At 39.4% G+C, this 144,179-nt stretch overlaps 1 protein-coding gene and 1 long non-coding RNA gene across 2 annotated transcripts; one reads left to right on the top strand and one right to left on the bottom strand.

Annotated features, from left to right (window-relative positions):
* Positions 1-27,829: 27,829 nt before the first annotated feature.
* LOC105704648 (anaphase-promoting complex subunit 15-like) lies at positions 27,830-28,221 on the bottom strand. The gene has a single exon (XM_064364637.1). It carries the CDS (start codon positions 28,219-28,221, stop codon positions 27,859-27,861), a length of 363 nt encoding a protein of 120 aa, XP_064220707.1. The 3' UTR covers positions 27,830-27,858.
* Positions 28,222-85,901: 57,680 nt separating this feature from the next.
* On the top strand, positions 85,902-142,045 carry LOC135269960 (uncharacterized). The gene is made up of 3 exons (XR_010338197.1): positions 85,902-86,023; positions 141,524-141,595; positions 141,842-142,045. It is a non-coding gene; the product is annotated as an uncharacterized LOC135269960 (long non-coding RNA).
* The last annotated feature ends 2,134 nt before the right edge of the window (positions 142,046-144,179 follow it).

Here is a 144,179-nt window from a genome sequence, read left to right as displayed (position 1 = left end):
AATTCAGATCATATCCTTTCATTTCATGTAGAACCACCCTCATTTTCAAATCTTGGGTTTAAGCTATGACAGATACTTCATTGTTCCCTGATGAAGCCATTCACACTCAGGGTTCCATGCATTTGCTCTGTGGAACGCTGCCTCCTGTCCTCCCTTGTCTCATTGATGAACTTACATCCACCTTCGAACTCAGTTCTAATTTGGCGTCATGGACCACCTCAAGACCCAAGGTAGAATTCATGGCTTTCTCTTCTCTATTTCTGTGTTTGTAATTTGTAAATCATAATTTATAAAGCACGAGTATGTTGCTAAGCTGATTATGAGATGGGTTACATCTCACAGTGTGAATTCCTTGAGACTAGCATCCATTCATTTGTTTTAGTGTCCAATGTATAACAAGAACATGTTATTTACTCAATCCGCAGCCCCAAAATGAACGAGTTATGGCGCTCTGATGCAAGATATTTGGGATGCAATGGTGAACAAGTAATATTCCTTGCTTTTAAGGAACTTCCAGTCCAGTGACTCAGTGGTCAATAACTGCGTATTGAGTCATTTAACTAGCATTTACTTATGTTGTATTTACACAATAGCCTATGGAGTAGCTTAAATGATGACAAACAGCATATCGCAACTCAGTCTTCATTTGTGAGTACAGATGGGTTCTGGTCTGGTGAAGTGGCTACTCATTTTGTTCTATTGATTACAGCCTAATTGGGTCTCTAATGGTGCTTGAAAACTTGTCCTACATCATATGCAGTTGAGATGAGGGCATCCTGCCTCTGGGGGTCTCTAGGAAGCCAATGTGCCCCACCCAGTGCACCCTTCTTAATTTCCGTGAGGCCTTAAAATCATTATCAGTTCATTGGAAGAGCATAAAGAAGAGTCTCATCCATGCGAGCGCCTATGACATCACTCAGCTCTGAAGTCTGAGGTTGTCAAAGAAGGTGCCCTTGGGAAGCTCTTTCCTTCATGAAAGTGTCATATTTTCATTGTTTTCACAAACCCTATTTGACAATGACTCTAATCATCCCTTTTAGCCTTCCTTGCTGAATTGACAAATAGGATTTTCATTACAGGGGATGCTATTTTTCCCAAACCAGGTCAATTCCAGCTGTTAGCACTAATAAGAGACATCTTCACTTGAGAGTTGGTTCTCAAAACAATGCCTCGTTATTGTAGAACAGTACTGTACAGGCAACATTCAATGCCCACGGAAAGTAATTCTCTCCTCCCCAAGAATACATCTCTTGATGGTACAGCTGCATTCCTGAAAATTTTAAGGCACGTTTAAAAATCAACACATACTCTGAAAGCGTAAAGAGTACAGACACCGTAAGATACTCATTTTCAAGTCCTGTAAAGCAGTCACATGTTTACTTTGGTAATTTAAAGTTTCCCACTTGGGGATTATATATTCCTACACTCACATTCTACTTATTTCTACAAATGGTAACCCTGCACACTGTATCAGAAAGGACAAGAAGTACCAAATATGTGTTTCGTCCTTAAAAGGGAAGGCTGTTGTTTGGCACAGGATGAATAAACCCTAACCTCTAGAGGCTGTAATTCAGTTCACATTCAAGCGTTTGGATTAGATACTAAACCTAGCAAATTAAGTTCCCCATTCCAGGTGACCCCTTGAAGCATTATTAGGAAAAAGGGTGGGAGAGGAAAAAGAATGACACTGAAATTCAGTTAATTATTAGGATTTGAATAACTAGTCAGATTCAATTGCAATAATATACAGTTTTAAATCAGCCAACGGTACAGGAATATGAAAAGAGCCTTTGAATATTAGAAAGACATTTTTCTATTCAAAAGAACAGATTAGAAGATGTCGACAGCTTGCCTATTTTGCACAAAAAAATGCTCGTGATAAGAATATGTTGATAAAAAGATAAAGATGATGGTGATAACAATGAGAGGAAGAAATCATAGGGAGAACATTTCTGAGAACCTGGGGGAGTCAATCCTTCCTCCCTGTCTTTTTATAGATTAATATCCTTGCTCTCTGGGGCAAGATCAGCATAGCCTAATTTTACCGTTACAAAATATGCAATCAAATATGTATTGAGACACTAGAGGAAAACAGGAAATACAAAATGGCCTTATTAATATGCAACACAAACTGTCCAAAGGATGAAATCTTGAAAGCAGAGCAAGATTTGCTTTGATGAAGCCATCCTCCTTTGTCATGAGATTATTACCTTCAGCTTTGCATCTGACAGCAGGACTCCATCTCAGGTACAAACAGTTAAACTGTTTCACCTTTATATGCTGGGAATGGATTATGAGCTTCCAAGAAGTGAGTATTAAAAAGGAATCTTATCTCCGCTTCTCTGTGAGATGTCATACAGTTTGTTAAGACAGGAGAAGCTGAAGATAACAGGGTGATGCCTGCCTCTCTTGCTGTGCCAAATGAGGATATTTAGGTCTCCCAGCTGCAGGCTTGCTCTGGAATGGAGAACACTGCTTATATATATAGCTTAGTACTGATGACTTGGTGGGTGTCTTATTGTCCATAATTATCTTTAAAGTTAGACGTTGGCAAAGAAGTGATTTTGCTATTAATATGTCATTATATACCAAGGACTCTGATAGCAGATAATTCATTCTACCATGTATACCTCACACACATACACACACACACACAGAGACACATACACTCACATATGCATTGCTCTGTCAATTAATATATGTGTGCATGTGAGTAGTTTGTGAAACTCACATGCACACATATATTAATTGACAGAGCAATGTACCGGGGAAATAAATACAACCCCTTAAGATCAGAAAATATGTTATTTTCTCTCCTGGAAATGTTAGTGTTTCATAACAAAGTAATTCAGTTATTTGATAAAATGTCTATCGTGACAGAGTGGGGAACAAAAAGACCTTAATTTGGGCATCTTCAACCAAGTGCATTGAAGTGAACCTTGACTTCTAAGAAATTGATATCTCTTATAAACCACATCAAAAATGACTGTTGCTAGAGACAGGAGATGAGAGGTTACCAGGGGCTGGGGCAAGTTGGGGATGGGAGTTATTGCTTAATGGGTACAGAGTTTTCTGTTTGGGGTGATGAAAGAGCTTTAGAAACAGTGGTGATGTTTGCACAACAGTGTGACTGTCATTAACGTCACTGAATTGTACACTTAAAAGGTTAAATAAATGGCATGTTTTCTTTTATAAAGATTTTATGATAATATTTTTTAAAATGTTGCTACAACCAGTCATAATGGAAGTAGACTCTTACCCACATAAGAATAATGATGGTTGAGCTGTGGATGCATCCACTATTAGATGTTTCCTTTCATTGGACCCACTGGGATGTAAATATTTTACTACCAAAATGGGACAAAACCTCACGGGAATAGCTTCGTGACAATGTGTGCTCTAGACCATAGGGTAAAGTAAGTCACCTTTATCACAGGCACTCCACTCTCAGGCTGCATCGTCAGGGCAGCGATTTTCCTGCAAATTGTTGCACAGCACGCTGTGTCCTTATTGGTGAACTCTGACTTTATCTGGCATAGGTATTCTTTTCCTTTGGCTAGGTGATCCAGGACAACTGTTTGCTTAGGGCATGACCATTGAGAAAATAGAGCTGATCACTCAATCTTCAGGGATGGTCTGAGAACCAGAGTTTCTGTATTTACATCACTTGGCATGTGATATCAAAATATGTTCTACTTTCCAGATGACATTCTGAAGCTTCAGAAGGCATGGTGGCTCTGCAAGGATGGAAAGACCAAAAGACGTAATTCTAACATCACTACCCCGAGATTTCCCTGTGAGGGAGGCTTCAGAAAGAAGCATCCATTGCTGGGATTTCTCTCTGATGAGCTCAGCTGGCAAAAGAAGCTGGTCTAAGCTGATTTTTGCACATGGGGAGATGGAACCTATGTGCCTCCTCTTCCATTTTCTTTTTCCCACTGTGCTTTATATATTGAGGAAGAATTTACATGCACTCAAGTACAACCTTCACTGTTTAGTGCATTATGTCTTTTTACATTTGTAAGTAGCCACATAACACCACCAGATCCACAGAACATTTTGCTGCCCCAGTTCCTGCTCCCCTACCCTTCCCCGAGCTGACCTCTGCTGTGACATCGCTCACCATGGCTGGGTTTGGCTATTCTTGAATTCTGCGTCAATGGAATCATGTAGTATGTGACTCTGTGTCCATCTTCTTGTCCTCCACATAATGATTTTGAGATTCAGCCATGTTGACTCTCGCTGCAGTTTGTTTCTCATGTGACTGACTGGTATTTCATTGCATGAAGAGACCAAAATGTGCTTATAAATTCTCTTATTAATGAACATTTGGGTCTTTTCCACTTTCAAGGTATTACTAATAATGTGATTGTGAAATTTTCGCATAAGTTTCTTTGTAGATGTGAACATTCTTTTCTTTTGAATGTGTACCTACAAGTAGGATGTCTGGGTCACATGGAAATTTTATCAGAAACTAACAGTTTTCCAAAGTGATTGTAAACACTTCACATTCCAAGCAGCAATGAATGAGGGTAGACTTAATCTATATTAACTCTTACCTGGAATACCATATCTTAAAGTAATTTTACTTTTAATATTACGATAATAAAGTATGGAAGATAAAACATCACAGAAGCGGTTCAGGAATTCCTTCTTTCTTTAGAAGATATCTCAAGTTCTTAGGAACCACACAGTTTTAGGTGCCAAGGTTAAGTGAAGAAAGAAAGAAAACAGAACAAATTTCCAGGTATTGCATGGGTTACATTGTCGAGGTAGAATCAGGTCAATAAAAAAATTAATAGCAATATAACTTCTGCTAAGTGTTATAAAAATAAAGCATATTACAAGGATGAAAATAATTGCTGAGAGTGCAGAATAAAGGCTATTTAGTGTGTGTGATGGATGCTTTTGTAGGAGGTAATAATGAAGCTGCCCTACTGGCTGGGAGAAATAGTAGCAAATACTTCCAGCCTGAAGACACAGGCATTTTTCTTATTTTCTTGAGGCACAGACTTGTGAAAGGCCTGGTTGGATTTATACACCATCTCTGAACTACTGGCTGTGGCCAGTGTGATGGGCTCCAGGAACGGCTAGCTCCTGCAGTGAAATGGGACTTTAGGACATTTCAGCCTGTGAAGGGCATAAACTTCAGCTGTTGTATGTGAATATTTGAATTGCTTAGGACAGAGTTTGGAGCAACCAGCCAAGCGGATAGTTCTGATTCCCTATGCATTTACTGATTATCCCAAAAACTAACGTTGTGTTGCTTTCTTTCAAAAATGAACGTAGAATCAATGCAATTAATCCCACTGACAATGATTATAGCTCACATTGTGCAAACCATTTCTGGTAACGTTACAGGTAATAATTCAATTAATTTGATCCATTATGTATAATGGTTTTACCTTGTGGGTCTGGGGAATAGAAAACGATCTTTTGATTTAAGATACATCTCTATTATTCATGAAACGTATGGTCCTGGAAAGGGACGATCAATTCATGTAATTGATTTGATAGCCTTGTTGTGAGTAGAAGTGTTGAACGTTATTTGACAGGAGGATATGAGAATTAAGTGATTCTATGCAGGATAGATTGAGATTCTAGTTTCTCTGTTGCTTGTTCCTGTTTTTGTCATCATAATGGAGTCAGGATCATTCATTTCCAACAAGAAAATGTCATGCAGGAATGATGACTTATAGCAGTTTTCTTAGATGATTTTCTTTATTGGTTTTTGTTTTCCTTGGAACTGGCATCCTCTTGCCATCTCTAATCTCATCTGCCCCATGATAAAAGGCTGGACCAGGTAGTACAGAGAATGCTTTATTGGGATTCAACACACCTGCTGCTTCACGGGAGAAGAAAGACATGTAAAGGTTTGGGTTAGGCTTCTTGAGATGGATACATCTTTTAATTCATGGAGGGACGTGAAGAGCAGGGTATGTCTGGGAATGCCTGCCCACTTCTGGCTGACTGTGCAGGGTGTGCATGCAAAGGGTCAAAGACTTCCATCCTCCCCCATGTGCACCTGCCTCTCTGGGCAAAACTCTGGCTTATCTTTTACTACAGGTGTGATAACGCTCTTCTTTCACGACGTGTCTCCCTGAGAGCAAGGGTGGCGTTCAGTTGGTCTTTGCATCCTCAGCTCCTAGTAGCCAGGCACACAATGAGCACACCACACGTATTTTTACACTAAATGAATGAAAGCAAAAACTGCCCATGAGAGGATAATAAAAGGCTCATCTGAGGCATTAGACTTGAGTCTGGGAGCGGAGCTCTCCCCACAAATCCTCCTCTTTCTATCCTGCTTTATTCTGTCACTGCCTACAACAGAACCTCCTCATTCTCTTTGGGGCCACCAGCCCAGGACCCAACCCACTCACCCTCAGCAAATGAAAAAAGCCCTGCTTATGGGAACAACAGAAGACATCAGTTGGAATGACTTTATCTTCTTGCCTCTAAATTTACCAGCATCTGCATATTTTAGTTTTATTCTTTTTTTATAAGTATGCTTTTTCCCATGAAACCCAAACTGTTACCTTGTCAGTATCCCCTCTGTCTCTCCTGCATTGCTCAAGTCTCCTTTCTACTGATTTTTTTTTAAAAAATTTTGAGACAGAGTTTCACTCTGTCACCCAAGCTGCAGTGCAGTGGAGTGATAACGACTCACCACAGCCTCAAATTCCTGGGCTCAAGTAATCCTCCCATTTCAGCCTTTTTTGTACCTGGGAGTATAGGAGTGAGCCCTGAGACCTGGCTAATTTTTAAAAAGTTTTTTTATAGAGACATGGTCTTGCTATATTTCCCAGGCTAGTCTCAAATTCCTGGCCTCAAACAATACTCCCACTTTAGCTTCCCAAAACAGTGGGATTATAGGTGTGTGCCGCCGCACCCAGCCTCTACTGGCTTCTGGTCATGAGTTTTAAATATGACGGTGTCTTTCCTGTCTTAAACAAAAGTTCCTGGCTCTCCTCTTCCAATTAAAAGCCATCTTTCCTCTCCCCTTCTTTAAAAGCTATTTATAGTCACTGTTTCTGTCTTCATTTCCCTGGTGCTCCATAACCCACCGTAGGCCTATTTATGCACCTACTGCTTAATCGAAGCTTTATTCTTGCTATAGCCATTGGGCATGGTGTCACCTATATTGTACCTGGCAGCTAAAGGGTGCTGGAAACAGCTAAACCCCATTCAACCTGGCTTCCAGGAAGGCCCCTCTCCAATTTTCCTTTCTGCTTATGTTCTCTGTCCATCCCCTAAATTCAAGCTGGTCTGTGTGTTCTGCACTGAAGCAGATATGGGGGCTGGAAATATCTGCATTTCAAGCAAGGTCCCAGGAGATTCTTATACTCTGATCCTTCAGAATCACGTTTGCAAGTTCTCATATTTCTCAGAGATCTGCCCATACCTTCAATGTATGGTTTATGAAAGACTTTGGCAATCCACACCCCATTGGCGAGATCTGGACCACCGCCTGTTTCTGTGTTAAATTTTTTTGGAACACCACCACCTTCCGCCCATGCACTGAAGTATTTCTGTGGCTGCTTTCAAGGCACCATGGCAGGGTTGAGTAGTAGCTGCAACAGAGACTGTACAGCCCACAAAGCCTGAAAGATTTTCTATCAGACCCTTTGAAGGAAAAGTTTCCTGGCCCCTGGTTTAGAATCTCCCAGCTGCTTCTGGACATCAATAGCCTTCTCACATGTGTATCTCTGCTCTGCTTCAGACCCAGAGAACCAACAGCTCATTGGAATCTCATGTGAACATGACGCAGACTCTTCAAACCCAACATTCAGTTGAGTTTACCATCTTCTTCCCAACTTGCCCCTCCTCTGGGTTTTATAACTCAGGAAAAAGTATCCCCACCCACTCCAGGGCCAATTCCTAAGCACCCTTTCTCTCAGTCCTCTGTTCTAAAAGCACAGAGTCCTAATCATTCTGAATTACCTGCTTTGCAGAGCGCTGATCCAGGCCATCCCTCTGGCATTCCTGAGGAAATGCTCCTCACTTGTTGCCCCCATATTTACCCACTATCCTCAGAGCAGCACGAGCCTTCTCTTTAAATGGTGATCTTAACCACGTTTTCTCTTCTGCCTGAAACGGAAAGCTTTCAATGGCTTCCCTTTGCCGTAAGGAGAAAAAACCCTAGTTCCTAGCCATGACCTACAATGTCCCTCAGGATCCACCCTCCAGCTTTCTCCTTATGGTGTTCTACTCCATATCCAGTCCACAATCATCAAGCCCCAGAATTAAAAGTGTGGCTACCATTCCCAGAAAACACTGTGTGCATACCTGCCTCTGGGTTTTTGCAGGTGCTGTTTCTTCTGCCTGGAGTACTTTTCCAGCCTGACCCCTTCCACGATGTAACTCTCCTTGCTTCTCACTCTCAGGCTAGATGTCACAGCTAGATGGGGTTCCACACCATAATGAGGGTCCCTTAATATCATTCATGCTCCAAGGCATGAGTCATGTGTTGTTGGGGATTGCCTATGTCTATTCTTAAAAGGAAGGTTCATTGAAAATCTGAATTCAAGCTTTTTTGCTGATCATAGCAGTGGTTGGACATATGGGAAGGATATGATAACTATGCCTTAAAAATATAGATTATTTCATGAATACATAATGCAGACCTTTGGTATTTTTAAATTTATTTTCCTTAGAAAGAGAGCTTGGAGGAAATCAATTAGGTAGCTGTGACAGTAGCCCAGGGCAGAGCTCAAAGCCTGATTTTATGGAATAATAGAAAGGAGGAGTGAATCAGAGTAAAGGCTGTATCAGCCCACTCAACGTAAAATTATTTTAAGATAATGTATATTTAAGACAACATATGGTATTAAACAGTTATACTTTACTTAAATAATTGCTTCCATATGCTTCGAAAAATCACCTGATTGCAGACCAAACTGTAGAAGGAAATTTTAAAAACACACTAATTTTCTATTTAGAAAATTTTATTTAAAAATTGCAAAATGCAGAAATTTGACAACTTCAGTTTTTATAATGTGAAATTAAAATCATAGAATACATATAACTAGTAACTAAACTATGTAATCTTGTATGTTACATATAATACTGGGTATACCATGTAAAAACAAAAAATATATATAAAATAATGAAAACATTCTCTCAATTATAAATGTTTGTTCAGTGCCATAGGGTGATAATATAGTTTTTCAGTTGTCTTGTACTAATGTAAAAGAACAGAGGCCAATTTAATACATAAGTAATGGCTATGCACCAACAGAAGGCTAATGATGTCATTATGTAATGTGCAAATGAAGACTTTGCAGCAATTTTAATAGGACAAGCCAGACTAGGCTTCAGTCATCTTAGCAGATGGAGTGATATGGGCATGCCAACCTGGCAGCACCCTGCACTTGTCTACTTCCAGTCAGCAGAAGTCCTGCTGGATCTGATCCTTACTCAAGCAAACCTTCATTGGCAGAAAGTGTAGTCATTTCAAAAGCACATGGAAAAATACTCCTTAAATTAACGTTTTTGATTTGTTAATTTATCTCATGGTGACCTCTTACATTGATTATGCCTTCAAATACTACATTGATGGTTGAGTGCATTGATTCTTCAGAAAGGAAATTGAATCATGGCAGAGACCACAGTTCAAATGATGGCTCATGATGCTCAAAGTCAAAGCCAAGTCAATGGCCAGTTAAACTTTAATCACGAAAAAGTCATCTTCTCACTCCCAACCCAATTGTGGCAATTTTATCACTTGAAATTAATGTCAACTTTATTTAATTTTATGGGTTGTGCACCCTCTAAATACACAAAATTGTTTTAAATTTTACCCTAACACACTATTATGAACTCATTAAGAAAATAAAAAAATGCATCCTTTATAATTTGGTCTATGATTAATTTGGATGTTTACTTTTGTGGCTTATATACGTTAGAAACATATGGCACAAAGATAAAATATATCTACCTAGTTATATATTTATACACATTTAAATATAGTGCTGTTAAAAGATAATTTTCAAAAAGGGTAAAATCATGACTCTCACACATATATAAAAGTTCATGACTTTATCTGAGTCATTAATCAATGAGGGAATGAGGCAGATGTTAGAACTCATTCACCAGAAAAGTCAAAACAGCACAAATATATCTGGAGCAAAAGAATTGAATCACAAAATGGCAGCACAGCTGGCTTTTCCAAAAGTGGAGAGGGAAGTCAATAAAACCTGTCTGGCCAAGACCCAGTTTGCACACATACCTGTACCTTCAATTTACAGAGAGATGCAAAGGTTCGGGGCTGGATCCCACTGCATGGAAAGGGGTGCTTTGCGGCAATGCTTAGGTGTTCACCTAAACAAAATTTTCTCTACACTAAAAATGATTGAATGCTAAACTGAAGTTCAATGAGGAAACTTTTTTAAGACTTCAAATGAGATCCATACATTACTCAAGTATGAATAATTTAATGCCGAGCACCTGAAGAAGACTGCTCAAATATGAATATTTCTGAGATATTTCTGATAAGACATATAATTTTTTAAAATTGTACTTTGGGCTCTGGGGTACATGTGCACATCCTGCATCCTGCAGGAAAGTTGCATAGGTACATACATGCTATGATGATTTGCTGTTTCCATCCCCCCAACTCCCCGTCGCCTACATCAGGCATTTCTCCCTGTGTTATCCCTCCCTATCCTCCCAGTACCCCAATGTCCCTCCCCGCACCTCCCTTCCACCCCCGCAACTAGCCCAGTGAGTGTTGTTCCCTTCCCTGTGCCCAAGTGTTCTCATTGTTCATCACTTGCCTATGAGTGAAAACGTGGTGTTTGGTTTTCTGTTCTTGTGTCAGTTTGCTGAGAATGATGGTTTCTAGATTCGTCCATGTCTCTACAAAGGACACGAACTCGTCATTTTTTACGGCTGCATAGTATTCCATGGTGTATATGTGCCACATTTTCTTTGTCCAGTCTATCATCGATGGGCATTTGGGTTGGTTCCAGGTCTTTGCTATCATAAACAGCACCACAACGAACATACATGTGCATGTGTCTTTATAATAGAAAGATTTATAATCCTTTGGGAATATAGCCAGTAATGGGATTGCTGGGTCATATTGAATTTCTATTTCTAGATCCTTGAGGAATCGCCACACTGTCTTCCATAATGGTTGAACTAATTTACACTCTCACCAACAGTGTAAAAGTGTTCCTTTTTCTCGACATCCTCTCCAGCATCTGTTGTCTCCAGATTTTTAATGATTGCCATTCTAACTGGTGTGAGATGGTATCTCACTGTGGTTTTGATTTGCAAAGACATATTATGTATTTATTGTATCATTATTTTTTTCTGAAATGGGGATCTGGCTCTGTCACCCAGGCTGTAGTTCAGTGACATGATCATACCTCACTGCAGCCTCCAACTCCTGGGCTCAAGTGATAGCCTCCCAAGTATCTGGGACCACAGGTATGCACCACCATGCCCAGCTATTTAAAAATATATATATTGAAGTTACACATTCATATATGTAGATATGTATACATATGCACATGTACATGATTATAAGGGACAGCCCCAGCTGGAGGGTAAATGAGAGAAAACAACCAGCCTGATAAGTCGGGGGTTGAAAGGAAAATGCCTTTCTAACCATCAGCAGAGAGGAAACACACGCAGAATTGAGAGGTTTAAATTTCATGGCAGCCCAGCCAGCAAGTGATCAGAGAGATTTGCGTCACATATTCAAATGCAATAAAAATAGGTGTCAATATTGATTATCTTTCATCTGAAGAATTCAGGAGTCATATTTTCCAATAGCAGGTGCTGAGAACTTTTATCTCTCCACTCTGTTGGGTGAACAAGTCACTGGACCAAGTCATGGTACCTATAGAAATGCAATAATCTCTGCTTAAATTTTCTGGTAATGAGGTGGGATGGAGAGTCTATTGTTATACATTTTAAGCTGCATAATGTAAATAATATTATTTTTGGTCCTGTAAAATTCTTTGAAGGATTTTCAATGTAAATGAAAATGACTCTCTGAAGACTGGAGAAATTGTTGAAAGGCAGGATTTTCTTAGTTTTGGCCTTTTGCCTAATTCATCTAAAAATCACAGCTTGTCTTCTGAAATAGCCAGTGCCATTTGAAATTCCCAGTTGAAATGGTGTTCGAGGAGGAGCTTAAATGGTTGAAAAAGTGAATTTAAGAAGGTTTAAGTAGATGGAGTCTTTCTATAAGTGTTGTAGTCATCTGCTCAAAGTCTTTCACTTAAGGAGGTAATAGGTGACTCATTCATATAACTAGTATGCTTCACGTAAAATAATGTACGCTATTTGCGAATTTGAATTATTTAAAAATGCTTCTGTGTTTCTAGTTCCTAGCCTGTAAAGCCAGGTATGTGGAAATTTACAATCCAATTTTCCTTGTAGGAATCAGCTCCCGCCCCTATCAAACAGATATTTCTTCTTCCGTTTTCTTTGGTTGTTATGCAGTCATAGAATGGCCTTCAAACTAAATATGCTGCCCCATGGAGCACCATCCACCACACCAATATTGAAGAAAAAAGGATATAGCTCATTAAAACAGTGGCATTTTCTGTAAAATGGAAATAACGACAGTATTTCCAAAAGATTATTAGATTTTAGATCTTTATTACACTCCACTGACCCAACAAGGAGCTACATTTTTATGCCAATTATTTAATGAAAGGGTCATAAAAGAATGTTCAATTGTCTGGAAATATGTCCCAATCTCCTTCCAGAAAATTAGTATTTTGTTGTTGTTAAGTGAAGTGAAAGTTAGGGAATAACTTGCTGAGGGGCTTCACTAGAAAGCCAGTAAGGCATTTTAATTACATACTAGAGCCGATTCCAACAACTGTTAACAGGCGCCCATAAATGCCAGATGTAGAGCAGTCCGAATTTATTTGTAGCATTATCATGCATTCTTTCAATATGCAGAAATCCTCTTTATGGCCATTTGCACAGATGTGTCTACCTGTGTGTTTAAAAGAGTGACAGTATTTCTCCCCATCACAAGATCAAAAACCTCTTTCCAAAGTCAACCTGCACAAACACTGGCTGTTTCACTGTTGTGTGGATTGGCTTTCACCACCTGCTGTACTGGCTCCACTCTGGGGCTTTGGAGGCCCTTAGCTCACATAAGACCCATTGTGGTTTGTGGTCAGCAGAATAATAGCTCCAAATATGTCCAGGTCCTAATTCCTGGAACCTAGGAATACAGTAGGTTACATCACCAAAGAGACTTTGCAGACATGATTAAATTAAGGATCCTGAGATGAGGGATTATCCTGGATTGTTGGATGGGCCCAAATTAATCATGGAAGTCGGTAAAAAGCAGAGAACCTTTCCTAGCCGGGGTCACAAAGATGCAGCAGAAGAGAGTCACAGACATGAAAGATGAAAAGGACACATCTTACTGTTGCTGGCTTTGAAGATGGAAGGGACCATGGGCCAGGGAATGAGAGTGGCCTCTAGAACCTGAAAATGACCAGGTCTGGTAATCAGTAAGGAAATGGAGACCTCAGACCTCATCAAAGAACTGAATTCTGCCACCCACTTACACAAGCCTGAAAGTGAATTCTTCTCCAGAGCCTTCAGAGAAGAGCTTAGCTCAGCCAATACCTTGATTTTACTGAGATCCACATCAAACTCCTCTCCTACAGAACTTTGAGAAAATATATGTGAGATAATACATGTGTAATGTATAAGTGCAACATTTATGGTAATTATTTATAACAGCAATAGGCCACTGATACAGAATTCTCAGCATGGCTCTTAACATCCCCTGCACCCCATTATTTCTGAGACATCATTCTTCATTAAATCATAGCGAAAATCTAGTAATGAAGGTTTTTATTTATTTATTTAATTTTTTTATTGCATTTTAGGTTTTGGGGTACATGTGAAGAACATGCAAGATTGTTGCATAGGTGCACACATGGCAGTGTGATCTGCTGCCTTCCTCCCCATCACCTATATCTGGCATTTCTCTCCATGCTATCTCTCCCCAACTCCCCACACCTGGCTGTCCCTCCCCTATTCCCCCCAGACAGAAGATTTTTAGGAAGAATAAATACCATTCCCTTAAATTGAAGGTAAGATGCATTCTGTTTGTTTTTTTTTTTTTCAGATAATAAAATGTAGACAGAAAAAACGATAAAATAAAGTCTTTATCTTTGATTTAAGAACATATGGTATTTATTGGTGGCTAAACGTAGGGAGTATCCAATGGTGGCCAAATATAGGGAGTATCCCAGTTTATATCAAAATATCTGTTTTCCTAGTTCTTTTAAAGATATGTCTCACATCTACTCATGTTCTGTTCCCCCAAAATTTCCCCTTTCTGAAATGCAGACATAATCAGAAGGCAGTTAATATTTGCCTCCTTCCCTCTGCGTGCACTAGCGTTACATGTTCAGAGCTCAATAAGGTTTACTACTGCTCAGTTGATTCCATAATACATTCCTTACACACAGGAAGAACGCTGGTGACTTAAAACAGAGTTAACACATTCTAAAGAATTTCAAGATTATTAAAAGGAGTGGCCCTCTTGTGATTAGCAGTAATTCTCAAAATTATAACTTGTAACCATGTCAGACTAGCACAAGAGCTGTTATTGCATGTACAAATGCATTGGTTGTGGTTCTAGCATAGAAATGAAATAGACAATTTGTCCAGTCATTTTAGCAAGAGTTGCTGGAACAATTTCTTCCTCAAAGTCAAACCTTCTACAACTGGAGTTTGAAGTGTCAACTCTTACCATAAGCTGGTAATGATTGATTTTAATCTGGTGTATGTGTGTGTGTGAGGCATGCTTGCATCTGTGTGTAACTGTTTAATGTGTATGCCTTGTATGCCTTGCAAGAATCTGCAAAAGTTGCATGGTGGGAAATGTGAAGAAAATGGAGGAAGGGCTTTACCTTCTCTTGCCAGCAAAATTTTAACTGAGTTAGGTTTAAGATTTTGCAATATGGTTTCAAGAAGACATTCTCAAGGGCCCCTGCTGAATAATGTAAGTTCAGATGCTGCTTCAATATGACCTTTTTTTTTCTCAAGAGATGAGAAAGAGGGATAGATATCTTTTCTGCTAGTTTCAGAAGTCAGCTTGATCTGAAGCCACCTTATTTACATTAAATAGTGGAATCTGGGTTGTTTAATAGAGTGTGGAACAGTGCAGATGGTAGAATTTCAGAAAGTTTTTGCTCTCACTGCTTATGAGTCTAGTTAGACTTCCTAGAGAAACATCAGGTGGTTTATTTTTGGCATACTGCCTTTTAAGAATAGCTTTTTTTCTTTTTCTTTTTCTTTCTTTCTTTCTTTCTTTTTTTTTTTTTGAGGTGGAGTTTCACTTTTGTTGCCCAGGCTGGAGTGCGATGGCATGTCTCGGCTCACCGCAACCTTCGCCTCCCAGGTTCAAGCAAAGAATCTCGTTTTTTTTTTTTTTACTCTCGGTTGTCCTAGCTCTAAGAGACCAGCCTCATTACAATATGTGCTCTCTCAGCTGTCTTCTGTACCTTTAAGATTAAGATACCTGAAGAAATGAATATCTAAAGTTTTAGCTCAGTGCTATGTGTAGTATTCTGCTGCCATGGTTTCAGATCTTGTTTAACATAGAACCATCTATATGGCCCACTCAGAATGCCAGCTCTGAGTTAATGGGAGAGTTACAAAGCGTAGATTAGACTATTCAGAGGGACTGTGGTAGTTCACACATTGGACATCCAGAATTTCAACTATTTGTAGAAAGCTTGTTTTTTTTTTTTTTTTTTTTTTTGGTTATGCCTGATGCGCAAGATGCCCAGTGTTTATACAAGCTTTTCAAGCACCTATAAAAATGTTTACATCCTGGAACAAAGTATTGCCTCCAAAATACAAAAGGAAACTATAAAATTTAAATGAATAATAATCTCAAAATCAAAATGAACATAATCTTTGTGCAAGTGGATTTTATTTTTAAAAAATTAATGTGCTATGTGGATATGTCCAAGTTCAGATTCCCAGAAGCTAGCCTTGAGATGAGAACTGGTATGCAAGTTACTTAATAAAGAGGTATGCTGGCCGGCGAATTGGCTCACTCCTGTAATCCCAGCACTTTGCGAGGCCGAGGTGGGCAGATCACTTGAGGTCAGGAGTCCAAGACCAGCCTGGCCAACGTGGTGAAATCTCGTCTCTACTAAAAAAATAAAAATTAGCCAGGCATGGTGGCGCACGCCTGTAATCCTAGCTATGGGAGGCTGAGACAGGAGAATCACTTGAACCTGGGAGGCAGAGGTTGCAGTGAGCCAAGATCGCGACACTGCACTCCAGCCTGTGCGACACAGCAAGACTCTGTCTCAAAAAAAAAAGTATGCAGATAATTCTGTAAGGCAGTGAGTGAAGCAGGTGAGGGAAACCAAGCAAGGGTGTGATTTCAGATACAGTCCTGTAGAGGTTGACTCTGCCGGTGGCTCTGGAATGTGAGTTGGGCTTCAGAGTTAGCCCCACTCAAAGCAAAAGAGCTGTATTCCATCCATCCCTCTCAACTCGGTGCAGCTGTGAATCATTGGTCAAGGGTCCTCCCTGGGGTGGAGAGGTACTAAATTCCAAGGCACGGCAGTGTTTCTGGGGAAAAGCTGCAAGCATCAGATTTTTAGCAGCCACATTCGCAAGAGGGGAATCTTCGGGGCTCCTGTGAGAGGACCTAACATTGTCCTCTAAAGACTGCTTCCAGGAGACTGAGGCAGGAGAATCCCTTGAACCCGGGAGGCGGAGGTTACAGTGAGCCGAGATCGAGCCATTGCACTCCAGCCTGGGTGGCAAGAGAGAAACTCCGTCAAGAAAAAAAAAAAAAAAAAAAAGTCTGCTCTTAATGGTCATTCCTTGCAACGCGTTAGGGCACGTTCCCAACCTATGACCCCAGCCACTGGATAGAGACACAGCAGCACAGCTAATGCCCCAACTCCAGTCATTCCTGATTGGTTCCACAGCCATTCATTTGGAGTTCTGCTGTCTTGTCTCTTCGCTGCCTCAAAGCTTGGCTCTGTCCATTGGTAAATGGATGATTTCACCTCCTATGAATGCAAGTCGTTTTTCATCCATAAGGTGTAAATAAGAATAGTTGCCTTACAAGTTTATAAGAGGATTAAATTAGATACTTCAGTAAAGTCATCTGCATATAGTAAATCTTCAGGGAGTATTAAATACCTCTGTCTTGTTAAAGATTTTAAGGGAACTAAAAATTGCATACCTGCCTTAAGGAGTTCTTTTTTATTATCACTCGAAATAAGATACTGTTTCTTGGTTTTAGCTGAGTCTCTCTTGCCCTAAGTTAGTATTCTTTCTCCTCCTCCTCCTTCTTCCTCTTCCTTCTCCTCCTTTCTCCCTTTCCTCTTTCTCTACTCATTCCAATTTTTCTCCTTATACTTCTTTTCCTTCTTTTTTCTAATTCTTCATCATCTTTGTCTTCTTGTAATTCTATTTTTTTTTCTAATTCTAATTTTTCTTCTTCAGTTTCTCTGCCTCCTCCTATTACTGCTCCTTCTCCTCAGTTTTTTTCTGTAGATACATGCAAACATTTTCCATAGCCTTTAAGAGAAACTTAGCTGCGTTGCAGTCTGTCTGGAAATTCCTTAAGTATAGCCAGACGGATCTCCCACATGACTGCATTCGTCACACATAGCAGGCAACTGGGAAGTGTTGAGTCTGGAGGTGGAGTAAAGTGGTTGGATTGAGATCCCTGCTTTGCCAAGTGCCAGCCTGTTTGACTCTTAAGAACATTTCTGAATGTCAACCTCTCCATCTGTAACATTTTAACAATGATGCCAACCAACATTGCAGAGCTGTTGCAATGTAAAGGAGATATCATATGGAAAATCGGCTGGCTTACCATATGACATTGATTAATAAATAACGAATCATGGAAGGAATTACACTTGTGCCACCAGCATATAGGAACACCTGTTATATGCCAGGCAATTTGCTAAGTACTGGCTGTATCAAGAAAGCTATCTTCTCTGATGAGCCTTTTACATCTTTTATGAAGAAAATGTTTTTAGTGTAGCCTCAAAATTATCTGGTAGATTTGTTTTCTACCAGAGAGTGATGAGATAATCTGAAAGTTTTTGGATCTTAAACCAGAGCCACCAAAATATATATTCTCTTTCCTTTTGCGGGACCTGAAACAGATTTGTGTCATTATGTCATTCTCATTCTTGTCATGTTATGCACAAAATCAGCCTCTTGACACACTCACTCTTTTCTTATCATTTTAGAACACATCTAGACATTTTTGATCCATAGACACCATCTTTGTCATATTTTTCCTGCTTATGTTTTCAGAACAACGATTCTAGACAACTTATTTTCTTTTGCCATATTTTTGAACATTCAGAACGAGTATCCTCACATTTCTCCTCTTGCTCCTGGTGACCCAGATCTTGCTCTCAACTGGAAAGCTGTCATGCCCTGTGTTTCTATTTTGAAATATGTACCTTATTTACTGGATTATATTTGTCAGAGAAAGTGTATCAGCACAAACATTTCAAAATCTGCACTCATTATTCTGTAAAACTGAGATAATTTTTCTCTGCTTCATTCATCTGTTGATGACTCGAGCTCATTTATTGGCAAACATTATTTGAATGAGTTACTTTTTAGTCTCTCTTAAGGAATATTAACAATAATGATATGCAAAAGTCAATATTCTTTATTACTCAAACAAACTGAATTTCTCAACCCACTTGACAGTTTAAAATTGCCATTAGGAAGAATTTGACTTTCAAGGAGAATTAAATGGCGTTTATTGTGGTGACTGATTATCAGCATAAGAACCATGCATTTTTCTGCTACAGTAGAGGAAATAATTAGTCTGTTATTGTAAATGTTCTGATTTTAATACATTAACTTGTGGCCTACGGCTGATAGAAAAGAAATTAACACTGACTCTTTTTGACTGTGGAATGAATTGGACTTTCCAGGGCAAGAAAATTAATTATAAATGCTCTCTATTTAAGATTGCCAGATTTTGTATGATAAATGATGTAATTATGAGATGTCAAGTATACAAATAGTCATGCATCGACATTTCGGCTTATTAATTCTAACATTCACAATTGCGTATGACATATTCATCACATTTAATTGCTCAGTAGAGGGGAGGCAAAATCATTGTTCTCCTCATTTTCCTTGTGATTTTCAGGCAGTGCATTTCAGAAGACGTTGAATGCTAATGCATTAAATTTCTGATGACAGCCTCCTGTTGCATTTTGAGCTAAGACCAAAATAAATAAAATTCAGGGTAAAGTAGGATAAGGCAACAGAAGGAGGAACAAACCTTTACAAAATGCCAAGTTGGGTGAATTTTGTCTTCAGCTCTCTCTCATCTCTCTGTTTCCCTTCCTCTCTTCTACCCATTCTGGTATGTGTCGATGAGTCCTCAGTGCCTTGATGGTGAATTCTAGGGTCTCAGGAGCTTCCAGCTTTGCTGAAATGCTCTCCTTCTCTCATGGATCAGTGTCCCTGTTCATTCTGTTATAGCACAAATACAATTGAATAGCATCGGAAGAATTCAGGGCCACTCCTCTGTGGCCACAGTTCTAAGAGTCACGGCTGATAAAGTACAAAATCTTTTTAAAAATCCTACAATACCTTTAAATAAGTTTGTATTTTGTTGTTCCCATCTGTGATGGTCAGTTTTACAAGTCAATGCAGTTAGGCTACAGTTTCCAGTTATCCAATCAAGCACCAATTTAGGTGTTGCTATTTTGGTATTTTGGTATAGCAAAAGGTATTTTTTAGTTTTGATTAAAGCCTGTAATCAGCTGACTGTGATTAAGTAAGGAGGTGATCCTGGACTATTTGCATTGACCAGTATAATCACAGGGGTCCTCATCAGAGGGAGGCAAGTGGATCAGAATCAGAAAGAGAAGATATAATGATGGAAGTGGAGGTTGAAGTGATGCCCTTTATGAAAATAAATTCATCAAATTGAAGCTGTTGGAATGTTAAATTATTTTGAGGCTTGAAGGAATGTGAATGTGAGATCTGAGTCATGCAGCCAGCAGCTGTAACCTTTGCTTCACCGATGATAAATTAACCCTCTTCCTAACTTTTTCTTGTTTTGTAAAATGTTGTGAAAGAGTAAATGGCACCAGAGAGAATACCCATTCACTCTTATTGACCTTTTATTATAGATTAACTGCCTTCTTTCTTTTCTGGCACCCAGCTCAGACCAGATGGTGCAAAAGAGCCAATGGCTATCAAGTTGCTTAAGATAAAATATTTTTTAATTAAAAAAATTATTTTTTTTTAGAGACAGCATCTCAGTCTGTAGTGCAGGGCTGTGATCATAGTCACTGCAACCTTGAACTCCGGGGCTCAAGTAATCCTACTTCAGCCTCTCAAGTAGCTGGGACTACAGGCACATGCCATCATGCCTGGCTTAATATGGACTGTTAAATATACCTTTCCTTAAAAGGAATAAGCTGTAACAAATCAAAATTACCGCAGCTAATAACCCAGTCTTATGTGAAAGTGTTGTAATCATGGTAAAACTCTTTCTATTTGTCTAAATAAGTGTGAAACCCTGAACTCTCCACCTCCTAGCACTGACCCCATTCCTTTGGAGTTTGTATTTCCAAAGAGGACAAATTCAAACTTTGCTCTTGAATAAACTCGTTAAAATTGGATTCTGATCCCTTTGATTATTTCAGGTTTACACCTTTGATGGTGGAGGAAGGAGCCACCACCAGGCAAGGAACACAGGTAGTCCCTAGAGGCTGGAAAGGCATGGAAAAGCAGATTCTCACCTGGAGACTCCAGGAAGAACCAGCCCTGCCAACAGTTAGATTTCAGTGCATTGAGACCTATTTCAGACTTCTTATTCCCAGAATTGTAGAGTAATAAATTTGTGTTGTTTTGAGCCACTGTGTGGTAATTTGTTACTGCAGCAATAGAAAACTCATATACCATAGGATACCTGTGAAAGTTATGCAAGTATGTAAAATCTACTATTTATTCAATCTACAAACACTGCTTTAATGCCTATATGCATGGAAATCCTTCTTGCAATAACTGCTACATCTTTAGAGCCACAGTCCATAGGTTGACACCATTGATCAAAACAGACAAGTGTGGGCTGGGTAACACCTCCCATCAGTCCCTGCTTCACTTTCCCTTCTAGCCCTTGGGATAGTCTCACGATTCTTCTCCAGGCAGCCATGTTTGGGCTTGCAAGATGAAACCTGTCAGCTTTCCCCATCAGACCTGTATCTTTTTTCCCCCCTTTTTGTTACCCAAGTCAGGCAAAATTCTAAGATGCACCCTAAGATTCCAAGCCCGTGGTATATACACCCGATGTTATCCCCTCCCATAGAGGATAGGCAGAAACAGTAAATATGATGGATGCCACTTCAGTGACTCCATCCCTAACCAGCTTGAACTTAGTTAATCAAAAGGAAGATCATCTGGTGGGACTGATCAAGCTGAGCCTTTAAAAGTGACAAGAAGTAGCAGCAGAAGCTGTTCTACTTAACAAAGAAAGCAAACAGCTGTGTTGTGAACTGCCTATGGGGACCACCTGGCAAGAAACTTCAGGCAGCTACTAGCCAAACAAGGCCTTGGGAGATGACTAGCGGGAAAGCAGAAACCTCAAAAACATAGCTAGAGGGAAATGCATTCTGCCAACAACCTTGTGAGCTGAGAACGAAACTGTGAGCATGATTATGAGAAAGGGACACAGCCCAGCTGACACCTTGGTTTCAACCTGGTGAAAAGTGAGCAGAGAGCCCAGATAACCCATTCCCAGATGCCTCATTCATGAAAACTGTGAGACAGCAATTGGTGTTGCTATAAGCCACTAACTTGGTGGTCATTTGTCATGCAGCAATAGCAAATAATACACCATCTAGCAAAAAGCATATAATTCAGTTTGCAATCACCAAATGAACAAAATTAATGTAAGCTATGTTATGAATGGTTTATAACCATATACGTGCTACAGAATAAGAGAAATGCTTTTCTAAAATGAAAAGAAATTGTAGTCTGAGCAGAATTTGTGGTTGCAAGAGATGCTTCCCTTCAAAGTAACCTTCCCTTCCAATCCCCTCCCATAATACTTACTTGCCCACTTGGAATGCTAGATCAGCTCGGGTAGCAAGGAGACATGCAAGGCTTTCTAGATTACTGCTGTTCATGTTGGCTTCCAAATTTTGTCATTTCCGTGTCCTTGGGGTCTTTCTCACTGACTGGACCTTGCACACAATGATGGCAAATGGAACGTTTGCCTTATTCTCCTGAATCATAATCCTATTGCATATTTCCACAATGTTTTTTTTTCTCCTCACTCCAAAGAGTATACCAGATGGTAAATCCCAGGAAACATTTAGCAAGTTTTGCAAAAATTCTATGAGCAAAACCATTTTGAAAGCTATATTTGAAGCAGAAAAAGTGGAGCAAAGAGACAGAGATAGATTCAGTGCTTGGGGCTGATGAAATAGTGTTAAATGAAGGACAAAGAAAGCTTTACAGTTCTCTATTATTATGTCTTGAATGTGTAGGTGAATAATCCTCAGAGTGGATATGGAGGAAAACATGAGTCAGAGGAAACTAAAGTCCACTAGGAGTGAGCGTAAAGGAGTTTTAGATTGCTTCAAAGAAATTACACCTATGCTCAGACTGAGTCTATCGCAGCATATCAGGAAGATTTGAAGATGACGTCAGCATAGACACACCCTCAGGAAACCAGAGGGAGGCTGGGTATCGTGGCTCACACTTGTAATCGCAGCACCTTGAGAGGTTGAGGCCAGAGGATTGCTTGAGCCCAAGAGTTCAATACCAGCCTGGGCAACATGGCAAGACTCCATCACTACAGAAAATGCAAAATAAAAAAAAAAAGAAAGAAAACCTGAGAGAGATAGAAAGGGGTGAAACTCTAGATTCAGGCAAACACCCCCGTTTTCCAAAAGGGGATGAAGAAGGTTATCAAGAGACTACCTACTTTTTTACATCACACTAATTCCTGGTTACATTTTAAATAAATAATGGAAATGTACCATAATGTCCTTAATTACTATGCTACCAGAAAGAAAGATCCTAGTAGAACCATCCACATAGCCAAATCTGCATTCACTCATTCAGAAATTACTTTATAGCATATAAGTACTAGAAATACTAGTATAGCAATTATTACCAAAGGCAGGGACTATGATAGGCACCTATTAGATGATGGTAAATAAAAGGGGGTGCTTTGACATTTATCTCTCTCACAGAGCCTTCTAGTTAGAATATGTGTGCAAAAGTTGTGATCATTACTGTTACAGAAAAGCAAGCAGGGTAATTAGAAGATTCCAGATCAGAGATAAATTGCCTTGTCTGAGAACACTGTAGAAGGCTTCCTCAAGTGTTAGGAAGTCTTTCTTCTCTTTAGTATTCCTTAAAAGAACTGATTTCCAAATGAGAATTTGAAAATATATTTTTTCTTGGTGGCCAAGCCAGTGCTTAATAATCTCTAGAATTCATGCTTCTCTGGCGAAAGCTACATTGGAGACATAGCCTAGGATGGTTGCCCAAGTGTGGCTCCGCAGCCCTCTCTCCTGAGTTGAATATAAGTTGGACAATCGGCTGTCACTAACCTGCAGAGCCCAACCAAGCAGGCTGGAGATGCTGGAAGAAGGAGCGCTGGGGCTGGCGGGGATACTCATCCAAGCCCAGCTCTGGGACTTCTCTAGGAGGCTCTTCTGCTCCTCTTTCTGGGAACAAGCAATAGAGGAGAACCTGGCCCTTATACAGAACCATGAAGAAAGAAAAAGGGAATGCGAAGAAAAGATAAAACAGAGCAAGCCTGCCCTTGGCACATGTGGTCCCATGCTGCCGAAGGGCTCCCCTCCTCTCCCTTGCCCCTCCTCCCCCTTGTCCCATCTGTTGCACACTGCTCTATGTCTACATTCACTGGAACTGCAGCTTTGGGAAGGCAATGAATGGGGCAGGGAGAATCCTGACAGATCACGCACATCTAGTATGGACCTGCATCTGGTGTGGGCCTCATTGATGGAATTAAGGAGAGGGGTGTCAGAGACAAAAACAGGCCCTTCGCAGTGCAGGCTGGGGCCACATTATTTCACTATTTCATCAATATATGTATAAAAGTTATCCAATAAAACAGAACCAATAATAGGTAGATAGGTAGGTAGACAGATGATAGGTAGATAGATAGATAATAGGATAGATGGATAGATAAATGATAGATAGATAGATGATAGACATACATATATTGATTGAGTTTTAGAAATTGGCTCATCCATTTTGAGGGGATGGTAAGTTGGAAATCTTCAGGGCAAGTTGACAATCTGGAGATTGAGCTAAGATTGGATGTTGCAGTTGTGAGTTTGAACGTTAGAAACACAGCAGAATTTCTATGTTGCAGCAGAATTTTTTCTTCTTTGGGAGACCTCAGTCTTTGCTCTTAAGGCCTTCAACCAAATGAATAAGGTCTACCTGCATAATGGAGGATGACTTGATTCACTTAAAGTTGAATGCTTTAAATGTAATTATGCCTAAAAAACACCTTCACAGAAACATCTAGAGTAGTATTTGGCCAAACAGCTGGTCAAGCCTGGTTGACACATGAAACTAGTCACTGCAGTACAACTGAAGTCAGTCACAGGGGGTAGGACAGACCCTACCCTGAGAGATTTCAGCAGATCCACACAAGATGATGGAGGAAATAGGGCCAGGGGAAGTACACATTCCCTTTTCCAGCTACTCATCATAACATAATAGTTCAGCTGCTCAATCAGTATTTACTGAGGTCTAAGATGAGCCAGGCACTGTCCTGGGTGCTTCAGACACAGAAGTGAATGAAACAGAAAAGCTCCTTGCCTTCAGGGAGTTGACGGTCAAGACCAGGGATCAGTGAACTATAACCAGGAGCAGGTCTGGCCTGCTGCTTGGTTTTACAAATAAAATTGTATCTGGATAGAGCCATGCCCATTTGTTTACATGTTGTGGTTACTTTTACGCTATATCAGCAGAGTTGAATAATCACAACAGCAAAGCCTAAAATATTTCCTCTCTGGCCCTTTACAGATAAAGTTTGCCAATCCCTGGTGCAGGCCTTTGCACAGCAGGTCAGTGAAGCCTAAGGGACTCTCTCCTTTCATTCTGTTGACAAATACTGAAGGTGGATTAATTGCTTCTTCAGAAATAAGAAAAGAGAAAATGAACATAGAGCTTTTAAAATCTCAAGAAAGGACCTCTAGTAGCAAAAGTGTTTACTATAGAAACTAGAACAAAAAGTTTAAAAATTGCATCTCCTACTAGAATCAAGAAGGGAGGCTCCTGGAACAAAGAGGCAGAAAGTCTCCAAGAAGAGAACAAGTAAAAATGGAAAACATAACAGAATACCAGCTGAGATGAAAACATAAGCTCAGAGATACAGGCCATATCATTTTCAAGTAAACAAAAATTACAAAAGCAGAATTAAAACCTGAACTGGATACCAAAAAATCCAAAGTGGCATACAGAAAAAGCTAAATCAATGAAATAGATAACGAGATACTCTAAGGATTCCGAGTAAAAGAACAAAGTACATGAGAACTACAGGAGAGGAACAGAGATTGGATATAAAGAAATTGATTTTCTCTAGAAGCTACCAGAATAATTGAAAAAGAAGCAATTACAGCTTTTATTATGTAACTATTATGCCCTAGGTATTACAGTAAGCACTTTATATTCATTATCAATTTTCTTCATTGCAACAATCCTTTGAGACACAAACTAATTTATCCATTTTTTTAAGTGAAAAGTGTAAGGAGTATGGGAAGCCTGTAAATTACCCATAGTTAGCTACTCAACAGCTAAACCAGAAATCAAATCCTGGGCTGACTAAACTTAACACCTGATATTCCATACCCCTAATGAAAGAAACAAACAATTAAAATTTTACTGAAGGCAAAAAAATGACCTAACTTTGTAGATCAGTATGATTGATGCTCATCGTGTACCAAGCAAAGTAATGATGAGTGATTTAAGTGCACAAACATGTCACTTTTTTTGGCAAAACAAGGAAAGGTCCTCTACATTTAGCGATAATTACAGACATCTTAGAAGACAATAACATGGTGAACAAAACCCACAAATGCATTTTCAGGCTACACTAACAGGAATGAATTGTTTGGTTGAAAGAAATGCAATGGTATTCTATACCTGTCAAGCCACACCTAGAATAAGGTCTGGTCTAGGAGCCATTTTTAAGGACTTTCATAATATGAGTCTTCAAACTTAGAAGGCAACCAGTTGGACACATCTTTGGAAGTGTTCAAGCAAAGTGTGCAGGCAGATGCTGATCACAGCTCGAGAGGAGAAAACCACCCAGTCAATGGTGAGGGATTAGTGAGCAGGTGAGGGCTCAGGTGCCTTCCACTGAAGACATTTCAGGAACTGACTGCTCTAATTGATGTTTGACTTGGGCTATACATGCGCAAAGCAGGATTCAGTCATCTTTTATTGTTGCATAAACAAGGTTCAAATGACTTCCTGGGCAGTGAAAGCAAGTTCGTGCTTGACGTATTGGAGAAAGTACTATTTCATTGTTTTTGTTTCATCACAGTTCTGTGACTTATAGAATAGCTAGGTTATTGCAATCATTATTGTCATTTGGGTATTATTATTTTACAAACTCAGGAGAAAAAAATGATCATAGTCTAAAGATAGCTGTCTAAAGCCACTCTGAATTGCCCCTTACAGGGTTTTTGGATGCTTATGACAGCTGAGTAAAGGCTTAGCCCCAATAAAAATGAGCTCTTGCTGGGCGCAGTGGCTCACACCTGTAATTCCAGCACTTTGGGAGGCTGAGGTGGGTGGATCATGAGGTCAGGAGTTCGAGACCAGCCTGACCAACATGGTGAAACCCCGTCTCAACTAAAAATATAAAAATTAGCTGGGTGTGGTGGTGAGCACCTGTAATCCCAGCTACTCAGGAGGCTGAGGCAGGAGAATCACTTGAACCCAGGTGGCAGAGGTTGCAGTGAGTCGAGATTGCACCACTGCACTCCAGCCTAGGTGACAGAGCAAGACTTCGTCTCAAAACAACAACAACAACGACAACAACAAAATGAGCTCTTAAGAGGACAAGTGTAGCCAAAAGAAACAAATGAATATGCAGGACACAGTTTCATAATTTGTGCTGCTCTTGAATTAGTAATATAGAATAATCAAATGGAATACATTATAATTTTTATTCAGAACATGCTAAAATAATAACTATTTTATGAGTACCCATTAATGTCAATTATTATTCATTATTAATACTTCACCACCAAATTAAAGATGTGTCTGTGCTGCATTCTCCTATACTTGTTTCTTTCTCGGGTATTATGATAAGACTCAATTGCTTCATAACTAATTAATGATTTAATGCAACTTGGAAATAAAAATTGAAATCTAAATACCAGATATTAAAGTTGATATGAGATGACATTCTCTTATGTTCTCAGATTGTTTATCTAATTTTGATTAGTGGTAAATATTTGATACTCTTCTCAGGATCTTCTTTCAAGTTCCAAGTAATTCTTTTTCTTTGTGGGGTGGGGACGCAGGGGGGAAAATCACTCATTTGTCTTTATTAAAGAAACTTAGAAAAAGACCAGACCTGGCAACCAAGGGGTGAGGTACTGGCCAGGAAGATGGAGTGGGCTCAGGTCCTGGGGATTTCAAGTGCAGATTGATGGCCTGGGAGAGGCCAAGGAGACCAGATCCTGACAGCAGCTGAGGAGGTGCCCAAGGGCACGTTCAGGCACTGGGGCCATCAGCTTGTTCTGTGGGCAGGGGTTGGAGGTTCGGATGCAGGGTAGGTTGGGCTGGCCTGGAATCTCCCTGAGGCCAACCTGCCTTGTCTACCTAGATCATCCACTGGTCCTGATCCTTTTCGTTGCCTTCCATATCCACCTCATTGACCTCTCCATCATCAGGTGACTCATTGTAGTCATTCATCTCGTCTATGTACTGCATATCCTCATCACCCTCTAAGTCCTCTTCACTATCCTTATTGTCGTCATCATCCTCCTCTTCCTTGTCATTGTAGCATCCTGAAGCTGGCTTGCCAATAGGAGCCAGGTTGTTATCTTTCTCTGCGATGCTTTGGAGCCAGGCCTGATGCTGCTGTTCCTGCTGTTGCAGCTCTGTCTCTTCCACACAAGGTCGATCCAGATTAAACCAAGTGTCAGTCCTACAAAGGAAGAGTGAGGTAAACAAAGTGGACATGGCTCCTAGACTGGGATTGAGTCCTGGCTCCACCACTTACTAGCTGTTTGACCTTGGCCAAGTCACCTAACCTTTCTTGGCCTCAGTGTCCTCATTGCACTGTGGGGGAGGGAGCTGCAGCCAGTGGCGATCTGGAAGGGCTTCACCCAGACTGAGTAGAAGAACCCACCAGAATCCGGGACTCACCTCCAGGTGGTTTTATGTGATCATCTAATCCTGTCATTCTAATTTTGAAAAAGAGAGACAATTCAGCAGAGCCATTAATGTCAAAGCTTTTGCTTGTGTCAATATATTAATCTAATGGGAAATGCTCTAGAACGTTGTAGATATTCATGTCCCTGCAAACAATCGCATCACATCTAAGATCTTTCTCAGAAGAATGTGAATTTATTCTAAAGTATTTCCTCTTGAAACCCAGAGGGTAAACGTTCTATATATTTGGATACATCATTTTTGAAAAGTATTGGTATTCTCCCTTAAACCTCACAAAAGTCCTACAGAGTAGCTACCTTTAATTCCCTTATTAGCGATAAGAAAATTGAGACTTGAATATTTAGCAAGTTTTCCAGAGGCTAACAGTTTTGAAATTCCAGATCCAGGCCCAGAAACACTGGCAAGATTCACTTCACTCCACCCTACTGAAGTTGTTACCCAAGAGAAGGATTTGAAGATCTGACCCCACCCAAATGATTTCTTAGCTTCCTTCTCAGAGGTAAGCATGGAGAGTAACACTCAAGTTGATTAGGAAATTTAAGATGCTTTTTATGTGATTTTCATTTGGAAGACTAACTTTTCCAGCCTCACAAACATGAGAAGATTGATAGGTTATGCTGGGTGAATATGGAACTTATACCTGAAATGGCTTTGTTCCTTTCTCAGAAGGTAACAGTGCATTGCATGAAATAGACATTTGATAATGCAGGATATGTGGACTAATTTTTGTAGTTGAACCTCTATTTTCAGGATGTATTGACGATTGTTGAGTGTCCTCCTATGGACTCTTAGCTGTACAATGCTAACAAATAAAATTTGTACATCTAATCCATTTAGTTTAGCAAGTGATCAATCGAATGAAAAAAGTCAAACTGATTGACTATTTTTACTAAGTAACCAAACTAACTTCTCTTTTCAGTTCAGCAACTTGTCAGTTCACTCTAACCCTTTGGCTCCTGAGTGATGCAGACATGAGTCTCTGGTCTACAGAAAAGGACTTAGTCTAACAGCCCACTCCACTGTAGGGCCCAGGCTTGCGATGGAAAAACAGCAACTTGCCCTCCGTCGGACATTTTGATAAATGATAAACATATTCATTTCCAAACCTCAAAATTATCACTGGAATTTTTTTTAAGCTAGCAACACAAAATTTGAGTCCTATATTCACCAAATTCAAGGAACAGAATCTCATAGAATTATAAAGTCCACCCAATCAATGGAATTCAGAGCTAAGAATTCAGCCACTAAATGGCATGATTGCTGTAATTAGTCGAATGGTATAATTATAGTAAACACATGATAAGTTGCCACTGAAGCACATAATTGCACAGTATAATGGTATTATTATGATTCCTGATGATATGATTTGGAAGTATAACAAATGCCCATAACAATATTAAAACATTTTTCATCTGTGCATTTTCTTAGTACCTGATTTGGATTTTTTTCATTTTGGGGGTTTAAGTCAAAGACAGGAAATCAGAGCATGTTTTCAATGAAAGAAAAGAAGTTATTATTCAACATAATACCTTGCTGAGAATGTGGGTAGAAAGAGATAAAAGACTTAAAGTATGAAGTTAGTCATTAGGATAACCCTAAACAGGTATTATAGTTAATGGTTACAATGCAAGAAAACACCTGTACAAACGGGGATGTTATTTCATGTCTATTGCATGTCTCAGGAATTTATCATTTTACTTTGAGTTTACCATGAAAATAAGCTTTCCCAGTACACAGCACTGTCCACACTATCTTTCTATCTTTATTTATTTATTTATTTGAAACAGAGTTTCACTCTTGTTGCCCAGGCTGGAGTGCAATGGCGTGATCTTGGCTCACTGCAACCTCTACCTCCCAGATTCAAGCGATTCTCCTGACTCAGCCTCCTGAGTAGCTGGGATTACAGGTGCCCGCCACTATGCCCAGCTAATGTTTTGTATTTTTAGTAGAGACAGGGTTTCACCATGTTGGCCAGGCTGGACTTGAACTCCCGATCTCAGGTGATCTGCCCGCCTCAGCCTCCCAAAGTGTCGGCATTACAGGCGTGAGCCACCGTGCCCAGCCTATCTTTGGTTTTAATGTCCCTAGGAGAAGACAGTGTTTTCAAGGCATGTGCACATTGGTTACATATGTATTGTTGTCTTGAATTCTTTTTAGATACAGATTTTGTATGATCAGAAACATTTTTATTTCATATAATTTGGGAACTGAAAGAATTCTTAGAGTGAGAGTTGAGACGCGTAGTTCAGGAATTCATGGACTCATTTCATTGAAGGTGCTGGGCGTATAAGTGGAAGTACATTCTTCTTGGAAAGGGATTTTTATCATGGTTATTAGTGGAGTTGTGAAGTCGGAAAGGTCTACCTGAGAGATTCTACCATCCATCTCTATTGGGGCTGAAATCTCCTGCACAAATGCCCATCAGATCTTTATTCCACTTCAGCTTCAACCTTCGTAGTAAGGAGGCTCTAACTAATCTGTAAAGTAGAAACCATGAGTTCTCTGCCTGCCAACCTGCTAATGCAGTTTAACTTTCTTTTTTAAACAATGAAGTATAATGTTCCTTTCTATTAAGAATGCAGTTCACAAAACCTCCTAGCCACACATCGTCTAACAGAACTTCCTATGATAACGGAAAATCCTCTACCTGCACTGTTCAGTAGAGTAGCCACTAGCCACATATGGCTGTGGAGCACTTGAAATGTGAATGATACATCTTAGGGACTGAATTTTTTATTTAACCTAATGGCAATTAATTTATATTTAAATTTAAATAACCATAAGAGTGGTTATTATATTAAATAACCGTAAGAGTGGCTACAGCAAAGCCCTTCACATTGTTTTTCTATGCAGGCTCCTTTTCAACACTATTTTACTCACTTATGGCACTGTACATTATGTTTTGTTAATTTACACATGCAGTACTATATTATCACCTAAGCAAATATACAGCTGTAAGCATTATAAAAGTTCAATAAATATTAATGATAATCAATGAATAGCATGACAAAATATAAGAGGTAATTAGAATCAATCTTGCTTTTACTGACAAAGATAGCCCATGTAACTGGGAGCCATGATCACATCATGGTATAGGTTTTCATGATTTCAAATTATTTTGATGAGTTTCACACTCTTGATATTTATCTAAAGTTAATTCAAGATTTTTCTATTTGACCTTTCCCTGCCATGAATATTGATGTGTTTTACTGTAGTGAGAATTTCCAAGTGTCTTTCTTTTCTTGTACCCTGAAGATTCAGATTTTATAATGCATTGTTTATTGCTTAATTTAATTGCACCTCTAGAGAAAGGAGGAGAGATCGTTTCATCCTAAGGCTTGCTGTGAAAAAGATAAAGACATAGAATACAGAACCATAAAAGAAGTAAGAATCCCATCTTGCTAGAAAGTAAAGTCTATGAACTGGGAACCCAATTGTCATTTTGAATAATAATTCAAAATATGGGTGAGAAATGCATATTTTGAACACATTTTTATGGCATTCATTCTCTTACTTCTTTTCAACAAAAACTGCTCTTGACTTAGAGATACAAGAATGAACTAAAACACAGATCCTGCCCTCCATCTCGCACAGATAACAGACATTAATCCAGGAACCTCAAAAATAATGATCAGTTATGTTCCAGAAAATTCCACAGCACTCTGAGGGCATTTAACTAAGTGATCTGGTGTCAACCCAGGAAGAAGTGACATTTGGGGTGGTATCTGAAGAAGGAACACAGAGTCTCCCAGGCAGAATAGTAGCAAATCCATGTAAGCGTGAGGCCTTCTATTCCCTGGAAGGGGAAGAGGAGAGTCACATAAGGCCAGGCAGGAGAGGCACTCAGAACTGGAGCTTAGAGTTAATGCCAGGGAGCTGGTCTCTATCTCAAGAGCAATAGGAACCAACAGTAAGAATATCAAGGACAGAGTGGGGCAGTAGAGGTAGAACATGACTCAGCAGGCATGTTGAAAATGATCTTTCTAGCTGTATGGGGACAGGGGATGGAAGGCCAAACGTTTTCACACTTTCTGAGCATTGTCCAGGCAGGAAGAACTGCATGTTGCCCTGGAGAGATTAGAACGCAGATGAAAGGCGTGAGTGTACTTGAGGAATATTCAGAAGGTAAAGTTGGCGGGGCTTGGAGAAGGAATGTGAGTAACGAGGAATATGCTCACCACAGATGTCGCCAGGTTTCTGATGCGAACTGTGCTGTGGAGCTGCCACTCGCTGTGAGAAGAGCCGTTGGCATTCTCAAGAGGGCAGAGATGAGTGCTCAAGGGAGCTGGCAGTGGCAGAATCAAGCGCTGGAGAACCAAGTGTTCATTGTTGTGGAGCAAAGCAATCTTTCCAGAATCACAAAGGTGTCAGAAATACAGGAAGAGCTTCCTTTAGTTTTGGTGTGTGTGTGTGTGTGTGTGTGTGTGTGTGTGAGAGAGAGAGAGAGAAACACAAAATACACGACTCATCATAATCATTCATTTTTTGCTTTTTGGTAGTCTGTTCAGTTTGCTGATGGCACTTAGCCTGTGCCTCTCTCTGAGAAACTACTCTGCCCTTGGCTTACACAATTATCAAGTTCAAGATAGAGGCTGCCTGGCAGACATGCTTCCAACTGTGTCCCATGGCACATAGCCAGTGCTTCACAAATGCTCCCAGCTGAACATAAGCAATGCCCCCACAGACTCTGCAATCTCTGTTGCCTTGTAATGAAAACAGTGCACAACTGCATTCCCTGGGTTCCAACTGTTTTACTTTTTCATAGAGGATGTCCTCAATACCTCACCCCGCGCCAAGTCAATGTGACTTGACCATGTGGATAAGCTTACTAGGGCTGCCATAACAAAGGGCCACAAATTGGGCAGCTTCAAACAACAGAAATGCATTGTCTTGCAGTTCTGGAGGCTAGGAGTCCAAAATTAAGGTGTTGGTGGGACCATGTTGCCTCTGAAGGCTCCACAGGAAGACTCTTTCATTGCCTCTTCCAGCTCCTGGAAGTTTCCATCAATCTTTAGCATCCCTTGGCTTGAAACTGCTTTGATTCACACTCTACCTCCACCGTCCCATGGCATTCTCCATTTGTGTCTCTGTGGCTAAATGTCCCTCATCAATTACATACACCAGTTGTTGGATTACAGCCCATTTTAATTACCTAATCTTAGCATAATTGTGTCTGTAAAGATGCTTTTTCTAAATAAGATCACATGTACCAGGGATTACGACCTGAACATTGCTTTTTGGGAGACACAATTCCACACTATGCATTACAATTTTCTAACTGGAGTATTCGTGGATATTTCCTCTCTACTGTCTTCCCCATAAGTCTTGGTATGAAAGAGAAAAATAGGGAGACACATTAAACCTAATTCTGGCCACCTCTAGTGCTTTGTCCATGATTTTATCAACATTTATCTGATTATAACAATTATTTGATTATGTGTCTACCCTCACCCCTGACTTGGAAATGAGATCTTCTAGGATCTGGGTCAATAAATAAGACCTCTGTGTCATTTATTAAATAAGACATGTAAGACATAGGTCTTATTCTAACTTAGTGCCTAATACCTGTCACACTGAGAGACCTCAGTAAGCACTTGTTAAATGAGAGAAGGAGAAAGAAGAGGAGAGAAGAAGGGAAGGGAACTTGAGTGATTTTCTGGTTTCATGTCGAGTCTTCAGCCTTAACCAGATTAACTCACCTTCCCCGTCAGTCCCTTCTAATTGCCTCCATTAATTTCCCTCACTAGCCTTGCAAAGATTTAAACTCATTATCAGACATTACTGAGAAGCCATGAAGGGACTGATAAAGAATAATGGTTTAGATATTAATCTGGCTCAAATCTACAGATAAGACAGATTAACTCTGGGGGACTCTTTCAAGACCCAAGATGCTGTGAACTGCTAATAAAGATCTCTGTGGTGGAAGTTTCTGCGCTGTTGCCATGGTCAAGAGCTTTACTTTATGTAGAACTTCCAGTGTTAGGGGTCACCCAAAAGTGATGTGATTCAGATTCAATTACCCAAACACTGTATCCCAAAAATGTCCTCACTTGCAGTAAAGGATTCTGTTCGAACACTCTCCATAACCCATTCACTTCCTATATTAATTTTCTGCATACCACAAATTTAGCACCTTAAAACAATACACATTACCTCACAGTTTCTGTAGGTCATAAGTCTGGGCACAGTTAGCTGGGTCCTCTTTTCAGGATTTCTAAGGAGGCTGCAATTAAGGAGTCAGCCAGAGCTAGGGTCTCAACTAATGTTCAACTGGGGAAGGATCTGCTTCCAAGCTCACATGGTGGTTGGCAGAATTCAATTCCTTATGAGTATAGTACTGAGAGCTTCCTTTTCTTGTCAGCTGTTGGCCAGAAAGCACCCTCAACTTGTATGGTCTGCTCGTAATTCCTTGCCACTCAAGCCCCTCAACATGATTACTCAGTTTATCAAAGCCAGCAGGTGGGAGAATCTCTTCCCAAGGTGGAGGTCAGAGTCCAAGGTAATGCAACCATGGCAATGACAACCACCAACCTTGCCATATTCTATTGGTTAGACACAAGTCACAGGTTCCACCCACACTCCTGGGGAGGGTATTCCACAGGGTGTGAGCACCAGGAGCAGAGATCACTAGGGCCAGCCTAAGAGTCTCCACTATACCTACTGACCCAGGCAAGGCTTACTCATTAAAACTGGACTCAGGCAGGCTTTTATGGATATCCTGTTGCCAGGATGTATACACGGCTAATGTCGTGTAACTATCCAGACATCATTATTGGTTGTTACAGACTGAATGTCTGTGTCCCCCTTGTTCTGCAGTGAGCAGAACATGGAAACATACCCACTAGTCTGAGGGAGCTGAGAGGCAGAAGAAAGAGGCTGACATATCCATTTTCTCTGAAAGAAACATTTAATAGGGACTTATAAACAGAAGCCATGTCTCAGGCGGCCACCAGAGGAGATGGTGGATCCTAGGCCATTACCGCTGAGACCCAGGGCTTCTCTACCATAGGGAAGGAATGTGTAGGACAGTTGGAGTTAACTCCTCTGGGAAAGGCAAGAAGCCTATGTGAGTCTGCCCATCAGCCTATCATTCCAGCCTCGGTGACAGAGTGAGACCCTGTCTCAAAAGAAAAAAAAAAAGACATTTTCAATTGTCAAATAAAGCAAGCAAATTTATATAACTTAAACCAAAACAAGGAACTTCCATTTCGAGAGAGCACTTTTGGTAAAAATCATCAACGTATTCTGGATACATGTATCTTTAAATATCCTTAGAATAAATACTGCACTGAGAACAAAGTAAGTAGGACCGCTGGAGGCCAGGAACAACAAGAGAACATCACCAGGGAGACGTAAGCCAGGCTGGAGCAGGGTCACTGAGAACCACTGCTGCGTCCTACTGGCCTTAAGCCAGTGTTCTCAGCACCCAGAACATGATGGCAAAGCTGTAACCAAGCTGGGAGGAAAATCAGTTTTGAGACTTCTGCATAAAACCTGAGCCTCTAAGGACAGGAACCTCGGGAGGAAAACAGGCAGAGGAGAGTGATAAGTGGTTTGTCTGACCTGGCTTTAGTTGAATGAGGGAAAGCAGGAAATAGTCTCTCAAAATTCATAAACCTTAAATTCTCATTTGTATATTTTCAGATTTGAAGACGCATTATTGGTGAAGCTTAAAAATCCTTAACCCAACATTTTAATTAATAGTTTCCTGTGTTTTCAATTATTTACTTGCCTTACAAAAGTATGTGTGGGGAATTCTTGCATATCATTTTTTGATAATTATTATGTGCTATGTGTATGTGGTTAAATAACCTTTACTGCTGGTGCATAGAAATGGAATTTCTACATATTGTTCTTCTTTTTTGACAGTCTGCTCAAGTGTCTTATTCATTTTAATATTTTATTAGATTCTCTAGTTTTTCCTGTATAGACAATTTATCATTTGCAAATACAGTCATGCACCACATAATGACATTTCAGTCAACAATGGACCACATATACAATGGTGGTTCCATAAGATTTTAAAATTGTATATTTACTATACCTCTCTATGTTTTAGACATATTTAGATACACAATACTTACTATTGTGTTACAATTGCCAACAGTATTCAGTATAGTCACATGCTGTCCAGGTTTGGAGCCTAGGAGCAACAGGCTGTACTATCCAGCATAGGTGGATAGTAGGTTATACTGTCTAGGTTTGTGTAAGTCACTCTGTGATGTTCCCGCAATGATGAAATCACTACCCGGCAATGCATTTCTTAGAACATATCCCTGTCATTATGTGACAATTGTTTCTTTCTTTCCATCTTTTAGATTTTACTTTTTCTCTTTGTTTTTCTGCTGACTATGACAGACACTGCAGTGTGGTAGACACGGTAGCAGGCTTATTTTTTCCCCTCATGATTTGAAAGGAAGATTCTTCGAGTATGACTTTTGCTACAACCCTTTTAAAGCTATTTATCAACTTAAGGATAGTCTATTCTACTCCTAGTTTTTTTCCAGAGGATGTTTTTTAAGATCATATATTAACATTAATTTTTTCTGCATTTATTGATAGATGTACATAGGGTTTCCTCCATAAGTCTATTCATGAAGCCAATTAAATGGATGGATATTCTTATCTTGACTATAAGAATCATCCCATAACCATTAATGGTTAAAAATCTTCCCATAAAGAAACAGTAGTCATAACAATTATATAGATGACTCTCTATTCAAAGAAGAAATATTTCAATCTTCCAGAATACCTTTTAGCGAAAAGTAAGAACAATACACTAACAAACTATGTAAGGCTAACATAACCCTGGTACCTAAAGCAAACAAAAATATTGAAATTTTTTGAAAAAAAATTGGCATCTATGAGTCCATTTATATGAAATATCAAAAACGGATAAATCCACAGAGATAGCAAAATAGTGGTTGCCAGGCATTGAGAAGATAGCGACTGCTAGTTGGTATAAGATTTCTTCTGGGGATGATGAAAATGCTCTAAAATTGATTCGAGTAAGGTTTGAGTAACTGTGAATACACCAAAAGTATATTGCATTGTATACTTTATTTTTACAAGTTATAATTATTCATTATTATTACTTTTTAGGGACAGGTCTCGCTCTGTCCCCCAGGTTGGAATGTGGTGGTGGGATCACAGCATACCGTAACTTTGAACTCCTGGCCTTAAGCAAACCTCCTGCCATGGCCTCCCAAAACACTAGGATTACAGATGCAAGCCACTGTGCCTGGCCACCTTGTACACTTTAAATGGACGACTAATGTTGTATATGGGTAATATCTCAATGAAACTGCTTTAAAAGTGTTATCCAAAATCGCTCATGAATATAGATGCAAAAATCTTAAACACAATATTTTAAAAACTTATCAGCAATATATAATGAAAGGTAACATATCAATATCAAGGGTGCTTCAAAGTTAGAATGTCAGTTAATCTACTCCATTAACAGATTTATGGAGGAAACCCTATATATTCTTTATGTAGAAAATTACAGACAGATAGTGAAAAACACTGAAGAACAGAATTTAGGGACAAAACAACATGTTCTTCATTAGAAAACATAATATCATATATCTGTCAATTCTCACCAAATTAGTCTACAGATTCAATGTAATTCCAATAAAATTTTTGACAAATTTTATGAGTCATGTATGACATACTTATAAAAAACTTATATGGATGTTTTCTTCTTTTCTTTATTTTTCCTTTCCTTTCTCTTCTTTCCTCACAGGGGTAGCATGGTCAGGGCCCAAAGTGTGATGAGGACAATAAATACAAATAAATATTTGCATATACACATGGGGATCAATTAACAAATCCTAATTGTGGAATAGGTAACAAGGTAGTTCACAAAATAGAAAGCACAAATGGCCAAGAAACCAAAGAATAAGTGCCAAGTTTCATCAGTAAACAGAAAAACAAAATGCAAAATACCATTTAAATTTACAATGAGCCATCATCTTATACCCAATAGAGCACGAAAAGTTAAGAAGTCTATCAACGTCATCTATGAGTGAGGATGTGAAGCCATAGAATCTCCGATGCCCTGTTGGTAGGGGTAAAAGTGACTTGGAAAGTGATTTGATATTACCCAGCAAATTAAGTTTGTGCATACTGTACAATGTAGCCATTCCAGCTATTCCACTTTACCTCCTGCCCTCCATGAGGTATCATACCCCAGAGAAGGAACTTTGGTATTTCTGTACCAAGACACTAATTACAAATGTCTGTGAGAGCAAAATTGTTGATAGCAATGTTCTTAAGATTCTTAGAATTTTTTTTGTCTAGCTGAAAGAATCTATTTATTCTGCAGCACATTAAATCTTTCAGTGATTTTAACAAAGTTTCAGAGAAACACAGTCTTAATTTTATTTTTATTGCTAGGCTACTTTTTTATTTTTTAAATCTGTTACTAGTCAAAGAAGCTGCATGTCTTAATTTGTTTTGTATTGCTATAAAAGAATACCTCAAGCTGGGTAATTTATAAAGAAAAGAAATTTACTTGGCTTACGATTCTGCTGGCTGGATCATTGGGCATCTGGTGAGACTTCAGGATACTTCTACTCATGTGCAGAAATTACACAGCAAGAGAGGAAGCAAGAGAGAGAGGAGAGAAGTGCCAGGCTCTTTTTAACAATCAGCTCCCACGGGAACTAATAGAATGAGAAGTCATTCACCCCCAAACACCTGAGGGCACTAAATCTATTCATGAGGGATCTACCCCATGACCCAAACAACTCCCAATAGGTGTCAACAACATTGAGATCAAATCTCAACATGAGGTTTAGTGAACAAACATTTAAACTATAGCACTGGACATGAAAAACAGATTTATTTTCCAACTGAAGCCTGGCCCCTATATTGTCTTTTAAAATTCTGCTTAGAAAGTATCTAGTTCCTTCTCTACCTTGACTCTTTTATCATACTCAGTCAAAATGAACCAACAGACACTTTCAATAATATTTTTGCTTTACAGGAAAGGAGGTATTTCAATGAGTTGGGGTTATCACATCATTAGTATTTTTAGTGAGCAGACATACAAGTAGAGTATTTCAGTGAAGTGTTAAAAAATAAACAATGCATGCTACTGTGAAGGGGATGGCTACTGTACCTACAGTGCTGATCACACAGGCTTTTCTGAAGCATAGTCTGAGCAAAGACCAGAATGGTGACTTGAGTGCAGGCACATGAAACCAGCAGGGCCAGCATCCCATGTGATGTGAGAAGCAACTGCAAAGGCCCTGTGATGGGAACACACTGCTGTCCTGAGCAGCAGAATAAGGGCTAGTGGGTCAGAGTCCAGAGGTCAGACAGGAGAGCTGTAAAAAAAATGGACTATTGCGCATTAACTTTGTAAACTCTGGAAAACAGGATATTAGGTTGCATTTGTAAGGCTGCATGTAAGTTAGGTAGTTCTTAAATGGTTTTGGTGTATTATGCTCACCAAAATAATACTACCACTGGGGATGACTCATATTAAACAAGGCTGAGTTATGCTGACCCTAGATCAAAATTATGAGGTGAGCACAGTTTGTGTTGGCAACACGTCTCCTGCACTTTCTGCTCCCCACTTCCCCATGTGCCATGCCTTGCAAGATACTCCTCCATTTCCTGCTGTGCTTCTCACATCCACCAGCCCTAAAAAGACAGTGGCATCCTCCAAAGATTAATCCACTCCTATCCAACACACTTAGCTGTGAATCACTACTGTCTGTGGTGATCAGAAACACCATAGATGTGTGCGTCATAAAACATTCTTCCCTCTCTGTTCTCCATCAGACATTTGTTCTTTGAAAGAGAACTCCAAGATGGAAAATGCCTGAGCTAGATGATAGATTTAGATTTTATGGCATCAATGCAGATTACGCCCCCGCTCCTACTGCCCACCTCCAACCCCTGCTATGATGACACATCCTAACTGAGCGTACATCCATGAAGCTGTTCATTAGTGCTAATTAAGGAAAGGAATGGCCATTCAGCAAAAGGAGAGTTGTTTCTCAGTAGTATTCATTATGTTCTTTTGGAAATTGCATGAGATGGTGACTAACCTATGTATTTTCTCTGTAATTTTTCTCTGCTTCCTACACTAGATGTCACTGTGCAGCTCATTATTAATATAAGTAGCCTAAGGAAACTGTTCATAGAGAAATGGAAACTTTTTTTTTTTAATCACAAAGGATCTCTAACACTGCAGCACCTGAAATGCATGCAAGCGTTCTGCTCAGCTGGTTGCCATTCAGCATGGAGACAGCTCATTTCCTATACACGACTTACCATTAGTCTACCCCAGTGTAACGCTAAGAAGACTTATCAACAACTTGAAATATGTTTTTCTGTCTTTTTCCCATTTGCATATCTGTCAAACTGATACAAAGTGAGAATTTGGGAAATGCAAATAGTCTACTCATGAAATTTAATGATGTGCACACATGTTCTATTTTGCTACGTTGCAAAAATACACTATTCCCTTGATGCTGAAAAAATTATGCCCTCCCCTGAAGATAATGAAGCTTGGAATAGAGTAAGGACCCCCACCTCACCTACTTTGCCTTTTCTTGCCTCCTGTTTTAGTTGCATCATAAACCTTGAAGTCAGAAATGTGTTTAGTGTGTTTTCAATAGATAGGATGGCCAATGACTCCAGTTTGCACCAGACTGAGAAGGTTTTAAAACAAGGAGGTGTTGGTCAACCTGCTAACTATGGACACCACAGATATGGGCCTGCTTGTATTATTCCAACCCATTACCCCCATTTGAGAACACCTCTGTGCACACAGTCTGAACCTTGATTTCTTATGCTTAAGAATCAAGCACAAGACAAGGAGTGTTACTCAGCCTATACAGATTTTTAAATTCTACCAGAACTATAGGTTTTAGTCACTAGCAGCCACCCAGAAGAAAAAATATTTTCCAGGATGCTCTCCAAAAGTAGAACAATTTGACTATGTCCAAAGTTTTAACCAAAGTGACTACAAAAATGGAATGACTTGAATAGTTTCTAAAGGGTATACTGCAAAAAATTTTCAGAGACTCTGCTAAGATAAATATGGTGCCATCCTGGCAAAGTAGATGTTCCTGTATTAGATAAGAGGGTTAACTTTTCTGGAAAAAAAGTAAAGGAATAATGAGATGCATTGATCTAAGATAACAACTCTATAGTATGTGTAATGCAAGCAATTACACTGATTCCAAAGGTATTGTTCTGCTGTGGATCTAAAATAAGATCAAGTTTATATTATCTTTCTCTAATGAAGAGCAAATCAACAAACTGTTTTATTAGAATATTAGGAGAGGAAGAAGAGGAGAAGGAAAAGGAGAATGAGAAGGAGGAGAAGGAGAAGAGGAAGAAGAAGAGGTGGAGGAGGATGTGGAGGAGTAGGAGGAGAGGAAGAGGGGAAGAGGGGGGAAGAGTGGGAGAGGAAGAAAAATGATGACACCTCTAATCTTCTTTAATCTTCACAACTGCCCTATGAGAATGAATTTTTTGTCTCCAGTTTATGGACAAACAACTTTGTTCTTACATTGCTCAACTTTGCACAGGCAAGGAAGTCAGAAAAGTTTTGAAAGTAGCTCTCTCTGCCACAGGAAATGGGACATTTTACCCCCACTACTTACTGTATCTAGGGTAGCAGTCAGGCGGTTCTCACTCAGGAATTAGGTCCTGCTCGAGGACCGTTATCCTTGGGAGTCATTTACCTGACTACTGACTACAAGTACTTGGAAGATCACTCTGCTTCAGCAACACAGCTATCGTCTTTCATCTGAAAGTTCTTTCATCTGAAGAGTTTGTTTAAAAAAAAAATAGTAAGTTGAAAAGAATAGATTTCACACTTTAGAGTAGTTTCTACAGATTTTATAAAGCAGATAAGAGAAGAAAATAAAATGATGTAGAAAAATCCCATGAGAAGAAAACAATGCCAAGGAGAGTCTAATGCACTGGCTCTGTGCAAAGATGCTGGAGAGCGATGTTGAAGTTCCCTGGGGCTACGACCTCTGCTAAACAACAACAAAAAGTTCCTACCTCCAGAGGTGAAGTGGCTGTGGATAGAAGTGGTTACCAGATCCATGCAGCACCTGTGTCCCAAAGGCAGTCTCCTGCCTCATGCCAATCTCCTCCTAAAAGCCAACAGGAAGTCAGCTAGCCAAGGCCCACAGACGCAATCCACTGGAGACATTTTCTGAGGGTACAGAGAGGATGGAGAAGAGTGGAGGCACATCTGGCAGGCTATGGAAATACAACCATGACCAACTTAGCCTAACCTCCTGTACTGATTCTGTTGTGTTCTCTGATTTGCTTGTATTCCATCTGGCTCTCAATGACTTTTGTCACTGGGGCTGCTATGCTCCTTGAAAGACCTAGATGCTCATTGTGCTTACAGATTCCCATAGTTCTACTTCAGATACACAAGTTTCATCAACACAACACTAAACACCTCCATACTAATTACAGCAGATTTAGGAACTGAAGAAAGTCTGAAAATTCTGAAAAACATATTTTAAAATATTCTGCTTTGGCCTGTGAACTCAGCCACATAATCACTTCTGAAAATGCTTTGTTGGCACCGTAATGGAAGGGTGTTTATATAATCCTTTGGCTCTAGGCTGGAAAAGATATCTTTGAGGTTAGCATTTTCTGAAAGACGCTCCCAAGATACTCAGAAGCAATTTCCTCTAGAGCTATTCCCAGTCTCCCACTTTTCAATGTTCACACGGTTAGAGGAGATGAGTTAAAAGTCATCTGCCCACCACTCTGCGGCACCAAAATTTAACTCTTCCATTCCCATGCACTAGTGGGAGATTCAAGAGTTGCAGAGTGGGCTGAGATGTCTAATGGCGTCAGACAGGCGCACTTGGAATGAGATCCCTTACCAAGAATCACACCTCCATAATAAAAGGTAACTTAGCAGTCTGCTCTTCCCTGTCACTTAGAAAAAAAATTGTTTTTTCAATAGCTGGTGCTTTGATTAAGAAACATTGGTGAAGAACTAATGTGGATTAATGATGGCTGCATAGTTTTGTATTATCATTATAGTTTTGAGTGACACTGTGCTCTAGGTGTGATTTCTTCACAAACAGACAAATTAAGAAGCAATTGAAAGGACTGCATTACAAACATGCAGAGGCTGTTAAACTATAGCCATGCTATGCATAATGAAGCAGAAAACTATCAGATAGGCATAGTCCTTTGTCTCTAAAATCAGCAGCATATCTGAGGACATGCTATTACTCTAACTCAAGGATTGCATGTGACCAAGGGTCCCAGCCACTTAGTGCTCTAAACTCACATCTGCACCAGACCTCTTGCAGCTAAATGCAGCAGGGATGCTAGGACAAGCTGAATAATGGCCCCCTGCCAAGATATCCATATCCTAATCCCTAAAACCTAAGACTATGTTACCTTACACAGCAAAGGGACTTTGCAGATGTGATTAATGGGAAGATGATTCTGGGTTGTCTGGGTGAGCCCAATGTCATCACAAGGGTCCTTGTGAAGAGAGGCAGAAGGGTGAGAATGAGAGATGGAGATGTTAGGATGAAATCAGAGGCCAGAGCGAGACAGAGAAATGGGAAGACGCCATGCTGCTGACTTTGAAAATGGAACAAGGGGGACAAGAAGTAAGGCAGTCCCTAGCAATTAGAAAAGACAAGGGAACGGATTGTTCCCTAAATGTCCAGAAAGAACATAGCCCTTGAATGTAGCCCATTGAGACCCATTCCAGACATCTGACCTCCAGAACTGTAAGATAATAGGTTCGTGTTGTTTTAAGCCATCAAGTGAGAGAATTCATTCTAGCAGCAATAGAAAGCCAAGACAGATTTTTTTCCTCAATCTCCCTCATTTTGCCCCTTTGTAAAATACCATGAGCCCCCTCCTCCTTTTGCTCTTCCTTAGATATTTCTCCCTGGCATAAAGCTCTATGATCTGGCTCACCAAGCACAGCTCTTGAAATATTAAATATGGAAATAAGGAATTAGTAGTTTTTATTGTCTGGGTCACAAGGCTACTTTCTAGTTGGGAACCTCTAAAACCTAACATTACCCTGATACCATTCCTTTCCTTTCTTCTATAAGAGAATGAACCTTCACTCACACCCTCATCCCTACCTAGGCAGAGGATCCCCCTGAGAGAGCTACAGGAAACACTGCTCAAAAATGAAAAAGAAAACCAAAGGGAACAAAATGGAATATTTTACAGTATAGTCTCTGTTACAAAACTAGCACCTGCCATACATTATTGCTGTATCAGGAGTAAAATAAAGTCTTTGTCCTTAAGGAGTTTATAGCTGAGGTCAGCACTTTGAAAACTTGAGTTCAGCGTCAGAATCACAGGGAGAGCTTGTTAAATGCATAGATTATCAGGCCCCACTCCCAGAGTTTGCAATTCAGTAGGTGCTATGGCTTGGCTCTGTCCCCACCTAAATCTCATCTTGAATTGTAGCTCTCATAATTCACACATGTTGTGAGAGGGACATGGTGGGAGATAATTAAATCATGGGGCCGGTTTCTGCCACACTGTTCTCGTCATAGTAAGTCTCATGAGATCTGATGGTTTTATAAGGGGAAATCCCTTTTGCTTGGTTCTCATTCTATCTTGCCTGCCACCATGTAAGACATGCGTTTCACCTTCTGCCATGATTGTGAGACCTCCCCAGCCATGTGGAGCTGTGAGTCCATTAAACCTCTTTTTCTTTATAAATTACCCAGTCTTGGGCATGTCTTTATCAGCAGTGTGAAAATGGACAAATACAGTAGGTCTGAGGTGAGGCTAAGAATCTGCATTTCCAAGATGCTCCATGGAGATATTGGTGCTGTCTAGTGGGAGAGGCAAAATGCAAGCCCTATGATCAAAAACACAATATAATGCCTAGAAGCTCTATCAAAGAGGCACAAGCAGGCAGTTCCAGGCAGGGAGAACAGGGAGAATCCCTCACGGCTGGAGACTATTAGACAGGGGAGGTGAGACAAGACATTGTGGCGTCATAACTTTGCAGACGACCCTTAAGAGATTCTGAGAAAGGACAATTCCAGCAAAGCAGAGGCAGGCTGTGTGCAGAATCTAGGTGGGAAACAGCTCACAGACCTGTCAGCTGCCCACAGTGTATGTGAATGAGGTTCCTAACCTGGGAACCCTGGGGAGTTGGGGGTTAATTCACTTGAGCTCCAGTTATGTGTAATTTCGTCCAGCAATCCCTTATAACAGGCTGTGTGCTAAATGCTAAGATGACTGGGAGCAAGAACTGGTCCCATGAGAGTCTGGAATCTGCTTGTGTAGAAGAGGAATGGATTGGAAGATTTTATTCAGGAAAAGATAGGATGGAGACATTGCTTTTGGCAGCAGTCAGAATTGGGGCCAGGGCCCAAGCTGAGGTCACACACACAGGGATGAGAGACTGGCACAGAGCAGCGGCAAGAAAAGATATGAAAAGTTTGATGACAGGTGGTTGAGCCCAGATCAGAAAGAGAGTGAGTAGGTGAAGGGGCTGGGAGGGCCAGGGTTGAGGATGGGCCACTGGTCCTGGCAGGGCCAGTGATTCAGCTCATCGACTCCACGGATGTATGCTGAAGGAGCTGTGGGTAGGGCTGTAGCAGGTGCTTTGTCTTTTCCAATCTATCCTGGCTCCATTATTTCATTTTTTTTTTTTTTTTTTAAGAGTGACAGGGTCTTGTTCTGTTGCTGGAGTGCAGTGGTGTGATCCTACCTCACTGCAGCCTTGGACTCCTGGGCTCAAGCAATCCTCCAGCATCAGTCTCCTAAAGTGCTGCAAATATAGGCACACATTTATAAGGGTAAATGAGTGCCCTTATAAAAGGGACTTTAGAGAGCTCCCTCACCCCTTCCATCATGTGAGTACATAGGGAGAAGATGCCGTCTATGAACTGTTAAGTGGAGCCTCACCAGACATCCCTAGCTAATTTTTGTAGAGATCAGGCTTTCACTACATTGCCCAGGCTGGTCTCGTACTCCTGATCTCAAGAGATCCACCCACTCTGGCCTCCCAAAGTGCTATGATTGTAGGCATGAGCCACTGCACCCAGCCCATGATTCCATTTCTGAAAGCCCTGCCTGACTGCATCCAGGATGCATTCCGAGAGTGCATTTAAATTAGAGAACTTTGATAACATGTTTTACTAGGAGCAATGGAAAATATTATATATTTCTTTCTAAAGCCAGACCTCAATATTCCTGGAAGCTCAATTATTAGATGTAGATAAACAGCTGTAGGCATTTTTCTTTATTCTGTCAGGAGAGGCAAACCTCATTTTTGGAGAAGGATAGAGTTTCCATATCAGGGAACAAAATATCTGAATGGGCCATTTGGATATGTAAAGGGAAAGCCTAAATGCTATTCTCAAATGGAAAAATACAAAATAACAAGGAGTTGAGCAACTTTGCATATTGGTGTGGGTAATTTTAGTTGCTGTGGGCCAATGTGTGGCTGCAGAGAGACTATTATGAGGCTGAGAGTGGGGAGGGGAGGATTCTCTGCTCTCTCTAAGGAAGACTGGAAAGGGATCCTGAATTCCTACTGGTGGCATGAAATGGAGCCCTGGAAAATGGTGGCAGGTCAGGGAGGGAGAGGGAGAAGGGTGGAGCAGATGAGCTTGGGAATCCTTGGTTCATGACACGTGACGTATGCAGTGTTTGTAATTCCCTTAGGCCAGCCTCACAGCTCAGGGAAGTTCATCTAGAACATGGATGAGGACACCGAGATACAGACTTAGATGTACACAAGAAAGGTGCAAGTGAAGGTGCAGAAATAGTTATAGATAAGTTCGTAGATGGAGGTGCATTAATAGTTACGGTTGTAGCTGTGGGCATTGACATAGCCATAGGTTTAGGTGCATATGTAGAGGTAGATGTAAACATAGATGTAGTTATAAACATGATGTTAGATGTAGGTATAGGTGTATGTTAGGGCCTGAAGGTTTGTGAACCTCCCCAAAATTTAAATGTTGAAATCCTAACCCCTAAGGCTATGGTATTAGGAGGTGAGGCCTTTAGGAGGTGATGAGGTCATGAGAGTGCAGCCCCATGAGTGGAATGAGTGCCCTTATAAAAGGGACTCTAGAGAGCTCCCTCACCCCTTCCATCATATGAGGACACAGGGAGAAGGTGCCATCTATGAACCAGTAAGTGGGGTCTCACCAGACACCGAATCTGCTGGTTCCTTGATCTTGGACTCCCGGCCTCCAGAACTGTAAGCAATAAATGTCTGTTGCTTACAATCCACCAAGCCTATGTTATTTTGTTATAAACTAAGACAGTATAGATGTATGTGTAAATGTAGATATAGTTGAAGTTATAGTCATAGTCACAGACAGGGAAAAATAAAGTTTTAGAAATAGATCTAGAAGTACGTATAGACATAGACAGTTATACATAGAAATAAAGACACCAAGCATTTCCTGTGTTCCTTTTCCTCCCTGAGCAGACCCACCCTGGGACGCATGTTGAGCACTGTTACAGGGTTCCTCTGACCCAGATAAAGTAATGGTGAAGAAGGACAAGATGAGTGTCGTGGCCTACCTGGTGTCTATACACCTATACCTTCATTAGCAAATACAGCGTTGTTTTCACAGACATGAAACAAATATTTATTTTAAAGCACAACATATGCCCAAAATTAGTTTTGGTCCCAATTCTATTGGCCAGCTCTAATTAGTCATGATGTTCATTAAGGGTGAAAATTGCCTCTTGTCTAACTTTCCAAGAATATTGAACTATAAGTTATTTAAAGGCATATTAAAAATCAGGTAGCCATGGCAACCAGCTGTCATGACGCAATGCCTTTGTTTACACAGTACTTCAGCAAAGAGTTGTAGAATGATCTTGGCTTATTAAACGATTTCACAATGAGCTGTATTGCTCATTCTCTGTTGAGTTCAAAAGCAAATTTTGAATTTTCTGAGCACATATATATATAATATGATAATTAATGCTACCACCACTTTAGGAAATATAATTTGTGGCTACATGTTTACTCTATACCGTCTATTGTCAGAGTAAATAGACTTAAAATAATATTCAAGCTCATGTCAATTTTAAATTCTAAAAAATATAAATAATTCATACTTCCAAGACTTGGTAAAAATTGTTTCTCTATGCTTATTTTGCTTATGTAAATAGAACTAATCATGTGGATTCTCAGATACCATATATGCTGTATACACTGATGATTTTATTAACCTGTGCTCCCTAATTCATTTCAATAAAATTAAATGGAACACTTAATTTATGTTTTAAACACTGGGTACCTACCATGGCCTGAATGTGTCCTCCAAAATTCACGATCAATGTCATATTGTTAGGAAGTGGGCCTTTAGGACGTGATTGAGCCACGAGGGTGGAGCCTCCTAACACAACCTTATAAAAGGGCTGGAGGGAATTAGTCTTGGTTCCTTTTCCCTTCCACCTTCTGCTACACAAAAACACAGCATTTGTGCCCTCTGCAGGATGCAGTGACAAGGTACCATCTTGGAAGCACAGTCGCCCTCATCAGACAACTGAATCTATCAGTGCCTTGATTGTTGACTTCCTAGCCTCCAGGACTGTGAGGAAATACATTTTTCTTCTTTATAGATTATTCAGTTTCAGGTATTTTGTTATAGCAGCACCAATAGACTAAGGCAGCACTTGATTTTTAAAAATTGAAGTTCACCTATGAAAAACTTACTTCCTATTTTTATTTACTCATTATTTTGAATTTTCATTTTTATTTCAATAGTTTTTGGGATACATGTGGTTTTTGGTTACATGGATAAGTTCTTTAGTGGTGATTTCTGAGATTTTAGTGCACATGTCACCCAAGCAGTGTACACTGTACTCAATGTGTAGTCTTTAATCCCTCATACCTTCCCAACCTTCTCCCTGGGTTCCCAAAGTCTATTATATTATTCTCAGGCCTTTGCATCCTCATAGTTTAGCTCCTACTTATAAGTGAGAACATACAACGTTTGGTTTTTCATCCCTCAGTTACTTCTCTTAGAATAATGACCTCCAGTTTCATCCAAGTTGCTGCAAAAGACATTGCTTCGTTCCTTTTTATGGCTGAGTAGTATTCCATGGTATATATATACTGCATTTTCTTTATCCACTCATTTGTTGATAGGCATTGAGGTTGGTTCCACATCTTTGCAATTGTGAATTGTACTGCTATAAACATGTGTGTGCAAGTGTCTTTTTCATATAATGACTTATTTTCGTTTGGGTACACACCGAGTAGTGGGATTACTGGATAGAATGGTACTTCTACTATTAGTTACCTAAAGAATCTCCATACTGTTTTCCATAGTGGTTGTACTAATTACATTCCCCTCAACAGTGTAAAAGTATTCCCTCAAAAATTTATTTTCTTAGGTGCTCTGCAAACAGGTCTTCCTTCTCTTGAGGACACATGTATAATCTCAGATTTGGGCCTTCAAGGAAAGGAAGGGGTCATGTTGTTGAACCTGAGCCCAGTATCCAGGTATAGAGCTCAGCTCTCAATATGGAGATGCAACTGCAGTAAGAACACTGTAAGGATACTAGACGAGGTTAGGCTGAGGGCTTGGTTCAAAAACCTAACCCTTGTACATGAGGTAAAATCAAGGCAACAGGTAGACAAGACTTGGAATCTGGGTCCATTCATTGAATGCAAAATGGAATGAGGGCATGGATTTGAAAGCATGGATAAATCATAGGTAAAGATCCCCAAGACCTTGACCAGCCCCCAAGCTGGGAAACAGCACAGAACATGTGAGTTGAAGAAATCCTCACCTAAGTATTACCCAAGTGCAATGGGGCTTCTCTAGAAGATCATGGCTTTGGAACGTCAGACTGGGTCTTGAAGTTTAGACAAGAATTGGAGTAAAGGTTGTGCTAACAAGGAGTAAATCTTTTTTAGTATCTTTCCTTAACAAAATAATCCAAAAATAAAAAATATTAACCACAGAGACTCATCTTAGAATATTACTAATGATAGCAAAGAATTAGAAACAACCTAAACATAGAAAATAAAGATATCACTGAACAAATTATGGTTAATCCACTTGACAGGCAAGTATATAGAAAACACACTCGAGTTTTAATAATAATAATATTAGCAATAATAAAAGTTAGTTAAGAAAACAGCCACCAATCAAGGAAGCTAGTTAAAATCTCTCAAGTATTGAATAAAATCTTTGCCTATTAAGATAATTTTTTAGACTTAATCCTATCTTTTGTTTTCAGAGCCTAGGTATCTTTAATAAAAAGGGATCCCAGTCTCTGGATTTTTCCTAAAATTTTTCTGGAAGCATCCTAAGTGTCCTAAAAGCAATGACACCGGGGTTTTTAAGCAGCACTTTTTCTAGCTGTGGGTTTACTTTGAGTTTCAGTGCATTCCCTTTAGGTTCATGGGCAAATCTTCAGGTGAGAGTCAGCAAAAAGAATGCAATAATGCTACTCAGAAGCAAGGAGTCTGATGGTTCTCATTTGTTCTTTCCTCCTGAAGCCTCCATTCTAAAGAGTTTCTTTTCTGATTTTCTCCCTCCCCCAAGAATGGGAAATACTAATACCGTGGTTTGCCACCTTCTGTTTCTGATTTGCTTTCTCAGGGCTCATTTAGTGTTTGGGCTCATAGGTTGTGCTCACTGGGATTTAGTGAACACAGCTTTCACTAAATTCACTGATGAATATTTAAAATAAATATTTATTGTGCATCTACATTTGCCAAGCCTGATGTAAACTAGAAGGACCCAAGGTACTTCATCCAGGGCACTTACCACATAGCAAAGGAGACAGATGTGAAATATACAAATAACTACGCCATCACAATTGAGCTAGGTGCTACTAGAGAAACAGACTGCCCGAAGGGATCAGAGATGGACCTGTTTAAAGTGGGGCTCTCACAGAAAGAGATCCTGAACCTCAGTGGTATATTTGGAGGTGCAGGTCCCCTGGTGGGGAAGAGGGGAAGTGAAACTGGGAAGGGGCCCTATTAAATCAGCTACCATGGAAAGCAACTGGTGCTGAATACCACAGGCAAAATGTAGAGAATAATGCAAGGTGCAAGTTTTGGAATTATCTCACTGAAGTATCAAGGAAGCTGGGGTACTGTATACCAACTTCCAGCACTCATCCATGGAAGACTGCACAGCGGGTGTCAGTTCCCCAGCACTTTGGGGCCCACGGCACACAGGCAGATAAGCTTTCCATGGTTCCGGAAGTTATTGGCACAATGAAATGGTTAAGGTTCCAGTGATATGAATGATGCACTGACAGCATTGGCTACAGGGCATAATCTTATTACACAAGCACTGTATTGACGAAAGATGGCTTGGATGAAATGGAATGTCTCAACAGAAATAAATTCAAGTAAATACAACTGCGGTTACTCTTTTAAAAGAACAGAGAGACGTCAGTGCAGCCAGAATACCCAGCAGAGCGATCAGCACAGGTAATATGCTTCCAGATCCATAGGGAGGGGAGGGATGGGCAAGGAACGGGTGGTCTCTCCAGGGCATAGCTGTGCATGATAGTATTGAGTGAGGGAGGGTCCGCTGAGTTCCCTTCATGTACATGAAGCTGAATAAAGTCTGCATGTCAGCCAGTCTGAGAACATATTTTGTAGCATCTCACCAGCTAAAAACACTTCATTAGTCCTGAGATTTACTGACATATGATCTGATCCCAGGGTAGCGTATAGGAGTACATGCTTCTCCAGCATGCACAAAGACTGCATTTATTATTCTCAGATTCTCTCGGCAAGCACAGCCTGGTCAACATACATTTCTGAATTTGGTGCTGTGCAATTAGATCAGACACATGCTTGTAAGATGTCTTGTGATTCCAGCTAGAGAGTCTATTTTGTGCTCATTAAGGATCCAAGACTGTGGTGCATTTCCAGGCATATCTTAAATTTATTTAGAATTTATTTGTATTATTTTGTTATCTAAATACATATCTTAAATGTATTTTATATGTAAATTAATAGTATGTTAAATTTATTTAAAATATTTGTATTCAGATGCACCAAAATTGCATTTATGGGAATAGTAAAAGGAACCTTAAAACAATTTCAACTTTTAAAATAATTACTGTTGAAACAGAGATAACAGTTACTTGGAAAACAGTGTGAAGTGTATATTCTTTGACATATGTTACAAACTTGCATTCCTATACATACATAATAGAACTGTGACTTGGAAAAACTTATGTGCCTAAGTCTCACATTCTTGATCTCTAAAGGTTCTCATAATAGGATTATAAAAGATTAAATGAGTCAATTGCTTAGCAACAATACTTGTCAAAAAGAAAGTAGTTAATAAATGTTAGCGAGTGTTGTTAATTTCTAAAGAATAACCATATAATTTATTGTTCAGAGCTGGCCTTTTGTATTATTAAAAGGGAGAATTATTTCAGTCAAAGACATAAACTTGCACTGTCTCAGGTAAAAAGAAATGTACAGTCTCCGTGTATAAAACCAACATGTTGTAGGTATAAGTAGTTAACCCATCATGTCAGCTGAAACCGACTATGGTTTATCCTCAGAAAGGTTGCTCTTTTGACTTACATAGTTGTATCAATGACGTATGGAGGTGGGTGGCTAGGAAACAACCTCGGAGAGAGGACAACTGAGAACTTCATTCCACAAATACTTTACTGAAGATTCAGTGGTGAGTAAAACGGGATGTTTTGCAGTTAACCTTCAAATTTTTTTCTACGTAATACCTTGCTTCCCTATACACACACATTGGAAGATTATTAGTTGGTTAATCACTAGTTATGGCAACATTTTTTAATTGCATGAATTTGTACAACAGCAATAACACAAGTATGGAAACTGGAAGGTTGTCCTACAGTAAAGAAAGGCCTATAGCTACTGATAAAGCCATTGCTTTGAGTGAGGAAGTCCTTTTGCTTTAAAGGTTTTATTTTAAATACAGTTAAGACAAAAATAAAACATTTCTGACCATAAAACTTTCATATGTCACCTTTATATTAAAGAAGGATTTCAAAATCTTTGAATGAGTTCTTAATCATCTATTTTGAAAATGTGCCCTTGGGTTTCACCCTTGATTTGGGTGTCTGACATCTGTCTTCTGTGAGTTTTGACCCAAACTTCAAAGTGACCCTCTTGTTATACATATCAGCAAATAATTGCAGAACACGGTAAATTCTTTATTGGATGCATAAGCCAGGCATGATGAGGGCAAAGTTTATGGACTCCATCTACTTTGAAACGCCATGTACTTCTGAGATATTCCCTCCTCGGATAAATCTTTATACATGTCAGCTTCTCTAGGGCATATCCTAGGTGTAAAACTGCTGGGACATAGAGAAGGTACGCTTGCCACTTCACCAAATATTTGCAAACTACTCACAAATACTGTCTTTGCCAACACAATGTGGTCAGATTCAGAAATTTTGCCAATCAGGATGAATACAAAAGTATATCTTATTTTCATTTCAATTTGCATTTTCCCAAATACATGAATGTCCCAAATTCAAACTGTTGTTGCTATTCCATATAATTGTTGCTAGTACTAATTTACATATGTTGGTGAATTTTTAATCCAAAATCTTTATTTATCTTTCTTTTGATCTCTTTGTCTTTTTTCCAATTGGCTTGTTAGATTTGTATATTTTAAACAATAATATCTTGGTCTGATATAGATAGGTAGATGATTGTGACAGATGATATATAGATTAGATAGATAAATAGATAGATAGATCTTCATCTATGTTGATGTGTACCTTTACCTTTTAAACATATAGTGACTCATATCATAAAGACATTTTAGATTTTGATAGAAACATATTTATCAATCTTTTGTTTATGAGTTTCATTTTTATATATGACCTTTAAAATTTCTTACCCTGAAACTATAAAATATTAGCCATTTTTACCCAAATGTTTTGAAAGCCCTTTTTTTCTTCTTTAGGTCTTAATCTATCCCTGTCTATGGTATGAAATAGAAATTTGTGTTTTACTGAAGTCAAATATATGAAAGGGCATATATTTTTGGATCAGCTTCTGCACTCCTCATTCTATGATTTTATTACAGCACTTTGCAGTATGTCTTGATTTTAAGTTATGAAAGAACCCTTCCTTTATGTTCTTTCTTCAGAATTTTCAGGATTATTCTGGTATTTTGGGAAAATTATTGCTATTAATAAATTTGAATGTTTTCCAAATGCCAACAAAGCAAAACTTGTTAGGACTTTTACTGGATGCCCTTTGCCTATATTCATTGCTTTCTGGATAATCAATATGATTATTAGCAAGTCTACCTATCAAACAATTTATTTCATTCCATTTATTGGGTCTTTCTACGTCATTTAATACTAATTTTGTAACTTTTATGTATACAGAATTTAAACTTCCATTATGAAGTATATCCCTAGGTACTTGAGACACTTTGTTATAACAGTAAGTGAGATTATTTCCCTTTTACATTTACGAATTTGTCTAATGATGATGTATGTAACAGACCACTAGAGCTTCCTGTATGTTGATCTTTATCCAGAGACATTGTTGAATTTCTTAATAGTGTAGACACTTGATCTGAGTATCCACTGGGTTTACCATGTAAGATATTATACAGTTACAAATAATGACAAGTTTTCCTCATCATTTTTCATTTTCTTCCTTGTCTTACTACTTTAGCTAGAGCTCCCAGTACAATGTTTGAGTAATACTGGTGACAGCAAATACCTTTGCATTGGTTTTGACTTTCAAATTATTGCTTCTAAAATATTTTCATTAATTACAAGGCGTGATCAGTATTTGTTGGTAGGTAATCTTTATTGGATTTTTAAAATCTCTTTTATTACGAGTTGCTAAATAGTGTTACCCTACCCTACCTCTGACTTGAATATTATCAAATTCCCTTTTTCCCATCTATTGATTATCACTGTCTTACTTTAATTTTTATAGGTTCCACTCACTTTTTAACCCTTTGAAAGTGGCTTCTTTTTCTATGGATTCCTGAAATATGCCTTTAAATGTCATCAGTGATTTTCATATTCCCAATCAAATGGTCACTGCCCTTAGCCCATTCCTCTCAAACTCTCTGCAGCATCTCACGCAGTTGGTTATTTCTCCTTTTTTTCTGAAACGCTTTCTACTCTTGGCTGCTGATGTCCTACATCCTCCTGGTGCTCCTCTGGCTGCACAGGTGGTTTTTTCACTTTATTTTTTTACTATTTTTCTATACCGAACTTTTAAATGCTGATTGATTGAGGACTCAGTTTTCAGCCCTCTTCTCAACTTAGCCTGATATTCATGTTCAATCCATAAAAAATTCCTATACATACAACCTCTAAAATATATCATAAGAAGATTCACTTTCTCTGCAAACTGTAACTGCTGCAATCCTCATCCAAATCACTAGTCACTCTTGCTCTAACTTGGGATGCTCTCAACAAATTCCTTGACTCCTTCTCCTCTCCCTCTTCCCCACCCAAATACTCTCTCCACATCACGTTCAAATCAATGTAATAAGACACTCCAGATTATGCCACATATCTGTTTAAAACCCCCAAAGGTTCCCATTGGCCTGCTTATTATTTTACTCCCTAGTTCAGTAAACATTGAATTATTTAGTAAAAGAATTAATTAGTGAATAGGAATAAATGAGTGAATACATTTTGACATTTGAGACATCTTTTAAAAGATGAATTGCATGAATTATGGCCTCGGAGTAAAAATCATCCATGCCAACACAGAAAACAGCTGTGATGGAGATGCAGAGTCACGGAGGAGTGAGATGTTTAAGGAAGGCAAGGAACCACCACATCTAGACACAAAGAAAGGTGAGCATAATTTGAGCCTCCTGGTAGGAGGCAAGTTAGAGGTTGAACAAGAAAAGAGTTTACACCTTTCACTAGGGAATGTAGCCTTTTTCCTAAATGTCTCTCTCACACATACACATACATTAACATGAAGTATTTAATATGTACAGCATTTGGTATTTGTGTGATTTGATATGTAGATGTGCGTTCATGTGTCTACATGCATTGTGTGTATCTGTGTTATTCATCTGTTACATAACAAATACCATGAAACTTTGTTACCAAGGCAACAAACATTATCTCACAGTTTCTGTATGTCATGTGATGGAAGGTCAAACATGTTCCCTTGTACCCTTTTATAAGGCCACTAATGTCACTCAGGAGAACTCTGCCCTCATGTCTTACCTCCCAAAAGACCCCACCTCTTATTAATATTGCATTGGAGATTCATCTTCACCATGGATTTTGGGGGGACACAAATATTCAGACCATCATAACTCCTGACCCCTCTTAGGACATTTATTTTAGGAAATCATAAATGCAAATTCTTTCTCTACCCCTTTCAGATTTAAATCTTGTCCCAGACCTTTGCTGATTTTACAACCAAGGAATGTCTTTCTCAAGAACCTAGGCGCCACAGCTTTGAAATATAACCATCAAAGCAGGAAGAGTACCTACCTATGTCTCAGTTTCTATGGGAAAGTCCTACCAGTTAGCAAACACAGATGTCCCCACCATATTGGGCAACCACCCCTCTAATATCCTCCAATACTTTTTCCCAGCACTTAAAGTCTCTCCCACTTCATGTTTTTTGTTTTTTTTAGAAGCAGGGTCTCACTCTGTTGCCCAGACTGGAGTACAGTGGTGTGATCATAGCTCACCGTAGCCTCAAACTCCTGGATTGTCCTGCCCCAACCTCCCAGGTAACTGGGCCTACAGGTACACCACCACAAGAGACAAGGTCTCACTATTGCCCAGGCTGATCTTGAACTCCTGGCCTTAAATAATCCTCCCACCTCAGCCTCTTGAGTTGCTGGGATTACAGACATGAACCATTTCACTTGGCCAAGGAGTCCACTTCTTGTTTCTGTAGAGTTGAGTTCAGTTTCTCTCCCCATTACAATGATTTTGACCCATGTTGCAATAATCTTACATAAGGCCTTCCTTGCTGTTTCTAGCAAGTGTCTGGGGCTATATATATATATATATATATATATATATATGTATATATATATATTTTTTTTTGCAATACCAACAGATGAGGATCTCTGGAGGCCATCTTAGGAAGCTGCCTGCCACAGTGTGTGTGTGTGTGTGTGTGTGTGTGTGTCTCCAAAGTAACTACATAGTAAGCCTGCATGTGGAGCATTCAAAATGTGAATTCCTTTTGACCAATACCTGTTGGCCTATCTACATATTAAAGAAACATTTAGTATTTCAAAGATGTAAATTCAGTGTTTATACCCTTCAAAGGATGAGTGCTGATCAAAGGGACCCACAGAATTGTCCAGAAAAATCCCCATTTGGTCCAACCAGGGCATCATCTCTCAGTGAAACCCTCTCCAAAAGGAAAAAATAAATGAATTTCTCACTGGTAACCAGTAATCTGTGCCCCATTAGACCTAGAATTATTCCTGGTCTCAATTATTAATACTCACCAAATGGAAACAAACACAGTTTAGGAGGAGGAACAAAAACCCATGGATTGCCTTCATTGAGTACTTTACTGTGGCCAGACTTGACATTAACATCTTAATAACTCTGATAGAATCACTTAAGAGCTTCACTTCATGTAAATAGAGAAAACGTTAACAAGGAGAAAATGCGGGTAATTAATAAATGTGATTGAAATGAAATGACCTTTACTTATCCACTGCGTAATTAAAGTAATCAAGGGAGACCCAGCTGTGATGAGAAATGTCATAGAATAGACCAAAATGCAATTAGCTATCATCTTTGTAAAAAAAAAAAAAAAACCACCATTTGATATGCTTTATAGTGGAAGGGGTACATTTAAAAATTGCTTTTAGAGTAAATTGAGTTTTTCCTGACTGCCTGGAAAATGTTCCTACTTCAGGGCAGCTGCAGTATTATAAATACACCACACTGAAAAATACAATCCCTATGGAATAAAAATAGTAGCATGCAAAGATTTATCTTATGTGCCCTCTGATATCCTCTGAATTCCAATTAGAAGTTCCCTGCAGCACACAATATCAATCAGAAAACAGTAGTTCAGAGGCACCAGATCACTTTAAGTCTTCTGATGTTACTCTTGGGGAAGGAGAGAATGAGGATACATCGTCCCTAAAAAGACTTGTCCTCTTCCTTTTGGCAGCAAAACAAGCAACTCCGTCCAAAAAGCTGAGAAAGAAATCAATCGGCATTCAAGGGTCAGCGATAAAGTTTTCCTGAATTAAACTGACTAAGGACATTTTGGACATTTGCACACTCCTGCCTTTATTCCAGCTGAGTAATAAGTACAGTGCAACCCACTGTCATCACCAAACTTTCTTTTTCCACTTCTTTCCTCAAAAACACCAACCCTGAACTGGGTCAAAACCCTAAACACCACCCCTGTTTTAGATCAGGAAACTTCAATACCCTATTGGAGGCAGAGTCCTTGGAGCCAAATGCAAGACCCACTCTCTATGGGTTTGTAAGCTTAGTCAACTTACTTAGCCCCTCTCTGCCTCAGTTCCCTAATTCCACTACTAATGTGCTGGGTGGGTGTGGGTCTACTTCTAGAAAGTCTGAGGATAATTGGTATGTAAAAACTCCAAACAGAGGAGAATGGTTACAGCTAATTCCTTGGCATGCCCTAAATGCCTAGGAAAAGTAACTTTACACTTTCTCATTATCAGTTTCCCCATCTCTGTAATGGGGATAATAATAATAAGCATAACACTTCCTAATTGGTTGCTGTAGGAATTAAATAGTTTAATAAATGGAAAACATTTAGTGCCTACCAAGTAATGAACTCCATATAAATTCTGACATGTTTGCTGTAAACTCTGGATCATTGAAACTAGGCCAAAAGAACAAAAGCTACACAATGACGTTATTGTTGCCATCATGGATCAGAGAAGGTACCTCTGGGTTTCCTAGCAGCCGTGTCAAAACAAAACACAGAACAAAGCTCTCTCTTATTTTATAATACAAGAAAAATTGTCCTTCAATTTTCTTGGGACTAAATCTAGTGGAATTCCTTGCACGAAACTTTCTTTAAGGGATATTAAAAGGTGTAATGAATGGGCAGAGATTTCAACAAGCTAGAAAAAGAAAAAAGCTAAAGTAATTCATCTGTATTCTACTGATGTGGCAGTTGGACTCATCTCATAGCTATGTCAGTTCTGCATTTTACTTCAACTCATGGTAAGGTAAGGTACAAACCTAGGGGAACTGCATGGCTCAAGAATGGCAGTCTACAAACCTAAACCAACTAGAAATGTAGAGAAAACCAGCCATGTCACAGAATGAATAAAAGAATGGAAATTGAATAGAAAGAATTAGCTCTCTGCTTTCCTGGAGACAGCCTTCTGACAAGATGGAGGTAACTTCCTTCATGCAGTGAAGGTAAAAATCACATGTAATTAAACAGTCTAAAAACTCACATAATTCAGTGATGCATTTTGTTGTTTGTAATGTAAACTTAACAAGTATTTACTGAGTGCACAGGTGCATAATTCTTGAGGAGCTGTGAAGACGAAAGCTCAATTTTTGCCCTCAGGTAACATACAGCTTAGAGGCGGAAAAACAGACATAAGTAAATGAATGCAAACTTTTGGGAAGAACTGAGGATGTGGTTTGAAATAGCTTAACTCATGCATGAATTGGGGGCATCAGTAGGCAGGTTTCTGTTTTAACTTTGGTTTTTGGCCTATTTTTAAATAAAATATGCACAGTAATTTTAATGTAAAACTGAAAATCAATTTTTTTTTCAAATCATCACGCATAAAAAACAAATCTCTAAGTAGATTTGGTATGTTTAAGTCACAGTTTCTCATTTCCAGAAACAGCTAGGCTTCTTGGGCTATGATGTCCCTGGGAAAATAGTACACAGAAGTAACATTCTTAGAGTTAGACAAACCCATGTGGCACTCCGGCTTTTTTGCCTAACTGCTTTGTATTGGCTATGATACTAATGTCTTAACCTCAGTTCTCTCATCTGATATTAGATCCATTCACCTATTTCTCTTTAGCGCCCTTGACATCCCAAGAGCCTTGAAAATGCTAGATTCACTCTTCTCTAACTTGAGAATTTTCTCTGAACTCACTTTCTGAAGGTGAAGAAATGGGGAAGTTTTGTTTTTTTTTCGACCAAAATCAAGATGTTTTATCATGCAGCCATTTCATGGCTCTTAAAACAAAACAAAACAAAACAAAAAACAAAACAAACATTTAATTCTACATTCAGAGGTGACTCAGTCTGCCTCTGACATTTCTGAAGTTCTGGGTGTCCGCTTGCAAGTGATCCGGAGACACTGTTGCATGGCATTCCAAGGGTTTGTACTTCTGTTAGATTGGCAAACTTGAGTACACATTAGATCCAGGAGGTCTCCACTTGTATGGTGAATCTTTGGAAGAAAATAGACTTTAAGAAGACACTTAAATAGGTCTTCCTACTTTTAGGAAAACCTGACTGACAAGAAGAAACAAGGATTAAAAGTCATATCATACACTTTCAATTGAATTTTTAGGTTTTTGTTGGTTGGAATGTCTGCTTCTTGTGTGTGTGTGTGTTTGTGTGTATGTGTGTTCTCATTTACTGTCCCTATCTACACAAGAAGGTGAATAAAAAGCTTGTGGAAGGCTTTTTTTTTAGTTGGTTGATCATTTTGGAAATGTTTACTTATGGAGCCATAAATCTGAAAAACAAAAATGTTTTAGGATACTTGATTGAGGTCATGATGTTTATCAAATACACATTAATGTGGTTGATAACATTGAAATCTCATATCTGTATTTTCTCTGTTATTTTGAAATAATTGGAAATGTGTTAACCTCAGAGCTGCAGATCCACACATCAGTTGTTTCAGGATCTTCTGTTGCCCGGAAATCCTCTTCATCATATTTAACTGTAGAAAGGGTGGTCAGACCAGCAGAAACATTGCACAGATCACTGTCAGGCTGGGAAGTTAAAAGAAGGGGTTGTTTTCCTAGACTCCCTAGACTATCTTCTAAAAGGTAATGATCATTCTATTTTTAACCATCTCATTTTGGCTTATCTTCTTATCGTTCCTTTCCGTTCTTTTTTTTATATATACTTTTCCACTTTTATCTGCCTGCCTGTATTTTATTTCTCCTTTCTACTGAGATGTTAAATGCTTTCTCTTCCCCATCTTCTGCAGTTTGGTAGCTGCTTTTCTTGTATTTTTATTCCACTGTCTTTTTATAGTTCTTCCTCCCCCTGCTTCATTCTTTTCTTTCAAGTCCTCTTTTCCTTTCTATTTTTGATGTGTTGACTTGAATTTATCACAGTTACGTAAATACTTGTGTGACATGCACAGAGTGAGCCAAAAGAAGCCAGAAGCAAATTGGGATTCCATGGGCAGTGGGCTAAATCATGAGGAATAGCCCAGTTGCAGCAAACACAGATAAAGGCTGTGCCTGCTTTAATGAAAAGAGATTGAGCAGTTGCATAAAAAGATAGATAGTAAGGGCAAATTAGGCACAGGCCAGGATGGAAACGGATAGAAAACATACCACCCATGCCAATTCCTACAATGATCTAATTTGATGCATTCAGTATTCAAGCAATAAATTGTATGATATTCAAATTGGATTGGAGCCTCTAATTTTAAGTCCTAAGAATTCTCCTTTCTTGGTATGCATTTCCATGCCATCAATGAATAATGCTGAACATCCTGTCAGTATTTTCCATGTAAATTCTTGTGCAAATCAAGCCCCATTACTATGGAGGTGCAGTCAGTAGGTTTGTGAATAGGTGACCAGCTGGACTGGATTGAGTTCAAAAGTTATTCTAAAACTTCAGTTTAAAATTGTAATGGTTAATTTTATGTGTCAATGTGACTGTTTCATGGGGTGCCCAGATATTTGGTCAAAGATTATTCTTTGTGGGAAGGGTTTTGGATGAGATAACATTTAATTTGGTAGACTGAATAAAACATATTTCCCTATGTAATTTGGGTGGGCGTCATTCAATCAGTTGAAGGCCTGAATAGAACAGAAAGGGCCAACCCTCTCCTGAGTAGGAGGTAATTCCTCCTGCCTGAGTGCCATCAAACTGAGACATTGGCTTTTTTCCCTGCCTTATGGTTCATGTTGAAATATTGGCTCTTCCTGGGTCTCAAGACTGCTAGCTTTCAGACTGGAACCACACCATCCTGCTTCTTAGGCTTTCATACTCAAAGTGGAACTAAACCATCAGCTCTCCTGGGTCTCCAGCTTGCGGACTCGCCCTGCAGATCTTGGGATTTGTAAACCTTCATAATGGCATAGCAAATTTCTTATACTAAATCTCTTTCTACATACATACACAGGCTGGTGGTTCTGTTGCTCTGGAGAACACTGACTAACCCAAAAATCTTACCATGGTAAGAAACCTTAGTCACTTATTACAGCATCACGTTTTTACACAAAAGACAAATAAGGTCCAGAAAGACAAAGGAATCTGATGAAATTAAAACAGCAAATTAGTGTTACTGCTAACTCTGTCCCTTCCCAGTCCTCATTAGGATTCTGGGGCAGTAAGAGGATTATTTGTGATGCTGGGCAGATTTGAATCCATATATTTAGCCTTGTGATATCAGAGCAGCTGAAACAGTGAAACAGGTACAAAAAGAGGCAATGATTATTTCAATATTAGCAAGTTCACTTCCCTCCAGCAAATACTTTTCTCGACAATTTCTGTAATTATTCTCATTATTAACTTTTTCAAAATGTCTGTAGCACTGCCCAACTCCCTAGGGAAAAAATCTATCTCTGGTTTCCACCGTTAGTTTAGTGATGCTGGAATTATAGCACTGCAAATGACTCAAGAGAAATAGCATGCCTACTTCCTAATGCTGTGAACTTGTGAACTTACATGGCAAAAGGGACTTTTTGCAGATGTGATTCAGTTAAAGATCTTGAGATGAGGGATGATTCTGGGCTATCTGGATGAGTCCAGTGTCATCACAGCGTTCCTTATAAGAGAGAGGCAGTAAGGTCAGAGTCAGAGAAGGAGATATAAAGATGGAAACAGAGGTCAGAGACAGAGAAAGAGAAGTTTGACAATGTCACACTTCAAGTTTTAAATATGGAGGAAGGAGCCACAAGCTAAGGAATACAGTTGGTGTCTAAAATCTGGAAAAGGCAAAAACACATACTCTCCTCTGGAGTATCCAGAAGGAATACAACCCCTGAACTCTAGTATGACCCATTTTGTGCTCCAGCCTCTATAACTCTGAGATAATATATTGAGTTGTTCTAAGCCACAAAGTTTAAGAAAATTTATTATAGCAGCATTAGGAAACTGATACAGTGAGACTTGCAAAAACTGATATGTGGGACCAATCTTTAGTAATTCCAATTCACAACTTCTTCCACCAATCAAATTTTATATTTAAACAAATTTGTCAATTACCAAAGGTACAACAAAAAGTGAGTCACAGCTCCTCTCCAAGGAGCTTACAGTCTAAAGGCAAAGAGAGTTTTCGCAACATGAAACATATCTCTTTCCTGATTAAGAAGCTTAACAACCACCCACAAATAGTGTCTATTCATAGACTCGTGGTGATCTGTAACTCTTTGCTAAACAATGAAATTGCATTCACTTTGCTTTATGTAGGTCAGCTTGCCTAAAGAGCTATGTTGCCAATAGACTTAAATTTTTTTTTTGCCATCCTTCTCATTTCTTCTGCACAGTTTCCCCTGAGAACCCAAATGGTATTTTACCTTCATGTCTACCCAAATCTAAAAGTTGTGGGATTAGGATGATAATCGCTTTTGCAATGTTGGGCAGATAGTCATATTCTGGGACTTCATCCTGTCATGCTGAAAACTCACTAGGATTTGGAGTCAATGAGCACATGCTCAAGAAGGTGGTGGTTCTCTCCGTGGGACAGTTGAATCCCTAGGTACAATTGCATGTTTAGACCTATAGACTGGTCCATAATGGGACATTGAGTTGGAATCCTTTTCTATCCACCAGTCTTCTCCAAAGAACAAGACAGCCAGATTCTTCTTACATTTCTCTAAAGCTGACCCTCCCACATTGTTCTGCAATGCATTAACTGAGGAATACAGTTCAATGACTGCTGTGTTAATTAAATTTTGTTCTCGATCTTTCAATCCCCCAGCATCCCCATCCTTTGTCATGTGACTTTTCCCATTACAGGTGAGTCAGTTTCCCTGCTGCATTGATGCTGGGCTTAGCAACTGTATTAGTTTCCTCATTGCTGCTGTAACAAATTATCAAAACTTAGTGATTTTGAGTAAAACTAATTTATTATTTTATAGTTCTGGAGGTTAGAAGTTCACAAATGATTTTTTTCAGGGCTAAAGCCAAGATGTTGTGTTCCTCCTGGAGTGTCTAAGGCAGAATCAGTTCCTTGCTGTTCAGGTTTTAGTGGCTGCCCTCATTCCTTTGTTCATGCCCCAGCCCCAACCCTGGTATTACTCTGGCCTCTACTTCCATGATCATATTTCCTTCTCGCTCTGATCTTCCTGCTCATTTACGTAATTCAGAATAATCTTGCATCTCAAGATCTTAACTTAATAACATGTGCAAAGTCCCTTTTGCCATGTAAGGTAATATATTAATTAACAGCTGCTGGGGATTAGGACAGAGTTATCACTGGGGGACCATTATTCTTCCCCCACGCAAAGTTACTTGCTTTGGTCAGAGAAGCAAAGGCAGAGTTGATGGTTTGCTAGTCAAGTCCAGGCCTGAAAAGACAACACATGTTTCCACTCATCTCTCCTATGGTTCTGTCATTACCATGAAAAGAACCCATCCTAGATAGCTTGCTACACTAAGGAAGATGGGAGGCATGTAAAGTAGACCTGATTCCAACCTACAGCTCCAGCTAGGCCAAACTCCATCATCCATGCCCAGGTGACCTTGAGTCCACCAATACACAGATGCTTGATTGAGAAGAAAAAAGGGTTTGTTGATTTATTAAAATAAACCTTGGGGAATTTTGTTATGTGGCAATACTGTGGTAATGACTAGCTGATACAGTTGTACTTGGTTCAAAGCTTGAAGTAAAAAGTCTTAGGCTGTGTGAGGCTTCCAGAACATGAACATCTGTTGCCCTGATACAGTGAAGAATTACAATTATGCTTGAAGTTTTGCTCTGATATCTGTTTAATCTACACATAACACTGCACATCTCACTTTCTTGAACATTGGTGGACCCAGTTATATGTGAAGACGTTCCAAAGATTTTGAAAGAACACATTCTAATCTGAGCTTCTTCCAGGGACTTAGATATTTTCTCAAACATGACTCCAAAGAAAATTAAATTCAACTCCATTACACATACTTTACTCATCTTGTTAGAGATATGAAATGATCAATAATAGAGGTCTAATTAAAATGACAGTGATATGTCTGTCTAATTTTCTGCTTGAACTGGATTGTAATAATAACTGATGAAAATCCCCAATATGCCCATTGCCAACATATTTTCTTGTGCCATATGTATCTCAGTGATGTTAATTGATGATAGTGGTATGAATTTGACATTACTACATATTGCAGATATGAGTAAAATACCTGTTTTACAAAACTGCCTGCATTTGGAAGATGTGGTTGAGGAAGGAGTTTGAAGACTTAAGATTAAGATGACACTCACTCTTGACATTCAGGGACAATCCCAGTTTTAAATATTCCATTCAGCATTTCAGATCACTTGACAGCCAACATGATCTGATTTGAGGATCAAAATATAAAGGGAAGGTGCTTTGATGGCTTTTTGCAGATTTTTAACCATTTATTATCTACTCCAGGAGACAAACAACTGACCTTATTTAAAAAAATCTGTAAAATGTTTTAAGGTGTTTTCCATGCAGAGACAACTAATTAATCCAGAAAGGAATGACTCTAAAATATGCACATTTTTCAGAAAGTTGGATATAATTTCTACTTGCAAAAGAACATTCAACACATAAATGGAAAATATTCAATATACAAATATCAGCTTCTTTAGAATTGTAATTTTAATTGCTAAGATGAATGTTGAAGCTGATTTAGCACCAGAATCGTAATTGACCATAAATTTTCTCTTGCTTTTATAACCATTCCTGCAAGACTGAATTTAGTTTCAGAGCTGAAGTGAAGCACCCTGTAAGATATTATAGATTGAATTGTGTCCCCAGAAAAGATGTTGAAGACCTAATGCCCAGTACCATGATTATGACCTTATTTGGAAATGGAGTCTTTGCAGCAAGTCCAGTTAATATAAGGTCATTAGGTGGGCAATAATCCAATATGATTAATGTCCTTATAAAAAAGGGGAAATTTCAACAAAGACTCAGACTTCCAGAGAAGGAAAACGATATGAAGATCTAAGAAGCCATCATTCTCAGCAAACTAACACAGGAACAGAAAACCAAACACCACATGTTCTCAGTCATAAGCGGGAGCTAAACATTGGGAACACACGGACACAGAGAGGGGAACAACACACACCATGGCCTATTGGAGGGTGGGGATTGAGGGGAGGGAACTTACAGGACGGGTCAATAGGTGCAGCAAACCACCATGGCACACATATACCTATATAACAAACTTGTATATTCTGCACATATATCCCATTTTTAGAAGAAATAAAGAAAAAAAAACAATAAAATTTAAAAAAAACACATCATTTACAAACCAAAGCATGCCTGAGGATATCAGAACCTAAGAGAGAGGCATAGACTAGATTCCTTCTTACAGCTCTCGGAAGAAATCAGCCCTGCTGACAACACCTTGATCTTGGACTTCTAGCCTCTAGAGCTATGAGACAATCAATTTTTGTGGTATTCGCCACACCACCACACAGTTTGTAGTGCTTTATTATGGCAGACCTAAGAAACTAATGTGGATGCCAAATTTGCTCTGGTTCCTCTGATATATTACAGATTAGAAGCTATTGATTACAGTATTCCAAGAATAATCCACAAAAGATGCATTATTCTGTTCTCCAGCGTACATGTGTTACTAAACAAATAGCCATTGCTCAAGCCCCAGGCTGAAGTTCTTGACCCATTCAAACCTACTGAAGTAAATATAGTCATGCATCACTTAAGGATGGGGACACATTCTGAGAAGGGCATCATTAGTCAATTTTTTCATTGTGTAAACATCATAGAATGTGCTTACACAGTTTTAGATGGAATAGCCAACTCCATTATATAGCCCAGTTATAATCTCATGAGCCTACCCTGGTACAGGCAGTCATTCATTCACAAAAACATCATTATGCGGCGTGTGACTGCAGTCTCCTTGTTTTTTAAAATTAAAATTCTCATGAAATATGCAATGAGCTCCAAATAGTTCCAGATTCAAAGTCAAGAAAAGTAATCAGTATTTAAAAAATAAGACAACATTTAGTGCAAGTTTATTTATTTTTCGTGGCTCTTTAAGACATTTAAATATCTGTCACACATTCAAGACAATCTAAATCAAACTAATGGTTACTTTTAGTGTTACTGGAATATTGGTTTCAAATAGCTGCAATGTACTCAGGTATTCAGCGATGGTGTAAATAATGTCAAATCAGTGTGCTAACCCTTTTAGAGAGTCAACATTGCTACCCCCACTTTCTGCATTTATTTGGCAACTTCAGGATGCCTCCCTCACTTATATTTTCCCCTCCTCCCTTGTCAACTCCTGCCCTCAGGAATGTCTCTGTAGTCTTTCACACCACTATGCTAATAAATTTAAGTAAATATGTTAACTTTACCAGGACCACCCTGCACCTGTTTTTATAAATAAAGTTTTATTGTCAGGCTGCCAATTTTCATGTTATTTATAGCTGCTTTCCAGCCATGTTTGCCATGCTAAGTAGCTACAACAGAGTCTGGTGGCCTGCAAAGCCAAAATTACTTACTCTCTGGTCCGTTACAGAAAAAAAAAAAAATCCGCCAACTTCTATTTTATGGCTTCATTTTCAGTAAAAGCGAAAACAAACAAAATATCCCCCACAGAATGTTTAAGTTATATTTGAAATCTGCAGGACATAGGAGAGTAAATAACATGGTTGTGGGAGATGTCAATAGACATAGATTTCACATCAGATATGCCACAAACCCACTTTAAATTTGAGTCCAACACAAGTAACATAAAATGGGTAGGGAGGCCACATTTCCATAGCTATATTGTATATGGGCAGCAGTTACCTATGTATATGTATATTTATATATATGCATATGTATATATATACATTTAATAGCTATGTGGTCTATAAACATCTGTGAGGTCTATCTAGGGTCTCATTCATTTCTGTTCTTATAATCTGAACTGTTGACTTGTTTCTGGACATGCAAAATATCAGCATATTCCCAAGCCTTCAAGTAGAGGAGATATGTTTTAGTAAATATTAATGAAAGTTTCAATTTCAAAGTTAGTGCTTGCCTGATTTGGTGGTCCACCATGTGTCAGTTTCCTGAGTCATATCCCCAGATTGCTATTGCTTGCTAGGGAACAATCTGGACTCTAGTGCCACTGAATCCAAACCTACAAGTTGGAGTATTATCAACAGAGATGGATTTGTTCCACAGTCTCCAGTTAATCTTTCTCTGTTCCAACTCCAGCAGCTGTTCCTGCTTTTAGGATGATGGAAATAAAACGCCTATTACACAACCAAAATAATATGCTGTTATTGCTTTTAATACATATATTACTACTCTTGATAATTCACCATCTGATTATCCCATCTGAATTATGCACTTGCCACTCCATCTATGTACAACACCTTTTTGTTGGTTATTAGCATTGCAACGACGAAGGGAAACAAATGATGAAGAAAGCCAACTGAAAGTGTCTCCATTATATTTCTGAATAAGTTCTGGAGTCTCTGGGTACTCGAGAGATCATTTCCAAGCACTTTCTTGCAACAACGTGAGCTTCGGGGCGTAGAGCATTCCCCTTGCAAAGTGTAAAATTCCTAATGAGCTAATGGGAAACATCTTGAATCTGATGCTGAGGATTCCTGGGTTGGCCTATTTGCAGTAGGTTAACTTTTCTAAAAACAATGTGCCAAACAAAGAATTTGTACTAGTACACGTGCTGTCTGGGATTGAGGTGCAGTCAATTGCAATTTGCTCATTCATTCAACCAATATGTATTGCACACCTAATACGTGCTGGGCACTGTTCTAAGTTCTCAGAATATAGTTGCCACCAGCATAGCGAAACATCCCTGCACAAGTGGAACCTCAATTCTAATGAACTTCTGTCTCTAATGTGGGTCACCATGATACAGGGAAAGTCTTAATGGAAAATTAGGAACATCACATTACTGTTTGCTAAAGCTCTTTTTATAGCTATCACAGAACTGCTGGCCTTTTAACAGTGTTATTGGTACATATTTTCTTGTCATTCTTTCCTTCCTTACTTTTTTAGATTTTTACCATTATTCCTCCATTGTCTTAAGTGTTTGTTCAAATGCTGTAAATAATTCAAAGCCATCCTGCTGTTCTAATTCTAGGCTTTTAACAATATTGATTTCCTAGTTCCGTTATGCAAGAGATGTTTACTGAGCAGTGTTCTACTATTTTGTTGCTGCATAACAAACATCCCCAAACATCAAGTGTCTTAAAACATTACACTCATGTGTTGGGACAGGGCTTGATAGTGATGCCTCATCTTCCTTCCCTGTAGTATTAGGTGGAGAAGTTCAATGGGGGGCTGCAGTATCCACTAACTGGCAGACAAGTAGGTGCTGGCTGTTGACTGGGAACTTAGCTGGGGCTGTTGACTTGGGGCCTCAGTTCATCTATACATTGATCTTTCCATGGGGTTGCTTGGGTTTCCTCTGAACATGGCAGAGGAATGGATAGACATTCTCCAGCATGAAGACTGAAAGAACATTACACTCATGGACATGCCTTTGAAATATTCCTGGATGACTGATTCCAGGGAATAAAAGAAAAATCAAAGCAAATAACTCAGGAATGAAGAAAGAATGATGAAAAAGAAAAAGACTGAGTTTAAGAACCAAATCATTTTAGATCCAGGAATGCAATTATGATTAAAAACAAAGAAAACATATTAAAAATAATAATTGAGGGCCATTGGGAAAGGTGCAAAGAGGATTATACTGTAATAAGTAGCCTTGTTTTTGTAACAGGGAGAGAATAGGTAATGGCTAACACCAAAACATGTAGCTAAAAAACAGCATGACTCCAACTTTTAATGTTTTATGCTCCTTCATCATGACTTATGAGTTGTGTATAACCCTTAGGAAATGATGTAACTTATAAAAAGAAGCATTCATCTACTATTTAACAATTTCTTCACTTTTATTTTAATTTACTTTTTTGCTTAAATTTAAGTAAAGCTTAACATGATCTTTGTTATTAAAAAATAACATGTAAATTTGATTCATTTTAATGTATTTTTTTAGCTATCCATCATTTATAGATGGTCCCCGACCTAGGATGATTGAACTTTGGATTTTCAGCTTTACAATGGTACGAAAACAATGGGCATTCAGTAGAAACTGTACTTCTGTACTTGAGTACCCACACAACCATTCTGTTTTTCATCTTCAGTACAGTATTCAATATAGTGCTGAAGAGATATTTAGGACTTAGGCTTTTTTTTTCCTTTTCTTTTCTTTTTTTTTTGAGACAGGGTCTTGCTGTGCTCACCCAGGCTGGAGTGTAATAGTGCAATCATAGCTCACTACACCCTCCAACTCCTAGGCTCAAGCAATACTCCCACTTCATCCTCCAAATACCTGGGACTACGACATGTGCCACCATGCCTGGCTCAGCACTTAGGCTTTAAAATAGGCTTTGCGTTAGATGATTGTGCCCAATGGTAGGCTAAATGTTTGATAGGTTAGCTGTATTAATTGTTTAAGTTTGGCTAGGCTACGCTATGATGTTCAATAGGTTAGCTGTATTAAATGTGCTTTCAACTTACAACATTTTCAACTCATGATGGGTTCATAAGGGCACAACCCTACTGTAAGTCAAGGAGCATCTTTCAGTCTGAAGAGAGATGTCTACCACAATCATCAGGTGTTGGCCAGAATGATTCCTGGGTGGTGGTGGGCTTTGCTATGATTTTCTTTTATTTGTACTTTTCAATATTGCATTATTGCGTTTATAAATTATTATAAAAGCAATTTTTTAAAGTTATTATCATTTACAAAAAAATGGCAGCATTGAGTAGATGCGACAGAGACTGCCTGACCCACAAAGCTTGAAATATTTAGTACTGGGCCCTTTAGAAAATGTTTGCCAGCCCAGCTCTAATGCTTTGCCTACTAAAAGGCACCACCAGTCCATCCAAAGCCCAACCAGGCAGATTGCAAGTATGAAGCTGCCTGTTCTCGTGCCGCGTGCCTCTCTTTTCGACTTGCCTACCATGGTCAGTAAGCAACATCTCCTCACAGATCTGGTGTTTTTATAGTTAGGGAAGCATCTACACAAAGGGCTTGTGTACACCAGAGCTGGCATACATCATCAGTCTCTTCTTGAATGTCACCAAGCCAATATTCACTGTTATAATGGAGCTGTCAAAACAAACTACAACTCTCTTAAACCACCTGATGGGAAGGCTAAAGGGACAAATAGAGAAAGGATGGCAATTTGACCTAAAAAGAATTTGAGATGGACTTACTAAGATAGAAAATGCTAACAATTCTGTGTAAAGAACAATTTCAAAGGCTCTCTTCTCTAGGATACCTGATTATAGGGAGGTATCAGGCTCATTTCTTTTCAGAAACAAGCCCAGACAAGAAAGTATTTTGGGTGGTGTGGACAAGACACTGTCCTCTGAGGATTTTTTCATGTCTTTGTGAAATAACTGAGAGTTACTCTGAAGTACAGGGAAGAAAGAAAATGCGATAGCAAGATGTATTATAACCTTCAGACTTTAAAAGAAAAGAAAACATATTCATTTTAGAAAGCCAGAAAATGTAGAATTATGGAGCGATTCTAAAGATAATTCGGTAGCAATGTGACCCAAACAAGAAAGCAGAAAATAAGAATTGCTTTTACTATTGCTTTTCCAAATCAAAGCTCATGTTATTCAAGGATTTAGTTTCTCTACCAGTCCCTCTCCCCACACCTTTTGTCATTGCATAAAGAAAGCTCAAGATTTCCTTATGAGGTCCATCAGAAGCTGGAGCATGTTCCGAACAACTCTGTCCCTTTGGTCCTCCTAGGAAATTGTCTGCAGCCAAGTCCATCTCTCCATCCTTCTGTGAAAGAAGCAAACACTTCCATCATGATAAGTTGTTCTTCCCCTCTCTGTTGTTGCTTTAAGAGTTAAAAGCAATTTATGCTTCAGTTCTTTATTCTCTAAGGTGGGGAATCTCTCCTATCACTGATTATTAGCTTGATTCTGCCATGTGCCCACTCCAACCTTATAAAGCTGGTTTTTAAAATAAAATAAGACTTTGGACGACACTCAGCAATGGCATGGAAATCCACAGCGCAGCAGGAGATGAGAACAGAACACTCAGTAACTCTGCAGGCAGCCCCATTGAGTGGAAAATCTGCAATCCAGAGATACACGGGCTTTAAATATCATTAGTAAAATTTGTATATAAAAATCTTATATAATACATCAAAGTCAATGATTGCAAATATGTATCTATCATAAGTGGGTCTTTCAGAAATGTTTCTTCAGGGCATAAGTGTTTGTTCTAAGAGTGAAAATGAATGCATAGAAACTAATTCAATATAGCATCTAAATCTAAATGGAATAGATTTACACTTTAACTTTTAATGTTAGCCATTCTTCCTACTCTCTGTATTGAAAGGACAATCATGAGAGCAGGCACTGAGTAGATAACAAGAAAAGCAATAATCCATCACACGATCAATGGAAAATTGGAGCTATTTTTCTTCTTTACATAGAAAATAATTCTCTCTTTCCTTCTATGAAACCACTCTGCTAAAGAAATGTTTTTACAGGCAACAATATTTATATCATTATATGAAATATATCTTCAGAGTATTACTCGTCTTGTCATGGTATTCTTCAGTTTTGTGAAAAACTAACCAGGGAATATTTTCACCAAGAAACTGACAGCAATTAGTAAAGAAAGTAGCAGGTAAAATATGGATTATTAGGAAACAACTGTAGTGGGAAAACCAAAAAGGATGACATGTGGATTTAGATTTCTTTTTAGTATGCTACACATTTGGTTACCTAGAATTATTTCCATAATGTAAATTTGGGCATATCAGAGATGAAGGACACTCTACTGCCCTATAGTTTTTATTAGTTAATCATGAAACTATGTAACCCTTTAGGGAAAAAACACTCTCATTGGTTCAAGGACGGCAATGGATCGTGAACCACTGTTAGAGGATACTTACTACTTAATTACTCCTATAAGTACTTAATTACTCCTGAAACTTACCCAATAAACTGTCTTCTCTAAAGGACCAGAAACTCAATTGAATTGGCCACAGAAACGTTCAGAAGCCAAAAAGCATATTGGTTGAGGACACAAGTTTGTGAGACAGACACGCCTAGATTTCAGTCCCAGTTGCTCTTCTTACAACTCAAAGGTTAATATCTTTGGACTTCAATATCCTCCTCTGTGATTTGGAAATAATAACCATCTACCACAAACGGTTATTTTTCAAGAGCACACACACACACACACACATACACACACACGAACTAATCAAGATCTAAAACACACTAAGGATCCCTGCTAGGGTAGCTATAATGATTATTGACATTACTGGACTGAGTCTTACTTGGGACCATACTCCAAGTAAATGCATCCCAGCTTCTGTCAATCTGTAAAGTGGAGTTTTTAAAGGAAGAGATAGACAGTGGGAAATAGCTGTGTAGGAAATGGAACCATAAATTGGCATAGGGAATTATAATATGGTGTCTTGGCAACGTTAAGGTTGATTCTTTGAGGTCATGGTTTTCAACAGAGACCAGGCTGCAGTATTTCTCCAGGCAGCCGTATTTCATAAGGCTGCAGTATGTTCAGCTCTGTGCTAATCCAGAGGAGGCAGAGACTTTAATTTAATCAGTACTGTCATTTGGCCATGCACATAGAAAGAAGTTGAAGATAAATGCAAAGGTGATGATTCATATGGATTTTAAAACAGGTATGGAGGGGAAAGAAGTCCTCAGAGAATTGAGCGCCAAGAAAAGGAGATAAGATTAATGGGATGGAACTCCCACTGAGGTCAAAGAAATACTGGCTAGTGTTACTAGAAGATGTGTGTTGGCAAGATGGAACGTGGTGATAAGGGAGGAAGACTCATGAAATTGTGATTCTGAAAGTGAATAGTTATTAACAATAAGAAGGAGAGGAGTAAGTGGCTTAGAATAGAGGACTCAGCAGCTGAAGATGAGTTTAAGGAAAAAGAAATTATATACATGAAAATTCACCGATATAGCTAATTAAATAACCAAAGATTAAGACAGAAATGATGTTAAAGAAAATGACAGCAAGCCAGGAGCTAAAATCATCCAGAAAGTAGCACAAATGACCCAGAGTTGTGAAGTGAAAGCAATGGTGATGGGATACGGGTAATATAACATGAAGATGTGACCTTCAAATCTGGGGATTTAGACAAGCAAGAGGAAAAGATCTGGAAACTGAAATAGTGACAGAATTTGAAACTTGAATGAAGACCACTAATCCTGGGATTATGGGAGGCAGTCAAAGAAATTTATACAGAAGAAATTAATAACTTCCTCATGTTTCCCTCCAATTTCAACCACTGAACAAATATGATAGTTTGACATGAATTTTTCAGCATTCACCGAGTCTTTTGAGATTTAATTTTTCAAAAATTCATTCTGTTAGTAGTAAGAAATAATCATCCACCACTCTCTATTGAAAGGGCTTTGAAGAGTATATCTCTGAAGAAAAGAGAGTAACTAGTTGACCCTTTCAGCATATGGTACAAATGACTTCATTTCTTAGCAAATACCCTCAACAGAAACTTCTCCAATGTAACCTAAAAGTGTTGCATTGTGTGCTTCAGAATTTTTGAAAATTTGAACCTCTTTCCTGACAAGTAGTAAAGGATAAATTAATATTTTCATTTGTATATGATATTTATGTGACTTTCTTTTTGCTGCAACACTGAAACAAAGAGGATAAATTACTCTGTTGCAACAGCAGATATGCAGTGTTGCTACTTGCCGCTCCTCAAATCAGCCTACTTTTCCAAAACTGATAGACTCTATGATATAGTATTTCTAACAATAACCAAGAGCTAGGCAAGACATTTTCTGGTGAAAAATAACTTGGAACATCATTTTATAGTCAAAATACTATGATGCAGAAGAGAAAATATGCAATAATTTTCAAGATTAAGAACAGACTTGAAGAATCTTGACAATTTGAACACGTGACAGTGGGCCCTGCTACCCACACCTTTGCTCCCAATCTTGGGGGTTTACTTTCCTTTGCTATAGGGTACATTATAGGAAAGACGGAGAAGCAATGTTTTAAATCAACCATCATTGGCCTGAAAATTGCTCCAACCACCTCCTCTTTTTCTTTCATTTTTCCTTCCTATTCTTACCTTCTCCATTTCTAGAAAAAGAGTGACTCTACAGGTGAGGCTTAAACTAAGGATGCTAACAATGGGCTAGGTGAAACGTGGGGATGAAGCTATGGGTTCAGCTGACAGGAAAAGGAGGATGATCCTATGCGAAGTGGTTCCAGAAAATTCCAACCAGCTGTCTGCTGACTATGGATACCTCATAAGTATAATTGATTGAGCGTTGCAGGCATACATTACTGCAAGTCATTTTGACACAGGTCACATCTCTATATAAGCAAGGATACATTTCAGAATGACCTACTTTAAACAGCAACTACACAGCTACGAATAATAATTTACATCTTGATATTGTTTTACAGCTTTCAAGGCCTCATCACATACAGAGGCAATGTGCAACGATCCAAAGCCTATTTACAAATTTGTGGGCTTTCCAGACCATTTGCATTTCCCCATCTTTCTGCATCTCACTGCTTTTTAGTGCTGTGTAGAAAGAGGAGATTCCCCCAGGATCAGGTTTACTATGTATTAGCAACCACCACAATGACGACAGTTGGAGGAGGTTTAACCAATAACCTCAGTGGCGATTCCAGGTTTGTGGACTACCTTCCTCTTTGTGTATCGCACTTATCATTTAACTATAAGGGGATAAATAATTTCTAATACATTTCTCCTTTCTACTAGAGTCATACCAAAAGTCAGTCATTTCATTAATCACTGTGTTTCTAACTGTGCCAATCCCAGCCTCTACAGTCTTAAGGAACGGCACATATCTTAAGGTTTCTGCTGCTTCAACCTCCAAATAGTGCCTCCATTCTCTCTCCTTTTCACCTTCCATAATAGTTTTGCCACCAAGCCTCTCCTACAGAGAAGTTCTAGAATTTTCACTCAGGTGTTGGCAGACACATTCATCCAAGAGAGGAATGAAGAAGAGACATCAAAGAAAGAAGAGACATGAAACCAGTTCACCTTGTGATGAGGATTGCATGTTCAATGTGAGAAGTAGTTTTTTATTTTGTCCATTATCCTTAGCAGGCAAGCATTTTTTTTCAATTATTTTTCCTGTTGTGTGAATGGGTATAATAATTTATTGGGTTGAACCAGGAGGCAGGGCTTGAAAGAACAGAATGAGGCTGTTTAGAAATCTCAATTTTCCTGGCTGCTTCAAATGCACATCAACCTCAGGGTGCTTTAACTTCCTAATTCCATATGCTTTATAAAGATTACAAAGGCAAGCACTCTGTAAGACTTCAGAAAAAGGACCCAATTTTTATACAGTTATGAAGTACAAGGAGGTTATAAAGTAGCAATAGATGCCTTCCTATTATCACAATCACTCTTGAAGTCCTTATTTTTTAATCCCCAATTTAAAGACGAGGAAATCATGGCTCAGAGAAGTACAGTAACTTGCTCAAAGTTTACAGCTGGCAAGCGGGGGATTCTGAAACAGATCCGTGACACTCCAAAGCCCAGATTTTACTTGGAAATTTTAGGAACCTGGTTTTCCGTATGAGCAAAACAGCATTCCTAAATGTAGGATGTTGTCCACAAGTCTAAGATTAGACAGACATCTGGAGGGCCTATCTCCCAGCACCACTGTGTAGAGTGGCAATGCCACAGTGGCTGATTCCCTCTGCTTCCAAGGCTGGTAGACATAATTATTCACCCTACCACGAGGCTCAGTCCTCACATACCCTCCACAGGTGCCCTGAGGAATCTGCTCTAGGACGGGTTTCTCTTTTGTGTTTTTCTCTTCTGGTTCTGCTTCTTGTGCTGCTCTAATTTAACACCTGGTTGCCACTCCACCTTCGGCCCCAGCGGAAAGTTCCATCTTGCTCCTGCATCTAGATCTCAGCCTCCCGGCTCTTCAAAGTCAATCTCTTGCCTTGCAATTGTCTCAGCTTCAGTGTTGGAACACTTACCCCAGCTCGGTCTTGGACTCTGTTTAGAGATTGCCCAATCATACTCTGTTTCAGGTACCACAGTCCCCACATGTGTTACATATTCTGTTTCATATCTAATGCTTGAATTCAGAGCCACGGCTCCAGAACAACGGACCATATGTAGTCTTCACATTTTACATGTGAGTCTTTCACCTAGCCCTTCAGGCTTGCCTGGATTCCCTCCTCCAGTTTTGTCCTCTATGCTCTCCGAGACAAACATGCAGTTCCTGATGCAGCTGCATCTAAAAGTGTAACCAGAGTAACAAAACAGATCAGGCACCTGCATGCCAACTGTGACATTCAAGCTTGTATGTGTGAGTGGAGAAGGCTAGAGAGAGTTCTTGTTTCGACCCTTGTATACTTAACATGGGAGACACTGACTGGCCTTCCAAGTAGTTGGAGCCCATAGTGTTTCTTCAGCCTCACACAAGAAGAGGTGATTTGGAAGGCAGCCTCTTGCAGTGAGTTTGAATTGTTTAAATTGTTCTCTAGACCAGCTTCATCTCTATTCTCTTGAGACTTCAAAGAAAATTGTCCTATGAAACCAGGAAGTAGGCCAATCCCAAACTATAATCTCAAAGCAGACAACCAGAGGACACCTCTAATCCTGGAGGTCTTGGGCACAGGATAGGGTTCTCTAAAAATGGGCAAAAACTCTGGCTGGACAGAGCAGCAAGGCCAAGCATACGGGTAGGGTATGGGATGGTTTTTGTTCATTTACTGAGTGATTGAGTGACAACAATGAGTGTCAAGCAATGTAAAAATGAATAAGAAAATATGCAAGCACCCCATATGTGCGGGAAGTAGGCTGCCACCATAGGGCAGAGGGAGAGGGTATCCAGCAGCTCTGCAACTGTAGCCCTTGGTCAGCTGAAGACAAACACGTATTAAATGGTCACGCAATTGGCCTGTGACATAGGAATTCCCAAGCTGGAAATACTTTCTGCTTTCTCTGGGTACAAAGCCATGCTTCAGGGAAGAGTACTGGTGAAGGATGTCCTTAAGAACCTATGTTAAAGGTGAGCTGCCCCATTGCTGCTCTTTTTTTCCCCAACATCGTCTTTCTCCAAAGAGGCAGCATAAAATAATAATGTACCTTTCCACAATTATGGATGATAAGAGGAAGTCATTTACATTCACATGAACTACACATATCTATGTCAAAAAAAAAAGTTAGAGGGAAGATTCACACACACACACACACACACACACACACACACACACACACACACACCCTACTCCAGCCCCACACCAACAACTCTCCTAGGCTCTGATATTATTTCTCACTAAAATCCAGCTACATTGGATACCTTTTTATTCCTCAAATGCATGCTGCCTATCCCTGCCTTAAGGCATTGCCCAAATGACTATTCCTTCTTTCTGACATTCTGTAGGTCTTTGGACAGCCTCCTTCAAGTGTTTGCTTAAATATCAACAAGATCAATCAAGACGGACTTTATGAGTTTTGTCTGAACAACTGAGAGAAAGGAGCTTTTGTTAACTGGAGTGTTGCTAAAAAGAAATGAGGATGAATTTGGAGATGCATTATGATAACTGTGTATTTACAATGGGAAGGATAACTGGAGAAATGGAGCATTTCAAAGTCTAAATTGCAAAAATGAGGACTCCGATGTGCCCTTTGCACATTCATGCTACATGAGACATACCCATCTTTACTGGGCATAAATCAGGGGTGACAGATTCAAATGCTTACCAGCAGGTGCAAATCTAAGAAAACACCTAGGCATAAAGTGAATGATCATTGTACTGGGTATTTCACTCAGTGTCCACAAGACGATTTGGAGTACATATATATGCAAGACCAATATTACCAGATTCTTCAGTTTCTCAAGAGAAGCTAAAAATTCATTGTTTTAATGTGAAATATTCTTATTTTTAAAGGTTGGCTGGCAATTCAAAAAATTTATTTTATTTTATTTTATTTTATTTTATTTTTTTATTTTTTGAGACTGAGTTTCGCTCTTGTTACCCAGGCTGGAGTGCAATGGCGTGATCTCGGCTGACTGCAACCTCCGCCTCCTGGGTTCAGGCAATTCTCCTGCTTCAGCCTCCTGAGTAGCTGGGATTACAGGCACACGCCACCATGCCCAGCTAATTTTTTGCAATCCAAACAAAAGATTATGTGTTAAAGTTACATTTTTATATTCCAGTGCAGAAACAAAGTTTAGTTATATCATAGATATTACGATTTGCTGGAATTTAATAAACGCTCTTCCAAAACTTTATTTCATAAAGTTGAAATAGAATTCTCACTGTCCAGAAACTTGTGGTCTTGTCAGTTGAAATTATTTTTATTTTGTTTTTGTTTTTAAAGTTCCTTAAGCTAGGTGGATTGGAATAATTTGTTGTTGCTCAGAAAGGCTTATTTAATTTAATTTTGACTGACAAGGCCTTATTAAAAGTACCAGTATGTAGTCTCTTGACTTGTTGCCATTGGTGAGTGTGTCTTTGTGTATGTATTTGTGTGTATGTGTGCATGGTGGGTGGAGGGATGGAAGGGAAGGAAACACCTGTGTCTCAGTCCTTTCAGGCTGCTCTAACTGAACACTATAGACTGGGTGACTTATAAACAACAGACATTGCTTACAGCTCTGGAGGCTGGGAGTCAAGATCAAGGTGTGGCAGATTCAGCGTCTGGTGAGAACCTGCTTCCTGGTTTATAGACGGTGCTTTCTTGCTGTGTCTTCACGTGGTGGAAGGGACAACGGAGCTCTCTCTCTGGGGTCTCTTTTATACGGAAACAAATCTCATTCATGGGGCTCCACCCTCGTGACCTCATCACCTCCCAAAGGCCCCACATCCTAACATCATCCCCTCGGGGAGGTTAGAATTTCAACATACGAATGTTGACGGGACCCAAACATTCAGCCCAATTTACTCAGTTTTCTCTGTCTCAGGTTATTACTAAAGAGACACTACACATCACCTAGTTACACAACCAGAATATTCACACATGGGGGTGGTTCCCAGAAGAGTGCATATAACATGGCCCATTTGCACGAGCAACGCACAATACACATATTTCTTTTTGAATATACTCTTGTATTTTCAGAAAGCACTTGTAAGCTGCTAACAATTTCTGAGGAGGTGGATCTAGATTACTTTTGATTATCTTGTTTTACTATTAATTGTATTTGTTTATTTATTTATTTTAGAGACAGAGAGACAGGGTCTCACTCCACTGGGCTGGAGTGCAGTGGTGTGATCATAAGGGCAGCCTCCAACTCCTGGGCTCAGGCAATCCTCCCGCCTCAGCCTCCCGAGTAGCTGGGACTATGCGGTCTTTCTATGTTACCCAGGGTGCTCTCAAATTCCTAGCCTCAAGCAGTCCTCCCACTCCAGCCTCCCAAAGTGCTGGGTTACAGGTGTGAGCCACCATGCCCAGTCCCGCTATTTTTTTTTCTTTTTTTTTTTACTTTAAGTTTTGGGGTACATGTGCAGATCATGCAGGATTGTTACATGGATATACACAATGTCATGGTGGTTTGCTGCCTCCACCCCCCCATCACCTACATAAGCATGTAAGTACATGTGAGGTTTTTTCCCCAATAAATCGTAATAAATAAAAATAAAATCTAAAAACCAAAATAAACTAAATAAATGGGAGGAGGGAAGGAAGCTGGGAGGTATCATTAGAGCTGTGTTTCCTCTTGTGTTTATCCCCAGCTGTGCTGGTCCCTTATAGTTCAATCATCAAAAGTCAGAAAGCATGAAAGCTCCCAAGAGGGTTATTTATGTCAGCAGCACTTTCATAGCATGTGAGTGAGGAGGCATCTTCCAGGTAAGCACATTGCTGGGTAATAACTACCGCCGAGCAACAACACTCTTACAGAAATTGTCCAGAGAATAGATTTACGTGGAAATAGAATTAGATGCATCCACGGGAGACTGCTGGGGAAAGGCACGTGTATGCAAAAATATGCAAATGTGGTTCTAAAACTCTCAATTTGGGCAGATTTTCACTGCATTGACAAGCTCTTCTATATTGTCTGAGGTCGTTTCAATTGTGGGTCAAGGCCATCTTCCCCTGGACTGTTCAGAAGCATCCCCTCAGTGGTCACCTGTAGGGTCCCAGAACAATGATCACCTGTGGGGTCCCTGAACGAGGCCCACCTAGGAGAAACATCATCTGCCACTAGGAAGATCCCCACTCGCACAACCATAAATTGCCAGGGATGGCTATTTTAAGCACACACATCTTTCCCTTCCCCAAGGATTTTCTTTTCAAGTTACTTAAGAAGCCTTTTGTTGCAGTCTGGTTGCCCCTGGCTGGGCACTACTCAACACTTTATGAGGTGAACCTCTCGGCACATGAGACACCCGGAGATCATTTTAAAACCTGATTGCATTGGGAAATGCATTTGCTACTTACAGCTAGTTGGGTTAACACCACATTACAAATACTCTTGGTCAAAACAGAACAAATCATGAATAGAAAACTCAGGCAAATACTCGAGATCATGAACTCTCCAGGAATGTTTGTGTTTTCCTCCTCTGCTCATAGTTCAGGGGAAAGGGACCAGACCTTCTCTATATATGTACATATATATATAGAGAGAGAGAATTAACACTATATTTCAAGTGACACTGCCTTGAAAATGGAAATGATTGAAGCATCTCTGCCCACAGCTAACCCATCATTCTTCCAGCCGGTTTGTCCAATTGGGACCTCAGACATCCCTGTCACTTTAAGTGTTTTAAATCACCCCTCCTTTCCCAAAGAGTGCAATGTAAACATTCTCAAGTGAAAAGTCAGTCCCCAAGATAAAGTGCTGGTCAAAGCCCATGGCAAGCCTGGCACTGTGGCTGATGCCTGTAATCCCAGCACTTTAGGGGGCCAAGGCAGGAGGATCGCTGGAGCCTAGAAGTTCAAGGCCAGCCTGGGCAACATAACAAGACCCCAAGTTGAAAGAAGGCAAAAAAAAAAAAAAAAGAAAGAAAGAGAGAGAGAAAGAAGAAAGAGAGAAAGAGAGAGAGAGAGAGAGAGAGAGAGAGAGAGAGAGAGAGAGAGAGAACAGCGCCCATGAGGATAGCGGGATATCCAGGCCACTGCTCTTGGGTTCTAAATGACTTCAGCATGAGTGACTAGGGCAATTTATGATCCCTGAATTCTACCTCCTACTATTTGACTTAATGATAATGGCACTTAACTACTTAATCTTTCCTTCCAAGGCACTCTTAAAGCAGCTACGGCACTTAGCGTATCTTTCCTCTGACAAATTATCCTTCATTATGTAACCCATGTCTGTTTCTCCTCCTAAACTTGGGATAGCGCTTTGTTCGTGTTATCAAAATCCACTGGACCTTGCAGGGTGAGCTCTCCCAGCTGAGCAGCTGCTAGTGTCAGAGCAGTGATGGTGGTGTGTCTACAGAATAATTCTTCTCATTGCAATGGAGCAGAAGGAGGAGATGGTCAGGATTTTCCACTGTGCTGTATTCTGTTCATGTTTACACAAAGCCCAGGGTAGAATCTGCATAGCCAGAGCCTCAATGATTTTGGATCCTTTTGAAATACATTTAAGACAGAATATATATATATATATATAAAATATGCATATGTGTATATATATATACACACACATATATATAATATGCATATGTGTATATATATATACACACACATATATATAGAGAAAGAGAGGAAGAGAGAGAGAGACAGAGAGACAGAGAGACAGAGACACAGAGACAGAGTCTGTTACCCAGGCTGGAGTTCAGTGGCGTGAATCTCAGCTAATCACAATCTCCCCCTCCCAGGTTCAAATGATTCTCCTGCCTCAGCATCCGAAGTAGCTGGGATTACGGGCACACACTAACATTCCTGGCTAATTTTGTGTTTTTTAGTAGAGACGGGGTTTTGTAATGTTGGCCAGACTGGTCTCGAACTCCTGACCTCAGGTGATCTGCCCACCTCGGCCTTCCAAAGTGCTGGGATTACAGGTGTGAGCTATTGAAAGCACACAATGACATTGGCAAAATTGACCTCTAATAAGATATTTGGTTGTGTACATCAATGCTCAATAAACAAGGTTTTTATAACCCTAAACTCCTCTGTCCTCTTATCCAAAGAAAGCATTTGAATAAACCCATAACAATGTGTCTATAATATGACTGCAGTCTGTTTTCTGTTACAAGTAAATGCATCTGTACATGTATAACTGTCTTTCATTGGCTAACATTTCCCTACATGGCTTAACACTATATTTCAAGTTATATGCATTTTTAGGACTTTGTTGTCCATTCCTCCATTGAAAATATTTCATTTCCTCTCTAAGGATGCAATGCTAACAAAAATGGTCGAGTTAAAATATATAAACATCAATAATTAGATTTTTTAAGGAAAAATCAGTGTGCAAACCCATGTTACAAAGCAATGATTTGATTATAATTAAGTTAATGGCTATGTAAGCAACCATATCACATTGTTTAGGATGAAATATTTCTTGTGGACAAAGAACTGGAGTACCATAAAGAGCAATCAATGACTACTGTTTGGCCATCACTTTTGAGGACAAGAGTGAGCTGACCTTATGTAAAATGTGACTGGGAAGCAAGAATATGGAGATCTGAGAAACTCCCCCAAGGTCTGCTATTCATCACTCCATTGGGTTAACCACTTTCTTCAAAAGTGCCTGATTATGGGGAACCCTCTTTTGCATTGAACTTTAGCAGTACGAGTATTCCAAATTCTAGTGTTCATTTCAGATAAAACCAAAGTCCCTCTGCTTGTCTGCTGTAAAAGCTAGGAGGTGCACAGTGAGGCAAGCTGTTTAAGCTGCAAACTCATTTTCCAGGACAGAAAGGTAGGCTTCTCTCAGCTGTGCACCAAGGGGCCAGGATGAGGGTTGGGGGAATAGCATGGAAGCTGTGCACTCCATGTCATTATCTTACTGACATCATATGGAATTTCCAGTGCATGGTGATAATACAAAGAAGGTGAACTTTGAGTGTTTTATCATTGTGTTTAGTTCTCCAGAGCTCCTTCTCATGGCACTCCAGCCTGATTATGATCTTCCCTCCTATGGGCACTGCTTTAATGCCTGAACCCTGGTGGCTCATTCCCACTACTGCCCAGCCCTAAACGCCACCAGCTCCCACCCAGGCATGTCACATCACTGCTACGTGATGGGTATCACTGCCACACGGTGGGAATCACTGCTGGCATTTTAAAGTGAAGACATTGAGTCTCACAGCAGATAAATGACTTACTCGAGTGTGCTAGTGAGGTTACACCGAGACTGAAGGTCAAGTGTTTTAAGTCAGTCACACTCAGTTCACCACACCAGAATTTTTTGTATTCTGATAAAGTAATCTGGTAATCTATGTTCATTATTGTTTCAGCAGCAGAGTATCTCTGTCATGTAAAATACTATCCAGAATCCCAATGTTCATTTCAGTTCAAAACCAAAGTCCCTCTGCTGTACGACTTGAAGGACCCCACAGAAGTCTTGAGAAAAGGATCTTTGTTGGACACTGGGGAATGGGGCTACAGAGACCATGCAGGGCACGCTGAGAAACCACAGACCAGGATTCTGAGCAGTCAAAAACTCCAAGAAGGGCTTAAGATATTTGGCAACAAAAGAGAGGCTGAGTCTGGCGGGAGAACATACTAGCTTTGGCTTTATTTGCAACTTTGACTCACTTCAGGCCTATATTGGGAAATGATTCTATTTCTAAAGAGAGCTGGACTTTATTCTCTCAGTTGAGTACTCCCTTCGGGCCAATTCCAAACTTTCATCATAAAATGTGCTTACATTTCCCTGCCTTTGAATTTCTATGTCCAGAATTGACCTTTCTATGAAACTAGGAAGGGAAAAATAATTTTCAAGCCCAAGTTAAATTCTCATGTGTTTGATTCTATAATTATTGTCCCTTCAAATTTTAACTTAACCTTAGGACATTGGCAAGCCCCCATGTTACTAATATATGGGTTTCACCCTGGGATTGGAAAGGAGTTCTGGGAAGCCACAGAGAGCTTGAACTCTCTCCAAGTCTTCCCTGTTGCCTCACACTGTGGCCTTTTTTAATCTCTCCACCTTTTGTTCCTACAGTGCAGAGAGAATTGCTTTTGCTGCCCAGCTGTCGGTTTCGGTGGTTCTGTTGCAGCTGTCCACTGCATAAGTTAGGAGGTACTTTGGCTTGCACAGTGCAGCCAGCTGTTCAAGCTGTAAACTCATCTCCCAGGACGGAAAGGTAGGCTACTTTCTTGTTCAACAAGTAGGATGCATTTGCCAGCTCTGGAGTTTTGTGCAAATCGTTCTGTTCACTCAGGAAGGGCATAGACAGTAAAAATAAATGAAATTGCCAATCTTTTCAAATCCTCTGGAATTGCAGTCCTCTGGGAAATTAGAAGTCTCTTCCCAGCCATTTTTCTCATAGTATATAAATCTAGGGATGCTCTTGCAGGGAGGATTTCCCTGGGAAACACTGGTGGAATGTTACCTTTGCTGTAGCTTTCTGGCTTTGTCAAAATAGGTCTCTTCGAGGTTTTTCCCAGTTTTTATTGTCACAAGATTTTTTAATGAACTAGATGTTAGACAGTTGAGATAACTGCCTTTTTGGAATTTCTTTCATTTTGGAATCCACAAATAACTGGCACTTGTCAGCATAAGACAACTCACAGTTGTGTGTGTTGGGTTTCTTAATATGTTTCCACTCAACACTGTGCTTTCTGGATCTATCCATGATGCACATAGTGCACACACATAGTGTGTGGCTTCTGACTGCAGGTTAATGCTTCCAACCATGCATGTATGTGTGTTCTCTTTTGTCTACATTCTGCTTCCTGTTACCCCTCAAAGCAGACATCCTAACATATACTTGTTGAACATGTTCATTTAAAATCTATATCATGGTTTTCAGCTCTAGAGGCATATCAACATGATATATTTTTGTTGTATATGTTCTTGAATAATGGGTAAAGTTGTTTTGTGTAATAGATTACATTCTGCTTATTCCTTTTTCAGTCAATCCTATGCTTTCTGTATCTATCCATGATGTACACACAGTGCACACACATAGCAAGTGGCTTCTGACTGCAGGATCATGCTTCCAAGCATTCTGCACATCCCCACTCCCAATGATGTCTCCAGTTCCCAGCCAGAGCACACAACACCATGGTGAATCCTCTTGTATGTGTGTCTCCTAGTGGACCTGGTGTAATAATTTATTTGGTTATATGCCCAGAGTAAAAATGTGGGTAATTGGCTATTTTTATGCTTAATTTGATTGAACACTATGCATTTTTGCATTGCTCTCAGATGGGTCTTTCTGTAGTGTCCCATGCAAATACAAATACATCGATATCTGTCCTTATACCCAAATTATGCTGTCTTGATTACTATGGCTTTTGTGTATGTCTTAATATCTATTGGAGCAAGTCTTCTCTTTTTGCTATTTTGATATTTTTGTCATTTTCATAGAAATTTATTCTTAAATACAAATTTTAGACTAGGTCTATCAAGTTTCTAAAAGAAATCCAACTGAAATATGGAATTTACAGATTTGAATATTAAAATTTCCCCACCTCAGGAAAAAAAATATCTCCATATATTCAAATTACCTTCTATGTCCTTAATAAGATCTTTATGTGCTTCTCCATAGACATTGTACATGAAGATACTTGAAAGATTTTGTTGCTTCTGTGAATGGTACCATGTTTGGCTATATAGCCAAATTCCTAGAGTACCGAATTGTTTCTGGTTTTTGTTAGTTTACCTTGCTTCTAGCAACCTTATTGAACTCTTTCTCATTATAATATTTTGCCCATTGATTTAGTTGGGTTTTGTGAGTAAATTATTGTTTCATCTGATATTAGGTTGTATAAGAAGTCCTATACTGTACTCTAAAGAAAGTAAAAGAAATAAGAAGTGTAATGATCAAGCTACTTTGGTATATACTGTGGGTATAAACCCACAGTATAATGTATATTGTATATACATTATATAATTATATAATGTATATTGTATATACATTATAAAATTATAATGTATAATGTATATAGCAATGTATATTGTTAGCTTGCTGTAGAGTTCTAACTACAGTGCCTCAAGCTTAATAATTAAATCGCTCAGAACTTTTACAATGTTGCCTTTTTATCAGTTTGATCTAACCATTTCTTAGAAGAATATGTTACCTTCTCAAACAACTATTGTTTATAAATCTATTTCTCATTGAATATATGCTTACAATGATTGAGTTTACTTGTAGTATTCCTTGTAGAATACCATATTTTTTGTGCCTTTTAATACTTATGTCTTGAATTCTATTGTGTCAGAGCTTAAGTTTGTGACTCCTGCACTTATTGGTTCACAACTGACACCCTCCTATTTTCATGCTTTCTATATCTTTTGGTAAACATGCTTCTGATAAGAACAGCACACATTATTGAATCTTATTTTTGATTCAGTCACTTAACCTTCATCTTTTAATTGATGACTATAGCATATTTAAATTTTTATACTGATTTGTTTCTTCCATCTTATTTCTATTAGATGAAGAATTTTTTTCCCCTCCTCCTGCTGATTTAAATATAATACATTATATTTTTCTTCTGTTCATGGCCATCCTTTATTAAGATCTATATTTACTTTGAATTCTTTTATTTATTTTTTTATTGCATTTTAGGTTTTGGGGTACATGTGAAAAACATGCAAGATTGTTGCATAGGTGCATACGTGGCAGTGTGATCTGCTGCCTTCCTCCCCTTCACCTATATGTGGCATTTCTCCCCATGCTATCTCTCCCCAACTCCCCACCCCCCGCTGTCCCCCCAACTCCCCCCCAACAGACCCCAGTGTATAGTGCTCCCCTACCTGTGTCCATGTGTTCCCATTGTTCAACACCCGTCTATGAGTGAGAACATGCGGTGTATGATTTTGTGTTCTTGTGTCAGTTTGCCGAGAATGATGGTTTCCAGGTTCATCCATGTCCCTACAAAGGACACGAACTCATCGTTTTTGATGGCTGCATAATATTCCATGGTGTATATGTGCCACATTTTCCCTGTCCAGTCTATCATCGATGGGCATTTGGGTTGGTTCCAGGCCTTTGCTATTGTAAACTGTGCTGCAATGAACATTCGTGTGCATGTGTCCTTATAGTAGAACGATTTATAATCCTTTGGATATATACCCAATAATGGGATTGCTGGGTCAAATGGAACCTCTATTTCTAGGTCCTTGAGGAATCGCCACACTGTCTTCCACAATGGTTGAACTAATTTACACTCCCACCAACAGTGTAAAAGTGTTCCTATTTCTCCACATCCTCTCCAGCATCTGTTGTCTCCAGATTTTTTAATGATCGCCGTTCTAACTGGCGTGACATGGTATCTCAATGTAGTTTTGATTTGCATTTCTCTAATGACCAGTGATGATTAGCATTTTTTCATATGTTTGTTGGCCTCATGTATGACTTCTTTTGTAAAGTATCTGTTCATATCCTTTGCTCACTTTTAAATGGGCTTGTTTGCTTTTTTCTTGTAAATCTGTTTTAGTTCATTGTAAATTCTGGATATCAGCCCTTTGTCAGATGGGTAGGCTGCAAAAATTTTTTCCCATTCTGTTGGTTGCCGATTCACTCTAATGACTGTTTCTTTTGCTGTGCAGAAGCTGTGGAGTTTGATTAGGTACCATTTGTCTATTTTGGCTTTTGTTGCCAATGCTTTTGGTGTTTTCATCATGAAGTCCTTGCCTATGCCTATGTCCTGAATGGTTTTGCCTAGAGTTTCTTCTAGGGTTTTTATGGTGTTAGGTCTTATGTTTAAGTCTTTAATCCATCTGGAGTTAATTTTAGTGTAAGGTGTCAGGAAGGGGTCCAGTTTCTGCTTTCTGCATATGGCTAGCCAGTTTTCCCAACACCACTTATTAAACAGGGAATCCTTTCCCCATTGCTTGTTTTTGTCAGGTTTGTCAAAGATCGGATGGTTGTAGATATGTTGTGTTGCCTCTGAGGCCTCTGTTCTGTTCCATTGGTCTATTTGTCTGTTTTGGTACCAGTACCATGCTGTTTTGATTACTGTAGCCTTGTAGCATAGTTTGATGTCCGGTAGTGCGATGCCTCCCGCCTTGTTCTTTTTGCTTAGAATTGACTTGGCTATGCGGGCTCACTTTTGGTTCCATATGAAGTTTAAGGTGGCTTTTTCCAGTTCTGTGAAGAAGGTCCTTGGTAGCTTGATGGGGATAGCACTGAATCTGTAAATTACTTTGGGCAGTATGGCCATTTTCACGATATTGATTCTTCCTAACCATGAGCATGGAATGCTTCTCTATCTCTTGTGTCCTCTCTTATTTCGTTGAGCAGTGGTTTGTAGTTCTCCTTGAAGAGGTCCTTTACGTTCCTTGTTAGTTGTATTCCTAGGTATTTTATTCTCTTTGTAGCAATTGTGAATGGCAGTTCGTTCCTGATTTGGCTCTCTTTAAGTCTGTTATTGGTGTATAGGAATGCTTGTGATTTTTGCACATTGATTTTGTATCCTGAGACTTTGCTGAAGTTGCTTATCAGTTTCAGGAGATTTTGGGCTGAGATGATAGGGTCTTCTAGATATACAATCATGTCATCTGCAAATAGAGACAATTTGACTTCCTCCTTTCCTAATTGAATACCCTTTATTTCTTTTTCTTGCCTGATTGCTCTGGCTAGAACTTCCAGTACTATATTGAATAGGAGTGCTGAGAGAGGGCATCCTTGTCTAGTACCAGATTTCAAAGGGAATGCTTCCAGTTTTTGCCCATTCAGTATGATATTGGCTGTTGGTTTGTTGTAAATAACTTTTATTATTTTGAGATACGTTCTGTCAATGCCTAGATAATTGAGGGTTTTTAGCATAAAGGGCTGTTGAATTTTGTCAAAGGCCATCTCTGCATCAATTGAGATAATCATGTGGTTTTTGTCTTTGGTTCTGTTTATTTGGTGAATTACATTTATAGACTTGCGTATGTTGAACCAGCCTTGCATCTCTGGGATGAATCCTACTTGATCATGGTGGATAAGCTTTTTGATGTGCTGTTGTAATCAGCTTGCCAGTATTTTATTGAAGATTTTTGCATCTATGTTCATCATGGATATGGGCCTGAAGTTTTCTTTTCTTGTTGAGCCTCTGCCGGGTTTTGGTATCAGGATGATGTTGGTCTCATAAAATGATTTGGGAAGGTTTCCCACTTTTTGGATTATTTGGAATAGTTTCAGAAGGAATGGTACCAGTTCCTCTTTGTATGTCTGGTAGAATTCGGCTGTGAACCCATCTGGACCTGGGCTTTTTTTGGGTGGTAGGCTCTTAATTGCTGCCTCGACTTCAGACCTTGTTATTGGTCTATTCAGGGTTTCGACTTCTTCCTGGTTTAGGCTTGGGAGGAGGCAACTGTCCAGGAATTTATCCATTTCTTCCAGGTTTTCTAGTTTATGTGCATAGAGTTGTTTGTAATAATCTCTGATGATGGTTTGAATTTCTGTGGAATCTGTGGTGATATCCCCTTTATTGTTTTGTATTGCATCTATTTGGTTATTCTCTCTTTTCTTTTTTATTAATCTGGCTAGTGGTCTGTCTATTTTGTTGATCTTTTCAAAAAACCAGCTCCTGAATTTATTGATTCTTTGAAGGGTTTTTCGTGTCTCTATCTCCTTCAGTTCTGCTCTGATCTTAGTTATTTCTTGTCTTCTGCTAGGTTTTGAGTTTTTTTGATTTGCTCCTCTAGCTCTTTCAATTTTGACGATAGGGTGTCAATTTTAGATCTCTCCTTGCTTCTCATGTGGGCACTTATTGCTATATATTTTCCTCTAGAGACTGCTTTAAATGTGTCCCAGAGATTCTGGTATGTGGTGTCTTCGTTCTCGTTGGTTTCGAAGAACATCTTTATTTCTGCCTTCATTTCATTGTTTATCCAGTCAACATTCAAGAGAAAGTTGTTCAGTGTCCATGAAGCTGTGCGGTTCTGGGTTGGTTTCTGAATTCTAAGTTCTAACTTGATTGCACTGTGGTCTGAGAGACTGTGTGTTATGGTTTCCGTTCTTTTGCATTTGCTGAGGAGTGATTTACTTCCAATTTTGTAGTCAGTTTTAGAGTAGGTGTGATGTGGTGCTGAGAAGAATGTATATTCTGTGGATTTGGGGTGGAGAGTTCTGTAAATGTCTATTAGGTTTCCTTGTTCCAGGTCTGAGTTCAAGTCCTGGATATCCTTGTTAATTTTCTGTCTGGTTGATCTGTCTAATATTGACAATGGGCCGTTAAAGTTTCCCACTATTATTGTGTGGGAGTCTATGTCTCTTTGTAAGTCATTAAGAACTTGCCTTATGTATCTGGGTGCTCCTGTATTAGGTGCATATATATTTAGGATCGTTAGCTCTTCTTGTTGCATTGATCCTTTTACCATTATGTAATGTCCTTCTTTGTCTCTTTTGATCTTTGTTGCTTTAAAGTCTATTTTATCAGAGATGAGAATTGCAACTCCTGCTTTTTTTTGCTCTCCTTTTGCTTGGTAAATCTTCCTCCATCCCTTATTTTGAGCCTCTGTGTATCCTTGCATGTGAGATGGGTTTCCTGGATACAGCACACTGATTGGGTTTTGTCTTTTTATCCAATTTGCCATTCTGTGTCTTTTGATTGGAGCATTTAGCCCATTTACGTTTAGGGTTAATATTGTTATGTGTGAATTTGATACTGCCATTTTGATGCTAGCCGGCTGTTTTGCCCGTTGGTTGATGCAGATTCTTCATCGTTTTGATGCTCTTTACCATTTCATGTGTTTTTGGAGTGGCTGGTACTGGTTGCTCTTTGCTATGTGTAGTGCCTCTTTCAGGAGCTCTTGTAAAGCAGGTCTAGTAGTGATGAAATCTCTGAGTACTTGCTTGTTCACAAAGATTTTTATTTTTCTTTCACTTATGAAGCTTAGTTTGGCTGGATATGAAATTCTGGGTTGAAAGTTCTTTTCTTTAAGGATGTTGAATATCGGCCCCCACTCTCTTCTGGCTTGTAGGGTTTCTGCTGAGAGATCTGCTGTGAGTCTGATGGGCTTCCCTTTGTGGGTAACCCGACCTTTCTCTCTGGCTGCCCTTAGTATTTTCTCCTTCATTTCAACCCTGGTGAATCTGACGATTATGTTCCTTGGGGTTGCTCTTCTTGAGGAATATCTTTGTGGTGTTCTCTGTATTTCCTGTACTTGAATATTGGCCTGCCTTGCTAGGTTTGGGAAGTTTTCCTGGATAATATCCTGAAGAGTATTTTCCAGCTTGGATTCATTCTCTTCGTCACATTCAGGTACACCTATCAAACGTAGATTAGGTCTTTTCACATAATCCCATATTTCTTGTTGACTTTGTTCATGCCTTTTTACCCTTTGTCTCTAATCTTGCCTTCTCGTTTTATTTCATTGAGTTGATCTTCGACCTCTGATATCCTTTCTTCTGCTTGGTCAATTCGGCTGTTGAAACTTGTGCATGCTTCGTGAAGTTCTCATGTTGTGTTTTTTAGCTCCATCAGTTCACTTATATTCCTCTCTAAGTTGTCCATTCTCGTTAGCATTTCGTCAAATATTTTTTCAAGGTTCTTACTTTCTTTGCATTGGGTTAGAACATGTTCTTTTAGCTCACAGAAGTTTCTTATTACCCACTTTCTGAAGGCTGATTCTGTCATTTCATCACACTCATTCTCCATCCAGTCTTGTTCCCTTGCTGGTGAGGAGTTGTGCTCCCTTGTAGGAGGAGAGGTGTTCTGGTTTCAGGTCTTTTCATCGTTTTTGCACTGTTTTCTTCCCATCTTTGTGGATTTATCCACCTGTTGACTTTGTAGTTGTTGACTTTCTGATTGGGTCTCTGAGTGGCCGTCCTGTTTGTTGATGATGAAGTTATTTCTGTTTCTTAGTTTTCCTTTTAACTGTCTGGCCTCTCTGCTGTAGGACTGCTGAGGTCCACTCCAGGCCCTGCTTGCCTGGGGATCACTTGCAGCAGCTGCTGAACAGTAAAGGTTGCTACCAGCTTCTTCTGCTTTGTCCCTGAAGGATACCTGCCAAATGTCAGTCTGAGCTCTCCTTTATGAGGTGACTCTTTGGATATATGGGAGTCAGGGAGCTGCTTGAGGAAACAGTCTGTTCTTTATACTAGCTCAAGTGCTGAGCTGTGAGCCCCGTTGTTCATTCAGAGCTGCTTGGCAGGTAAGTTTAAGTCTGCAGCAGCAGAACTCTTAAACCCCTTTTTTTTTCCCCAGGTGTTCTGTCCCGGGGAGTTAGGGCTTTATGAGTTTCCGCTGTGCTGCTGCCTGTTTTTTTTTTCTTCAGGGCTGCCCTGCCCACAAGGAGGCAGCCTAGTCACTCTCAGCCTCCAGAGGCTTTGCTGAGCTGCTGTGGGCTCTGCCCAGCTGCCGTGTGAACTTCCCTGCAGTCCTGTTTATATGCGTGTAGTTAGAACTGTCTCGGGAACGGTGGCCCACCTCTGTAGTGACGGACTCTCTCTGTAATGGTGGGTTGCCTCGGCAACTGCAGGCTGCCTCCGTAATGGCGGATGCCCGTCCCCCACAGAGCTGGGCTGTCCCGGGTTCAGCTGTGCTTGCTGTGAAAGTCTCAACCCAGAGCGTTTCCAATTGCTGTTTTTTTGTTTTTGTTTTTGTTTTTTGTGGGGGTGGGACCAGCCAGGCCTGATCACCTGGCTCCCTGCCTCAGAGCCTTTTGTTTTTTAGTTGAACAGTCAGCTCTCTACCAGGTGACCTGGTCACCTGTTGAATAGGCGCCGGGTTCTGTGTGATTTCCCGTGCAGCGACCCACTGCGCTGGCTGAAACTGTGGCTCTGAGATTCGTGGCACTTTTTTGCCCAGGAATCTCCTGGCCTGGCTCCCTGTTTCAGCTCCCCTTGCTGGCTAAGAGAGGACACAGTCTTGTTTACTCTGAACTGGGAACCGCTGCGCCAGGGCACAGGCAAAACAGCCGCGCCAGCCAAAACAGCCGCCCTGGCAACCCGTGGGGCTCCTCCGCCTGGGAATCTCCTGGTCTGTGAGCAGTAAAAATCCGTCTGGGAATGATGCGTCCACTCACCCTCTGCACTTTCACTCGGACCTGCAATCCTGAGCTCCTCCTAACTGGCCATCTTGGATCTCTCTACTTTGATTTCTTAAATTCTTTAGTATCTAGATCTTTCTTCCATTAAGACACACATTTGAGCAAGTTATCTTATCTTTTTGATCTCCCCACTATGTTGCCCACTGTTTGGTATTGCCTAGAATTTTAGTACTGGTTGTTGAGATACACTGTGCCTGTTTCTTTCTTTTCTTATCCTGGTTTTTGTTAGACAATAATTAATGTACCAGCATAGATTACCACTTTTCTTCTATATTTGCTACAACTTTCTCCTGAAGTTGAGCTCTTCCTCCCAGCCTATTTTGAAAGTGGATTTTTGTCTGGAAAACCTTTTGAAAACTGTCATGCCTGAAAATATTTGTATTACACTCTCCCATTTAAGTGATGATTTGGCTGGATATACAGTCTTTAGGTTCAAAGTAATTTCAAAATATTACTCTGGCTTAGCATTCATGTTGAAAATTGTGTTACCAGTTTGATTTTTGTTCTTTGGAAGTCTGCTGCTTTCCCCCTGGACCTTCTGAAATCCTCTTTGTTTTGGCATTTTTGATTTTCACTCTTGCTATGATTTGAATATCCTCTGCAAAACTCATGTTGAAACTTAATCCCAGTATTGAGAGGTGGGGCTTTTATGAGGTGATTGGGTCATGAGGGCTCTGCCTTCATGAGTGGATTAATCTATTCATGGATTAGCAGATTAATAGATTGATGGATTAATGGATTATCATGGGAACTGGTGGCTCCATAAGAATAGATAGAGAGACCTGAGCTAGCAAGCGCAGGTATTCAGCCTCATTACCATGCAATGCCCTGTGCCAGCTCAGGACTTTGCAGACAGTCTCCACTAGGAAGAAGGGTGTCACCAGATGTGGCCTCTTGACCTTGGACTTCTCAGCCTCCATAACTATAAGAGATAAATCTCTTTTCTTTGCCAGGTACCCAGTTTCAGATATTCTGTTATAAGCAACAGAAAATGGACTAAGACAGCTATAATATGCTTAGGTGTGAAGTTTTTTCTTGTTTATCATGTTGGGAGCTCTGAATCATTTCCATCTAAGACTTAAGATCTCTTTCATTTTTTAAAATAATGGAGACTTTCTTCATATTTTTTTTTCAAACAATGTCTCCTTTTCAATTTTTCTCAGACTTTCTGGGTCTCCTCTATTTGTTGCTAGTTACATTTGTATTCTCCACATCCTTGACATTTCTATTATAATTCTTTTCTTTTTAGCTTTTCATGACATTTTATGGGAGAGTCTTGAAACCTGCCTCGCAGCCCACCCATTTGTTCTTCAGCAGGATTCATTCTGCAATTCAGCCCAACACCTGTGTGCTTTATTTGAACTATTATGTATTCATAACTACATATTTCTACTTGGCTCATTTGTGTGACTTACAATTTTGTGCTTTATATTGCCACACTCACTGAGCTTATTCATTATGTTTATATTTTGGGCCATCTCTTTCTGTCATTCTGCTTCTATGGATGTATGTTTTACAGTTTGCTTTCTTAGTGCTTCTGCATTTTGGGTGTCTAGTTATTTTAGTCAGTGAGTATATGTTATGTAACGACAGGGTTCTCACCTGGGTGTAATGCTTCCCCACAGGGGACATTTGGCAATGCTGGAGTTATTTTTGGTTATCACAACTGGGTGAAGGGAGATACTACCGGCATCTAGTAAGCGGAGGCCAGGCTCAACACCCAGTGACACAAAGGACAACCCCACTACACACACACACACACACACACAGAATTATCTGGTCCCATATGTCATTACTGCTCAGGCTGAGAAACCCTGAGCTAGCAGCCTCAGCTGCTCTCTGTGAGAAGAGGCTAAGTACCGAGGGAGAAAGCCCCTAGGGGGCTCTTTCCTTCCTTTCCCTCGGCAATACAGAGCAACCCTCTGGTCAGAGTTTCCCCTAATGCTCCTGTCTACATTTTATCTCCCTGAGGCTGAGGCTCACCAGGGCTGAGTTTTGGAAGGGGTGCGGGCAGGAGGAAATGTCTAAGGAGGGCAGATCCGCCCGTGGGAACACCCTTTTCATAAATTCATCACTCCAGTGAGGATCCTGTGCTGTCCTGATCTAACAAGCCCCTCAAAAAGAACAGTGTTCTGGGCTCTTGCAATCAATTCCTTACAGCAGAGGGGCAGACAATGACTTCCCCAAAGCCAACCAGGGGAGAGGTGAAAGTAGAAATTCATTCTTTCCACTCATTCTCTCACTGCATCTTCGACTGCCTGGCCCTAGCTTCATGAAGCATCTTCCCCTCTTCCATCATTTGCAGTCCATGGTTGTTGTTGAAGGCAGGAAGCAGCAGCCTGGGTTGTTTGGCAAGTTTCACAGGAAATCCCATCAACTTAAAAAATATATATGGGTGCCTTATAAAAACTAAGGTATTCTGAATGTTTCTATAACGTCTAGTCTTCATAAATGGATGAGATAATCAATTCTTGAAAATAAGTTTCAATCAATGCTATGAAATATATTTATGAGTTGTTATTTACCCCCCTTTGGACAGAAAATTATGTTCCTCTTGACTCTGTCACTTACCATATATAAATATCTAAATGAAAAGAAAAACTAAATATTCTTTTTCCTTCCCAATTTCTACTGGATACTGTTTAGCATCATGGCCTCCACTTTTTTAATCTTGCTGAACAGAATCTTATTCTTAGCTACTAATAAAATTAATCAATTTGTTTATCATTTATTTAAATGTCTCTCATGACATATAAATAAATACATTTTTCTTCACAGATGCAAGGAAAATATACATGATCTTTAGCGACTGGATATTAACCACAGGATATTTCTTTATTGCACTGCCATTATGTAGTCATTGATTCAGTGAAGCAAACTGCTTAGGATATCCAATTATCTTGATGGCAGAATACAAAGAGAAAAGCTTATAAAATTCAAAGATTGCTTTCATGGGCCACTTCCTACTTTATTTTGCAAGATTACTTACATGGTTTATACTCATACTTGGAGTCCAAATTTAACATTAATAACATTTTCATATGAGAAAGAGTTTTTTATATGTATGTATGATACACAATTCAAGTAACGCATTACAGAAAAAAATTAAAAATAGGATTAAATTTACTTTCTTAAAACTAGGTGTGATGGTTAATACTAAGTGTCAAGTTGAAAAAGGATTGAAGGATGCAAAGTATTAATCCTGCTGGGCATGGTGGCTCACGCCTGTAATCCCAGCACTTTGGGCAGCCGAAGCGGGTGGATCACGAGGTCAAGAGATCGAGACTATCCTGGTCAACATGGTGAAATCCCATCTCTACTAAAAATACAAAAAATTAGCTGGGCATGGTGGTGCGTGCCTGTAATCCAAGCTACTCAGGAGGCTGAGGCAGGAGAATTGCCTGAACCCAGGAGGCGGAGGCCCACATCGGTTTATCATATATTTTGGTGGTTTGATACACAATCATTTTTTATCTTATTGAGATCAAACGGCCAATTCATTATCAAAATCTGAAAATAGTAACTAAATGTAAATTTTTTTCGAAAATTCTACTATATCATAAGCACTACTGAGCAGGAAAAATACAAATATGATACAGCACAAAAATAATCTCATAATAAACACAAGAGTAACCTGAATAACTTAAGATTTTATGCAAATAAATGTAATGTACAGTTAGCCCTCCATATGAGCAGATTCTACATCCATGGAGTCAATCAACCATGGATCAAAAATGTTCAGAAAAAAATTACTTCTGTACTGAACATGTACAGCCTCTTTTTTCCCCATCTTTATTCCCTAACAATGCAGTATAACAACTATGTACATGGCATTTACATTGTATTATATATTCTAAGTAGTCTAGAGATGATTTAAAGTATACAGGAGGATGTGCATAAATTATATGCAAAAACTACATCATTTTATTTCAGGAACTTGAGCATCCACAGACTTTGGTATCCATGAGAGGTCTTGGAACCAATCCTGCATGGATACTGGACCATATTTTCAAAAGTTATATTTTACAATGAAAATAAATATGCAAGAATGCAAAGCTTTTGCAATCTCTAGATAACACAAAAACGAGTCAAGATAAAATAGTTGGTTCCCAATTTAGGTGTTCCATTCTTGCCTTTTGTTTTAGATCAAGGGGTCGGCACAAGACTTCTAACCTTGAGTTAAATCTGCCCCATCACTTGTTTTGTAAATAAAGTTTTATTAGAACACAACCATGCCCATTAGTTCATGAATTGAGACCATCTAACTCATAACACCTAAAACATTTGCTACCTGGCCCTTTACAAAAAAGCTTTTTGTACCTCTGTCATAGCCCATGAATATACAAACATACAGTAAAGCTACTGTCATTTTCACCATTGCTACATTATCAAGTGGTAGTTGGACTATTCTCCCTATCTTAGCTGGGCTGCTTTGGGGATCTTCCCCATATCCCTTAAAGGAAGAACCTTGTCATAAAGCCATGGTTTTTCTCTTGCTGGGGTCTGGAAGGCACAATTTTCCCTACCATTGGAACTGGTTGCAACAGTTTCCAAATGATATTATACTTTCATTACTCACATTTTGTAAAATGATCTGCATAAATATTACCTTTGTTTCAAGTTTGGACAAACGGTGATTCATACTTTTGTTGACAAAATGAGAACTTTGATTAGAATCAATAATATCAAATAGCTGCCATCAAGTAAAAATGCTTCCAACAAACCTTTTGTAGTAGGGTTGTGTAAATGGATATGGTCTTGATTTATTAGGGAATGGATGGATGCATAATAAATCAACATTGATTTTTCAGGTTTTTTTCTTCCCCAGATACTGGTAGCTTGCAATTGATTTAGAGTACCATTATGTTGTTATGGTTCTAAGCATTTTTTAATTGCCATTGTTATTTCTTCTATATCCTATAAGCTATTGAGGAGTACATTTTAAAATTCCCAGACACGTGAGGTTTTATTAAGTATATTTTTATTGTTTGTTTCCAGTATATTGCCTTGTGATCATTCTCTCTATTTGGGGTATAAATTTATGTGTGCATAATGTATCAGCCTTCATAATATCATTGCTTGAGTCTTCTATCTACTTTCTAATACTCTGTTATCTTGATCTACTGATTTCTGATAAAAGTATGTTAAAATCTTGAAACTGCTGATGAACATGTCCATTTCTCTTGGTAATTCTGTTCATTTTCCTCTCTGGAGTTCAAGGTGTGTACAATTTCATATTGTTTTATTTTCTTGGTAAACTTGCCCTTTTGTGTATATTAGATACCATTTTATTTTACTAAAAATAATTTGTGCATTAAATTCTATATTGTTGGATATTAGCATTACCTCTCTTATTAGTATTCTGCTTGACTTTTTATAGCTGTGTCATTTTATGTGGATTTTTAGTAGCTAAATCCATTCACACTGATGGTAGTTACTGATATATTGGGACTTATTTCACCATTTTATTTTGTATGGTCTATATTATCGTTGCTTTTATTTTTTCTCTCTTCCTATTTATTTTCAATTTTTAAATTTTTTTCATTTCCTCTGGATTTTGGCTATGTATTATGTTTCTATACTTGTAATGGTTATTTTAATTGTTATATATGCTAAGTATTAATTTGCCTAATAAAATCTGAAGCTATCTGGAAATTGTATTCTTGATCAAAACACTGCAGTCCTGTCTTGTTATTGTTGTCTGTATTTTTTTTATTTAAAAACTTTAATACAAAAACGCTATCTTTACATTCAGTATTTAGATGAATTACTTGGTATTATTTCATTCACTTCTGTGTACACTAATATTTCTTGAATCCCAACCAACTCTTCTCTCTTTCCTTGTCTCTTATCTTCTTGAAGAAGAACATCTTTGAATATTGATTTAAGTGGTAGTTTTACAGTCTGTTTATATGAACTCTGTGCCTGAAAAAATGCCTTTAGTTTATGTTAGCTATTGCATGTTAGGTTGGCAATTGCTTTCCTTCTAACCTGGATTGCTATAAATGAGAAGCCCACCATTAGTTGAATTGTCATCCCCTGGTAGGTAATCCAGTGTTTCCCTGTGGTATCTTAAGAATTTCTCTTCATTCTCAATGGTTTGCAACCAACTATTGTATGCCATGGAGTGGATTTATATTGATTTATCTTTTCAGATCATAGAGTGCACTTTTGATACAAAGACTTCAATTCTGAATCATGTTGAATATTATTTTTCTGAAAAAGTACATTAGCCATGATCTCTTCAAATGTCGTTTATTTACAACTCTATCCATTCTCTAGCCACTTATCTTTTATGAAACTCCTATTAAAGTACATGATAGTGTCTCATTCTGGCCTCTAAATCTCACAGCTCCTCTTTTATATTTTTATATTTCTTTTTAAATCACTTTTCTTGCTATTCTGTTTGTTCTAATGTTGTACCAATGTACTCAAAGAACATTCTTTAAAAAATTTGCTATAGAAGAACTTTTATAATCATAAAATCATAGCTTCTACAAAAGCAATCTGCCATGTGAGTTGAAATTAAAAGATGATGTGATGAACCACACAGAGCTATCATGGATATAAAGACAGAACTGGAGAAAAATAAGGAAAATCTCTGGCATGATAGAATATCAAGGGTAGGATTTCCAGCCCTAAATGGAGGAAGTAAGATAGTTCCATTTTCCTGAGAAATTGATACTGTGGAAGATCAAGTTGGTGACATGAAGAAAAATGGTTCTCTCCCATGGTGTGGAGCAAAGAACAGGGGGCAAACTCCAATGGGTGAATATGAGTAAGAGGACAGAGTCCCAACATGAGAATTACAGCCGCTCCCTTCACCAGAGTCAAGTCAATGGTAAGAATAATTGGAGCACATGTAGTCATTAACTGGAGATTGATTGATGAATGACAAACTGGAATGTACTATTTGAATTCAGAGGTCAAAAAACCTGTCACTGTCTAGATAAAATTAAAGAAAGGAGGGAGTGCTGCCAACATTTCTGAATTATAGGAATAAAATGTAACTACTGGCAAACAAGCAAATACATGTGTCTGTTTACTAAGAAATAAATACCAAGCTAATTACAGACATTTCCACCAAAAAGTAAATTCTCAAAGATAAAGAGTAAATATATTCAAATTTTGGAGAGAAAAAATGTTAATATTATAAACATTGAATTTTATAATCAAGGTTTCATTCAAATGTAATGGCAAAATAAACTTTTTTTCATGTACACGTGCATTCAAACACCAACCAGAAGAAGCTCTTTGTAAAAATTTCTTGAAAATGTACTCCAGCCGATGGAAGAGCGAATCAAAATTAAAGCACTTAGTAATGTATGAGTCCTTGTCTAACTTAGCCACGTAATAACCAAGAAATCACACACAAGATTTGTTTTTAATGTTTTGCAGGCAATATAAGGAAAAATATGAGGAAAAAATAATAGTAAAATGTCTTTATACATGGAGGCAAAGTTGGCAATCCAGATGTTAATTGTCACAGAAATATAACAGCAAGGCACCTCAGAGTCCTTGGAGATATTATTTTTCATATATATATATATTCACTTCTTAAGTAACCTCTTTCATTATCCACAACTTTGTATAACATGAACAGTTAACCCTGGAACAACACAAGGGTTAGAGACACTGACTCCCCAGGTAGTCAAAAATCCAAATATAACTTGACTCCCCCAAAACTTGACTACTGATAGCCTATTGTTGACTGGAAGCCTTAGTGGTAACACAAACAGCTAATTAACACAAATTTTGTATTTTTTTTTAACAATCACTCTTTATAAACTTGTATGGGGTCTAAATTATCCCTTGTAATATATGTGTGTGTATTCATTCCACAGAGAATTAGGTGATCTGCCTCCTGGTAACCTGCTGGGAAGTTCTCCAGAGCTTCTGGCTCCCCTTGAATGGCCACCTCCAACTTGTTTTGTTAGAAGTCCCAGCATCAGAGCGATGGCAGCTGTCTTATATTCTCCACACATCCATGACCTGTATCATTTCCAATAAATCGTCCACATCATCACCTTCTTCAAATATGTCTGCTGTATCTTCACTTGTTTTTTCTTTGGGGGCCAGAAACCTCTGGCTTCCTCAGCTGTGACAGAACTTCCAGAGGCTTCCTCTTTGGTGATCAGAGTAATTTCATCCTGAACAACAATTTCCCAGAAATGATTTAATTGTTTAATTTCCACTTTCTCTCGAAGGGCTTACGGGAAGTTGTTAAAGCGCTACTCTTCTGAAAACTTAATGGCTTCTTCCTGGAAGGCTCTGATGCAGTACATGCTCTTCATAAAATACGTTGCTTCATTAGTATCCAAAAACTGTTTGATGTGATTTATGACATGGTCACTTGCTTCCTCAAAGCTGGCATTCTTCCGTTTCACTAGAACATGGAAGTTTTCAGCAGGATTCACACTTCCAACAGAGTTGACACTGCCTTCAGCCAGGCTGGAGATGCTGAAATGGGCTCCCCCTTCCTCAGTCTTCAAACATTTTGTATGTTTTATGTAATATATATATATATTATATATATATTATATATATATATATATAATGTTCTTACGACAAGTAAGCTAGAGAAAAGAAAATGTCATAAAGAAAATCATAAGGAAGAAAATATATACTTACTATTCATTAAGTGGAAATGGATCATCAAAAAGGTCTTCATCCTCCTTGTCTTCACGTTGAGTAGGCTGAAGAGGAAGAGGAAAAGGAAGAGGAAGAGGGTTGGTCTTGCTGTCTCAGGGGTCACAGAGGCAGAAGAAACTCCACATATAAGTGGACCCACACAGTTCAAATTCTTGTTCAACAGTTAACTGTATAATATGATGATATGAGGCTGAGAACCTCAGCCTCAAGTTCTCACCTAATCATCAGATATCTCTTATTTTCTCTGGATGCCTACAAAGCACAAACTTGGAATGAACAATCAGATCCTTGATTCTAAGAGCCTCGAAACCTGCTCCCCTTCCTGTTCCCCTCAAAATGAAGGAACAGCACCACTATTCACCTGATTGCCTCAGACCCTATTCCACATGTCATCTTCAATTTTTCACTTTCCATCAGCCCCATGTATAAGGTGAAGTCCCATGTGCTCAAAAACATTCCAAATTTTTCAAGAATTTTGGCTGCATAAGCAAGAAGAGAGATTAAGTAGGAGATGGAAGGCATCGTGGCATCAACAAATGGATTTTGATGGTTTGGTTTTTGGTGGTGGTGATGGTGGGTTTTTTGGTTTTTGCTTTTTGTTTTTTAGAGACAAGACCTCTCTCTGTCAGCCAGGTTGGAGTACAGTTGTGTAATCATAACTCACTGCAGCCTTGAACTCCTGAGCTCAAGCAGTCCTCCCACCTCAGCTTCCCAAGTAGCTGGAACCACAGGCATGAGCCACCATGCCCAGGTAGGTTTGTTTTTAAAGAGAGGGAAAACTTGGTCTCCTTTCAAAGGAGCAAGTAGATTGGAAAAAGACGAAAGTACGGGAGAAGTTGGAGAAATCACTTAAGCATGAATCCACAGAAGGCAAGGAAGGGGAAATGGAATCCAGTGTGTCGAGGTCAGGGTTAGTCTTGCAAGTGAAAGGGAGCTTGTTGGTGGAAGAATTTATTCTGTTAGAAGGTATGATAAGAAGGAAACAACAAGTGTTGATCCTTATATCTATAGTTTTGCAGCAGGAAGCTGATTGCATCTCCTTCCATTTTGTAGTTTGTGGGATGACCTGCTTCAAACTGGTAGAAATTGGATGGTGGGCAGGGTAGGGATTAGGGAGAGATATGAGAAACAGGAAGAAGGCAGAAGCCCATACAGATTAGGAGAAAGATGATCATGAAAACAGGGACGGAGTACATGGAACTCTGCATGCCCTCCGGAGAGTAGAAATCAATAATCTATAATGGAATCCAAATGTATATTTGCATAACATTCTATAGAAGGCTCCTCTCCCCAAGACACAGGCTTGTATTAAATGAGGGCATCCAGGACTGAAGTACTATTGACAAACAGGTTAGACAGAAGAACGAATGTTAAAGATATTGATAAAATATTTGAAGAGATGGAACATATAATCTAAGCCCAATAGGGAAGGATGTAGAACCAGAAATAAATTGATAAATAGGGAAAAAACAGTGTCACCAAGACATCAGTGACCATCCCTTCTCAGCAAATGGCAACTACATTAGAAATTTCCTAAGTCCATCTATATTGGTTAGCAAGGATTGCTATAACAACCATATTCACCTTTTTTCCAACAAGCCTGCATCTTGTGCTACTTGGAAAATGTCTTGGACATCATTCACACTCCTAACTCCACATTTTGATCAGGAGCATCTTTGAAAATGCAAACTTGATGTTACCTATGCCCAGCTGATACTGCTCAATGGCTTTTCATTGTTGTAAAAGTGAGAACAGAGAGGTTTTAGATGGAAAATTGATTCTAAGCAAGGCTACAGCCATGTCAAAGCACTATCAGCCTCTCAGAAGGTGCCATGTTTCCTTTAGACTTGATGTCTTCCCATTTACTGTTTCCTCTCTACTAAACGCCCCTCTCTCTGTCTCAGTTGGGCCCCCCTTTCCGATCTCAGATTAGACATTTCTTCTCCTTTGTCTTTCTCAGACTCCTTCCTCCTCCCTCCATCACCCTTAACTGGGTTAATTTCTCTTCTGCTTGCTCCTATAACCCCCAGGGCTTACCCTATTGGCACACTCCATTAGGGTATTGTGTTATCATTTCTTGTTTATGATCAGGGTCTCCCATAATGAAAAGCAAATCTTTTAAGGGCTGTAACTTTGTCTCTCTTATGGATATATGAGTGTTGGCCATGCCTAGACTGTGCTTAGCATATCATTAAACCCCACTAAATATTTGTTGAATGGCTTACTGGCTTCTCTTCATTCGGAATAGCCTTGCTACTCCCTGGGCGTTTATCACCTACATACAAAACTATACTCATGAGACTTTATAGCTCCATAGTATGTTCCACGATAAACATTTGATTGACTGAAACATTCCTCCTTCTTTCCTTTCTTCCTTTCTCCTTCTCTCTCTCCCTCTGCCACTGCTGTCTTCCTCTCTCTCTCTGTTTCTCTATCTCTTTCTTTTATTTATTTATTTATATATTTTTGACTGTATGTAAAGTCTATATAGAGCAACAACTGTTGTCTCCCACTGCAGACTGTGCAACACTCTCCCTGGTGGGGGAGACTCCACTCAGCCTTCTCTGCTGTTCTGTGCCAGCCGTCAAAGGTCTAATGTTAGTGATTTCTTTTCTCCTTTACTTTTCTACAGAGGGTGGCACAAACCCAGAAAGAATTCCAGCCTTAAAAAAAGAAAAGTCTCAGCCTTTTTGAATCTTACTTGGCTCTGAAACAAATTATAAATGTCACCAGCATTTAAGAAAAACATCACTTCATCTCACTAGAAATTTGAACACATGATTATAGGAAAATAAATTTAAAATAGAAGCACTATTTGAAAACTTATCTCCTACTTGCTCAAATCAGAAAGTTGGCAGATCTGGGAGGAATGAGTAGTCTGCTGTGATTGAAGTAAGTTTTGACCTGATGACAGCATTCAGGCACCAGCATCCTCCAACTGCCATTGTAGGAAGCAGGACCTTCATGGGGCAGGGTCACTGCTCTCAGGTCAGTCACACGATGAGGCCATTGTACAATAACTGAGAGGCATCCTGGAAGAAAGCTGCCCCACTCCCTTGAGTCTTCACAAATTAACCATTGAAAAAACTCTTCAAAACTCACACCATCACTTTAAAAAGCATTAGGGAGGAGAGATGCAATGCAGGACAGATCTTACATAACCAGCACCTAATTCGATATTTGGAATAAGAAATGAAGAAATGGGAAATCGATTCCAGGCAAACATTTCTTCTTCTTCGGATTCAAACGTGTTGATGTTTAGTTTTTTGGACGGGTACAGTATAAAGTCACAGTGATATACACATCTGTACATCTCAGGGAAAACGAGTTCTCAAAATAAATTGTAAGAGACACTTTTGTCTCTTAAATGTGCAATAATTTATCAAATAATTCACAGGAGTGTGAATTCGTGTTAAAGTGAGTACCAACATTCTAAGCCCTAAGCAGTAGAGGTAAAAGAAGTTGCTTTCAAATATCTTTTTAAATTTTATTTTGTTTTCTATTTCAATAGGTTTTTAGGGAGCAGGTGGTGTTTGGTTACATGAATAAGTTCTTTAGTGGTGATTTCTGAGATTTTGGTGCACCCATCACCCAAACAGTGTACATTGCACCCAATGTGTAGTCTTTTATCCCTCGCCACCTCCCACCCTTTCCCCCAAGTCCCCAAAGTCCAATGTTTCATTCTTACGCCTTTGTATTCTCATAGCTTAGCTCCCACTTATGAGTGAGAACATACAATGTTTGGTTTTCCATTTCTGGGTAACTTCACTTAGAATAATAGCCTCCAATTCCATCTAGTTTGCTGCAAATGCCATTATGTCATTCCTTTTTATGGCTGAATAGTATTCCATGGTATATATGTACACCACATTTTCTTTATCCATGTGTTGATTGATGAGCATTTGGGCCCAGAAATCCCATTACTAGGTATCTACGCAGAGGAAAAGAAGTCATTATACAAAAAAGATACTTGCACACACATGTTTATAGCAGCATAATTTGCAATTACAAAAATATGGAACCAGGTCAAATATCTTATTACATGTTTTTAATGTAACAGAGAAAAGATTAACTGAAACAATTATAATATTAACAGAGAAGGGAGATTAAGGGATTGGCTGATAAGAAAATGCTAAAAGCTTTAATGCCATGTTAATTAAGATTTTCTCTGATTGTAATTTCTTCTACACAGAAATTGCAAACTTGAGTTCTACCATGTGCAACTTGAGTCACCCCTTCTAACTTAGCAAACTGAACCCAGGCCCTTGAAGAAGGAAATACAGAACTTCTCTCTTCCCCACTCATGCCTTTGACAAACTCCAGACCTTCTACTTACCCTTGGTATCAGAGCCATTGACCAATTTACATAGACATTAATAGTCCCCAATATCAGAAAGGTAACATCAAAAAGTTTTTCCTAAGTGAAATGCATTTGGACTCTCACATTGAATGAGGACGGCTTGTTGGCAGATGACAGCACCAAGAGCCCCTTTGAGGTGCTGGTGTTCTGTGCTTATTATAGGATGTAAAGGGTGATAGGAAAGAGCTGGATCTGACAAAGCTAGGAGCCAAGCACAGGAGGTACCCTGATCAGCCAACTTGGGGACAATGATTGGGCAAGTGAGGATGAGGCAAAAGGCTGTAAGTTGGAGATATAAAAGTGTGGATTGGAACCTCTTTCCTGAGCCCAGACAGTGAACCATCTTCCTGCAGAGATACTGAGGACAGGCCATATGTGTGAATGAGAAAAAGCGCATCAGGTGCACTAGTGCCAGATCTTGGCAGCAACCCCGTGTGGAAGCAACGGCAGCCCAAAGGTTTCTGCAGCCTGGGGTATGTGAAGCATTCAGAAACATGACTGACATCTGTGACTTCTCCCTGAAGCCTAGCATGTCACTGTCTGCTCGGAAGGATATGCCGTAAGCATCCTCTGTGCACAGGTAAATGCCATCAGTCCAGGGAATTTACAGCCTCACCTGTTTAGTTTTCCTTTTTTTTTTTTTTTTTTTTTGGCTATCTGGTCACTCTTAACAAAAATAATAGCAAAAATGGCTGAGATGTCATTACCAAATGGCACCTATTTTCATTGATAGACAAAATCCTTTGGAAACCACTTAATGTTTGTCTGCAAATATTAGCTCGCCACCCTGGCTTAAGGCGCTTGAGAAGGATGAGCTGTGCTAACAATTAATTTGCTGAGTATATACATTCTCATCAGCAGGAGAAAGGTAAGCCCCAGGCCAGCCAGAGATTGCATTAAAAATTTGCAATGAGTGGGTTTTACAGCAATGAGTATTGAACATGGTCAATTGCTTTTTTCTCTTCCAATGCCACTGATGTTAACTAATTCATAGTCAATGTGCTATTCTGTGTGCCCATGTTGACAGTATGACCCTTGTGTAATCCCTTGGCATAATGAGATTATTGCCTTGTTAGAAAATTGAGCAGTTTGCAGCTGAGTTTTCAGTCTAGCCACAGTTACAAGGCTGGGAAAGTTGTAGGACAGTCATGTATGAATGCTTTCTCTCCTGCTCAAGAGCTTTGTCCATGATATCTTGTTGTAAAGGTGGGGTCTCCCTACTCCTGGCCCCTCCCATCCTCTTTAATATCTCCCCTAAATTTTGTCTCTACTATCAAATTTGCACTTTGAGTCTTTGTGCAGAGATCTATGTGCTGCTCCCTGTTCCTGTAAGATACAATTTCTACATGTTGAGTGTTTACTCATCCCCTAACTCCATCTCTAAAGCCACGACCTCCGTGCAAGTGTCTCTGATATGCCAAATCCCAGGATTCTTTACATGGCCTTCTAATGATATTTATAACCTTCTCTTTTGTTATATGTTTTTTAAAATATTCAAATCTCATTTCTCCAGTTCCATATAAGAGCACAGAATCTTCTTTGTGATTCTAAATTCATTTTTCTTTTTTTCTTCGTTCTGATCCATATGATTTTTAATTACAATGTAATTTTAAAAAGATTTGGGCTGTTGAATCCTGCAAGGAAGCCTTTTGAATTATTATGTTTAGAGAATGGATATACTATTTAGAAGTTTTTCTGTTTAAAGTCCAAATGATAACTAGTTCGAAGTAATGGCAGTTCTTAATGCTATATTTTTTTAGGTGGGGGGGTTGAATTTTTTAATTATTATTATTATACTTTAAGTTCTGGGATATATATGCAGAATGTGCAGGTTTGTTACATAGGTATATACATGCCATGGTGGTTTGCTACACTCATCAACCCATCATCTACATTAGGTATTTCTCCTAATGCTATCCCTCCCATGGCCTCCCACTCCCCAACAGGTCCCAGTTTGTGATGTTCCCCTCCCTGTGCCTATATGTTCTCATTCCTCAACTCCCACTTATAAGTGAGAACATGTGGTGTTTGTTTTTCTGTTCCTGTGTTAGTTTGCTGAGAATGATCATTTCTAGCTTCATCCATGTCCCTGCAAAGGACATGAACTCATTCTTTTTATGGCTGCATAGTATTCCATGGTGTGTATATGCCACATTTTTTTTTATCCAGCCTATCATTGATGGGCACTTTGGTTGGTTCCAAGTCTTTGCTTTTGTGAACAGTGCTGTAATAAACATACATGCATATGTATCTTTATAATAGAATGATTTATAATCCTTTGGGCATATACCCAGTAATGGGATTGCTGGGTCAAATGGTATTTCTGGTTCTAGATCCTTGAGGAATTGCCACACTGTCTTCCACAATGATTGAACTAATTTGCACTCCCACAAACAGTGTAAAAGTGTATCTGTTTCTCCACATCCTCTCCAGCATCTGTTGTTTCCTGACTTTTTAATGATTGCCATTCTAACTGGCATGCGATGATATCTCATTGTGATTTTGATTTGCATTTCTCTAATGACCAGTGATGATGAGCTTTTTTTCATATGTTTGTTGGCTGCATAAATGTCTCTTCTTAGGAAGTGTCTGTTCATATCATTCACCCACTTTTTGATGAGGTTGTTTGGTTTTTTTCAGTAAACTTGTTTAAGTTCTTTGTAGATTCTGGATATTAGCCCCTTGTCAGATAGATAGATTGCAAAATTTTTTTCCCGTTCTATAGGTTGCCTGTTCACTCTGATGATAGTTTCTTTTGCTCTGTAGAGCTTTTTAGTTTAATTAGATCCCAGTTGTCAATTCTGGCTTTTGTTGCCATTGCTTTTGATGTTTTAGTCATGAAGTCTTTGCCCATGCCTATGTCCTGAATGGTATTACCTAGGTTTTCTTCTAGGGTTTCTATGGTTTTAGGTCTTACATTTCAGTCTTTAATCCACCTTGAGTAATTTTTGTATAAGGTGTAAGGAAGGGACCCAGTTTCAGTTTTCTGCATATGGCTAGCTAGTTTTCCCAACACCATTTATTAAATAGGTAATCCTTCTCCCATTGCTTATTTTTGTCAGATTTGTCAAAGATCAGATGGTTGTAGATGTGTGGCATCATTTCTGAGACCTTTGTTCAGTTCCATTGGTCTATTTATCTGTTTTGGTACCAGTACCATGCTGTTTTGGTTACTGTAGTCTTGTAGTATAGTTTGAAGTCAGGTAGCATGATTCCTCCAGCTTTTTTCTTTTTGCTTAGGATTGTCTTGGCTATATGGGCTCTTTTTTGATTCCATATGAAATTTAAAGTAGTTTTTTCTAATTCTGTGAAGAAAGTCAATGGCAGCTTGATGGGAATAGCATCGACTCTATAAATTACTTTGAGCAGTGTGGCCATTTTCACAATATTGATTTTTCTTATCCATGAGCATGGAATGTTTTTCCATTTGTTTGTGTCCTCTCTTATTTCCTTGAGCAGTGGTTTTTAGTTCTCCTTGAAGAGGTCCTTCACATCCCTTGTAAGTTGTATTCCTAGGTATTTTATTGACTTTGCAGCAATCGTGAATGGGAGTTCATTCATGATTTGGCTCTCCGTTTGTCTATTATTGGTATATAGGAATGCTTGTGAATTTGTACATTGATTTTGTATCCTGAGACTTTGCTGAAGTTGCTTATCACCTTAAGGAGATTTGGGGCTGAGACAATAGGGTTTTCTAAATATACTATCATGTCATCTGCAAACAGAGACAATTTGACTTCCTCTCTTCCGATTTGAATACTCTTTATTTCTTTCTGTTGCCTAATTGCCCTGGCCAGAACTTCCAATACTATGTTGAATAGGAGTGGTGAGAGAGGGCATCCTTGTCTTGTGCCAATTTTCAAAGGGAATGCTTCCATCTTTTGCCCACTTAGTATGATATGGCTGTGTGTTTGTCATAAATAGATCTTATTATTTTGAGATACATTCCATCAATACCTAGTTTATTGAGAGTTTTTAGCATCAAGGAGTGTTAAATTTTATCAAAAGCCTTTTCTGCCTCTGTTGAGATAAACATGTGTTTTTTGTCATTGGTTCTGTTTATGTGATGGATTACATTGATTGATTTTTATCGCAGGGATGAAGCTGACTTGATTGTGGTGGATAAGCTTTTTGATGTGCTTCTGGATTCGGTTTGCCAGTATTTTATTGAGGATTTTCACATCTATGTTCATCAGGGATATTGGCCTGAAATTTTCTTTTCTTTGTTGTGTTTTTGCCAGGTTTTGGTATCAGGATGATGCTGACCGCATAAAATGAGTTACAGAGGAGTCCCTCTTTTTCTATTGTTTGAATTAGTTTCAGAAAGAATGGTACCAGCTCCTCTTTGTACCTTTGGTAGAATTTGGCTGTGAATCCATCTGGTCCTGGGCTTTTTTTTTTTTTTTTTTTTTTGGTTGGTAGGCTATTAATTAGTGTCTCCAATTTCAGAACTTGTTATTGGTCTATTCAGGGATTTGACTTTTTTCTGGTTTAGACTTGGGAGGGTGTATGTATCCAGGAATTTTTCCATTTCTTCTAGATTTTCCAGTTTATTTGCATAGAGGTGGTTATAGTATTCTCTGATGGTAGTTTGTATATCTGTGGGTTTAGTGGTGATATCCCCTTCATCATATTTTATTGTGTCTATTTAATTCTTCTCTCTTTTCATCTTTATTAGTCTGGCTAGCAGTCTATTTTGTTAATCTTTAAAAAAAAAACAGCTCCTGGGTTCATTGATTTTTTGAGGGGTTTTCTGTGTCTCTATCTCCTTCAGTTCTGCTCGGATCTTAGTTATTTCTTGTCTTCTGCTAGTTTTTGAATTTGTTTGCTCTTGCTTCTCTAGTTCTTTTAATTGTGAGGTAGGGTGTCAATTTTAGATCTTTCCCACTTTCTCCTGTGGGCATTTAGTGTTATAAATTTCCCTCTACACGATGAATTAGCTGTGTCCCAGATATTCTGTTATGTTGTGTCTTTGTTCTCATTGGTTTCAAAAAATGTATTTATTTTTGCCTTAATTTTGTTATTTACCCAGTAGTCATTCAGGAGCAGGTTGTTCAGTTTTCATGTAGTTGTATGGTTTTGTCTGACTTTCTTAATCCTGAGTTTTGAGTTGATTGCACTATGATCTGAGAGACTGTTCGTTATGATTTCCATTCTTTTGCATTTGCTGAGGAATGTTTTACTTCCAACTATGTGGTCAATTTTGGAATCAGTGCGATGTGGTGCTGAGAGGAATGCATATTCTGTTGATTTGGGGTGGAAAGTTCTGTAGATGTCTATTAGGTCTGCTTGGTCCAGAGCTGAGTTCAAGTCCTGAATATCCTTGTTAATTTTCTGTCTCATTGATATACTATTGACAGTGGGGTGTTAAAGTCTCCCATTATTATTGTGTGGGAGTCTAAGTCTCTTTGTAGGTCTCTAAGAAGTTGTTTTCTGAATCTGTATGCTATATTTAGGATAGTTAGCTCTTCTTGTTGCATTGATCCCTTTGCCATTATGTCATGCTCTTCTTTGTCTTTTTTGATCTTTGTTGGTTTAAAGTCTGTTTTATCAGAGACGAGGATTGCAACCCCTCCTTTTTTTTGCTTTCCATTTGCTTGATAAATATTCCTCCATCCCCTTATTTTGAGCCCATGTGTGTATTTGCACATGAGACAGGTCACCTGAATACTGCACACTGATGAATCTTGATTCTTTATCCAATTTGTCAGTCTGTGTCTTCTAATTGGGGCATTTAGCCCATTTACATTTAAGGTTAATATTGTTATATGTGAATTTGATCCTGTCATTATGATGCTGATTATTTTGCCTGTTAGTTGATGCAGTTTCTTCATAGTGTCAATGGTCTGTACAATTTGGTATGTTTTTGCAATGGCTGGTACTGGTTTTTCCTTTCTATATGTAGTGCTTCCTTCAGGAGCTCTTGTAAGGCAGGCTTAGTGGTGACAAAATCTCTCAGCATTTGCTTGTCTGTAAAGGATTTTATTTATCCTTTACTTTGAAGCTTAATTTGGCCAGATATGAAATTTTGGGCTGAAAATTCTTTTAAGAATGTTGAATATTGGTCTCCACTCTCTTCTGGCTTTTAGGGTTTCTGCAGAGATCTGCTGTTAGTCTGATGGGTTTCCCTTTGTGGGTAACCCGACCTTTCTCTCTGGCTGCCTCTCACATTTTTTCCTTCATTTCAACCTTGGTGAATCTGACAATTATGTGTCTTGGGGTTGCTCTTCCTGAGGAGTATCTTTGTGGTATTCTCTGTATTTCCTGAATTTGAATGTTGGCCTGTCTTCTAGGTCGGTGAAGTTCTCCAAGATAATTTCCTGAAGTGTGTTTTCCAACTTAGTTGCATTCTCCCCATCACTTTCAGGTGCACCAATCAAATGTAGGTTTGGTGTTTTCACATGGTCCCATATTTCTTGGAGGCTTTGTTCCTTCTTTTTCATTCTTTTTTCTCTAATTTTGTCTTCATGCTTTATTTCATTAAGTTGATTTTCAATCTCTGATATCCTTTCCTCCACTTGATCAATTTGGCTATTCGTACTCGTGTATGCTTCATGAAGTTCTTGTGCTGTGTTTTTCAGCTCCATCAGGTCATTTATGTTCTTCTCTAAACTGGTTATTCTAGTTAGCAATTTCTCTAACCTTTTTTCAATGTTCTTAGCTTCCTTGCATTGTGTTAGAACATGACCCTTTAGCTCAGAAGAGTTTGTTATTACTCACATTTTGAAGCCTACTTCTGTTAATTCATCCAACTAATATTCTGTCAAGTTTTGTTTCCTTGCTGGCGAGGAGTTGTGATCATTTGGAGAAGAGGCGTTCTGTTTTTTGGATTTTTCACCCTTTTTGCACTGTTTTTTCATCATTTTCATGGATTTATCTACCTTTGGTCTTTGATGTTGGGGACCTTCGGATGGGGTTTTTGTGTGGTTGTCCTTTTTGTTGATGTTGATGCTATTCCTTCCTGTTTATTAGTTTTCCTTCTAACAGTCAGGCCCCTCTGCTGCAGATCTGCTGGAGTTTGCTGAAGGTCCACTCCAGACCCTGTTTGCCTGTATCACCAGTGGAGGCTGAAGAACAGCAAAAATTGTTGCTCGTTGCTTCCTCTGGAAGCTTTCTCCCAGAAGGGCACCCACCAGATGTGAGCTGGAGCTTTCCTGTATGAGGTATCTGTTAACCCCTGCTGGGAGATATCTCTCACTCAGAAGGCATGGGGGTCAGGGACCCACTTGAGGAGGCAGTCTGTCCCTTAGCAGAGCTTGGGCACTGTGCTGGGAGATCTGCTACTCTATTCAGAGCCATCAGTCAGGAATACTTAAGTCTGCTGAAGCTACGCTCATAGCCGCCCCTTCCCTCAGGTGCTCTGTCCCAGCGAAATGGGAGTTTTATCTATAAACCCCTGACTGGGACTGCTGCCTTTCTTTCAGAGATGCCCTGCCCAGAGAGGAGGAATCTAGAGAGGCAGTCTGGCTACAGCAGCTTTGCCAAGCTGCGGTGGGCTCCGCCCAGTTCAAACTTCCTGGCAGCTTTGTTTACACTGTGAGGGGAAAACCACCTACTCAAGCCTCAGTAATGGTGGATGCTCCTCCCCCTAATCAAGCTCAAGCATCTGAGGTCAACTTCAGACTGCTGTGCTGTCAACAAGAATTTCAAGCGAGTGGATCCTAGCTTGCTGGGCTCCATAGGGGAAGGATCTGCTAAGCTAGACCACTTGGCTCCCTGGCTTCAGTCCCCTTTACAGGGGAGTGAACAGTTCTGTCTTGCTGGTGTTCCAGGGGTCACTGGGGTATGAAAAGAAAACTCCTGCAGCTAGCTCGGTGTCTGCCCAAATGGCTGCCCAGTTGTGTGCTTTAGACCCAGGACCCTGGTGGTATAGGCAACCAAGGGAATCTCCTGGTCTGTGGGTTGTGAAGACCATGGGAAAAGCATAGCATTTGTGCCAGAATGCACTGTTCCTCGTGGCATAGCCCCTGAAGGCTAGGGCAGGGAGTTTCTTGACCCTTTGCACTTCCTTGGTGAGGTGACGCCCTACCCTGCTTTGGCTCCCCCTCCATAGTCTGCATGCACTGTCTAACCAGTCCCAATGAGATGAGCCAGGTACCAGAAATCACTCACCTTCTGCGTTGATCTCACTGGGAGCTGCAGACTCGGGCTGTTCCTATTCAGCCATCTTGCCATCCACCAATCCTACATTCGTTTTTTCACTGACCTGTAACAGGCATTGAATCACAAAGCATTGATTGCATCCTGATTATTGACTTGCCCAGCAAAAGCAGGAGCACCTCCAAGGAATAGGATCTTTTCTATGTTCAATGGCAGGATTTGAGGCTCCCTACACAGAAATTGATCCCCCTCTTGCTGTACCATAAGCTGGAAATTTCATGAACAGAAATATTTTTTTTCCATTGAGCATTGGCCACTCCAAATGCTGATTGTTTTGAGAAAGATAAGGCACTGTGGCTTGCACATTTTGCTTACAAGATTTTTTTCTGGGATAAAAGAGTTGTGGAATAGCAAGAAAGGACTGGCTACTTACTGAAGAAAGAGCAAAAAGAAATAGATCAGAAGTGAAGATGGAAAAATCTGAGACTAAGTTAAATAACTGATGTCACACTTTTCCTGGGGCTAGCGCTGTAGATGACAATGGCTATCTTAGAAAGTTACTCCTCTACTAGGCTGGTCATCTTTGCAAAACATCCAGTATTGTTGTGCCTTTTATTTGAATGTGAAGCCTCCATAACACTTGATTTCAACTACTAAATTTTGTCGTGGGTAGTGACTATCTGCGGACAGTGGTGCAGGTGGTAAAGGAATTTACCAGGACAAGTAAAGAAAGGCAGATTTATTAGAAAAGGTATGAAAATATGCTGCAAGGCAACACAGCAGAGAAGGTGCTGTCTGCAAAGAGACAGAGGCTGGAGGGAAGTTTTATAAGGTCATGCTGGAGGGGGCTGTCTGCAGAATGAGGTCATCGTGCCCACAGAACAAGGTTGCTTTGCCCATGGAACAATGTTCTTGTGCCTGGGGAACAAGGTTGTTGTGCCCACAGGTTATTTCTCAGAACAAGTGTTCATTTCTTTTCCCCACCTGGGGCCTTATTGTTGCTTACTTATTTTATTAGGACGCCACATATTTCTTCTTCTTTCCATCTAAATTAGATTTCCAGATCCAACATAAGTAGGCTGAATATCTGTCCATTACTAATTCTCCACGTGAACATAATAATTAGAAAATGATGTAACTGCATGTTTTAGGTGTGGGAAACAAATATGACAACCCAACTGTACCTTAGGCTAAATTTTCAAAGAGCCCAGTGGACTTTGCTTATAACATGAAAATATCAAAGATATGCACATCCTGATGTGCCAAGGAAAAGAAAAGAGCAGGCATGACTCAGGTAAGGGTATGTGCAAATGGCTAGTGAAACACACCATTATCTAGTGGGTTTGCAAAGACAAGGAGCACGTTATCCTACTGTGGGTTTTTCCTGGCTGAGCAGATGCAAGAAGCATATCTTAAAATTTTCCACTGTGTGTTTTTCCATTCAAGACAGGCATCAATTTAATAGCTGCAACGAGAGATAGAAGCTTCTCAAAGTTCAGTGACTCACTCGCTTTTGGACAATTAGGGCAAAAGAGAAATAATTCTATAAAACAGTCTTTGCTGCATGCACAACAGAAGCTAACCCATGTGTAACAGCATATAATTTGCTCCTTTTAAAGTAATTAAATACTACAGGGAAGCAAAATATAAGACCAGATTAAAATCCTTTTGATATCTCTAACTCCAATCATGTTGAAGGAGCAAAGGTGTCCCAGAAAGGGTGAGTCATCAGTATGGGACAGGTAGGAGATGACTAGCAACAGTCCTTCCTGCAAAACTGGAGAACCAGTGTACCTGGATTTGAGGCTTGTAGTTCCACTGGTAATTACTCTCTGACCACATGTCACTATCCTGTGCCTTTCTTATCTCGCTTATCATATGGAAATAATAAGATCAGTTATAGGGAATTTGTGGTTTTAACAAATAGACATAAATAGAAACATTTTTGAAAACTAACACTAAAAATAAAACATCTTCATTGTTATTTATCCAAAAATGATTTTTGAACATTTTCATACTTCATTCCTGTTGCTATAACAAAAAAACTTAGACAGGGTAATTTATATAAATAAAAGTCTATTGCTCACAGCTCTGGAAGCTATGAAGTCCAAGATCAAGGCACTGGCAGATTCATTGTCTGGTGAGGGCTGCCCTCTGTTCCAAGATGGCACCTTCTTGCTGTGTCTTCAGTGGTGGAAGATGCCCTTACAAGGGCATAATCCCTTCATGATGGCAGTGCCTTCATGACCTAATCATCCTGCTAAAGATGCCACCTCTTAATACCATCAACTTGGGGTTTAGGTTCCAACTTACAAATTTTGGAGAGGTGCACACATTCAAACTATGGCGCATGTAACAGCTGCTCAACTAAAAGTTGATGTTTCTGTTGGGGATGCCATTGACTTCCTACTTGTTAAATATAATGAATTCTTTGCAGTCCTCATCCATCTTTGCCTCTCTAGCTTTTTCATGGCTTTTGTTAGTCCTTCTCTGCAAAACCGCTGTTCATTCAACTATTACTTTATCACTTTCTTCTGATTTAAGTCCAAATTACAACTCCATGCAAACTTGCAATGAGTTGTCCTCCACTTGCTCTGAAAGGTCACAGCTCTCTAAGGATCCCAGCCCTCAGTCATCTTCATCTGCTCTCATGTGTCCCAATCATACCCATCTTTGTTCCTCCCTCCCAGGTCTCGACCTCCAGCCCCACCGTCTCTTCTAGATTCCAAACTATATTTTGGCATCTTCCTAGGTGTCTCCATCTGGAGCCTCTTTCCTCATCAGCTCCCTAAAACTACATGAGTCATTTCCCCAGCCTCCCACCAATAGGCACCCCCTGCCATCGTCTTCATCTGCTGCTCTCCTCCCGTGGATCACAAGCCACACAAATTTTTCTTGGACATATTTCTTGAATCATTCACCTCAGCACATACAAGGAAGATCCTTTTTATACCCTCATGGAATTATTGGAAATAGCTACTCTGCTGACTCGCAAGACCTCTAGATTTTGTCTTTCCAATTTACCCTCAACGCAGCTACAGGCTGATCTTTGTAAAGCAGTCATCTGGTTGTGTCACTGCTTAACATCTCACAGTGGCTCTGCTTTGCCCTCGGGAGAAGCCAAGCACTTGATCGTTATATGGTAGCTTGATGGTGTTTCTCACCCATGTCTCAAGGCAGAGAGTGTAAGGGGGCAAGAACCCCCACTTTAGAATTCCTGTGTTTGCAGTGAAGTAATGCTTCCTGTAAGCAACTCTCACTAATGATTAGACTTAGTGGCAGCAGCGACACAGACCCATTCTGGGAGACATGGGACGTCTTTGTCTGCACACTTTGGTTCAAGGACTCCCAATGGTGTGACTGAAACTTCCTGAGAGTTCAAGGCAGTCTGGAATGTTTCCACTCAACTTTCTCTTTCTTCTTCATTCCAGGTCAGATTTTAGTGGGATCAGAACCATCTGATGGCCTTCTCTGGCTCTTTCCCTTTTTCCTGTCACACAACCATTTCCCCAATGAAATTCTTGAGAGTTTAGTGTACAAATCACTTGTCTTCTCTGAGCCCTTATCTCTTCTCTAAAATGTATCTACCACACATGTACAATTGTATTACTGAGCTTACACATGTAAGGAAGCTACTGCCAAGTCTTGTATGGGATTGGTGCTCAGTTTGTGTTACTTCTCTAGTCTCTAATGCCTGTGGTTATAAAGGTGCAAGATCTCTAATGCTAAAAGTCTATACCTCATGTGGTCAATGTGTTTTAAATCTGAGTCAATGAGTTTTGTCTTTTATTTTTAAACAAAGAGGGGATGAAATGACAAGAGAAAGATCGCAGGGAAAACATTGTTCTAATCCAATATCAGAAGTGAAAAATGCTTCCATTTAAGACTCTGCACATTGGCTTGAAAGTGACCTGCAACTGGCCCTTCAAGGTAGCAGGGCCACACTCTATCTGGACTCTAAGGCCATCAGGAAAAAAAACAAGGATAATCTTTGTTTCTTTTTCTATACTACATTCACTGATAAAGGTTATAGAGAAAGAATTGGCATTCGTTAGCATACTAAGAAATCATAAACACTTAATAATAACTTTCCACACCTTAGAGACAAATAAAAAATTGAAATCAAAACATAAAACAAGTAAATAATGCTGCTCCTGCTGGTCTTTCAGAAGAATAACAAAAAAGATATTTCAAATGCAAGAACAAAAACATAAATACTGTGCAAATGCCAATAAACTCTAGTCTCATATACTAAACAATGCTGATCTGGTTACCAATCACTGCTGCCAGTATTTTATCCCATTTCTTCTTCCTACTAGAAAGTATTTGACTCATCTCCCCCAAAATGAAACACTGTGACAGATATGAGCCTGATGAAAAGAGAATTATGAAATTAAAGTAATTCATTTTTGTATGTAGGATTTTCTTCCCAATTTGCAGATAGCTTGAAAAGAGTTGAGACATGTTTCACGATCATGTTTAGATTACATGGATTTATACATTCTCTCACCTCCTTACAGTGGTTGTTGCAAATTATGTAGTTGCAAAAAAAAACTGTATGATATCAAAGAGTATAGGCATTAAAAAAAATTAACACCTATGAAGAAAAGGAGAGAGAGGGGACTGACTATCTGGGGAGGATGTAGAGCATACAAGGTACAGAACTTGGTGTAAAATCATACTATTATTTTAAAATCTTCTTTTACTAAACAATTCAAGTGTGTTGTTTTGACCGTATTGAAAGAATATAGGCCAAGTGCAGTGGCTCATACCTGTAATCTCAGCATTTTCTGAGGCCAAGGCAGGAGGATAGCTTGAGCTCTGGAGTTTGAGACCAGCCTGGGCAATACAGGAAGATCCTATCTTTACAAAAAAATTAAAAATTAGTCAGGCATGGTGGCATGCACCCGTAGTCCTAGCTAGTCGGGAGGCTAAGGTGAGAGGATTGGTTGAGTCCAGGAGGTCAAGGTTTTTTTTGTGTAAAGGGCTGGATAGTAAATATTTCGCTCTGCTGTTGTAGCACAAAAGCAGCCATAGACTATAGATACATGAATGAATGTGGCTGTGTCCCAGTAAAACTGTATTTACAAAAACATGTAGCAGGCCAAATTTGGTCCATTGGTGGTTGTTTGCCGACCCCTGCTACAGAATAGTATAAATCTATGCTTCTCAAAACAGATACAGCTATAGAAGTGAGAAAAATAAACTAAAATGCATATACACAGCATGAGGGACCTAAGAAAAAGTCACTTGAAATAAAATTTAAGTTTAGCTGCATTTTTCACTAGCTACCAAAGACAGAAGCAATTTTCATTTGTCATAAAAGCTAACTTAAAATTGTAGACACCTGCTTGCCAGCAAAGCCCACCCACGCGATGAGGAAATTCACGTTTTATATATGCCAGCACTTTCTCTTCATCAGGGTTCATTGCTGCATTCTGCTATCCCATGCCTTTTAAAATCTGGCTGGATCCTAGGTTTCAGAACAGAAGTCCAACACATAACTCTCAAGGGTATTAGCAGAATGGATCTAAGACAGAATTCTGAATTACCAGCAGGGCAAATGACTGCTCAGCTCCTTCAAACCATGGGATTGCTGTCCAAGTGGGAAGGAAAGCAAAAAGAAGGTTGGCTCCTCATTAAGGCAGAAAAACTTGAAGGAGAAGGGGGAAGAAAGGACATTAAAAGACTAAGTGAAAACACTTCAAGATGGAAGTCAAGAATGAGGTGGAAGAAAAAGTAAGCATGATTCAACTATCAGTGAAGGAATCCGAACAAAGAAAGATGGAAACTTTCTTTGATCACTGAAGTTTTAAAATTGTACTAGTTATGGAATTTTTAATAACCTATTTATAATGAACCAGTAATCTCCACTACTCACTTTTTGATGCATGCAATTTGGCCTCTTACAAAGTTAGGCAGGGAGCAGGGAATGCATGGCTTTTGGCCAAGGTGCAAACTCTTTCAGGGCCAGAAACAACATGGTACCAGGAGCAGAAGCAAGATGTCTCCCTAGGAAGCATTTGAGACTGAAGAACAGTCTCTTCTATCTTCCAAAATTCCATTGGGCAATCTCCTCTAAGGATTGTTTAGATCTTTAAAATTTTTCATATATATAATAGATTATTCTTTTGGTGTACAGTTTCATAAATTTTAACACATATAGTCTTTTGTTTTTTCCAAGAGACAGGGTCTCGCTCTGTCACCCAGGCTGAAGTGCAGTGCTGCAATCCCAGTTCACTGCAGCCTTGACCTCACAGACTTAACCAATCCTCCTGCCTCAGCCTCTCAAGCAGCTAGGACTACAGGCACATGCCACCATGCCTGGCTAATGTACTATTTTTTGTAGAGATGGAGTCTCACTATGTGAGACTGATCTTGAATTCCTGGCCACATGTGATCCTCCTGCCTCAGCCTCCCAAAGTGCTGAGCTTACAGGAGGGAGTAACCACGCCTGGCCTAAAGTCTTCTAACCACCATCACCATCATAAGATACAGGACGGTTCTATCACCCCTCAAAACTCTCTCCTGCTATCATGGTCATTCCCCGATCCTAACCCATGGCAACCACCAATCTGTTCTTCATTGCAGTGGTTTGTTTTTGAGAATGTCAAATAAACAGAAGCATACAGTATGTAATTCTTTGAAACTAGCTTCTTGCTCATGTAGGAACATGTCTTTAAGACTCATCCAAGTTGTGTGTATGTGTATATATGTATATATATACATATATATACACATACACATATGTACATGTATGTGCTCAAAGTCTATACCTCATGTGTTCAATGTGTTTTAAATCTGAGTCAATGTGTTTTGTTTTTTATTTTTAAACAAAGAGAGGATGAAATGACATGAGAAAGAACACAAGAAAAACATTGTTCTAATCCAATATCAGAAGTGTATGGTTCAGTTTATTTGACATTCTCAAAAACAAACCACTGCAATGAAGAACAGATTGGTGGTTGCCATGGGTTAGGGTTAGGGGATGATTATGATAGCATGAGAGAGTTTTGAGGGGTGACAGAACTGTTCTGTATATATATACATACATATATGTGTGTATGTGTATATACCCACACACATATGTGATATATATATATATCTTTAAACACATACACACACACACACACGTAAAGAGATAGGGTCTCACTTGCCGTCCAGGCTGAAGTGCAGTAGTGCAATTCTAGCACACTGCAGCCCCAAATTCCTGGGCCCAAGCGATTCTTCCACTTCAGCCTCCTGAGTAGCTGGGACTACAGGTGTGCACCACCATGCCTGACTAATTTAAAAAAATTTTTTTTAGAGACAGGGCCTCCCTGTGTTGTCCATACTGGTCTCAAACTCCAGGACTCAAGCCATCTTTCCTCCTCAGTCTCCCTAAGTGCTAGGATTCCAGGCATGAGCCAGAGTGCCTGGCCCTGTTGTATGTATTAATAGTTTGTCTCCTTTTATTGGTGAATAATAGGTGATTATATAAAGTAGCAATTTGTACTACTTCCATTTTACTACTAGCAATCCATCTACTCATTAGAGGACTTTGCATTGTTTGTAGCTTTTGGCTATCATAAATAAAGTTCTGAGTATTCATGTATAGGTTTTCGTTGGAGCATAAGTTTTCAATTCTCTAGAGTAAATGTAAAGAAGTGGCAATGCTGTACCTTATGGCGGTTTTACTTTATACAATACCACCAATGTGTTTTGTATGGTTTATATTTTCTAATCATTATACCTACTATTTTCCTCATATTAAGAGATAGCACACACCCAGTGAAGCTCCCCTACGTATTGGCTGAGCTCGAGCTCTTTAAGTGCTTTAACACTGTTTCCTAGTTTTAAATATGGAGGCAATGATGATTCTTATTTCATATGTCTCATGAGAGCTAAAAGAGGTGATGTTATCAAAGCTCTCAGGCCAGCATAGATGCACGAGTGGTCCTCAGCCAGGCCAATTCTATTCCCAGGGGAACTTGGCAGTATCTGCAGACATTTTACATTGTCACAACTTGAGGAGAGCAATGCACCCACATCAAGGGGAGAGGCCAGCGATGATGCTAAACATCCTACAATGTACCCAACAACTCCTTACAACAGAGAAGTATCCAGCCCCAAATATCAATGGGGCCAACCTCAATCCACACATAGAAAGCACTCCACAAATACCTATTCTCATCAGCAACATCGTTATTAAAAGGGATATTCATTGACACTCAGCCTTGAGTTCAGAATTAGAAACAAGTAAACCCCTCAAACAAAATTCTGTCTTTAAAAGAGTAATTCTTTATAATATCAAAGTCAAGAAAGTGAGTACATAATTAAAATAAATCATTAATATTTTTCTATTTCAAATTTCCCAAGAAAACATTAATATCTAAAGATTTTCTGAAGTGCCCTTGACAATCCCACATATATCTAAGGTCCTAAAACAGTTATCATCAATAGTCAAAATTACAAAGAGCAAACATTTCCATGTTTTTCACCACAACACTTTTCTTTGCAAATTTTAAAAGGCACTGAAAATGAGACATTTAAATGCATATTAGTCATCCATTTGAATCAATTCAGCTGAAATAGACTTTATTTAGCAGTGTTAAAGAATTGCTATACATTTAACCTAAGGTGAAGATGAATTAACAAAAGGAATAACTAGTCTTGTCTATTGACTTGAATCAGACTAGAATAGTCTTGTCTAAGTGAAGTGCGATACCACGTAACTCCATTTAGGTGGGCCACCATATTTTCATAACCAGCTGTGTGGCTCTGGGACTCTCAGACCTGTGGTCTCCTCATCTGCAAATAGGCACTATGTACCACCAAGACCCCTTCCAGGTTGAATGTTCTTTAGGGAAATTCCATTGCCTATCATTTTTATTAACAGCCCTAGGGAAGAGGCTGGAGAGGGGCTTTGAGTCGCTCCTCCCCTTCTCCTGCAAGTCCCAGAGCTAGAGTAAAAATCCATCTCAAGCTCTAGCTGACCCAGGCTTCCCAGGTAAATCAGGTAACTGGAGGGCTGGCAGAGGGGTAAGTGTGCAGAGAAAAATAAATATTGAGTCTGCTTGCCATTTAATTTTTAATGCATTTAGAATGTATTCAGAGTGCATGGAGCAATTCTTGAGAGAATGTTAATCTGATCTGATTTGCATTTATTCTTTGTTTTGGGTTTGTGACATATTTATTAAGATATAATTCACATACCAAAGAAATCACCCATTTAAAGTGTGCAAGTCAGTGGGTCTTAGTGCATTCACAGAATTGTGCAGCCATCACCACAATCCATTTTCAAGCATTTTATAATCTACCAAAATACTCCTGTATTCCTTCTAATGCTACCACTCTACCCTCCGTCAAGTTTACCCCTGTGGATAACCAGTCAAAGCAAATTCAAGAAAGCCTTTGAAAGCTTCTCTATGTCTATTTTTCCTTTTTAAAGTCATTCACTACCTTTTTTTTTTTCTAGCTTCTGATTTGTGACCTTGATTGCAAGGTTTGGACTAGGTGAGAAGAATGCTTGGTCTCTGGCACAAAGTCTAAAGGGTGCTGAAACACCCCATCACCAAGAAAATTAATATTGCAGTGCAATGCAATATCATAAAAATCAAAATTAAAGTGCCAGAATTTTAAATAAAGACAGGATCCACTTCCACTAGCCAGACCCAGCCCCCTCACCTTCCCCTAGTTTTGCCCTGTGATAAAGGTTATTTACAAAAACAGGCAGCTGGCATGTGGGCAATCATTTTCCAACTTCGTCTTTTAAAATATTGCATGCCAATATCACATATCTTGATTACTGAGGTTTTTTTTTTTGGTGCCCCCTTAAATTTTGTGCTTCAGACAACTGATCACTCGCTTCACCTTTGTCCTAGTCCTGATGCTATTTTCATTTTCTTTTTTCCTTTCCATGATGGACTTACCTATAAAAGAAAATGATTTTGTAAACCTAGGGAGGGTGGTAGAAGGGACGTGAGAAAATCATGTGATCCAAGGACTGGCTCATAAGCCCACATGTAATCGAGGTGTTCAATGTAAACATTTGGGCCGAGTCACCTCCTCTACCAGAACTCTCAGAATTTCCAGCAGAACGATGCCCAACAGGGCACGTAATCGAAACGCATGCTGCAAGGAGAATTTTTTCATGATATTAGGGGTAAGATCAGGAGAGTGCTAGTAAAGTTTCCTGATGCAAATGTATTTCACTAATGAAGATTACGGAGGAACATGAAAAACAGCGTTATCTAATGCGGATATCTGTGATGGAGCCAATGGTATAATTTAACTCAGGAATCATTTAAGGGCTAAAACTCAGAGGTACTCAGGAAAAAATGTGACTGATAAATAACCCTAAGAAGCTGTTGGTTGTGACATCTAAAAAAGTTGAATTCCTAGAAGTGGAGTAGCAGAATGTTGACCAAGGGTGTTGACAGCAGGGAGGACTGGGGAGATGTTGATCCCAGGATACGAAATGCCAGTTAGACAGGAGGAATGAGTTCAAGGGATGTACCATACAACATGGTGACTGTAGTTCATAACATTATATCGTATACTTTAAAATTGCTGAGAGAGATTCTGTGTTCTCTTCACAAAAGAATAGTAAGTATCCAAGGTGATGCATATGAGAATTAGCTCAATTTAGCCATTCCGCATTGCACACATATTTCCAAACATCATCTTTTTGCACCATGAATTAATGCAATTTTTATATATTGATTAAAAAATGAATTAGCTTTTAAAAAGTCATTAGTTTGGCCAGATGCAAAATGTATGCAAGATATTAGAATATATAAATGAAAGGATATGGAAAATTCAAAGAGATATGACAACTGTGTACCCAGTGCTTGACTGAACCCCCTCCTCAGTTACTAACTCTCCTGGCAGAGCAGGAGAAATTATCCCTCTAGAGAGTTTCTCTCATCAAGCCCTCAGGTACATTTGATGAAGGAGCCCCAGATCAGGATAAGAAATGTCCAGAAGCCAGTCATAGCTCCAATTAGAGGTTCACTTAGGTGGATATAGCTCAAAAGTACGGAGCTTCGCGAGACAGAGGCAGATGAAACATGTCAGCACTTGAGTCTTTCTACTCAGAGAGGAGCAGAAACAGATTATTTTGGCGAATATGGAACACAGGAGAAGAGTAAGGAACAATGGGAAGCTAGGGTCTTATTTCTTCATTGGTCATGAGAGACAAGGGCCAGATGAGGAAAAACAAGCAGATGGCACTGGACAAGAGAGAACGGGAAATGTTTCCAACTCCAGGCACAATGGATAGGAGTTGCTGGCACCTGGTGGTGAGCGAGTGCTTGGGATTTTGAAGCAAGGGACCACCCAGAATCCACGGTGAGGCACAGGCAGAAAGCAGCACGTGGGCAGGGTGGCAGCTGCAGGGAGGTTGTGAAGCAACGCTAAGCGTGGCTCACGTCTCTGCTCACATGGCTACTGGGAAGAGGTGAGAACTGGAAAGCGACTCTGTTGGACATTTTCTGTTTGCATCTGGCAAACAGAGACTATGTCTCTGTCTCTCAAAAAATAAATTACCTTTATTATTTAAATTATTTACTAATTGCATCTGGTACCCCTTTCTACCTTTCTTACCCTATTTATGCTCCAGGAATCTGACCTCAATGGTTGCATCCACAGCTTCCTGTGCATTCGGCTTCTACTTCTTCAGATGGCAGAGGGAAGGAGCACCAGGAGACCTCAGCTTGGCTTGAGCAGGGATGTTTGGGGACAGGGCAGCCCCAGCAGTCATGACAAAGCCTCACTCCTCATCTTCATAATCTGCAGTCCCAGGCCAGAGATGAGGAGCACCTCTGAGTCCTTATGATGTTGACAGCACCATCCACACAGCCCTGAGATTTCCCAAAATGGCCAGGCCACGCATGATGTCCCATCAATACACCCAGCCCAGGGCTGAAGCTTCTGCCTTCTGTGCTGGGTACTCTGGCAGCAAATACTGCCATGGCTTCTGTGCCTTAAGAGACTGTCAGCATTTGGGCTACACTTGCAATTTCTCCAAGGAGACAGTATAATTACCCAGTTTTCAGACAAGGGCCCTGTGCTAAAGAATAGCTCTGTATCATGAGCCATGGGCCATCTTATTCCATATGAGGTTTTGACTTATTTTGAATTTTATTTATTTTTTTAGAGACAGAGACACAGAGAGAGGGAGAAACAGATTGTTTTCCTTATTATGATAAGATACATATAAAATATGCCATTTTAACCATTTTAATTGTACAATTCAGTGGCTTCACATTTTCACAATTGTGCAGTCATCAGCACTATATATTTCCATAACATTTTCATCACCCCAATCATCAATCTCTTTTTTCTATTAAGATTTTTTTTTTTGGTGAAATACCAGGAACATTAAAAGCTTGCCACTGTAAGTATTTTTAAGTGTACAGTTCAGTGCAGCCATCACCACCACCCATCTCCAGAACTTGTTCATTATCCCAAGCTAAAACTCCGCACCCACGGTATAATCACTCCCGATTCCCTCCCCTCAGCCCCTGGCAACCAGAATTCCACTTTCTGCTTTTATGAATTCAACTACCCTAAGAACCTCATAAAAGTGGAAGCATAAGGTATTGTCCTTTTGTGTCTGGCTTACTTCACTTAGCACAATGTCCTCAGGGTTCATCCATGTACCATGTATCAGAACATTCCTGTTTAAGGCTGAATAAGAGGCCATTGCATATACATGTACATTTGTTTATCCATTCATCTGTTGACTGAAATTTGAGTTATTTCCACCTTTTGGCTATTGTGAATAATGCTGCTATGAACATTGGCATACAAGTACCTGAGTCCCAGTTTTCAATTCTTTGAGGTATATACCTGCAAGTAGGATTGTGGGATTGTATGGCAATTTTATGTTCAGCTTTTTTAGCATCTCCACATAAGCTTGACCCTTTTTTTCCATAATACAAAATAAAAGGTTGAAATCCTTGACCTATATTTCCATTATTATATAATTTTAAGATACCAAACCTATAAGAATTTCCAGTGGAACCTTCTGAAAAGCTTTAAAAGATATATCCAGCCCCTGAGGGAGGGCGGATTTAGAGTCGAATTTTCAGTTCCTGACTAATCAATACTGATTCCTTATGCCATTGTTGATAATTCGGCAAAACAATAGATGTGTCTTCATTCCTGTAAAATTGGAGTTTCTGAGACATCTTGTTCAACCTTCCTTCTTCTGGTGAAGAAGTCAGTTTTCTACTACTATTTTGGAGGATATAATTGTGTGAAAAACTTCTCTTGAGCATGAAAGCCCTGCCACACCCACACAGGAAGATGAGATGGGAGACAGACAAAACCCTGTATCAGTCCTCCATTCTTTTAGCCCACACCTGCACTAAAATAACCTCCGTCAGATCCTCACCTGAAGCTGCTTTCTTTTTCCCCATGAAGCCTAATAAAGCACCCTGGATAACTGTGTACTTCCTGCCTCACAAATAAGAAGGAAATTATTTATCATATGGCTAGACAGGTGCAGAATTTTAGAAGCCCTGATTCCTATTGAAAGCTGGGGCCAGAGCACAATGTCAGCCGTGCCTCCCTGTCTGGGACCCACACCAATGGTGAGGTGAGTGGCACTGGGAGTACACAGCCTGTCTGGTTCTTTCTCAAGACTGACATGTCAGCTCCATGAAACTCAGCATTGCTCTCATAAACATCATCTCCTAAGTTCATCTTGGCATCAGATCTGTACGATGGCAGGAGCACTGGGGAGGCTGGCACACCCATCTGAATTTGTTTGGAGCCCAGAGAGACCTTTCGGGAACACCAGGTTATGCCTTAGATAGTAGATAGTAGGGTTTTGCTAACACCTGGAATATCGAGTCTGGAACTCCCACAGGACGCAGTTGCCCTGGTCCCAGCTTGGAACCAGATGCTTTCAAAGAGAATAAAGAAATGTCAGCTCCTTTCACTAAAATAGTCAAATCCACTGCATACAAACTGAATGAGGTTATAATGCTGGACAAAAACTTTTTCCGCTTTTTTCCTCCTAATTTCAGGGGGGAAAATTGCTTAGAGTTTTAGAAATATTTTTTTCAGAAATCTTTTGACTTCAGAGGTGGAGGATTACTTTGTAACAGTCACACAGGAAAGCTGCCCTTAGACATACAACACAATGGTTCTCAGATTTCAGATAGCCCCAAATCCCCTTCTGTGTGCCAGTTTAAAATGCAGATTCCTGGGCTCCACCTCCAGAAGATTCTGATTCTTTAGGTTGGAGCACAGCCTAAGAATCTGTATTTGTAGCCCACTCCAGGGCATTCTGATGGAGGTGGTGTAATTGGTCTACTATTGTCACTATAACAAATTACTATAAACCCAATGGCCTCCAACATCATGAATTTATTATCTCACAGTCTGGGAGGTCAGAAGTCTGATAAGAGCCTTGCTGTGCTAAGATCAAGATGTCAGCAGAGCTGTGTTCCTTCTACAGGGGAGAATCTGCTCTCAAGCAGCCTGCATTCCTTGCCTGACGGTCCCTTCATCTGACTTCAAAGCAGGAAGCCTTATCTCTTGGACCCCGCTTCCTTCCTCATATCTGTCTCTTTCTTTCTAACCTCAGTTGGACAGATTCTCTGATGTTAAGAATACTTTAAGATAACATCAGGCCCTCTAGATAATTCAGGATACTCTCATCCCAGGGTCTCTAATCCTACTTGCATCTGCAAAAATCCCTTTTGTGGTCTAAAGCAACATACTCACAGGTTCTGGGCTGTGGGCATCTTTCCAGGGGAAAGGATTGTGCATTATTCTGTCTACCATGGGGTATCTGTAGGCCAGATTTAGAAGACCCTGTAAGGGACAGTGTGTATTCCATTTTTCTCATCGCCCCCAATACCCATAAACCAGTAGTTCTCCACTGGCGAAGAGGGATAATTTTGTAGCCACAGGGATATTCGGCGATGTCTGGAGGTGTTTTGTGGTTATTATCACAGCTGTGAAGCGGGGTACTCCTGGCATAGGGTCAGCAGAGGCCAGGGCTGCTACTCAACAGCGCACACAGCAGGATGGCCCCCAACGTAAAAAAGAATTAGCTGACCTGAATATCAATAGTGCCCAATTTGGAAAACTCTGCCGTTAGCAAAGATGAGGAATTAAGGACATGTTAATAAGCAATTTCATTCTTTTTATCCATCAATAGCTTTGCTCTGTATAACCTGACATTACATTAACAGATTTCCCTTTAAGTCGATAAGATCTATATTTACCATTTTAAAACTACAGGTTTACTTGGAGCTTCCTCATCTACACTACTCCCTTCAATTTCCATTCCTTTCATAAGTTTTGAAACACTTTAAATACTATGTCAGGTCCGTGCACCCGTTTGCTAGGGCTGCCTTTGAGGGACTTAACAGAAATTGTTCTGTTACCGTCCTGGAGGCTGGAAGTCTGAGATCCAAGTCCGGGCAGGGCTGATTCCTCCTGAGATCTCTCTCCTTGCCTTGGAGATGCCCTCTTTCCCTGTGTTCTCAAGTGATCGTCCCTCTGTGTGTCTGTCCTAATCTCCTTTTCTTATAAGGACACCAGTCTTGTTGGATCAGAGCTCACCCAAATGACTTTATTTTACCTTAATCATTTCTTTAAAGGCTCCATCTCCAAATACAGTCACATACTGAGGTCCTGGGGGTTAGGACTCCAGTATCTGAATTTAGAGGACCAAAATTCGGCCCATAACAAGACATGTAAATACCTTCTCTTTAAAAAACAGAATTGGGAATGATTAAGATAATGACTTTAAAAGACGTTCAGAAACCTTAAGAAACTAAATCAATATATAGAACGAAGGTCAGCATTTTTTTTTCTTAATAGTTTTGAAGAAAACAGTATACCTCTTACCTGTGAAGCTATGACACACATTCACAAACAAGCCAGACTTCTTGATCACAAGGTACAAAAATTGAATCAATTTGCTAATTTTAAAGCCAGGCTAATAATTTCTACTCTTAACTCTTGATTTATTTGTTTCTTTGTTTGTTTTTGCTATAAAAGCCCACAAGGAGACTCAATTTAAGATAAGGTGACCCATTTGTCACAGTATCTAAAATTATCTGAAATCGAATTAAGAACCTCATGCAGAGTTCAAAAGCACCCAGTGGAGATGAGTTTGCAATGGCGTGCAGAATGGAGTCTTGCCTGCCATTTTACAATTTCCTTTAACTCCCAGCATTGTCTTTGGTATTTTGATAAAATTTCATTGTGTGTTGTAGGGCAATCCCAGATAAAAAAGCGCCCAATATAGATTTTTCTATTTTATTATTTTATTGATTTTTTTAGAAAAAGGGTTTCCCTCTGTCTCCCAGGCTACAGTGCAGTGGCATGATCAAAGCTTACTGCAGCCTCGCACTCCTGGGCTGAAGTGATCCTCCCACCTCAGCCTCCTGAATAGCTCGGATCACAAGCATACCCACCACACCTGGCTAATTTTTAAATTTTTTATTTGTAGAGATAGAGTGTCATTATGTTTCCCAGGCTGGTCTTGAACTCCTGGGCTCAAGCAATCCTCCTGCCTCAGCCTCCTGAGTAGCTGGGACTACAGATATGCACCAACATGCCCGGCTAATTTTTTGTAGAGACAGGGTCTCACTATGTGGCCTAGGCTGGTCTCAAACTCCTGACCTCAAGCAATCCTCCTGCCTCTCAAAGTGCTGGGATTACAAGTGTGAATCATCTCGCCTAGACAATGTGGAGTTTTCAAGCCCTTTCCTAAAGCTAGGGAAGAAGAGAGGAAAACTACACCCAGTGTTGCTTTTGACCAGGGAAAGGTAAAATGCCTGCTTCTTACCTTGATGAACAGACCACAGTCAGGATCCCCCTTGTGGGCACCATGACCTGAGATGTCAGTAACTATGAGTTTCCATGGGGACACATCCTGCATGAATGCAGGCAAATCCTTTCTGCTTGCACCTGGGCATAGTGGATGGCAATACCGTGGTCACGCCAGGCGCAAACTGTGCAAACAGTCTCTGCAGCAGGGTATCCCACAGCCAGGCTGCATTTCAGCTAGGGAATGCTCACCTGTTCCTGTTCATTTCCATAAACAAGACCTGGCAAGAGATACATGGAGGCTCAGCTGGATATATTTTGCTTCAACAAGACTCAGTGGCAGAGGCCAGCATAGGTGAGGTGTATTATGGCTCCACACTGTGGCACCCACATCACCTTGGCTTGGAGAGGCAGAAAGGCTGTATCTGTGGTAGACAATCCCATTGGCAAACTCCATGGCACTGATGGTGAGGCCTCTCCATCTAGAAAGGACACACATTCATTTCCCCTTAGTTCATCCTTTGTGTATTTTTCGCAGTCAGACTCCTTTTTAAAGGTCTTTGATTGGACATCTGCCATGTGTGTTCACGACCATCACCTGGTATGTACTGCTTGGGGAATTGGATGGATAATATGCCCAACAGGTCCATAAGCTTGGGTGACTTTCCAGGCATCTCTTCCCTAATTGCAGTTTGCTTATGTCTAATGTGTGAGCAACACTTGGCCTTATAGTCCAGGCAAAGCTGCTTCTTCACTTATTTATTTATTTATTTATTTATTTATTTGCTTTGCTCTGACCATGATGGGGTAGATGTAAGCACGCAGCTCTAGTAGGTCTGGGTGTTTTTAATGCAATCTTAAATAATCCAAAGTCCCTGCCCTCTTGGAGCAGCATCTGCGCAAGATACAAATAGGCACACATTATGCAACGATTAGAGAACTAACCAATGATGGGTATGTTGGCTGTGTCACATACAGGGCTCATCTCACTCTCTGAAGGGCTTGCCACTTGTCACTTTACAACTCAGGAGATGGAGACTCATGAGAATTCAGGAAACATGCTCCGAATCACATCCAGACAGAGTAACAGCAGAGATGGAAGACAGCCCGGTTCAGCTGACCACACATGCCACCACGAGAGCTGCTCCACAGATGAGAGAATACACAGAAATTAACACAGTTGTTCTTCTGTTGTTGAGATCCATCAGTTGCCATCCTGATTCTCTGCCCATGGGCTTCTCCTTCCCTCTTTTCTTCATCTCATGAGAACTAGATCACATTCCTTGGCTGACTGGTATTTTGTGGCCTCTCACTGCGTGGTGAGGACAGGAACAAATGATGCAAAACTCTAATCTAGAAGACACATTTCATGGCACAACTGACTTGCTGAGAAACCCAGCTCTGTTTCAGACCAGGCAGCTCCCTTCAACAGTCATTGAGCTCTATCCTGTTTACATTTACTGTATGATGCTCAGGTTGGTGTAGAATCCTCCCAATGGCCAAACTGCAGGGTTTCTTCTTAACCCTGCAATTATATCTTATGGTTTCAAAAGGCAGCCCTTTTAGTTCAGCCTTTGGTTTTTTTAAGGAAGTGAGTACCTTTCTCTATCAGCCCAGAAGGCACAGTCTGTTTTGTAAACTTGTTTTTTTTTTTTCATTTTTGTGGAGAACTGGATCTTGCTATGTTGCCCAGGCTAGTCTTGACCTGAAGCAATCTTCTCACCTTTATCTGCCTAAGTGCTGGGATTATAGGCATAACCCACCACACCTGGCCAGTCTCTTTTATATAATCAATGCTGGCAATGACATTTAATAGTTATTAATGCCCCAAATTGCATCTTACTTTGTTATTGTCCAATAAGCTTGATTATAGCTGATTATCTCAAATTACCCAAGTTCGCTTAGCGCTCATATAAAAACACCTCCTTCACCTCCTCCCTAACCAAAAACAAACAAAAAAAACTTTAAGACGGAATATTCTGATTTTGTTCAAAAGTACAGCCTATGTGCTTATGCATTCTTTTCTAGTTTTCTAGTGTACAATTAGAAAGATGTTTAATCTGAAGGAATGTGGGCTTGCCCTAGCTTTGAATTTGGTCTCCTGTTTGGCAACTTTGAACCATCTCACTGAGCTTGTGATTGCCTACAGTTGATATTCCTCCACGTGCCCACAGAGAGGAAAGCACATAGATGTTTTCTACAGCACTAATTGGTATAGAAAACAAGTCAAACAAAAACCTAAGATGCAGCAATAGGAAATGGATCGATGCTCATACATTCACAAAATGAAATCCCTATGCCAATTAAAACAAACTAGGGTTGCTGGTGTTGACATGGGTCAACTTGAAAACACTATGTGGAGTGGAAACAAAGAAGCTGAAAAGTCTTTGGTAAAATAAATCATTTATGTGAATTTTTAAAAATTTAGAAAAAGCCTTATGTTATAAAGGCCTAAGAAAGATCATGTAAACAGCATTGACTGGCTATGGGGGAAAGGGAGGGAATGGCGGCTGGAGAACCATTTCTAGGCTACTGTGTTTCTTTTAAAATGTTCTAGTGCAACTATGACAAAATGTAAAATTGTGTTAAAACATTTTGTTGAGTACCTCTAAGGTGTCTTTTTATAAATTAGATTTTGCACTATTCAAGGAATTATTAGTAATAATTACAGGGGAGAGAAGGATTTACGGGACCTAGGGAACATCAGTATTCCTTACTACTTGGAAAATTTGCTAAAAAGTCATTGTATTTCTGTGGGATCAGTGGTGATATCTCCTTTATCATTTTTTATTGCATCTATTCAATTCTTCTTTATTAGACTGGCTAGTGGCCGATTTATTTTGTTGATCTTTTCAAAAAACCAGCTCCTGGATTCATTGATTTTTGGAAGGGTTTTTTGTGACTCTATCTCTTTCACCTCTACTCAAATAAACTAGAAAATCTAGAGGAAATGGAAAAATTCCTGGACACATACACCCTCCCAAGACTACACCAGGAAAAAGTCAAATACCTGAATACACCAATAACAAGTTCTGAAATTGAGGCAATAGTTAATAGCATACCAACCCCAAAAAGTCCAGGACCAGATGGATTCACAGTCAAATTCTACCAGAGGTACAAAGAGGATCTGGTACCATTCCTTCTGAAACTATTCCAAACAATAGAAAAGGAGAGACTCCTCCCTGACTCATTTTATGACAGCAGCGTCATCCTGATACCAAAACCTGGCAGAGACACAACAAAAAAAGAAAATTTCAGTCCAATATCCCTGATGAACATTGATGTGAAAATCCTCAGTAAAATACTGGCAAACCAAATCCAGCAGCACATCAGAAAGCTTATTCACCACAGTCAAATTGGCTTTATCCCTGGGATGCAAGGCTGGTTCAACATATGCAAATTAATAAACATAATCACATAAACCGAACCAATGACAAAAATCACAATTATCTCAATAGATGCAGAAAAGGCCTTCAATAAAATTAAACAGCCTTTCATGCTAAAAACTCTCAATAAACTAGGTATTGATATAGTGTATTGCAACATAATAAGAACTATTTATGACAAACCCACAGCCAATATCATACTAAATGGGCAAAAGCTGGAAGCATTCCCTCTGAAAACTGGCACAAGACAAGGATGCCCTCTCTCACCCCTCGTATTCGACATAGCATTGGAAGTTCTGGCCAGGGCAATTAGGCAACAGGAAGAAATAAAGGATATTCAAATAGGAAGAGAGGAAGTCAAATTGTCTCTGTTTGCAGATGACATGATTGTATATTTAGAAAACCCCATCGTCTCAGCCCCAAATCTCCTTAAGCTGATAAGCAACTTCAGCAAAGTCTCAGGACACAAAATCAATGTGCAAATTCACAAGCATTCCTATATGCCAATAATAGACAAACAGAGAGCCAAATCATGAGTGAACTCCCATTCACAATTGCTACAAAACAATAAAATACCTAGGAACATAACTAACAAGGGATGCGAAGGACCTCTTCAAGGAGAACTGCAAACCACTGCTCAATGAAATAAGAGAGGACACAAACAAATGAAAAAATATTTCGTGTTCATGGATAGGAAGAATCAACATCGTGAAAATGGCCATACTGTCCAAAGTAATTTATAGATTCATTGCTATTCCCAACAGGCTACCATTGACTTTCTTCACAGAATTAGAAAAAACTACTTTAAATTTCATATGGAACCAAAAAAGGGCCCATATAGCCAAGCCAATCCTAAGCAAAAAGAACAAAGCTGGAAATATCACACTGCTTGGCTTCAAACTACACTACAAGACTACAGTAACCAAGACAGCATGGTACTGGTACCAAAATAGAGATATGAACCAATGGAACAGAACAGATGCCTCAGAAATAACACCACACATCTACAACCAGCTGATCTTCAACAAACCTGACAAAAACAAGCAATGGGGCAAGGATTCCCTATTTAATAAATGGTGTTGGGAAAACTGGCTAGCCATATGCAGAAAACTGAAACTGGACCCATTCCTTACACCTTATGCACAAATTAACTCAAGATGGATTAAAGATGAAATTTAAGACCTAAAGGCATAAAAACCCTAGAAGAAAACCTAGGTAATACCATTCAGGACATAGGCATAGGCAAAGACTTCATGACTAAAACATCAAAAGCAATGGCAACAAAAGCCAGAATTGACAACTGGGATCTAATTAAACTAAAGAGCTTCTGCACAGCAAAAGAAATTATCATCAAAGTGAACAGCCAACCTACAGAATGGGAGAAATGTTTTGCAATCTATCCATCTGACAAAGGGCTAATGTCCAGAATCTACAAAGAACTTAAACAAATTTACAAGAAAAAAAAACCTTATCAAAAAGTGGGTGAAGGATGTGAACAGACACTTTTCAAAAGAAGACATCTATGCAGCCAACAAACATATGAAGAAATGCTCATCATCACTGGTCATTAGAGAAATGCAAATCAAAACCACAATGAGATACCATCTCACGCCAGTTAGAATGGTGATCATTAAAAAGTCAGGAAACAACAGATGCTGGAGAGGATGTGGAGAAATAGGAACACTTTTACACTGTTGGTGGGACTGTAAATAATTTTAACCATTGTGGAAGACAGTGTGGCAATTCCTCAAGGATCTAGACCAGAAATACCATTTGACCCAGCAATCCGTTGCTGGGCATATACCCAAAATATTATAAATCATTCTACTATAAAGACACCTGCGCACATGTTTATTGTGGTACTATTCACAATAGCAAAGACTTAGAGCCAACCCAAAGGCCCATCAATGATAGACTGGATAAAGAAAATGTGGCACATACACACCATGGAATACTATGCAGCCATAAAAAAGGAAGAGTTCATGTCCTTTGCAGCTATAAAAAAGGAAGGGACATGGATGAAGCTGGAAACCATCATTCTCAGCAAAGAACAGAACACAAGAACAGAAAACCAAACATCATGTGTTCTCACTCATAAGTGGGAGTTGAACAATGAGAACACATGGACACAGGGAGGGGAACATTACACACCAGGGCCTGTCAGGGGGCGGGGGCCTAGGGGAGGGATAACATTAGGAGAAATACCTAATATAGATGACAGGTTGATGAGTGCAGCAAACCACCATGGCACATGTATATCTATGTAACAAACCTGCACGTTCTGCACATGTACCCAAGAACTTAAAGTATAATTTTTAAAAATGCTTATACTTACTGAAAAACTAGTTTCTGAACTATTTGGTAACCAATATGAAAGCTTTTGAGTTACAGTTTTACATTAAAAATAGAGTTTAGGAAAAATAAAATAAACATTGTATACAATGTTCTTTAATTGAAAAAAAATCATTGTAATGTCAACTGGATTGCCAAAGGAGCAATACAACTCTTCAAAATTAATAATGTTCACATATTACTAAGGTTTTCTTGGTTCTTCTGAAGAACTGTGACCTCGAGTTCTACTCAAGTAATCTTATGTTCATCTTCAAAAAATAATGAGTACTCGATTGACCAGAGAAAGCATTTCCTAGTATTTTACCTGAGACTCTGTTACTAACAATAGTAGTTCTGTATTATCCATTTTTTAAAGGAATATAGAAATTTCTTTACAGCATGTATATTGCAGTCTCTGAAAAAAAAAAAAGTGGGGGGAATCACTAGAAAACAACCCTGTAAACACAGACTGGATTAGTCTAGGAATTTGCTTGCTGGTGCTTAAATAATATTATACACTTAGGCTGGTGAGGATGAGTGAGCTACTATTTTCACAGATGGTAAGAAATTTTTTCTCTTCCTCTTCCTCAAGTGACCTCATAACTGTAAATACAGAAATACTGAGTTTCAAAGTTGGTAAATAAAAATTGGAGTCTGTAGCAACAATGGGAAATAAGGACCATCAATAGTTACTATTTATTATTCCCAAACATATCATTAGCAGAAGCAACATTTCTAATAACAAGAGATTTCTAATTACAGCCACTGGGATAATATATGAAAATATTCACTACTAGTTCTATAATTGTTTATCTAAAATTTTGCAGAGTGCCTCTACTGATCTCATTTTGGGGATGGTTGTTGATCATTATACTCACTTACAATAAATGATGAGGAGAGTCTGTCATAAAGCATTTTATATATGTAGCTTCTACCTTTCTCTTACTCTGTCTTCAGACTATTCCTTTGGCCCATAAATACTATATGATATAGACTTGCTGGATGCAGAATCATTCTCCTCCAAATGTTTATTCACAAATAGAAAGAAAAAAGGAAAACAGACTGGTTCCTTAGAAAATATTAAGAGCAAATGCCTTCATATTGACCATATTTATCTAGGTGAGAATGGCCATTAACCTCACTGTCCAGAGATCCAGAGGAACAGAGGGAAAAAAACCATGGGAACTTAGGTAGAAGAATACATAAAACTATATTAATTAAAATTGCCCTTAGTAGTTTTCTTTTATCTAAACAGATGCTCCCCAGTGAGAGTTCCTATTGTTCTATTGGGTAATAGGTACTGAAAGAAATTCATTCTTGCTTAATCCTATAACAAGCTTGCTACTTCTTGGGATATAGAGGGTTTACCCAAGTGAACCAAGTTAACTCTTTCAGAATCACAACTGCTTCTTCTAAGTGTGCCCCCCAAAGTTCTTTCACCTCATAATGGGTGATTCTCTGAGGTGTTTAGGCACATAAATATTTGATTAAACAGTTGCCTAATTTTATTTCTTAGGAAATCCTCAAATTTTTCACTTATTGGTTTAATATGATATTTAAATTCAGGTCAATGTCACAGAGCTTATAGTAACCCTAAACTTTGGCACATAGGATGGAAACTTTTGGTAGATGAAAGTTCCACTGTGGTTTCCTAGTTTGCAATCAAAGCATTTCTTCTTCATACACCACTGGAGCAGAAAATATCCCATTTTCCCAATCTTCACGTAAAACCAAATGCAGAGATTGCTACTTATCACCTTCCCTTTGTTCACTCATTCATTTGCCATGCATATGTTTGAGCTCCTACCACAGGGTTGTACCCACAGTACTTGCTTGGGATTGTGCAGTGAACAGAATCAGAGCTGCTGACATCAAAAGCACAGATATCCAAAGGAAAAACAAGCACATGGTACAAGGAAAGAGAGACAGAGTGCTGAGTGACAGCAACATTTTACACAGGTTGAGCAGGAAACACAGATACTGAAAGGAACACAAGGCCGTGGGGAGAATGCTTCTGCAGAGCACAAGGCACTGGCATGGGCTCTGGGATCAGAGAGGGCTTCAGGTGCTTCTGGACCAGCAAGAGTCCAATGTGGGTGAGATAGGGATGGGGTAGCAAGGGGGAGTTGTTGGAGCAAAGAGCCCAGCAGCAGCAGGAGCCAGCCATGTACACACTAGCAGGAATCGTAAAAACATTTCTGAGTGCACTGAATGAGGTGGGAAGTTGTTAGAACGTTTTGAGGACAGGGTGGCCATGAACTAACTTATATTCTGAAAGAATCACCCTGTAGTTAAAAGAGAAAAGAAAAAGTTTACAGGGAAGAAACCTGGCAAGTACCACCTGAGCCAAGAGATCAAGGTCAGCATCACCAGAGCAAAGCCATGTGGCTATCATGTAGCCTCGCATATGGTAAGGAGAAGGGCACCTCCCCTCGGTCATGTCCTTCCTCAAATCCCAAAACCCCAGTCTAATTGTGACAAACATCATACAGAATCAAATTGAGAGACTTTCTATAAAACACCAGACAAGGACTCCTTAACACTGTCAAGGTCATACAAGACAAGGAAAGTACAATAAATTGTCACAGATCAGAGGGGACTAGAGGATATGATGATGACTAAATGCAGTGTGGGATCTGGATTTGATCCTGGAACAGAGAGAGGTAATTAGTGGAAAAACTTGGAAAATCCAAATACAGTCTCTAATATTGTTAACAGTATTGTAGCAGTGTTAAATTTTTTTTTAACAGATGTACTGTATCTTAGTCTGTTTGTCCTGCAGTAACAACATACCACAGCCTGAGTAATTTATGAAGAACAGTAATCTGTTTCTCATAGTTCTGGAGGTTGGAAAGTCAGTGTCTGGTGAGGTCTGGTCTCTGTTTCCAAGATGATGCCTTGAAAGTTGTGCCGCCCAAATTCCTATTTTTTTTTTTTTTTTTTTTGCTTCATAAATGATAAGTTGAACTGCTTCCCTATTGACCAATGGAACAAAATGCTTGTGAACCAAACTTTGTGTAAGCTTCTCCTTTTCCCATAGGTACCTGAACTTGGACCCCACCCTCAGCTTGCGCCAGCAGACCACACCTCCTAAGAACAGGCTGGGCTAAGGGTAAGACATTCTCTGACTGTTCTATAACATCATCCTGCATCTGACTCCCCAACACCTGATTCTTACTTTTGTTTACTTCTTATAAAAGCAAAACCCTTTTTGCCTAACTCTTGAGACATGTACCTATAAGCAATCTCCCTACTGCAAGTAGTTGCCCTCTCCTAATTGCAATCCCCCCTCCCTTGCAATTATCCTATAAAATAAAATCTCTTCTTGCTAAGCCCAGATTTGTTTTCTACTTGACAGTATCCTTTAAGAACAATAAGACTTGAACCACTTTCTGCAACTTCCCCTTGAATTCATGCCTCACTTCGGAGAGTGGACTGGTACCCTACAGAAAGGACAAATGATGGATCTTTATAAGGCATTGTGATGTGCTCTCCCCAGCAGTAAGTTTCCATTCAAATTAGAGTCCTGAAAGCCTCGGAAAATAGCCAGAAGAAGGACTGCATAAAAAAAAAAATTAAGTTTACAAACCAAAAAAAGTCTAAGTGAAATGATGTAGCCCCTTTGTTTCTTTCTTTTTAACAGTTCAAAAAAGACCCCCTTAAAACAGTAATGTGAACCATGTACCCTCAGATTTAATTTTGGTTATAATCTGCCAATAAGAGAATCACACGGACACAGTGGCTTGGAGCTTTCCAGCCTCCTAAACTATTGATGTAGATCTTTCTCTATAGGACTCAAAACTGCTATGCTAAGACTGGAATGGAAAGGTAAGAAATTCTCATTGACTATACTAAATCCCTGTGAACTTTGCCTTTGGGGGTAGATTTGGTTTATTCAGTTGATTATTTTCTTGAGCCAAAAGAACTTTTTCCAAGCCCTGTTTATATTTCAGAGGTAATAATGTCCAGATTGAGCCCTTTGGCATGGAACACTTCCCCTTTGTGGCCTGTGGTTTACTATGCAAATGGATTGCAAGTGAATAGATGTAGCTAATGGGGCAAAATCTCAAAATCACCAAGGATCTTGGAAAGGAACCCTGTTTTAAGGAGTGCACAGTGTGAAATATGTACATATCTGTGTGGGTGTGTACACACTTTATACATATATATACATACATACATATATATACACACATATATACGTACACTCACACACACGCACACACACACACACACACACACACATACATACATATTCAATTACAGACTCCCAGCTCGGTAGCCCTGATTATTCAACATTCTGTCTACTAAGACCAAGTCTGGTCTTGTCCTTGGTAAACAAGGGGGCATCTATGAGTCTTATCTAAGTTATATAGGGACAGGTAGTTGTTTGCAGTAAGCTATTTCCAGAACTCCAAGAGTGGGGGAACCTCTTTATTATCACTGTTTCCAAGGATACTAGGACTTGGGTAAAGTTTAACAAAGTCAGTGGCAATGAAATAAAAGTCAAAAGTAGGTAATCAAAGGATAAGAAGGGACCTTTAGAGGTGACAGATGAGTATCTAAGCAACCAGGAAAGCCTACTCTTAATTGAGTCCAAGAAAAACACACAAAGGAGAGAAAAGCCATTTTGCGATTTCTCGATGTCAAATAATTGCTGTCGTCTCATGCCCCAAGAATGAGAAATCCTGTCTGCAGCTGGAAATTTTACGAAGTGAAAAGTGATGATCAAAATGCCAATGCCACCCTGGCATTTGGAGCCTCTAAGACATTAAAATGTGTAAGAATATAAAATACTCAACCCCATAAGTCTTTTGACCTTTCTTGGAGATGAAATTTGAGGGGGCTGACCACAGAAATGAGCTGCTCTTGTTTCCCACCATAGTAGACTCGTTTTATTTTGTTCTTGATTGAAAAATATATTTTACAGTTCTTTAAAAGGTCAGTGCTTCAGGGAGAGACTTCAAGATGGTAGCTGATCAGAAATTAGCAGGACCCAGCAAATTCACTTCTGGGTTCCATTCAAAAGAAAAGAAATTTTATGTCCAAAAAACCCAGCCACACTCACATGTTTATCACAGCACTATTCACAATACCAAAGTAATGGAATCAACCTAAGTATCCATCAATGATGGCTGAATAAACAATATGTGGTACATATACACCATGGACTGCTATGCAGCTACAAAAAAGAATGAAATCATGTCCTTTGCAGCAACATGGATAGAGTTGGAGGCTATTGTCCTACTACATGAAATAGCTCAGAAAGTCAAATACCACATGTTCCCACTTATAACTAGGAGCTAAACAATGGGTACACACAGACATAAAGATGGAAATAATAGATATTGGGAACTCCAAAATGGAGAAGGGTGGGAAGGGGGTGAGGGTTTTAAAAATTATCTATTGGGTATCCTTGATGAACATACATGTAAAAATCTTCAACAAAATACTACCACACCAAATCCAGCAGCACATGAAAAAACTAATCCACCACAATCAAGTAGTCCTTATTTCTGGGATGCAAGGTTGATTCAACATATGCAAATCAATAAATGTGATTCATCATATAAACAGAACTAAAAACAAAAACCACATGATCATCTCAATAGATGCAGAAAAGGCTTTCAATAAAATTCAACATCCCTTCATGTTAAAACCCTTCAAGCACTGAAGGAACATATCTCAAAACAATA

This window comes from Aotus nancymaae, unplaced genomic scaffold, assembly GCF_030222135.1.
Source record: "Aotus nancymaae isolate 86718 unplaced genomic scaffold, 86718_ANA_hifiasm-v0.15.2.pri h1tg000058l, whole genome shotgun sequence".
Lineage (NCBI taxonomy): Eukaryota > Metazoa > Chordata > Mammalia > Primates > Aotidae > Aotus > Aotus nancymaae.
The sequence above is the reverse complement of the archived record's forward strand: the minus strand, read 5'-3'. Positions and strand labels throughout refer to the sequence as shown.

Coding starts and splice junctions, on each gene's coding strand:
- LOC105704648 (XM_064364637.1), bottom strand. CDS start 28,221: ATGTCCACTTTGTTTACCTCACTCTTCCTTTGTAGGACTGACACTTGG.